General features: G+C 41.0%; 1 protein-coding gene across 1 annotated transcript; it reads left to right on the forward strand.

The window, feature by feature from the left end:
* Positions 1-22,619: 22,619 nt before the first annotated feature.
* LOC124795883 (pyruvate kinase-like) lies at positions 22,620-78,024 on the forward strand. Its single transcript, XM_047259963.1, has 2 exons — positions 22,620-23,183; positions 77,023-78,024. Exons 1-2 carry the CDS (start codon positions 22,620-22,622, stop codon positions 78,022-78,024), a joined length of 1,566 nt encoding a protein of 521 aa, XP_047115919.1.
* Positions 78,025-144,179: the final 66,155 nt, after the last annotated feature.

The raw sequence follows: 144,179 nt of genomic DNA on the forward strand, positions 1-144,179 counted from the left end.
GAGTCTGCGTCCGTCAACTGTTATGTTCTCTTTCCTTCTACGTTCCTAAAACTTTCTTGACAAATGGGGGGGGGGGGTGTACGGTGCCACCTTAGCTTTGTTCCCAGACCTGCCTTCTCCATGACTTTTATCAGCTTCCCAACGATAGTACTCCCCCTATAGTTTATTGTCAGACATTTGCTGCACTATGCACCCAGAAGGAGGATGCCACAATACTGAAGGCTCAAAGACCACATTTGGTGTTGTGAGTGCCTATATTGTTGATGACACCCCTAATAGATTTCGATTTCTCCACCAGTACTCGGTTTTTACTTTGGTGCTTTTCGCTGTTCTCCAGGCTGTCCAATACATCTGTCGCCATAAACAGCTACAGTATATTATATGCTTGGATTCACTCAGCTCTCTTCTCAACCTCCAAGCTCTTCATCCCGTCCACTCTCTGGTCCACCAGATTCAGGACTGCCTCCACTTGCTCGACTTGGGGGTCGTCTCTGTGGCATGCCTCTGGATCCCACGACACGTTGGTATCTGCAGAAACAAGGCAGCCATTATAGTGGCCAAGGCTGCAGCCTCTCTTCCTTGGCCTGCTGTTTGCATGGTTCCCTTTGCTGATCTACAGAGTGTTTCATGTCATTGTGTTGCTCTTTTATGGCACACACATTGGTCTTCTCTTCCCGATAGTAAATTATGGGACATAAAACCTCTTCCCTGTGCTTGGACCTCTTCCTCCCAGCCTCGTTGTCAAGAGGAGGTAATTTTAACTAGACTCTGGATAGGGCACTGTCCTTTTAGCCATCAACATTTTTTAAGTCGCGATCCTCCCCTACTCTGTCCCCACTGCTCTCAGCCATGGACAGTGAGACACCTTTTACTTCAGTGGACCTACTTTAATCCACTTCGCGCCCATTTACAATTGTCGCCTGATATATCTTCGCTTTTAGCAGATGACATGCGCTCAGCGGATCACATCCGTGAGTTTATCAGTGACAGTGAGTTGACATTGGTCATTTGAAGCTCTCTTTTGTGGAATAAAACCCCGCCTTCAATAGTAGTTTTCTGAGATTTCTTTCTGTTTTTAGTTTCTCTCCTCCTCGAGTTTCGCTCCCAATGCTGTTGATTTAACATTCGGTTTTGTACCTTTCCCTAAGCCACAGAATGAGCGCTTATGACTGCAGCAGTTTTGCGCCCTAAAACCATAACCAGAAAATTTTAAAAAAGGGTCCACATGAGATGTCTTCGTATGAAACATTTATGTAAGAATTGGAATTCACAATATCCGGTATTTTATGGCGCTATACAATATGTTCATTTATTTGGATAAAAGCATATGGTACCTGAAGATGGCAAAATGAATTGCCAAAACTGGTTGCCTTCAGAATATAATAAAATATCATAAAAAATATGGCTGTTCATGAAGTTTATTGCCATTGAAAATATGCGACGAAAGTTGACATGTTGGTGCTCACTCCTGCAAGCTTCAACATATCGAAGGGTGCTGCTAAACAAGGAGGAGGAACCATCACATACATACCAAGACACGAAACAACCAATAATAATGCTAACTACAGACAAGGATGAGATATGCAATAATTACTTTTCCACTTCCTGTTTCGCAGGGCTGTCCCAGATCTCAACTTCTGCTGCTCATGCTTCATGGTTCTTCTTCTGCTGGCTGAGGGAGACCGACGCTGTCGACCTGCTGAGACCACCCTACACCTACTGTGATGACATTACCAGGTACTGCAATCGTAATGGCCGAAGCCTATCACATGACTAGATTCAGCATTCCTATTGGTTCCAGCCCTTCTTTTTCTGGACCGCCATCTTGGATTACATCACGCAAGGAGAGGAAAGGAGGAGGGGGAAGGAAGGGGAGAGGGGATGGGAGGGGTGAGTGCCAACAGTGCCCCCTGGTGATGGTGTTGTCGACTAGATCAGTTGGTCTCCAAATCTCAAGGTGAACACCTGTGGTTCATTGTGTTAAAAAAAAGTACCAAGTTGTTTACATCATCTAAATTGTTTAAACACAAGCATCAATTTCTAGGTGTATTGCAATTTCAGAAGTAGATAAACAATATTCTTAAACAAATTCTCTAAACAATGTTTTATGCACACTGTATTACCCTGCCGTCATAAAGTCCTCCCAGTCCAGCAGCTCCACACAGATCAAGCGAATTTCCCACTATTTTTATTCACAGGGCACAGTCTTGGATTACTTCATAGGAGGGGTGGGGGAGTGAAAGGGGGGAGTTAACAGCGCTCTATGGTGGTGGTTTTATGAACTAGGCCACTTGGTCTCCGGAACTCAAGGTGAACACACTGAATGGAGCTACTATCTAGTACTGTCAGTGGAAATTCAAATTGTTTAAATAAACAATATACCGCACTGTATACAAGATAAAGATTTGCCATAAATTGGGGCTACATTGCTCCTCTGAAAGGGAAATCTTCAAATAAAATCAAAAGCTTTCAGCTTTAAATCATAGATGGTATCACAGTCTTCCATCCAGTACTTTCTCAATCTGCCATTTTGTGTTTAGTTGTTGAGTGTATGAAGCCATGGCTAATAACAAGATATAATTTTCTTTTTTCCTTTCTTTTACTACTTTGTACTCCATAGATACATTTGCGATGACATAGAATAATTTTCATTTGGTTATGTAATGTAGAACATGAAATGTGTGTGACTATGTTTACTATGACTATGTCATAGTAAATCTCCAGAAACTGTTTTCTTCACAGGTGGAAGCCATTGAGCTGAAGTGTTATTTATTAAACTGAAATTTTCATTTGAAAAGTTGTCTCTACAGAATAGAATTTTATTACTGAAAGGGTAAGTACACAACCATTTGTCGTAGAATTTAGTGCTGAATTAAAATTTACTTCACCTGATAATGCGGTTGGATTTGTTTTTTTCTTATTCAAAAATAAATAAGTGAGGTTACATTTTCAACAATTCTGGGGCTACTTGGCGCCACACATAAAATGGAGCAAAGTAACCCATTCATTTCTACAAAATATATTTTAGTTATATTTCTGCATTATTTTCCATAGATACGATTTGTGAATATAAAAGAAAACCAGAATCACATTGATACATGTTAGCTACAAATCTGGGCATTTGTGGAATACATGGACAAAAAGAGATACAAAGGGATGCAGGTACAATAATTCTAGTTCAGGATGGTTTGAAGCAGTGACCTACAGAGACTGGTTTGAGAGCATACTGCTGTCCAAGCTGAAGAAACTGGAAGGAAGAAAGGTTTTGATTGCTGACAATCTCTCCACACATTTGAACATCCAAATTTTCCAGATGTGTAGAGAAAATGACATTCTTTCATGTCTTCCACCAAACTCCACTCATCTCACTCAACATTTAGATGTTGCCTTCTTTCATTCCATGGAAGTGGCATGGTGGTAGGTACTGTGTGAGTAGAAACAAACACTTGAAGGAATGAAGTGTGCCGTTCTTCCTAAATCCAATTACCTGCTCTGTTGAAAAGAGCTCTTGATGTGATGCAGCCAAATGTAAAATGTAGCCTTGAAAGTGGCTTTAGGAAGTGCTTTGCTTGAATGTATCGGACACAGAAAGGTCCAACAAGATGATCTCAATAATTCATTTCTGCTCATTCTTCAAAGAAAGGAAACTCTCAACATTCCCAGTGATAAAGGACACACGAAAAGAAGAAAGATTGCAGTCTCATCTGGAAAAAGTGTCTCTCATGCAATTAGTACCAGTAGTAGAATGGTGGAGACATATGTGGGTGTTGCAGCAGAAACTGCTTCACAAACACCTAGAGGCCAACGAGGAAAGCATAAAAGAAAGCAAATCTGGCATTCTAAGAGATGTGATGATCACTATACACAAAACTCTTCTGACAAAGAATCCTGGGAATCTTGCAGAAAGAGATGTCTTCTGGAAGTAGAACATGAAAAAGAAGAGGAAAATTTACAGAACTCTCAAGGATCACAAATTAAACCTGTAAAGAGAGAAGTTGGTGCTTTTGTGATCTTTAATTATAAGGATCATCTGTATCCAGGTGTTATTCAAAACTTTAATGAGATTGGGGCAAAAATAAGTGCTATGACTGAATCAAAAAATCGTGGAAATGGCCATCAAAACCAGATGAACTGCTTTATGAATGGAAAAATATTGTCGAAGGCATAGATCCATCAAACATGGTGAAAAAAAGGGAGTTATTCCAAATTCCTGAACTGAGTAGTGTTGACTGACAATGCTGAATTCTGTGGTAATTAGGTTATGGTATCTAGATTATATAAACATGTTGCATTTTTGGTGAATATAGCATATCTAAGAAAATCTAATATTTACTTTTCATAAGAATAATTCTGCAGTTTTGAAAAGTAAATACTGTATTTTTGTATGTGGATTTTTTTCTATTTAATAAATGTTAAAATTGAACTTTACTATGTGTCAAAATTTGCTCCATACAAGTTTTCCATTAGAATTAAACTGATTTTGAAAGTGGAGTGAAGTAACATGCGTGTATGGGGAAACTTTGACCCACTTTTAAAAATTGTGTAACTCATTATAAAATGAAAACCCAAAGACCTCTTCACTCAGACATTATTCCTTTGTGCTGTAATTAACTGCTTGGAAATTATCAACTGTATTTGTTAACTTCAACTTAGGTGTTTTCAAGCATTGGTACAAAGTGTCTAAATACTGGAGCAAAGTAGCCCTGTTTTATGGTACGTCTGTCCTGTTTGGCAGCCCAGTACAGACTGAGTCCTTCTCCCGTCAATTTCCAGATGGCAAAGGGGGAAGAGTGGTGGAGTTAGATTAGTCGAGGTAGCCTAATTGACATATTTTCCTGCCTCAGGACTTTAATTTCCCACCATGGCATCAGTGCAATGTAGCAAATCTATGGCTGCCATCTTGGATCCCCCATTTTCAATAAATCTGGCAACAATGTAGAGTTGGATGATACAAACTTTGCCCTGCTTCTAGTGCATACATATTTTTAACTTACCATAATGCTAATGGACACACCAAAATTGGTTTTCCTTTCCTTTCTCATTACTAACTTACCTGTAATTAGAAACTATCGCAACAGCACAGCATGGGCAAATCATGCACCCGCCTTGAGGAATTCCAAATTGACCACATAGCAATCAGCTGGATAAACACTAAAGAGATCACGAACACAAAGGTCAGGAAGAACACAAGAATACAATTGGATCATTATCTTACAGAAGTTAAGTGCCTTTGGATTCCAAACAGGGACAGATAGCCACAGACGAATAGAAGAACCGGAAACATGAAGATAGACAGAGACATATTAAGACACAGCCGATCCAGATATGAGGAAGAAATTGAATCATTCAGTGAATGGGAGGACATGAAGTGAAATATGGCGAAACAGGCTGAACTATGGGTGAAGGAAGAAAAGAAATGGAAGCACTGGTGGTGGAACAAGCAAAGTGAGGAAGCAGGAGAGACTGGAGCAGCAAGAAGGACCCGGAAAAATGGAAAGTTTTCTTAGGAGCAAGAAAAGAAGTGGACTGAACAATAAGATGGATCAGAAGACAAATGACGACGCAGGAACTGGACGAGATTGAGACCAACTTCAGGAAAAACAACAGCAGACACTTTTTCCAGAAATTCAAAAAGAGTCTGATTGGATACAAGGATAGAGAACTGTTTATAAGAGATAAGAAAGGGGAGCTGGCTGTTAGTGTGATGGAGAGCTGTAGGATTTTTGCAGAGAACTGTCATGACCTGCTGAATTGTGAACCATCTGAAGACGAGCTGGAATTGGGGACTGACACAGAAGAGGGAGAGCCACGCCCTCCAACCAGGGATGAAGTCACACATGCCATAAGTGATCTAAAGAAAAACAAAGCAACTGGAGAAGTTGGTACAACAGACGAGATGATAAAGTGGGAAGGCAACAAAGCAATAGACAACATGACTTACGTAATCCATCAGATTTGGAGAACAAAGAAGTTGCCAGAAGGATGGAAGAATGCAATTGTATTACCAATACATGAGAAGGGGGACAAGAGAGAGGCAAACAACTACAGAGGAATATCGCTACTAGAAGTTGGATACAAGGTGCTGTCAAAACTCTTGCTCAAGAGAATAGAAGAACAGGTAGAAAGTACAGTTGGAGACTACCAAGCGGGATTCAGGAAGGGAAGAGGATGTATAGAACAGATTTTTACCCTGAAGCAAGTGATAGAACATAGGGCCTTAAAAAACAGTAATAACTTTCATGGACTTCACAAAGGCGTATGACTCCATTGACAGACAGACCCTTGTTTGGATCCTGAAGAACAGAGGACTAGATGGAACTACACAAGAACTAATAAAAGAAATTCTGACAGACACAAAAGCAAGGGTGAGATTCAGAGGAGCACTGTCAGAAGAATTTGAGAGCAAGACTGGTGTTAAACAGAGAGCTGGATTGTCACCATTATTCTTCAATATAGCACTGGATGGAGTGATCAGGCAGTGGAGAGCAATAAATGAGGAAATGGGAATACCATAAACCCATGTGGGGGACAAAATGGACGACAACAGGGCTCAAGTGGACTGCCTAGCCTTTGCAGACGACAATGAGACAGAAGAAGACGCAAAGACACAACTCGACAACTTAAGTAAGGTAGCCAGAAAGGTGGGACTGAGGATCGCCTATGTAAGACAAAGATATGAAATACCACTGCAAACTGGGAAACACCATAAGGCACTGTGCAATTGGTGGACAAATTTAAATACCTGGGAGAATTTATAACAGGAAGGAAAAGGAGCAAGGAGCGAATAACAGAGAGGATAAAGAAGATGAGGTCAGCCTTCTGTATGGCGAGAGAGATATACAATAAAAAATATATATCCACAGAGGCAAAGATAAGCCACTACAAGGCAATGGTGAGGAATGCAGTATTATATGCTGCTGAGACGATGACACTGGGAAGAAATAGGACAAAACAACTAGAGAAAGAAGAGATAAAAATACTAGGTCCCACAAGAGGTGGAGAGAGATGGATGTGAAGACGTAGGGAAGAACTGTATCAGAACATGAGAACAATATCTGAGGAAATCAGACTGAAAAGGGCTAGATTTGCTGGACATGTAATTTGGATGAGTATGGACAGAATGCGGAAGAGAGTGTGGGAAACAACAGGGAGGACAAGGAGAAAGACAGGAACCAAGTGCGTTGTTGAACTTCGGAAGGATTTGTAGGAATTGGGGATCAAGGTCGAAGGAAAGGAAAATTGGGGGCACAAATACACCGACCAATATGCCGGAGACCATTTTGGAAATTTGTGGTAATGTCTTATGGCACCAAATTGCCGAGGTCATCGGTCCCTAAGCTTACACACTATTTAACCTAACTTAAACTAACTTACGCTAAGGACGACACACACACCCATGCCCGAGGAAGGTCTCGAACCTCTCATGGGGGGAGCTGCACGAGCCGTGACAAGAGGCCTCGGACCGCTTGGCTACCCCACGTGGTGCCGGAGATCAACGACAGAGAAGAGTACAGGAAAAGATTAGTGTCATCAGTGGAGCCGACAGGAGAAAAGGACACTGAAGATCTCGGAAGAAGAGTGGGAAAGAAGAACTGAAGAGGTTCTGGGAGAAGTAGAGGAAAATGCAGTCAACGAAAGGGCTATCCGTGGTGCTACAGAGGCTGTAACACAAGAAGAAGAAGAAGAAGAAGAAGAGGAAGAGGAAGAGGAAGAAGAAGAAGAAATGTCAATAATTGAAATCTATCAGTGGCTTTGTTGGCTATTGACAGCGCTCATCCCTTCTTCGTCGTATGATTGGAAATCAAAATATCTTTCCTACATGGCAATCAGGTGATAGGGGGAGTCTGGACCCCCTGCACCCCCCCCCCCCCCTTTGGCTATGTCCTAGGCTCGTTTCATAAACGTTTGGCCAAAGAGCCCTACAGTTTTACGCCTTAATTGCGCTGTGGCTCGACACTAATAAACAATAACTCACGTCCTGCTAGTATGATAACTGTGATTACACATTTGCGCTACTTTGCTATGGAATGTAACTTTTCCTGCTATAAAGTATTTTGATTTGCATCTGCAGCAGCAACAACTCAACACAATTGTTGTTACTGACAAATAAATGTGTGAAAAGAGATTATTACGAGTAATATTGAAGTTTCAGTGTAAATGTAAACAACAGTGTCATAACACCACCAAAGCCTACCAGTCTGGGTGGTTTTCTCCTCAGCTAGAGTTGTGGTAGCTTATTTGGTACAGTACGTTAAATAATGTAGGTATTGCATTCCATGCAAGTTTCCTACGTTGCATATCCACTGATTTGACTAGAAACGTAGAAAAGAAAATTTATTGAGTAGATGTACGTCTATCTGCAAAATGTCGGGTCTTCTGCTATTTACTTGCCACTTTGTTTTGTTTTTGTTTTCTTAAAGGACAACATTCTTCAGCATCACCTCCTATGGTCCTTAGAAAGACAAATGTGATGTCATTTTTAGTTAGTGCCGATTTTTATGGCTCTACGTACGGTTCCTATTTTAAAACCTATGTTACAAATCAAAATAAACGATGCTATGTTCGCGCTCATCCGATATCATATTCAGAAGTGTAGCTTTCTGCTCGCTTGGAGCGCTGTTGTCACACTGTAAAACAAAAACGATCAAGAGTGCCTTACGGGTCGTTTCAACTTGATAGGTTGCCGTGTAAATGGCGCGGGGTTCAAGGCTGTCGGGTTCGAACTTTTCACATCAATACGGCTACCGTGTAAATGGCGCGGTTACTTACGCTGTCAGCACTGAGAGACTGTAGCGACTGCAAGACGTTCAGAAGATCCTAAAGTTGTAAGCAGAACTAAAAAAATGAATAGCAATAAATTCGTTGTTGGATATTCTTTTATATTCACCTGAACAAAAGAAGAAACAGTGTCTTCATCCAATCAAGACACGATCTCTGGACGTTCTTTATACTTTTTGAAGACTTGGAGAAATAATGGTCATTAAATTTTCAGCTGTTTTAAGACAGGTGTGCGAACGTTAGATGATCTGCATGTAAGAATAAGAGATTAAATCCAAAGCTGCAACACATCCTTTAGAGAATGTATCCAACCTATACACTTACTGGCAGTCACAATCAGGGAAAAGTAAACATTTTAAATTTTATTGTTACTTATACTCCTGTTTCAAAGACCTCCAATATATTTTGCAGCATTATGTATATGAAAGATATTTAACAACCAAGACAGATGGTAAATCATAATGTATTATAGTAGACAAAAATCGTAAATGAAAACGTCTAAGAAAAATTTTTAAATAATTAGGTTAGATATTGAATGAATTCATTGGTGAGGTTTCGGAGTGGTCTGAGGCAGCGAGAGATGTGCACAGTGCCCCTGTGAAGTCTTTATTAAAGGGACTGTAAAGTATGGTAGTGGTTACCCTGTGCTGAATGGTGTCCATGGGATGCGCTACGATAAGCAGCCATACTTGTGTTTTCTGACTTGTTGCGTTTTTTAATTTCGTAACTGATTTGTAACACTCTCCGCTGGAATTTCACTACTTCGTCGTCGTCAAAACCGCCCGCGGAATTGTCCCACTGAAAAATGACGTATGCCGATGTGGCCTTTGCTTCAAGCACCAATTAATTAAAGTTCAACTGGTTCTGGTTTGCTTTCTTTCGTTTTTAGTGATGCTGTTTTTTAAAACATTTCAACGTCCAACATGATGAAAACAGCTACCAACAAGACATATAATTTCACACTAAAGAACACAGAAGCATCGCAGGCAACAACAAACCTCAAATACCCCCAGATGTGAGCGCCAACGATGGCCCGTAATCCCTTTTCCATTGGTCGGGACTACTGAAGAACGAGGCGACCAGTCACTGGTTCCTGGCCAATTCTTTCTCACTAAACTTTGAAAAAACACACTACATGCAGTTCAGAACTTGTAAGGGGTGTCCCACGAGTATATGTTTACATATGATGGCAAGAAGATAGAAGAGGTGGACAGTGTTAAATTCTTGGGATTACAGCTTGATAAAAAATTCAACTGGGAGGAGCACACCACAGAACTGCTGAACCGTCTTAACAAATCTCTGTTTGCAATGCGAATTTTGTCAGACACAGGGGATACAAAAATGAAAAAGGTGGCATACTATGCTTACTTTCATTCCATAATGTCATATGGGATTATTTTTTGGGGTAATTCATCAAGCCAAGCTAAAGTTTTCCGGGCACAAAAATGTGCAGTAAGTTATATGTGGTGTGAACTCAAGAACATCCTGCAGAAGCCTGTTTAGGGAACTAGGGATGCTAACTACTGCTTCCCAATATATTTATTCCTTAATGAATTTTGTCATTAAAAATATATCACTTTTTCGAACCAACAGCTCAATTCATGGAATCAATACTAGAAATAAGAATAATCTTCACAAGGATTTAAAGTCACTTAGTCTTGTACAAAAAGGTGTGCATTATTCAGGAACACACATTTTCAATAACTTGCCAGCAGCCATAAAAAGCTTAACAAGCAATGAAATTCAGTTTAAGAGAAGCCTAAAGGATTTATTGGTGGCCAACTCCTTCTACTCCATTGATGAATCTCTCACAAGGGAACCTCCCCATTGCACCCCCCTCAGATTTAGTTATAAGTTGGCACAGTGGATAGGCCTTGATAAACTGAACACATATCAATTGAGAAAACAGGAAGAAGTTGTGTGGAACTGTGAAAAAATAAGCAAAATATACAAACTGAGTAGTCCATGGGCGAGCTTAGCAGTGCCGTGGTCCCGTGGTAGCGTGAGCAGCTGCAGAACCGGAGGTCCTTGGTTCAAGTCTTCCCTCGACTGAAAATTTTACTTTCTTTATTTTTGTATAGTTATTATCTGTCCGTTCGTTCATTGACATCTGTGTTCACTGTAATAAGTTTAGTGTCTGTGTTTTGCGACCGCATCGCAAAACCGTGCGATTAGTAGACGAAAGGACGTGCCTCTCCAATGGGAACAGAAAACATTTGATCACAAGGTCATAGGTCAACCGATTCCTCCACAGGAAAACACATCTGATATATTCTATACGACACTGGTGACAGCATGTGCGTCACATGACAGGAATATGTTGTCGACCCACCTAACTTGTACACTTGGCGAACGGGTAAAAAGATTCTTCTACCTTGCCCGATTTAGATTTTCTTGTGGATGTGATAATCACTCCCAAAAAAGTGATGAAAACATAAGAGTTTGTCACATAAACTGAAAATAACAAATTAAAATTTTCACTTGAAGGAAGATTTGAACCAAGGACCTTCCGTTCCACAGCTGCTCACGTTACCACGAGACCAAGGTACTCCAGCATTCCCATCGTCCTTAATGTTGCATATCTTCCGTTGAACTACTCAGTTTGTATATTTTGCTTATTTTTTCATAGTTCCACACAACTTCTTCCTGTTTTCGCAATTGATATGTGTTCAGTTTATCAAGGCCTATCCACTGTGCCAACTTATAACTAAATCTCAGGGGGGTGCGATGGGGAGGTTCCTTGTGCACCATTTCAGTGAAGTAATGTGTTCATTGTAAATAAGTATTATAGTAGTTGTATTACATGTTTATTACCTTATATATGAATAAATAAAGTTTTTTATTTTAAATTCAGTGCATTAGTATTTGTAAAATGACTTTCATATAGTGCTCATTAAAAAATGACGATCATTCCACTTGGGACCTGTGGAACGGTACATTAGCTTATTTGTTTTAGTTGTAAATATTTGTCATGTATTGTTATTTTTCTGACATGTTCAACATCCTGGAGGACCTCCTCACTACGGATCAATTGGAATAAAAGTAAATCTAATCTAATATAATCTAATGTGCCTTGGTTTACCACTCGTGCTGGCTTCCCACGGCAGCCATGTGCCGTTTAGCTGGTGCCGGGCAAATGTGAAATGTCTCGCACAACCGTGTACCGGCGTCGGACAAGCATGAAACGAGGCAGTTATGTGTTAGACTGAGCTAACACTACGTGACCTTTTCTGTTTTCATTCGATAGATATTCCTCTTCTATGATTCCTTCCACAGATATTCGTCCTCTATGGGTAAACCAAATCAAATTTTTATGCAATAAAATCAGCAGTTAATTACATCTAATCAGCCAGTTATCAAAAGTAGTCCCAAATCAGACATTAAAAACAATTTATTATGGAACCATTTTTGCACAGATTAATTACAGGATAGAGATACGGGGTTGTGCTGCCGACATACAAATGAACAGAATATTAACCCTACAGAAAAGAGCAATCAGAATTATTCATGGATTAGGGTATAGAGATTCATGCAGGGAAATCTTTGTTCCTCATAAATACCTCACAGTCTACTCACTGTATCTTTACAAATTAATTATATTTTTGTGACACATCAAAACAAAGCAACAAAGTGCTCTGATATGCATGCCTATAATACAAGAAATAAAGACTGCTACTATAGACAAAGAACAAAATGAAAAACAACAGACCATAGTCCATGCATTAGTGGTCAAATATAGTGCAACAGATTACCGAGCTCTATAAGGTGCCACAAAGGGAACTTATTCAATGTGAAACTGAAATATTTCTTGATTGACAAGTGTTTATATTCTTTAACTGAATATAAATACATATATATATGACTGTACTAAACTCGTAAAAAAATGCTATGACGTTTGCAAAAGACACCAGTTGGTGTCTCCATGCAAAAATATACAAATAATAAATGTCCATGGAGGTAGAAAAAGAAGGGAGGTGGCTCCACAGACTTACACAATACGTTGTCTTGAAGCCAGAATGGGCGGGGCCTGCCGCCGCTTTAAGTACCCCAAAACTAGCCGACTACTGTTTACGATTGCTGCTTATCCATTATTTCAGTCGTGTGCGCGCAACAAAGGTTTTAAATACCAAAAATTGTAGAGATTACGTGAATAACATAGTGTCAGAAGGCAATTTCGAACGTTTTTCTATTCTTGAACGCGTATTTACTCTTGTAATACGACACATTCGGCCTCCATCACGTATCTTGCTTTTTTGCTGCTATATTTCGAATAACCATAAACAGAAGGAAGTGATGTGAAAAGCGTGCTTTCGTAATCCATCTAATTCCACTTTTACTGTATTTGCATCGATAGCAAATAAAACTGGAACTCTGAATCCAATGATTATATGGTTACTGGTATCGGTACTGCTTTTTGTTCATTACATTTTCAACTTTTAACTCGTATGCACAACATTTTTAGTGTTCACGTTTGCAAAAAACTTACCTACGTGTTCTTTGCTGGCCCATAAACGTGTGCAATGAGGAAAGAAGCAAGGCATTCTATCGTATCTTTTGTGTGCCAAAAAAATGTATGATTATTGAAATGTCAAAGAAACAAAAACTGCATGGAGGCATACTCCATGCAGAATAGGGTTCTTATTTTATTAGATTATCAGCGCATTAGTCTTGCTGTAGTTTACCCATCTCCTCACTTTGAAATCTTACCTGAGATGCATCATTCAGTGTGTGGCCAATAATAGCAACTTACAGGGTAAAAAAACTATATAATTTTTAAACATCTTCCAGCATTATGGAATGCTATAAATGGGATGAAGGGAATAGTCTAAAACGCTTAAGACCCCTTACTATGGATATTTTGCTTTAACATGTATGTGAGTAACTTTTTAGTAACGCTAGTCTAGCCTGTGTAGGAAGTACCCCCACCACTCCAACAATATTCATCGCCAGTCACTGTGTCAGTTTTTCAGGAATAACCAAATATAGTACAATTGGAATGTACGCCTACTTTGATTATCTACTTGATTTTACTTTTGCATTTCATTTTGAGGTTTTCAAAGTAAGTAAGTCTATACAATACTTTGCGACATACCAATGGTTAGTTTCATGTTTAGTGTATCATTCGCAGAATAAACCGTAATGATATGGAACGAGTCGTTATATATTGACATCAATTTTTTTTGTAGATATGCCTTCACGCTGATCATTTATTAGTTTTTACGTTTTTTAATTAAAGATAGACACAGTAAGTAATTCCTACCCATCACCATTTACAAAAGTGATCAAAACTTTTGACTGCAGCATAGTGAAGCCCTGTTTGCGCTACTGACAACTTTAATGAGGCGCAATGAATGTCATTTTTTTTCTTCTGGTATTGTAATTAGATTAGATTAGATTAGATTAGATTAATACTAGTTCCATGGATCATGAATACGATATTTTGTAATGATGTGGAATGAGTCGAATTTTCCAATTCATGACATAATTAGGTTAATTTAACAACATACTTAAGTTAATATAACAACTTTATTTTTTGTGTTTTTTTTCTTTATTATTTTTTTATTTAATTTTTTTTATTTATATCTAAAAATTCCTCTATGGAGTAGAAGGAGTTGTCATTCAGAAATTCTTTTAATTTCTTCTTAAATACTTGTTGGTTATCTGTCAGACTTTTGATACTATTTGGTAAGTGACCAAAGACTTTAGTGCCAGTATAATTCACCCCTTTCTGTGCCAAAGTTAGATTTAATCTTGAATAGTGAAGATCGTCCTTTCTCCTAGTATTGTAGTTATGCACACTGCTATTACTTTTGAATTGGGTTTGGTTGTTAATAACAAATTTCATAAGAGAGTATATATACTGAGAAGCTACTGTGAATATCCCTAGATCCTTAAATAAATGTCTGCAGGATGATCTTGGGTGGACTCCAGCTAATTCTGATTACACGCTTTTGTGCAATAAATACTTTATTCCTCAGTGATGAATTACCCCAAAATATGATGCCATATGAAAGCAATGAGTGAAAATAGGCGTAGTAAGCTAATTTACTAAGATGTTTATCACCAAAATTTGCAATGACCCTTATTGCATAAGTAGCTGAACTCAAACGTTTCAGCAGATCATCAATGTGTTTCTTCCAATTTAATCTCTCATCAATGGGCATACCTAAAAATTTGGAATATTCTACCTTAGCTATATGCTTCTGATTAAGGTCTATATTTATTAATGGCGTCATACCATTCACTGTACGGAACTGTATGTACTGTGTCTTATCAAAATTCAGTGAGAGTCCGTTTACAAGGAACCACTTAGTAATTTTCTGAAAGACAGTATTGACAATTTCATCAGTTAATTCTTGTTTCTCAGGTGTGATTACTATACTTGTATCACCAGCAAAGAGAACTAACTTTGCCTCTTCATGAATATAGAATGGCAAGTCATTAATATATAATAAGAACAACAAAGGACCCAAGACTGACCCTTGTGGAACCCCATTCTTGATAGTTCCCCAGTTTGAGGAATGTGCTGATCTTTGCATGTTACGAGAACTTCTTATTTCAACTTTCTGCACTCTTCCAGTTAGGTACGAATTAAACCATTTGTGCACTGTCCCATTCATGCCACAATACTTGAGCTTGTCTAGCAGAATTTCATGATTTACACAATCAAAAGCCTTTGAGAGATCACAAAAAATCCCAATGGGTGGTGTTCGGTTATTCAGATCATTCAAAATTTGACTGGTGAAAGCATATATGGCATTTTCTGTTCAAAAACCTTTCTGGAAACCAAACTGACATTTTGTTAGTACTTCATTTTTACAGATATGTGAAGCTACTCTTGAATACATTACTTTCTCAAAAATTTTGGATAAAGCTGTTAGAAGGGAAATTGGACGGTAATTGTTGACATCAGATCTATCCCCCTTTTTATGCAAAGGTATAACAATAGCATATTTCAGTCTATCAGGGAAAATGCCCTGTTCCAGAGAGCTATTACACAGGTGGCTGAGAATCTTACTTATCTGTTGAGAACAAGCTTTTAGTATTTTGCTGGAAATGCCATCAATTCCATGTGAGTTTTTGCTTTTAAGCAAGTTTATTATTTTCCTAATTTCAGAGGGAGAAGTGGGTGAGATTTCAATTGTATCAAATTGCATAGGTATGGCCTCTTCCATTAACAGCCTAGCATCTTCTAATGAACACCTGGATCCTACTATATCCACAACATTTAGAAAATGATTATTAAAAATATTTTCAACTTCTGACTTTTTGTTCATAAAGTTTTCATTCAATTTGATGGTAATACTGTCTTCCTCTGCTCTTGGTTGACCTGTTTCTCTTGTAATAATATTCCAAATTGTTTTAATTTTATTATCAGAGTTGCTGATTTCAGACATGATATACATACTCCTGGATTTTTTAATAACTTCTCTTAATATAACACAGTAGTTTTTATAATTTTTGATAGTTTCTGGGTCACTACTCTTTCTTGCTGTCAGATACATTTCCCTTTTCCGGTTACAAGATATTTTTATACCCTTAGTAAGCCATGGTTTGTTACAAGGTTTCTTACGAGTATATTTAACTATTTTCTTGGGGAAGCAGTTTTCAAATGCATTTACAAAAATGTCATGAAATAAATTATATTTTAAATTGGCATCAGGTTCACAGTACACCTCATCCCAGTCTAACTGCTGTAGGCTTTCCCTGAAATTTGCAATTGTTAAATCGTTGACTGAACGTACTACTTTGGAGGACTGTTTAGTATTGCTGAATGGAGCTATGTCATATATTGTAACTAGCTGTGCACCATGATCAGAAAGACCATTCTCAACAGGCTGAGCATTTACCTGGTTAAACTTATCTTGGTCTATAAAGAAGTTATCTATCAGTGAGCTGCTATCCTTTACCACCCGAGTAGGAAAATCAATAACGGGTGTCAAATTGAAAGAACCGAGTAATACTTCAAGGTCATTTTTCCTGTTACCCTCTTTCAGAGAATCTACATTGAAGTCCCCACAAATAATAATTTGCTTCCCCCCGTCTGACAGATAGCACAACAAGGAGTCCAAATTTTTCAGAAATAGTTGAAAATTTCCTGATGGGGACCTATATACAGTTACAATTATAAATGTGCCTTTATTTAATTTAAGCTCACAGGCACATGCTTCTATATGTTTCTCTACACAAAACTTTTTTGTTTCTATACTTTTTGCACAATGATAACTTTTGACATAAATGGCAACTCCTCCTTTCTCCATATTTTCTCTCATTACATGTGCAGAGAGCTTATAACCACTTACATTTACCTTATCCATATCGGTAACAATGTGATGCTCAGACAGGCATAGTATATCCATTTCATTCTCAGCTTCTAAATCTTCTAAACAAACCAGAAGCTCATCTACTTTATTCTTTAAACTCCCAATATTTTGATGAAATATACTTACATTATTTTTAATTATACTTTTATGAGAACCTTTCCTTATTCTAACATTTGCAGTACTCTCCTGTCTGAGTTTCTCATTGTGCTTAGGCCTAGTTCCTATACCAGTGGTCACATGGTGTTCAGAGAGGCAGATTATGTCAACTAGGTTGGGTTACTTTAATTCATCAATGCAATTACCTAGGACTGAGATACAACTTGGTGGAGATAAAATTTCTGGTGATTGGTGAAAATTTATAATTGGTAGCTGTGATTGGTGATCCAATGTGCTAGAATTGTGCTGTTTAATTTCTTTCCTAAACTGAAGATTTGTTTCAATCCTGACCTCTCGTAGAACTTGACATCTTTCTGTCTTACCTATCCTAAAAAAGGTGCTGCTCCAACACCTGTAACCACTGGTATTTTACCATTCATGGCAGTGCCTCCCCCCCTTAAATTTCCTTCTATTACCCCAGCCAGTTTCCCCTTCCCTTTCCTGCTGAGATGTAGGCCGTGCCTGGTATAGTCCCACCTACTGAGATAATCAACAGGAACCACACCAATATGAGCCCCTGCACCCGACCCAAGCAGCCGTTCCAACTCCAAATTATCTCTCCCAACAGAAGAGTTCAAATGAGGCCGGTCATGGCGTCTCAGGACAGATACAAATTCAACATTGGTGTGTCTCGATGCCGACGCAATCTTTACCAGGTCACACTCTATACTGTACCCAGGATCTCTGTCGATGCTGTTCCCTGGCCCTCCCACAATAACCATGGTGTCTTCCCTGGTAAATCCTTTACAGAGTGAACCGAAATCTTGTGTCACCTGATCCAGACTAGCACTTGGTTTGAAAAAATTTGTTACCTGGTATTCTGGTCCTAATTCCTCCTGCAGAAGTTGGCCTACACCTCTGGCATGAGAACTGCCTAACAACAAAACTTTCTTCCTTTTCGATGACTTTCCTACATTCTTTTTCAATTTCCTATTTACAACGAACTTCAGGAAGGAGTAACTATACTGTGAAACGGATGGATTGCTGCTCACATGCCTAGTACAAGGCAGGCACGACGAAAAGAGTGTGTACATAAATTTTCAGCCAAAGCCTTCTTCAGAAAAGGAGCACAACACACATACACATCTGTACAATCAGACACACAAAACACTCACGCATACATGACCACTGTCTCCGGCTGTTCTAGCCAGAATCTTTTTTAGAGGGGAAGAAATGTGGAAAACGAATAATAATAACTATCGGAGAGGAATTCAGGGCATCACATACTGCACCAACTATCAGCGCGGTTACGTAGCCGTGTGTTATGCGATGACGAGACCGTTGATAACAGTGCAGCTCGGATGTCAGAGCGTTTGCGACTTGGAAGGCAATGACAAACACAGGAAAGATGGAAAAGAACGGACACTCAGTACTGTAAGGCAAATCTAAAAGTCAAATGACAGAAATAAAACCTTTACAATAAAACTAAACAGTGCAACAATAATTCATGTATACAAAAGAAAATATTGCTAGAATTGCTCCAGTTACGAATGAAATGTGATTTATTTAAACTTTACATTACGATCGGATCAATGAGTACACCTCTAAACAACGCAAGCTGGCATTTTTGATGAAACAATTACGTCTCCATATGGTAAAAGCATCAAATACTCGAAATTGAGTACGGGCACATCAGAGTGTACAATCACATGTCATCCTATTTGAAACATATGCAAAATTTACAAAAGTTTAAAGTGAAACTGAAAGAGTACTTGCTTGACCACTGCTTCTATTCGGTTTCCGAGTTTTTAGAGTACCAGAAAAGTGTAGTGTAATTGCCCAAATATTCTTAATAAGTCTATCATTTTATTTTATTATATTAAAATTGTCATCAATATTCAACATGTATTGAATAATTTTTAATTATTTATCCTTTCAAAATAACAATGTGTATGATGAAGTATATACTGTACCAACCTGACTTGACCTACATCGTTTGTGCAAAATATGTACCTAAACACGATCAATAAAGAAATACAAATACAAATACAAATAGTGACATCAGGGGAAAGTATCACCGCTATGAACCTAATGTTGTGGACTAGTTGAGATTTGGACATCGGCTTCAAGTTTCTTTTTTTACCTCCGTAGTGATACCCATAGACCATATATAATAAGACCGGGCATGCTCCCATCTCTGGCGAGTTAAGGTTTGAAACCAACATAAGACTCTGGGTAGAAAGCCGAGTTCGTGTCTGTACGCGCTGTGTGAAGTGGAGCTGACAGTTTCAGTTTCTCCTATTTATAGCTGAAATCAAGCATTGATTTTGACAATTCAGCGACCTGTAGTACAACTGTCACACATGTAGTAGTGCAATTAACGTACTTTCTCCGAAATTCCTGATAATAAAGCAACGGTTATCGTTTTTACAAGTGGTCTGTTTTAAACGTATTGAAAGTTCTTTTTAACAAGCAACAGAATAATTGTTGTTTAGCGAATACTCTTTTTTGATACTGTGAATTCTTGTAGTTCATCACTTCCACAGGAGTGGAAGACAAAATATTAATTCTGCACGCAGCATTAGGTTTCTAACGATTCCACAAGAATTTGTGTGAAATGTTACAGGCTTTTGTAAGAAAGGAAATTCGTTTATGGGCATAATGTCAGGTATTTACATAAAATAATGACACATTTTTTCTGACTTTTTCTCAATTCATTACAGTTTCCGAAATGTTACCAAGATAGGAAATGTAATACATTACAAAACGTTGATTATACTTGTGTAGTGAGCTAGATGTTAACAATTTTCGTCTTAAAATCAAGTTTTGCATCCAAGGACCAACATCCATCCTAACTTTCAATTCATGGAAATAACTCTGCAAATATTTTGAAATAGTTTCCTTTCACAATTGAGATTTTCATCAGTTTGTGGAGAGTGTAGGGTCAAAACAAGATTTCTCTGGGCATATATTCACTGAAGAACTGTAAACAGAACAGTCAGTACGTTTCACCTGGCCACACTAAAAACGATAGCCTTCGCATTAATGTTAGGAATTTCGGAGAAATCAGATTAACTGCACTACTACGTGTGTAATAGCAGTAAAGCAAATAATTTTCTTGTTAAAACCAATGCTTCATTTCATTTAAAATGAGAAAAACTGGGTAATTTCCAAGAATGATTGCCTGTGGAAGTAGCTGGGTCCAAACGAAACATATCGAACGTGCGATGGTAAATCGATCATGCGACCCCGGTGACGGGCGTTGTCATCAATTATTTGTGATCGTCATCTTTATCTGTTTTCCGTCGTTCCCGTACTTGCTCTAAATTACATACCTCCGCGAATTATTTGTGAGTTGCTAGGGAAACCCAGACGATTTATGTCGTTACTGAGTGGAATGTCTGGTGTTCTTGACGTTTCTTCGGTGGATTCTCTCACATGGAAGAATCTAATTCCATGTTTATGCAGCGTAGAAAATTGTTCGACTTTTTGTAGCAAATATGGAGTACTACCAGACAAGGAAAGAAGGCACTGTAGACTGTGGTGGTGCGAAGTGTGTAAAACTCCGTAAGAACAGTTTCGATGCTGAAATACCGTTACAATTTCATTGCGGACAGTGCGGAAAACGAACGAGTATCAGGAAGAATACATGGTTCGACTCTTCCAAATTATCCATCCAGAGCACCGTAATGGACTTTCACATGACGACAACACCGACGTCGAGTAAAGTAAGTCGTCTCCTTTACAATTACAGGTATTTTTGTAACGCTCTTTTGTCGTTGCAGTAGTGACCAACGTAAACATACAACGCCCGCCAGAGTCGCACGATCGATTTACCATCGCACGTTCAATATCTTTCGTTTGGACCCAGCGACTTCGATAGGCAATCATTCTTGGAAATTACCAAAAACTGTGTCAGCTCCACCCCATAGAGTAAATATCTCTGGAGTGAGCATTCACATGCGCAGAACAATTTTGTGTTGTCAACATACATTGCCGGCCTGGTCACGTGATCTCGGGACATCGTGTGTTTGTCCGTATAGCGCCCTGTATATTTAGAATGTCACTTCATCCCTAGTACAGACGGATTCTTTTCGTACGTGTCGTGGATTATTTATATATGTTGCGCAGACATTTTAACAATATCCATTTGATACCGGGAATAAACCAGCTACATAACTTTTAAGGGCAAGTGATATTACATTCTGCTTCTTTGCGATAGGTGTCATAGTTCAGATGCACTCGATCTTTGGTAGTTTTCGCTATGATACGGCACTTTATAGTATTGCAGAGCCTGACGTACATTTTTGCAGTGATAGTCGTTTTTGCGACCTAATGCACAATTTTTCGTACTGGTGGCACTTTGAGGTATTTATTTAACGCATTTTAAGTGCTTGCCACCAGTTTATTAAATAAATAGTAGAATGAGTAATCTATATACATAATCGACAAGTCACTGATAAATGCATGGAGGATAGTATTTACTGAAACAACTAACCTTCCCCTTTCCTGTCCCACTAGCAAATTTACGAGAGGAAGCGATTGTTTGTGAGCTTTTGTATGAGCCGTAATATCTGTTTTATAGTCATAAAATCGTAGAAAAATAGGTCTACAGAATCAAGCCTTAATTATAAGACGTATCGAAATTTTTAAACATATAGTGTCACTTACTAATATGAATACTATAATTAGAGCTAAATGGTATGTACCCATGAAAAGTTACTATCCCTCCTTTCACACATTTTTCTTTGCATCCGTAGCAACAACAGTAATTCCCCTCGCTATTACACTATCAACAAACGGCGAAACACAACAAAAACTCTTGATATTATAAACTTCAAACGCTGCAGAAAGCACACACGCACAGCGAAGTCCCGAAAACACGTGACAATCCTGGTTTAATGTTGACAACATGCGCAGAACGCAATGCTCACTCCAGAGATATATACTCTATGCTCCACCCCAAAGAGTGCGTAATAACAGAAACTCGACGTCAAGTCGCGAGTCACGTGACTTAAATGTTGTTTTCATTGTAATGACGTCACGCGCAGTCTATGCTATCTGTGGTCTACGGTGATATCGATTGACAGAATAATTATATTCGCCTCGTCCAATACTATCATAAATATTCTTTGTGCCACAGTTGACGAAGAATGTGAATTCTAAGTTAGGTTTCTAAGAAAACAGTTCGTTTCTTCGATTCTTTCTTTCATATTATGTAAAATTGTTCACAAGTGGGGACAGTTTATAGCATAATCGCACGCTCGGATATATAAGATCTGAGAAGTACGGAACTTGCAAACAACGTCTCATGTTTATTTAGGCACTAGAAACATCCCAGTGGATCTGAGCAAATGAATTGCCACTATCCGAAATTGAGGTTCTCCGAATATAAAAGTGAGTGAGTAGTGGAGAGTGGCGATGGGGGACGAGCCGCTGCAGCCGCCGTGGTTGTCGTCGGGCGACGAGGGCGCACCCGGCTGGAAGTACGCGGCGACGCAGCTGGAGCACAACGCGAACTTGCGGCTGGGCTGCCTGGAGCGCGCGCGGCGCCTCACGGCCACGGTGTGCACCGTGTCGCCGGAGTGCGTCAACGAGGAGGAGATGGACCGGCTGGTGGAGGCGGGGCTGACGACGTGCCGGCTGGACCCGAGCCGCGGCAGCCTGGAGCAGCTGGCCGCCGTGCTGCAGGCGCTGCGTGAGGCGGCGGCGCGCCGCGGAGCGCGCCTCGGCCTGCACTGGCCCATCTCGGCCGCGCTCGCCACGAGCGGACCCGCCATCCGCACGGGCCAACTGTCCGGCGGCTTCTCCGCCGCCATACACCTCGACCCGGGAGACGTCGTCACGCTCACCACGGACAGACAGTACTCCGAATCCTGCTCTGCCGACAACCTTTACGTCGATTACGAGAAGATTACCAGTGTCGTCAACGTCGGAGACACGGTGTTGCTCGACGAAGGGCGCATGTCGATGATTGTGAAAGAGGTAGGTATCGTACACAGTCTAGCGGAACAGTCGTGACCGAGCCCCTACCACGCCGTAGCGGAGAAGCGAGGCAACTGTACCCCAATTGAAGCAGCTGATCGCCGCCATTTGCAAGGATGAATCCCAGTACAGTGTGTAAACTTTTAGATGGCAGACCTCTCCCTAGTCCTGAATCGGTAGAAGTCGGTAAACGTCAGGAGGCTTCGGTAGGCACGCAGTTGCGACTGCTACCAACATTACGTAGCTGACTGTGTTGTACAAGGTAGCCATTGTCGTCTGCTTCGTTATTGTTTTGCGCTGTACCGTTCTGCGTGTTTTTATCGTGCAGTTGTGCTAAACATTATCAAAGTGAGTGAAGAGGCAGTTGCTGGCCCATCTCGGTAGTCACCAACAACCCCTACCGGTAGGCCTACGGTTAGAAGGAAACCAATACTACGTAGCGATGCTCGCAAAATTATATTGCGTGTGATTGAATGCTGCGAAAGGGAAAGGGAGCAGAAAAAATTTCTTCCATTACTCCTTTCGGGTGTTCGGAGAACAACTCACCAAAGTTTCATTGCAATCGGATGGATGGTTTGTGAGTGCATAGTAGACAAACATACATACATTCATTGGAAATACAGAAGCGTCCGATCTTACCCGTCGGCTTTGACCCATGACGTCACAAATATGGCGGAAACGACCACAAACGACAATTCCAATATGGCAGATATAAAAACATCGCATACGTATCATAAACACTGAAATACACAGGTTTCACAAAAAGCCTAATGACTCTAACGGGACAAGCGTGGGAAATTGGGGGTTTTTGGGTGGGGAGAAACTAAATATACACAAATGTAGCCACCGACCGCCATACAAAACCAAGCAAAACGACGAAAAAATCAACATCACGAAACTGACCAAATACCAAAAAACACATTCTTATCCAGAATCAGACACTTCCCTTGACCTACATAGATCTACAGTAACTCCCGATCCCATAAATTAGGATCGAACACTTCCCTTGACCTATATAGCTCAACAGAACCTCCCGATCACATCCCCCGATACAAAACTCAAAAAACACTTCCCTTAAACCTACATACATCTACAACAGCTCCCGATCCCATAAATTAGGATCGAACACTTCCCTTGACCTATATAGCTCAACAGAATCTCCCGATCCCATCCACCAATACAAAAATCAAACCGAATACACTCAATAACAAACTCACCCGACGTACAGCAATTACCATTACATTAACCATCACACAAAACCGTTAACTCACTAATACAAATTCCGCTTCAAAACCACGAACACAGCACTCACCACTGAGCAACAGCAAACTGACCCCAACAAACCAAACAAACGTAAACCATGAACACACCACCAGAGGGCACGACAAACACCCCACGACATCTACAAACACGCCACAATCACAAACCAAACTCCGGGCCGTAATGACGTCACACACCACAACACGCTTACGTCACGGGTCAAAGCCGACGAGTAAGATCGGAGGTTTCTGTTGACCCCATTCATTTATATATATATATATAGATTTTAATATATATGACGATTTCAGTTTCGTTTATGAACAACATTTAAAGCGAGTTTTACTTCCAAGCCTTTCGTCTGCTTTGTAGTGCCAGCACTGCAACTGCTAGGCGTGCCTCGTGTCCCCCAACGGCTCCTCTCCCCTCGCCGGCCAATGCTTGCTCCCTCCTCTCCCCGCACTCCCAACACAACTCAGCCGTCTTACAGTTAACACACTGTACTGGGGTTGTGATTTGAAGTATATGAGGCGCAACAAGAGCAAATTGCAGCACAAATTAAGCACATGTTTGTTTAAAAAAATACTGAGTATTCGAGTGTATTTTAAAAGTATACTTAAATGAATGAAGTTTCCTAATTTCCGAAATACGCCTGCATAGAGACGCGAAATTTAAGAATGTAAGGCTCTTTCCTGACAAGGTGGAGCGAGTTTACATCGAGCTATTTGCATTAGACAATTACATGAAACTTTTAAAGTAGCAGACAGTACGATTATTATTTAATTCACATAATTTTCCTGTCAGTTCCTGTTTGCTTTTTGCCGACTACTGTGTACATTTTGCACGCTTACTTTTGTTTAGCACGGTTTTGTCTACACTCGAATATTGGTATGATTAATTGTAATAACCCATATCACTTTAAATACCGTAGGAATTTCATTCGCACATTAGTTTTTAACACTGATAGCACCCCTGAAAGTGGTTGAGTTTGCAACATTTGATCAAATATTTGACCATTGATGAAGTATAATCACCACCTGACAACACATGTTAAGTATCTAAACGCAATTATTCGACCTACCTCTGATTCATACTTAATATATATTTGATTAAAAATCTGAATACCTATCATGTGCCTAGTTCTTCATTCAGTTCAATGTAGTACATTAACCCTCTTAGTATTTTTAGTAATTTATGTGCAAATACAATATAAGTACTTGACATGCAACAAGTCTAACACTGCAACTTTTTCCCTATGTAACTTGCAATTTTTGTAGCAGAAAGTTTATTAGATACAGTATAAGGTATAAATATAGACATCAGGTTAGGCTATAGAACAATCTGCTGTCATCTACATTTAGCATTTGCATTAATTGGCTTTGCAAACACTATACCTTTTCAAATGAGTTGGAAATCCAAATACTGTCGATATAGCATCATCCTTCAGTTGACTTCTATTTACATAATTTTCCATACATAATTTTCGAAATGAAGAGAGCACAGCAAATGATTTGCTGTCGGTTAGAAGTTCTCTCTCCGAGTACCAACAATCCATTTCCGATGTAGAAAATCATTTGTAAGGGGAATCCTATCATCATGTATTATGATGTATTATTTCTCCATGAAAATACTACATACAAGTAATAGAAAGTAACAAACAACCAGAAATGACTGACCTGTGAAATGTAACATTGTTTCCGTCTTCATCTTTGCTTCCATTCTTCTTGTTACAATTAGAAGCAGCAGACGAACGAACCATGTTTACGCACTGTTTCCCTGCAAATGGCGACTTCTGTCATGTCCAATGTGAGGACGCGAAACTAACGCCAATGCGCGGTGTAGTTTTTATTTAGTAAGTCTATGGTCGTGACACTTCGTTTCGTTTTTGTTACCACGGCGATAGCAGCGTGCCAAGTGGCCGGCAATCGAAACTACTGAAAACGATATCGGGTGAGTGCGAATGCTATCTCCTATAATGATTTTGTAACAAAGTGTAAAAGCTATGGCTCGTTTCTATTTTACAGGTTACTATTCCTTGCTGTGGGGGTGTGATTTTTGGTATTTTTTTCTAAACCAGATGGCAGTTATAAGACTAGAGGGACATGAAAGGGAAGCAGTGGTTGGGAAGGGAGTGAGACAGGGTTGTAGCCTGTCCCCGATGTTATTCAATCTGTATATTGAGCAAGCAGTAAAGGAAACAAAAGAAAAATTCGGAGTAGGTATTAAAGTCCATGGAGAAGAAATAAAAACTTTGAGGTTCGCCGATGACATTGTAATTCTGTCAGAGACAGCAAAGGACTTTGAAGAGCAGTTGAACGGAATGGAGTGTCTTGAAAGGAGGATATAAGATGAACATCAACAAAAGCAAAACAAGGATAATGGAATGTAGTCTAATTAAGTCGGGTGATGCTGAGGGAATTAGATTAGGAAATGAGACACTTAAAGTAGTGGAGTTTTGCTATTTGGGGAGCAAAATAACTGATGATGGTCGAAGTAGAGAGGATATAAAATGTAGGCTGGCAATGGCAAGGAAAGCGTTTCTGAAGAAGAGAAATTTGTTAACATCGGGTATAGATTTAAGTGTCAGGAAGTCATTTCTGAAAGTATTTGTATGGAGTGTAGCCATGTATGGAAGTGAAACATGGACGATAACTAGTTTGGACAAGAAGAGAATAGAAGCTTTCGAAATGTGGTGCTACAGAAGAATGCTGAAGATTAGATGGGTAGATCACATAAGTAATGAGCAGGTATTGAATAGAATTGGGGAGAAGGGGAGTTTGTGGCACAAGTTGACTAGAAGAAGGGATCGGTTGGTAGGACATGTTCTGAGGCGTCAAGGGATCACCAATTTAGTACTGGAGGGCAGCGTGGAGGGTAAAAATCGTAGAGGGTGGTCAAGAGATGAATACACTAAGCAGATTCAGAAGAATATAGGTTGCAGTAGGTACTGGGAGATGAAGAAGCTTGCACAGGATAGAGTAGCATGGAGAGCTGCATCAAACCAGTCTCAGGACTGAAGACTACAACAACAACAAACCAGCAAGGCAAAACAGAGGCCACTACTTCCACCACATCAAGTGGATTTAGTGCTCACGTACTCACACTGAGCCGTGAACACTCCCCAGTTTATCAATGGGGAATAGTTGAACATTATTACTACTGTTATCGGTGCCATGCGTGCAATGCTCGTGCCAGGCCCGCGATATTGAATCTTTATACTATCGTTTGTGGCGCGAGACGTGCACGACCTTATAGCAACCGTTATAGTTCCGCATTATTCTGTTACACTAGGGGTGAGTTCACGTAAGGAAAGAGAGAGAATGTAAGATTTACGGACTCATTTATTAAACAATTGAGAATCGAACAATAATACAAACAAATGGGGGTGGGGGAAGAAAGATTCGAGTTCAACAGCTTGCCCTAACGTACGTTCATAACACGCCACGATAGAAGGAGGAAGGGAATTGTAGTGATGATCGCCGTATTATCAAATAGAATCCCATTTAGTAAAGGAAGGGGTTGCAGGCGTGCAACGACCACCACCAGGAATTAGCCAAAGAGTAAGAAGATGCTACTGTGCGTGAATCGCTCCGTAGCCTCCCGTACTAAAGCAATAAAACCCGCAAGACGCGAAACTATTCACAATGACCTATCAGGTTCTCGCTGGGTCGCAGGGCGCGAATCTACAGTGCACGTCGGCGCTCATGCTTACCGAACTTTATCTCCTGGAAGCGGCAGGTCTCCGACACGGTCACACTAGAACTGAACTACTGCCCCTTTGTCCACCACCCATCCACGGAGGAGCGGTTGGCGCCCGCCCGCGAAAAACGGGCGCGCACCTGAACTGGCCATCATAGGGCCGGAATTTCACAGGGAGGTGACCTCGCGACGTTAAAATTGAGCAGAAATAGCGTTTACAAGGTTGGTAAGGCAGGTTGGGGAACTGAGAACAGGAGAAACTTTGGCCACTACTGAAAATTCAAACGACACCACGTGCTACCCTGGCGATCGGAAAAAGGATCGGAAACTGGAAGCCATCATGGCTACTAGGGAGACTGCTGCCCTCGCCCATAAAGAAAATTCCTGGCGCCAAGCTCCTCTCACAGATCAGCGTGAGACAAACTGTAAAAATCGTCAAATAAATCAGGCAACCCATAGAAATTATTAGTATTACCTGAATTATTACTTTACCGAGTACCAGAATGCTGGGATTTACAATAAGAGCATATGTAGCACCATAAAAATCGACAATAACTAAAAAATGACACCACATTTGTCATTATTGAGTTTTCTAAGGACCGCAGAATGTATAAAGCAATACATTGCAGGACAGTTTATTTACGTTTCTGTTGGAACGTGCAGATATTTGCTGAAATATGTCGTCTACTGATAATAACCAGAAATTGCTATCAAACACCAGAAGACCATCGGCTCAAACACACAGTATATCTACCCGACAACGTGAAGTTTTGGTCGCTACAGTACCAGCCGAATCAGTGACGGTGGAACGTAGGAAATCTGGATGGAAAATAATTCCTGCATTATTTAACGTATCAAATATGCCAAAACATCTATAGCTGAAGGGAAAACCACATAGATATGATACTAAAAAGTGAAAAGCAACAAAACTTGTTTCCCAACACAGATGAAACTAATTCCACAACTGTCGATACATCTGAGCAAGGAAGGAATCTTCAACGCATTCGCTTTTGAAGCAAAAGTAATTACATTTACAAAAATGTCTCTGTATTAGAAAGTCGAGTGATGTGTAAGAATGGACGCATCATTGAAGTCCGAAAACAATTTTTAGGTGTCAAGGGAAGTGCCAGGCATAAACATGCTTCTCACGCATGAAATATGTGGTTATATTCTCTTGTTTTCGGCGGAGCAAGCTGCAATTATACTCACATATTCGAAAATGTTTCTTCATCAATAAATTGTAGCTTGTGTCACTGAATCAGTGAGTTTTGTCTGATTTTACATTTATTTGACGATAATTCATGTGTCTTGGTAATTTACTAATGCATGGAGTGTAAAATATAACTAGTTCGTTAATTAAGTAGAAATAGAATTAAAACCTAACATTATTCTTACGACCCATGTCTCTGCTTTCTCACCGCTTGGTGCGCTAGGTTCGCTCCAGCTGTCAAACGCTAAACTTTCGCGCTAGAGAATTCACGACTGTATGTACTGGACTGTGGTATTATACACTGTTTTGGGGATGAAGAGGAAATTGCATTACTAGCCGTCGGTCTAGACCAGTGACGTAGTCACAGTCTAATACACGCAGTCGCGACACCCTCTGCTGCGAAAGTTGTTACCGTTTGACAGCTGTAGCGTTGAGAAAGTAGATACATGTGTCGTAGGACTAATGTTATGTTTTAACTATTTTTCTGCTTAATTAAAGAAAGACTTATGTTTTTTACGTTCCATGCATTACTAAATTAGCAGGAGACATGAATTATCGTCAGATAAATGTAAAAACAGCCGAATCTCACTGATTCAACGACATAAGCTACAACTTATTCATGAAGAAACATTTTCGAGTATGAGTGTGACTGCAGTTTACCCCGCAAAAAACAAGAGAATGTAAACACATATTTCATGCGTGGGAAGCATTTCTCACTGTTTTTGTCTGTTCTTATTACAATACGCACTTTTCTTGATACTTAAAATTGCAAACTTTAATGATTCATCCATTCATACACATCTCTCGACTCTAAAATACACGAAAAGTTTTGTAAATGTAATAACCTTCGCTTCAAAAGCGAATGTGTTGAAGATTCCTTTTGTTTGTTACTAAGATGTAGTGAGAGTTGTGGAATTAGTTTCATCTGTGTTGGGAAACAGTTTCATTGCTTTTGACGTTTTATTGTCACATCTATGTGGTTTTTCCCTCCGGCTACAGATGTTTTGGTGCATTTGGTAGGTAAGTAATGTAGGTGTTATATAACATCCAGGTTTCCTATGTCCCACAGTCACCGATTTGGCTGGAACTGCAGCGACCAAAACTTCACGTTGTTGGGTGGATATAGGACGTCTTTCTGTTAAAGGTCTGGTCTTATGGTGTTTACTATCATTTTTTGGTTATTAACGGAAAACGACATACTTAAGGAAATATCTATGTTCCAAGAGAAACGTAAATAAGTTGTGCTGTAATGTACCGTTTTTCCAGGGTCCTTATGAAACTCAAGAATGACAAATGTGGCGTCATTTTTAGTTATGGCACTACATACGCTACGTTACAAATCAGTGTAGACGATAATATTCGCACTCATCCGATATCATTCAGAAGCGTCGCTTCCTGGGCGCTTGGTACACTGCTAACGCAGTGGCTAACAAAAACGAGACGCAATGTCACGACTGTAAACCCGGCCCCAGACGGTTAATAACACTGTGCGATGCTACTGACGTTCTCTCTATACAGCTCAATAAAATTGTGCAATTAAATAGTGGTTCGAAAATGTTGACGATAAAGACGTTGGTGCTGTGATAATTGCTCTACTTCATTGCAAGCAGAAAAATATGTGGATGAAAAACTCGGTCAAGGGGCAGTCGAAGATCACTCAACTTACTGAGAGATTTGAGGCTGAAAAAAAATCGCAACTTTTTGTGTGTTGACGGCCCAACATCTGATACATTACTGGAAATGATTGTCAACGTACGTAGGCGTCCCCATACATAGTACGACCTCTTTTTATCCATTGCAAAATTTTTATACACTACTAGAAGTGATTTCCCATGATTCCGCTAAAATTCTCGCGCACGGCTTTCCGGGCGGGAAGGAGCGCCTGGTCCCCGGCACGAATCCGCCCGGCGGCTTTGTGTCGAGGTCTGGTGAGCCGGCCAGTCTGTGGATGGTTTTTAGGCAGTTTTCCAGCTGCCTCGGCAAATGCGGGCTGGTTCCCCTTATTCCGCCGCAGCTACACTGTGTCGGCGATTGCTGCGCAAACAAGTTCTCCACGTACGCATGCATCACCATTACTCTGCCACGCAAGCATAGGGGCTACACTCGTCTGGTGTGAGACGTTCCCTGGGGGGGTTCACCGGGGGCCGAACCGCACAATAACCCTGGGTTCGGTGTGGGGCGGCGGAGGGGTGAAGTGGACTGCGGTAGTCGTCGTGGGGTTGTGGACCACTGTGGCTGTGGCGGGGACGGAGCCTCTCCGTTGTTTCTAGATCCCCGGTTAACATAACATAACATAGCGATAGCAGTTGCTGTAAATTGTTTGTTCTTTTAAGTACGATATTGAAATAATGTACGTGTACTAAATATTGAGTGGATAACCGCCTGGTATATAATGTTTTTTGTGTTACCTATAAAATTTAGTTCTTGAGGAATAATACGTTCCAAAACCGACCAATTCATTTGCATCAGAAATAGAAATTTTAGAGTCTTGCACTCACCTCCCTCCCATCCTCCTGCTCCCACGGACGTTAGATTTTTGTGGACGTTCAAATCCCAATTATCAATAACCAAAACTGTACAGTGAGAGGCATAATTTCACGAAGTCTTCGTTTACCTGTTATGTATTATGATACAATATATTGCATGTGGCAGTTCTTTCGAACTAAAAATTTACAAGTTCACGTTCATCTTATAGTTACGGAAACTTGTCACGCAATAATGAATGCACTACATGACTGTTTCCGGATAGGTAATGCACGCTCGCACATAAATATCTATTTATGATTTGTCATAATTTTGCTTTAATTATTTTTTTTAACATCGTCCTTCGTGGCCTTTCCCTGTATTTTTTGAGCAGCAAATCACACGATTCATTATAAGCATTTCCGTTTTTGTACTCCTCTGCATTAACATCCCATAATGCCGGTAGTTATTTATACAGGGCTATTACAAATGATTGAAGCGATTTCATAAATTCACTGTAGCTCCATTCATTGACATATGGTCACGACACACTACAGATACTTAGAAAAACTCATAAAGTTTTGTTCGGCTGAAGCCGCACTTCAGGTTTCTGCCGCTAGAGCGCTCGAGAGCGCAGTGAGACAAAATGGCGACAGGAGCCGAGAAAGCGTATGTCGTGCTTGAAATGCACTCACATCAATCAGTCATAACAGTGCTACGACACTTCAGGACGAAGTTCAACAAAGATCCATCAACTGCTAACTCCGTTCGGCGATGGTATGCGCAGTTTAAAGCTTCTGGATGCCTCTGTAAGGGGAAATCAACGGATCGGCCTGCAGTGAGCGAAGAAACGGTTGAACGCGTGCGGGCAAGTTTCACGCGTAGCCCGCGGAAGTCGACGGATAAAGCAAGCAGGGAGCTAAACGTACCACAGCCGACGGTTTGGAAAATCTTACGGAAAAGGCTAAAGCAGAAGCCTTACCGTTTACAATTGCTACAAGCCCTGACACCCGATGACAAAGTCAAACGCTTTGAATTTTCGGCGCGGTTGCAACAGCTCATGGAAGAGGATGCGTTCAGTGCGAAACTTGTTTTCAGTGATGAAGCAACATTTTTTCTTGATGGTGAAGTGAACAGACACAATGTGCGAATCTGGGCGGTAGAGAATCCTTACGAATTCGTGCAGCAAATTCGCAATTCACCAAAAGTTAACGTGTTTTGTGCAATTTCACAGTTTAAAGTTTACGGCCCCTTTTTCTTCTGCGAAAAAAACGTTACAGGACACGTGTATCTGGACATGCTGGAAAATTGGCTCATGCCACAACTGGAGACCGACAGCGCCGACTTCATCTTTCAACAGGATGGTGCTCCACCACACTTCCATCATGATGTTCGGCATTTCTTAAACAGGAGATTGGAAAACCGATGGATTGGTCGTGGTGGAGATCATGATCAGCAATTCATATCATGGCCTCCACGCTCTCCTGACTTAACCCCATGCGATTTCTTTCTGTGGGGTTATGTGAAAGATTCAGTGTTTAAACCTCCTCTATCAAGAAACGTGCCAGAACTGCGAGCTCGCATCAACGGTGCTTTCGAACTCATTGATGAGGACATGCTGCGCCGAGTGTGGGAGGAACTTGATTATCGGCTTGATGTCTGTCGAATCACTAAAGGGGCACATATCGAACATTTGTGAATGCCTAAAAAAACTTTTTGAGTTTTTGTATGTGTGTGCAAAGCATTGTGAAAATATCTCAAATAATAAAGTTATTGTAGAGCTGTGAAATCGCTTCAGTCATTTGTAATAACCCTGTACATTTTGATGCTCTATAGACATATAATGCTCTTTCGTCTTATTTTGAGCTCATTTTCAGCACCGTAACAACAACAAACAATGATATCCCAGAGTCTGTAGCACGCGAGAGACTGACAAGGATATTTGTCAATACTGCCCACATCACAATATTTCCAGGCAGTGCAAAATAGTTCAGAAGTTTTAAGTGTTCCCAATATTATTGCGCAAGCTCTCAGTGTCACCCCTAGACGTTAAATATCGTTGTGCTTCAGAGAAAAAAATTCTACAATATTAGTGACCGTTTACGGAGCGCTTTATATAAGACTGTGACGTAGTGAACGTGCGACAAACTTCATAAACAACACGGTGACCATAACGTCATCTTAAAAGGTAAAATGCACAGACAGTTTTGACTACGAATATTACCTCAAGTAGGAAAAAATAGTTCTAACTCCAACTATTATGCTCAATCGTGTAAAATACCAGAAACAATACGTGGAAATAAACCGAATCGATATTGTAAAAACATATTCTACAGATGTAATGGGTATCATGACACACAGTAGGGACTAAAAATAAACGTAAATGAATCGTAGCTACTATCGGGAAATGTGCTTTAGCTATACAGCTCAAATGGAGACTCTGATACGCAGTTTCAATGCATTTACTTGCCAGTGGTAATAATCGTAATAGTTATAAGAAGGATAATCTTTAACTATTTAACGGAAAGAACGCAAATCGAGTGTTACAAAAAAGTTCTATATCTGTAAGGGAAACCGCGACAGGCAGTACGAAATGAAAATGAAATGTGTATCGTACAGAAATAGGGTCAAGATCAAGGTCCGATTCCACCCGTATGACGTCATTAGTTTACGTTGCGAAGGATGTAAGCGAACTGTTATTAAATATTATCTGCACTTGTATTAGTTTCCTGTGCTGTCTATGGTGTTTGTAAACAGGAAGCATAGCTTTAATTGGCGGTAGAGAATTAAATAGCGATTACATGTTTATTATTTACACAAATACGGGACTGTTTATTTCTGGATTGAGCACGATCTCTGAGCGTCAGGTTACACTGGAACCCTAGAGCAGAAGTTAAATTGCTGCGAGTGACACGATCAGTGTTCACTGCGTTTTTTCGGTTTATTCTGGAAGAATCACCGTATGTTGCTTTTCGATTATGTAATTTCCTTGTAACGTGGATGTCTGCTATTGTTACCTTCGTTTGAGTTATATAACCCTAGCGCATATTGAGATTTCACTTGATTGGTCTTTGTACATTTTTGTTCACTTCCGTGTGGGGGAATTTGTTTTTGTTATTCGTCGAATATGTCGTGGTGCTTTTGTGGCTCTGCGGTTGGTATCGCTATATTCCTTTGAGCTATATAGGTCTACCGTAAGATGCGATGCCACTTGTTTGCTACGACTAGTGACGTAAGTGCGTTATTTTGCGAGGCCCACGGGAAAGACCAGCGGTGGCGCGTACGTCACAGTACCTCATAATAGGTGTAAAACAAAGCATAGGACTATGGATAGAGAGATGTTGAATGAAACGCGTTTGGATTTCAAGAGACCAATGCGTGAAATCTTCAGTGACTATCGCAGCAGAATATTGTCAAACGATATTTCACAAAACCCAAAGAAATTCTGGTCGTATATAAAGGATGTTAGTGCCACCAAAGTTAGTGTCAAGTGTCTAGCGAATGAGGTAAGAACTGGAACAGAGGAGAGCAAAGTAAAAGCTGAAATGCTTAACTCTGTTTTCAAGAGTTCCTTTACAAAGGAAAACCCAGGTAAATTGCCCCAATTTAATCCACTTACAACTGAAAAGCCGAGTGAAAACAGTATTATTGTCAGTCGTGTTGAAAAACAGCGGAAATAGTTAAAGCTGAACAAACCTCCAGGGTCCGATGAAATCCCTATCAGATTCTGTATTGAATATGCGGCCGAGTTAGCCTGTCTACTATCTATAATCTACTGTAGATCCCTCGATCAAAACACAGTGTCCAGTAGTTCGAAGAATACACGTCAACATGAAGGGTGATAGAAGTGGTCCACGAAACTCGATTTGTTGTAGATTCGTAGAACATATTCTAAGCTCGAACTTAATGAGGTATCTTGAACAGAATAACCTTCTCCACGCCAACCAGCATGGATTCCAAGAACATCGGTCATGTGAAACCTAGCTCGCACTTTTCTCAAAGGACATAATGCAGGTTTTGGATCAAGGCAGTCAAGTAGATGCAGTATTTCTTGATTTTCTAAAGGCATTTGACTTAGTACCACACCTACGCTTATTGACAAAAGTTCCATCTTATGGATTATCAAGTGAAATTTGTGACTGGACTGAGGACTTTTTGGTTGGGAGGACACGGCATATTATCTTGGATGGAGAGTCATTGTCGGATGTAGAAGTAACTTCAGTTGTTCCCCAGGGAAGTGGATTGGGCCGCTTGCTGCTCATGTTAACGTTAATGACCCTGTGGAGAATATTAACAGTACCTCAGACATTTTGCAGATGATGTAGTTTTGTATAATGACCTGCTGTCTGAAAGAAGCTGAAGCTGCATAAATATTTAGTCAGATCTTGATCAGATTTCAACGTGGTGCAAAGTTTGGCAACTTGCTTTAAATATTCAGAAATGTAAAACTGTACACTTCAACAAACGAAAAAACGTAGTATCTTATGACTATCATAAATACCTGGGCGAAACACTTTGAAAGGGTATGAAATGAAATGATAATATAGGCTCAGTTGTGTGTAAAGCAGGTGATGGTCTTCGGTTTATTGGTGGAATACTGGGTAAGTGTAATCAGTCTTTTTAGAACATTGCTCAAGGGTGTGGGAGCTGTACCAAATAGGACTAACAGGGGAGATTGAACAAATACAGAGAAGGATTGTACGAACGGTTAGAGGTTAGTTTGACCCGTGAGAGAGTGTTGCAGCGATGCTGAAGGAACTTAACTGGAAGACTCTTGAAGATAGACGTAAACTATCCCGAGAAAGTATACTAACAGAGTTTCAAGAACCGGCTTTAAATGATGCCTCTAGGAATATACTACACTACTGGCCATTAAAATTGCTACACCAAGAAGAAATGCAGATGATAAACAGGTATTCATTGGGCAAATATCTTATACTAGAACTAACATGTGATTACATTTTCACGCAATTTGGGTGCATAGATACTGAGAAATCAGTATCCAGAACAACCACCTCTGGTCGTAATAACGGCCTTGATACCCCTGGGCATTGAGTCAAACAGAGCTTGGATGGCGTGTACAGGTACAGCTGCCCATGCAGCTTCAACACGATACCACAGTTCAACGAGAGTAGTGACTGGCGTATTGTGACGAGCCATTGCTCGGCCACCATTGACCAGACGTTTTCAATTGGTGAGAGGTCTAGAGAATGTGCTGGCCAGGGCAGCAGTCGAACATTTTCTATATCCAGAAAGGCCCGTACAGAACCTGCAACATGCGGTCGTGCATTATCCTGCCGAAATGTAGGATTTCGCAGGGATCGAATGAAGGGTAGAGCCACGGGTCGTAACGCATCTGAAATGTAACGTCCACTGTTCAAAGTGCCATCAATGCAAACAAGAGGTGACCGAGACGTGGAACCAGTGGCATCCCATACCATCACGCCGGGTGATACGCCAGTATGGCGATGACGAATACACGCTTCCAATGTGCGTTCACCGCGATGTCGCCAAATACGGATGCGACCATCATGATGCTGTAAACAGAACCTGGATTAATCCGAAAAAATGACGTTTTGACATTCGTGCACCCAGGTTCGTCGTTGAGTACACTATCGCAGGCGCTCCTGTCTGTGATGCAGCGTCAAGGGTAACCGCAGCCATGGTCTCCGAGCTGATAGTCCATGCTGCTGCAAACGTCGTCGAACTGTTCGTGCAGATGGTTGTCGTCTTGCAAACGTCCCCATCTGTTGACTCAGGGATCGAGACGTGGCTGCACGATCCGTTACAGCCATGCGGATAACATGCCTGTCATCTCGACTGCTAGTGATACGAGGTCGTTGGGATCCAGCACGCCGTTCCGTATTACCCTCCTGAACCCACCGATTCCATATTCTGCTAACAGTCATTGGATCTCGACCAACGCGAGCAGCAATGTTGCGATACGATAAACCGCAATCGCGATAGGCTACAATCCGACCTTTATCAAAGTCGGGAACGTGATGGTACGCATTTCTCCTCCTTACACGAGGCATGACAACAACGTTTCACCAGGCAACGCCGGTCATCTCCTGTTTGTGTGTGAGAAATCGGTTGGAAACTTTCCTCATGTCAGCACGTTGTAGGTGTCGCCACCGGCGCCAACCTTGTGTGAATGCTCTGAAAAGCTAATCATTTGCATATCACAGCATCTTCTTCCTGTCGGTTAAATTTCGCGTCTGTAGCACGTCATCTTCGTGGTGTAGCAATTTTAATGGCCAGTAGTACACAACCCCTTACATCTCGCTCACATAGTGATGGTGAAGAGACAATAATTACTGCAGGGACAGAGGCATTCAAAGGATCATTTTTCGTGCGCTCCATACGTGAATGGACCGGGAAGCAACCCTAATAACTGGTGCACTGGGCACTGGGACGTACCCTCTGCCATGCACTTCGTGGTGGTTTGCTGAGTAGGGATGTAGATGGGGGGGGGGGGGGGGGGCGAGTAATTATTTCAGACGAGTTTAATACTTCTCGACTGCGCGTTTAAATGCATGCCAGCTCTCGATACCACACCACAAAGTTAAGTCCTTTAGGGTATACGTTTTCGACTGCATATTAATTTCTCGTGAGCCCTGCACGGAGACGGGCTTTCGTGGAGTGTGGCAGACAAGCCGACTAGCGTGATGTCACAAGTTCATTGCGAAGCCTCACTTTCTCGTGAGCCCCGATTTGTTGTATGAAGTCGTGCACGCTCGATGTATTTCAAATTTGCTTTCTGGAGTAAGTGGGGACTAACTATTATGTTTGTGATTTCGTCTGTAGAAGTTGTGTCTAGTCTCTCGCAGTAATATGTAATTATGTATTTTTTCCTTTTGACTTGTAAGCTCTAGTTTTCGGTTTCTTCGTTCTTTAGATTGTCGGTTATTTGCTTCTTGTTCGTTTTCATATTATTTTTCCCTTTGATTTCTGTTAAGAATGTGTCGCAGTATCAAGTACCGTTTGTGTTGGGACATTGTTCGCCATTTTTTATTTTACCTTTTTTGTTTCATATATTTTTAGTTATCGGTTTTTTGTCGACAGAGTCTGTTTCCCTGAAATAGAATCGTCTGTGTTTACCGTTTGTTTGTGTGCATTTTTTTCCGTTGGAGTTGCACTTCCCTGTTGATTTGCGTGCAGACCGGTTTTCATTTTGGAGATTTTTGTTTTGATTTTGGACAGTATTTTTCATTCGGTAGTTTTTTATTTATTTTTATTCTCGAAGCTGCTGGTTTCAGTTTCAGATTTATTGGTTATTAAGATTGAATATTGGATATTTTGCCGTGTGTTCGTATGTATGGTACCACCTGTAAAAATGAGTTCGAGAGCTCTTGACATTGCTGTGGGTGAAGACGGCTATAGTAACATTAGATTTTTAGTCTGTTGATATTATAGCTGAACACGTTAGCTGTCAGCAGTGTGGCGAATTTATGAAGTTGTCTCGAGTCCCTCCGTCTCGGACCAGGGCCCTCCACATGTAAAACCGTCAGCGCGGTAACATCTGAAGATCCATTTGTCGAGGTTCGTGGTTCGAGAAATCTATGTTGCCATTGTGTGAATTGTGCGAGTGACATATTGTTGGTCGTATGGGTATCCTATATGGTCGCATGCCCGTGAAACAGGAGTGAATCTAAGTTGTGTTGTTGATTGGTATTCTTTCTGTAGGGAAGTTTGTACTAACTTTATTAAGTATAGGGAATCTTTGGTGGGAGCTGACTGTGTATGTCGAAATTGAAGAGAATCAGTTTGCTGAGAGAAAATATGGAAAGGAGAATAGGCTTGTGGGAATTTGAGGATGGGAGGTTGTTGTTCATGGGGTGGGTGGTGTTGATCGATGCACAAAATCATGTTTGGTAAGTTAAATCGAAAAATTTGTCGAGCTTGAGTCTACCATTATTTCTGATTGTTTCTTCTCTTACATTGTTTCTTCGCTTGGGGCGTGGAACTTACGACCATCTCATCGTCAACAATACTTTTTAATTCAAAGATGAAGAAATAGGGGCTTGTACGAACACAATAGAGAGTTGAAACTCCCTGGCAGATTAAAACTGTGTGCCGGACCGAGTCTCGAACTCGGGACCTTTGCCTTTCGCAGGCAAGTGCTCTACCAACTGAGCTACCCAAGCACAACTCACGACCCGTCCTCACAGCTTTACTTCTGCCAGTACCTCGTCTCCTCCCTTCCAAACTTTACAGAAGTTCTTCTGCGAACCTTGCAGAACTGTGAGGACGGGTCGTGAGTCGTGCTTGGGTAGCTCAGTTGGTAGAGCACTTGCCCGCGAAAGGCAAATGTCCCGAGTTCGAGTCTCGGTCCGGCACACAGTTTTAATCTGCCAGGAAGTTTCATATCAGCGCACACTCCGCTGCAGAGTGAAAATCTCATTCTGGAAACAATAGAGTGTTATTGACACGCTATTAGAGCCATTGTTGGTAGGGGGGGGAAAGATGCATTTCTACGTTACAATCTCCCCTAGATGAGTAATAATGGAGGAGAAGTATGTCTGAAAATTTCTGTCCTTGCCAAGCTTTTGTGAAATCAGTTTGTAAAATATATAGGACAGGGGAGGTTAGTTACGGATTTTAAGAGAGTTGTGCCGGATGGGAGGAGGATGGCCTTGGTTTGTGATTTACACGACATGCTTTTTTAATTTTTTTTCATTTTTTAAGTGAAGATTTTAGTTCTGGGGAAAATGTTTCATTGGTTTTTATGTGTTGCTGTCCTTTGTTTTTGTTGTTTTATTTAATCGTCATGTATAGCGAACAATGGCTAAAGGAGCGGTAATATCTCAGTTTTCTTACACACACTCCCACATTCTCAATACTCGTACGGCGGTTGTCTTGCATCGGGCAGGTACATTACACTACCTTTTTTGGAAAGGAGTGATAGTCTGCTATACTTCCTGGTACCAATGCCTCTGTGTTCACTTGGTACGGCTGGTCACACTTTACAAGGACGGCATGTGGACATGCTAGCGTTGTTTTTCGCTGAACCTGCACTTCAGTATTACAATATCTAATAAAAAAAGGCCGTTATCCAATTTAACGTCTACTTCGTATGTGTAGAGCAAGGACTGTAGTTATAAATCGAAGCTTAACACCGAAAATAGATCGATCATATGCTGCAAGACATGATACAACAGTGTCCCGATTTCCTCGTTAAATAATGAAAACTATAGACAGGTAGATAATAATTTGCATTAGATACAATGACTCTTTTTTCTTAAGATCTATGATATTGCTTGACGGTATTGTGGTGAAGAAATATGTTTCTCCTGTTGTTTTAATGTAACAATTGCGCAGTGTCTTAGGCACTGGTTTACACACGGCGGCAGACAGAACTTTCGTCTGCAGCAAGATGGGGCTTACAAAAGTGTTTAGGCAATACATTTAGCAACCACCGATTCGGCAGAAATGCGTGTGTATAGGGAAGCACAAATGAAAGCTGCTTTATGACTACGTATGACGAACAAATACTCTAATATGAACACCAGAGGTTCAATCTGTCTGTAGGAATCATTAATGTATAGCATTCGAATATTGTTATTGTAAATTCAGACCTACAAGAATGAACGTATTTAGACATTCGATAATTCTTTTGTCTGGTACATCTGCATTTTGACCTACAACTTTTACCAATTTCCAGCATTGGCATCGCAACAATTTGCCAATTTTACAAATAATTTGCAAATTTTTGGGTTTGTTAGTCTACCAAATCACCAATTTTACACCCAATTTACGAATTTCTAGATTTTGTATCCCACCAGTTTGCCAATTGTACAGCCAGTTTTACCAATTATCGGATCTAGCATCCTACCAAATTGCCAATTCTTAGCTACTTAGCCAATTTCCAGATTTGTTGCTCTACCAATTTACCAGTTTTGCAGCCAGTTTTACCAATTTCCGGATTTGACGCTCAGCCAAATTACAAATTTTCTGCCAGTTTTACCAATTTCTAGATATTGTGTCCTACCAGTCTGCCAATTGTACAGCCAATACTAGCAGTTTCCGGATTTGGTGCCACTCGACTAATATATTGCAGATTATGCTAAAACATTATTTTATGCCATCAGAGTATGCCATGCCACCTCGTCATTTTTTAACTCTAATTCTCAATACAGTGTCATGTAATTCGAATAATAAAAAAATTGTTACAAGAAATACCAACGACCCAATCCTCTCATGTTTCATATCTTACGAGGGAATGTTCCAATCCAACATGTCGAGAACTATGCTGAAATGTTTTACGCAGGTGGAATACACTGAAAGAAATGTGCTGTCAAAATTTTATAAGCTAAGATCCACTGCTAATATTTAAAAAAGAGTTGAAGTTACTCGTTTATGCAATACGAAGAACTGCTTAAAACATCGGTTTGTACAGCTTCTCCTGTCTAGAACTCGAATTGGCAAATAAGCAGACGTAGCCGTGACGAGAGGACGTAGTGCTGCGTAGCGCGAAGTCCAAAGCGAATAAGCAGACGTAGCCGTGATTAGAGGACGTACAAGTAGTGCTGCGTAGCGCGAAGTCCAAAGTGTACACACGTGAATTTTAAGCTCTTAATCCATACCAAAAAGTCTCACTTCATTAATTTTTTGAAGAACTTGCAGTTCCTAACGACATCTTTACTGTTGCAGAAGTAATTATGACAGACGTAACTAGCAGAGGACAGAAAATCAAGACATTGTATGATGTTGCATTACAGACTATTTCCATAATTTGGGAATTTTTATTGTTGAGATTACATATGTTATAGCAATTCCTGTTGCACTGTTCTTATGATAATCTTTGAATAATGTATATTTTGCTACCAGTGGAAAAGTTCGTCGTTTATCCCCTTTTGTCAGCATAAAAATGCGAAAATTCTCTCCCAATTGAATGACGAAAACAAACGTTTCCTTACATTAGGCGCAGCTGATAAAAGACAAATTAATGCACTCAGGCACTTCATCCGAACAGAGTAAATTCTGCACATTGTGCTGCGTACCAGGCATACTTGATCCGTTTCTAAAAATGTGATGATGCAAACTGACAATAGAGAAATTTCTGAAGGTTAATAACACTGTTCCGCTGATAAACCTGAAATGACGAAGATCTGTCGGAAATTACATTGTCCGGCAGTTATTTGAAAAATGCTCTACACTGCTGAATTTCTTTTTTTTTTTATCGAGAGACTGATTCCGGGTCGAATCCGAATTGCGTTAACAGTCTTTTTGTCGTCCTGTTAAAGACAAGGGTGTCATTATGACCAAGCCAAGAGTCCAACAAAAGCAATCAACTAGACTCCTATTCTGTGCAAATGGTGAGAAGACGTTTCGCATACTACACTGAAAATTAATCTTCCCAATTTTTCCAGATTTTGCTACATCAATTACAATACAAGACTTTTGCAGATGGTTCCCAAAGTGGTCCGGGAGACCAGACGTGGGACCACGTTAGCGCGAAAAAAAAAAAAAAAAAAAAAAATGGGGGTTCACAAGTTGTAAGTGGGGGTCCACGAAAATTTTTAACCACCTTAATTTTTTTGGAGAACCTAGTGTATTTTAAGGTCAGCGACTGCTACTTGTAAAAACAAGCATATTCGATATTCAGTACAACGCATGTAGATACTTGCAAAGTGCCGCCCGTGTAAGGGACGAAATACCACTTGTGCTTCGCTTGCAAGCTACACTAATATAAACATGAATGTCAAGGACAAAAAGTTACTCATTTGTTTCCGGATTTTTGAGAATAAAAGTGTGAGTGAATCGATGTCAGTGTTTGCTAGTGCCGAAAAAAGGAAGTACCTGCCCATTTGTTAGCGATATACCAAATTTATAATAAATAGCTTTTCAAGCTTCTCAGTCTTATTGTTTGTATTAACAATAAGAATCAGTACTTATCAATAAGGAGTTGCTCTCATTGAGAGTAGTACAACTAAATAATAACACAGTCCACTAATATAGAGAATCTATGCTTATGACAAAGATTTCCAACGATTGCACTTACAAAATGAAGTGGGCTGGTTGTCGAAAGGTGCATATTTATCAAGATTTTACTCACTTTTCGAATCGGTTATAGAATTTCTGGAAACTAATGATCCGGATTTAAAAGAAAATCTGATCAAATTTAAAGCAGACATTGCGTACTTGTCGGATTTTTTCAACAAATTTAATGACGTTAACTTGCAATATTACAAGGGGACAGTCTAAATTTAATGTAAAACTTTCAAAGTGTTCTACGAGAAAAAATTGTTTGGGAACCTCTGCTCTACACTGTCATAGCATTCATTGACTGCACAAATGACTATGTCTTTTTTTCCTCTCGAAATGACACTGTGCGGTTTGCACGAATCCTGACTGGATTTACACACAGCCTTTAGGGGATAACAAGAAGCTTCGTCTTCACCTCAGCTGCTAAGTTCCCTATAGAATCTACATCTACATCTACATCCATACTCCGCTAGCCACCTGACGGTGTGTGGCGGAGGGTACCCTGAATACCTCTATCGGTTCTCCCTTCTATTCCAGTTCGTGGAAAGAAGGATTGTCGGTATGCTTCTGTGTGGGCTCTAATCTCTCTGATTTTATCCTCATGGTCTCTTCGCGAGATATACGCGAGATATACGTAGGAGGGAGCAATATACTACTTGACTCTTCGGTGAAGTAAGTTCTCGAAACTTTAACAAAAGCCTGTACCGAGCTACTGATCGTCTCTCCTGCAGAGTCTTCCACTGGAGTTTATCTATCATCTCCGTAACGCTTTCGCGATTACTAAATGATCCTGTAACGAAGCGCGCTGCTCTCCCTTGGATCTTCTCTATCTCTTCTATCAACCCTATCTGGTACGGATCCCACACTGCTGAGCAGTATTCAAGCAGCGGGCGAACAAGCGTACTGTAACCTACCTCCTTTGTTTTAGGATTGCATTTCCTTAGGATTCTTCCAATGAATCTCAGTGTGGCATCTGCTTTACCGACAATCATCTTTATATGATCATTCCATTTTAAATCAATCCTAATGCGTACTCCCAGATAATTTATGGAATTAACTGCTTCCAGTTGCTGACCTGCTATTTTGTAGCTAAATGATAAGGGATCTATCTTTCTGCGTATTCCCAGCACATTACACTTGTCTACATTAAGATTCAATCGCCATTCCCTGCACCACGCGTCAATTCGCTGCAGATCTTCCTGCATTTCAGTACAATTTTCCATTGTTACAACCTCTCTATACACCACAGCATCATCTGCAAAAAGCCTCAGTGAACTTCCGATGTCATCCACAAGGTCATTTATGTATATTGTGAATAGCAACGGTCCTGTGACACTCCCCTGCGGCACACCTGAAATCACTCTTACTTCGGAAGACTTCTCTCCATTGAGAATGACATGCTGCGTTCTGTTATCTAGGAACTCTTCAATCCAATCACACAATTGGTCTGATAGTCCATATGCTCTTACTTTGTTCATTAAACGACTGTGGGGAACTGTACCGAACGCCTTGCGGAAGTCAAGAAACACGGCATCTACCCGTGAACCCGTGTCTATGGCCCTCTGAGTCTCGTGGACGAATAGCGCGAGCTGGGATTCAAACGATCGTCTCTTTCGAAACCCATGCTGATTCCTACAGAGTAGATTTCTAGTCTCCAGGAAGGTCATTATACTCGAACATAATAAGTGTTCCAAAATTCTACAACTGATCGACGTTAGAGATATAGGTCTATAGTTCTGCACATCTGTTCGACGTCCCTTCTTGAAAACGGGGATGACCTGTGCCCTTTTCCAATCCTTTGGAACGCTACGCTCTTCTAGAGACCTACGGTACACCGCTGCAAGAACGGGGAAGTTCCTTCGCGTACTCTGTGTAAAATCGAACTGGTATCCCATCAGGTACAGCAGCCTTTCCTCTTTTGAGCGATTTTAATTATTTCTCTATCCCTCTGTCGTCTATTTCGATATCTACCATTTTGTCAACTGTGCGACAGTCTAGAGAAGGAACTACAGTGCAGTCTTCCTCTGTGAAACAGCTTTGGAAAAAGACATTTAGTATTTCGGCCTTTAGTCTGTCATCCTCTGTTTCAGTACCATTTTGGTCACAGAGTGTCTGGACATTTTGTTTTGATCCACCTACCGCTTTGACAAAAGACCAAAATTTCTTAGGATTTTCTGCCAAGTCAGTACATAGAACTTTACTTTCGAATTCAGTGAACGCCTCTCGCATAGCCCTCCTCACACTACATTTCGCTTCGCGTAATTTTTGTTTGTCTGCAAGGCTTTGGCTATGTTTATGTTTGCTGTGAAAATTCCATTCGCTTCCGCAGCACTTTTCTAACTCGGTTGTTGTACTACGGTGGCTCTTTTCCATCTCTTACGATCTTGCTCGGCACATACTCATCTAACGCATATTGTACGGTGGTTTTGAACTTTGTCCACTGATCCTCAACACTATCTGTACTTGAGACAAAACTTTTGTGTTGAGCCGTCAGGTACTCGGTAATCTGCTTTTTGCCACTTTTGCTAAACAGAAAAATCTTCCTAACTTTTTTAATATTTCTATTTACGGCTGAAATCATCGATGCAGTAACCGCTTTATGATCGCTGATTCCCTGTTCTGTGTTAACTGTTTCAAATAGTTCGGGTCTGTTTGTCACCAAAAGGTCTAATATGTTATCGCCACGAGTCGGTTCTCTGTTTAACTGCTCAAGGTAGTTTTCAGATAAAGCACTTTAAAAAATTTCACTGGATTCTTTGTCCCTGCCACCCGTTATGAACGTTTGAGTCTCCCAGTCTATATCCGGCAAATTAAAATCGCCACCCAGAACTATAACATGGTGGGGAAATCTACTCGAAATATTTTCCAAATTATCCTTCAGGTGCTCAGCCACAACAGCTGCTGAGCCAGGGGGCCTATAGAGACATCCAATTACCATGTCTGAGCCTGCTTTAACCGTGACCTTCACCCAAATTATTTCACATTTCGGATCTCCGTCAATTTCCTTCGATACTATTGCACTGCTTATGGCTATAAACACGCCTCGCCCTTCACTGTCCAGCCTGTCTCTGCGGTATACATTCCAATCTGAGTTTAGAATTTCATTACTGTTTAGGTCTGGTTTCAGCCAACTTTCTGTCCCTAGTACTATATGGGCGTTGTGACCGTTTATTAATGAGAGTAGTTCTGGGACCTTTCTATAGACGCTCCTGCAGTTTACTATTAGCACATTAATGTTGTTATTCCCTGTTGCATTTTGCCTACTCCTACCTTGCCGCGTCTCAGGAGGTGTCTTGTCGGGCCTAGGGAGGGAATTCTCTAACCTAAAAAACCCACATGTGCACTCCACACGTACTCCGCTACCGTTGTAGCCGCTTCCGGCGTGTAGTGCACGCCTGACCTATTCAGGGGACCCTACATTTCTCCACCCGATAGCGGAGGTCGAGAAATTTGCACCCCCAGATCTCCGCAGAATCGTCTGAGCCTCTGGTTTAAGCCTTCCACTCGGCTCCAAACCAGAGGACCGCTATCGGTTCTGGGAACGATACTACAAATAGTTAGCTCTAATTCCACCCCGCGAGCGAGGCTTTCCGCCTTCACCAATTCCGCCAACCGCCTGTACGAACTGAGGATGACCTCTGAACCCAGATGTCAGGAGTCATTGGTGCCGACATGAGCAACAATTTGCAGTCGGGTGCACCCAGTGCTCTCTATCACCGCCGGCAGGGCCTCCTCCACATCTCGGATAAGACCCCCCTGCAAGCAGACAGAGTGAACACTGGCCTTCTTCCCCGACCTTTCCGCTATTCCCCTAAGGGGCTCCATCACCCGCCTAACGTTGGAGCTCCCAATAACTAATAAACCCCTCCCCCCGTGTGCCTGCTCGGACCTTGCTGAAGGAGCGGCAACATGTCCACTCACAGGCAGAGCGGGCGATATCACACGGCCAGCCTCCACATTGACTCTCCGCCTCGTGCGCCGCGAACGCCGCTGAACCCGCCACTCCCCTTGGGGAGAGGGTGGCCCAACCGCGCCCGGTACCCGCGAAGATGTCTCGACAGCAGGGACAGCGGGTGAAGCATGTAACACCTGGGGTGTACCATGCGACGCACCAGACTCCCCACTGCCGCTACACTCCGAGGCAGCAGCCTGAAGACGGCTGACCGCGGCCATCAACACGTTCAGCTGTTCGCGAACAGTGGCCAGCTCCTCCTGCGTCCGTACACAGCAGTCACACATCCTATCCGTTCTAAGAAGTCAATTTACTGTAGAGAGTTAATCAACTTTTAACTAGACTGCTAATTCACTAAAGGCGGCTGATAGTTGACCAAACTGTGGTTGCTAGCCACTTCTTGTCTCTGGACTGTATTGAAAACAAACACTAGCACTACTGGTACTATGGTTGACTAAAGGGACTCTGACTGTATTCAAAACAAACACGAAATCTATGGAACACTATTACTATCACTCGACAATTAAAGCTTCCTAAAAGCAAAAACACACGGAAGAAGAAGTGACACATAAGAAAAATACAGTTAATACTTAAATTAAGGTAGCTCGCTGCACAGCAGACGTGAAGCAGACGGCAGTTACGACGAATCCCTACTAATGAAAGTCCTCTACACGTTTGCTTGAGGTAAACACGGTAATTTTGTGTCTTCCGTTTCTCTGTAATTTCCCGAATCTGTTTAACCTGGTTGAAGAAGCCCCTAAACCATTAATGTTCATCTCATTTGCAATTCAGTGTGTTCGGTGTCTTAGATCTCCCTTGGAAATTGTGCACTGACTCATATAATGAGTTCCAAATCTTTCGAACAGTTTTTTTCACACTTCTGCAGTTTCATTTTGTCGCATATTTCGTACTTCGTGTAAATCTTTCTTTTATAATTATATAAACTCATTTTCAGATTTTACGAAACAAGACCAACTTTGCACAATGCTTAAGCTTAAGCATTTTCTCTTTCCATTGTTTTACCAAAAAAATTACCGCCTTTTTTCATAATTGTCACCGAAAGCTGTTACTGTCTAAGTTTTCTTTGGGCTTGGAAGGTACTCTATTTTTGTTCTGGACTTTATTTAGCACAACAATGATCTTTCCAAGCACAGTTCATGGAATTGTCAAGAGTTATTTCCTGTTTCTTCTAACGTTACCACAATTTCTAACGAGATGTCGACATCATTGGAAAAAATGTCCAAGAAATTAATTAATAAATGACACACACTTAGGTCTTCAGAGAAACAGCTGAAGTCAGTTGCATACCTCATTCTTGCCGATGATGCAGGTATAGCTATCACACCCAACAGACAAGAATTAACTGATGAAATTGTAAACGATGTTTTTCATAAAATCACTAAGTGGTTCTCTGCAAATGAGTTTTCATTAAACTTTAACAAAACACAGTATATAAAGTTTCACAGAGTAAATGGAATGACACCATTAATAAATATAGACTTCGATCAGAAATCGGTAGCTAAGGTAGAATATTCAAAATTTGCTATGTGTATGCATTGATGATGGGTTGAACTGGAAAAAACACACTGAAAATCTGCTGAAACGTTTGAGTTCAGCTACTTATGCTATTATGGTCATTGCAAATTTTGGCGATATACATCTCAGTAAATTAGCTTACCACGCCTATTTTCATTCTCTGCTTTCTTATGGCCTCATATTGTGGGATAACTCATCATTGAATAAAAGAGTGTTCATTGCGCAAAAGCGTGTAATCAGAATAATTGCTGGAGCTCATCCAAAATCATCCTGCAGACACTTATTTAAAGAGCTAGGGAACTTCACTGTAGCCTCACAATATGATGATCTTCACTGCACATAGTTAAATCTAACTTTGGCTCAGAAGGGGGTAAATTATGCTGCCACAAAAGTCTTTGGTCACTTACCTAATAGCATAAAAAATCTGACAGATAGCCATATAGAATTTAAATGGAAATTAAAAGAATTTCTGAATAGCAACTCCTTCTACTCATTAGATGAATTTTTGGTTATAATAAGTGGGTAATTCCCCCCCCCCCCCCCCCCATACACTCAAAAAAATTAAGTGTCATGTAATATTTTGTGTAATGTAATGTCTTGTATAGACACCTTTTATTAACCTGACACGTTCCACATCATTACGAAGTATCATATTCATGATCTATGGAACAAGTACTAATCTAATCTTATCTCTTCACATTTTTCTTTGCAAGGTTGAAAACATTAATTGGATTCAACGTTAGGGTGAAATTTTGGAACTTTCACAAAGACAGATGGTGTTAGGAAGCATATACCAACAAATTTCAAAGAAAATTAATTTTATCTCCGTTGTTAAGACTTAGCGATACTCCAAAGGCAACTGCTGATTATTATGGACATTAAATGAGTTGCAAATTCAAGCCAATAGTAACTGCGAACAATAATGTCGGAGGAACGATCAGCAGAAACTTAAATTCTCTTTACAAGTTACGATCGTGTAGCGCCGTGTTACCTGTTTACCGATGTACCGTCAATGAAGGAAATGCGAACCGGCCGGTGTGGCCGAGCGGTTCTAGGCGCTTCAGTCTGGAACCGCGCGACTGCTACGGTCGCAGGTTGGAATCCTGCCTCGAGTATGGATGTGTGTGATGTCCTTAGGTTAGTTAGGTTTAAGTAGTTCTAAGTTCTAGGGGACTGATGGCATCAGATGTTAAGTCCCATAGTGCTCAGAGCCATTTGAACCATTTTTGAAGGAAATGTGCCTTCCGTGTTATGAATGTGGTCTGCTACAACTACACAGGGATGTACATTTCGCCAGCCGCCTGGTGAACTAGGAATTTGGTAAACTTCAAAATAAAAAAACAAATACTTGCAGTATTCCTTAGCAGACAAAAATTTGACGTGTTTCTTTCGATATATTCGTCCTGTATTAAAAAAAAAAAAAACAAGGCAGTTTCGCCGTGTCGAACTGGACAGTTTCCTTGTTGGTTACGTTAACACGGTGACGGCTGTGTGTGCATTTTGTCCATGTACCTTGCAAAGTTCAAACCCATGGCGGTGTGTGATACAACGATAGGTATGAGTACAGGCGGCAGTCATACCACCCACGGCCTCAATAGCAGTAGTACTGAAACTACTGGGTTGTGAGACTACCCATATTGTATGTTAAAAAGGATTTTGTAAACTGCAAGTGCGTAATTTACTGCTAATAACTCAGAACTTAATTTGTTAAGTTAGAGTTCAACTGCTGGCATTCAGATTCACCGGTAAGCGTTGATGTATTTCGTTTTGAAAAAGAAGTATAGGTAGCTGGCTAGGACATGAGGGGAAATAACAACAATATTTTTGTCGAGGATGTATAGTTTTACTTTACTAACTTAAAATTGTTGCATTGTAGCCCAGTGTTCTGCAAAAAATTGTCTTCCACGTTGAGGTGACAAAGTCGTGGGATACCTTTTTAATATCGACTCGGGTCTCATTTTGCCCAGCATAGTGTGCTGTGTGCGTAGTGGTGGCGACGTGGACTCAACAAGTCGTTGCAAGTCCCCTGTAGAAATATTGAGCTATGTTGTCACTACAACCGTTCATAATTGCGAAAGTGTAGTCAGTGCAGGATTTTATGTCTTGTAAATGTTCGAAGGGATTCACGTCGGATGATCTGAGTGGCCATATCGTTCGCTTGAATTGTCTAGAATGTTTTTCAAACTAATCGAGAACAATTTTGTCCTGGTGACATGACATCGTTGTTTGGGAACATGAAGTCCATGCATGGTGCAAATGGCCTCCAAGTAGCTGAACGTAACCATTTCCAGTCAATAGTCGGTTTCATTGGATCAGAGGGGGATCTGCGCCACACTCGAATCCTACAATCAGCTCTTACTAACTGAAATCTGTACTCGTTTCACCAGCTACTGTTTTCCAGTTGTCTAGGGTCCAACCGATTTGGTCACGGAACCAGGAGGGGCGCTGCAGGCGATATTGTGCTGTTAGCAAAGGCGATCGCGTCGTTCGTCTGCTTCCATAGCCCATTAAAACCAAATTCCGCCGAGCTGCCCGGTGAGCACTGACAACTCTACGCAAACGCCGCTGCTCTCGGTTGTTAAGTAAAGGTTCAAATGGCTCTGAGCACTATGGGACTTAGCATCTATGGTCATCAGTCCCCTAGAACTACTGAAACCTAACTAACCTAAGAACATCACACAACACCCAGTCATCACGAGGCAGAGAGAATCCCTGACCCCGCCGGAAATCGAACCCGGGCGCGGGAAGCGAGAACGCTACCGCACGATGTTAAGTAAAGGCTGTCGGCCACTGAGTAGTCCGTGGTGAGAGGTAATACCTGAAATATGGTATTCTCAGCATTCCGAAATGGAATGTGCCATGCGTCTAGCTCCATCTGTCATTCCGCTTTCAGAGTCTATTAATTCCCGTCGTACCGCCATAATCAAGTCGGGAACCTTTTCACATGAAATACCTAAGTGCGAATGTCAGTTCTGCCAATACACTGCCATTTTATATCCTGTGTACGCTATAATACCGCCGTTTATATACGTGCATATCCGGGCAGACATAATTTTTTTCTGGGAGAGGGTGGGGGGGCTCAAGGATTAGGGCGGTGAATAGGTCCTTATAGGCTTTGTGAAACTATTTGAAGACTAGAAATTCAAAAGGGGCTAAGTTCCATTTATGTGAAAAACAAGCTTCTGCTGTCGATAGGAGGTACGTGTCAAGGCCATTAACCGACGATGGGTGTTATGTCCGTACGTCCTCCCTTTAGTTTTCTGTTGCTTGCTCGTAGATGGCGTTAAACCCATGAGGAGTGTTGGTATGCGCTAAGTCGACGTTATACGACCGGTACTCTGCTGCCCATCAGTTGACGTTTGTTAATGAAGATGGGTGAGATTATGACGCGTTGTGAGCCTGAATACTGTGGTGGTTCAAAAGCAATGAAGAGACAATGTGTAAGTGAAAGTAAGAGAGTGATGGAGAAGAAAAGAAGTGTGTGTACTTTATCACGCAAGACAGGAAAAGGAAAAGAAAGACCTCCTAAGCAACAGCCAACCACGTTGTTATGGGATCAGTACATCAAACGTTAACGCTCCACAATAAAAGTATCTACGTGAGAGTCTAATGTTGAAAACAAATAATGTAATATTGTACTATTATAATGTGTCGTCACCGTCACACCTCAGCCGAACATAAGACCAACTTGTTTCCTACGCTTTACCGGCAAAATGAGTAGACATAACGTACATTCTTAATGGGGCTCATGGGCCTTATTCCATTAGAACGTCGGCGAAATGCAAAGTACGCCGATCCAACGGAGTTGCCGCAAGTGGACATTGATTTTTATGGTTCCTGCTGGTGAGGGTGCACAAAAACAGGCATGCAAAAAGACCTTTGTGGATGTTTTCGGTATTTCAAAGAAAAAAATACAGATAATCGCACAGAACAAAAAGACAAAAGAAGAGGATCATTTAATAGAAAATACACAGATGAAGATTGGCAGATTGTTCGTGTTCACATTCACGTGTTACCTAGAGATATGACTCACTACAGTAGAAAGCGCTTAACGAAGTAGTACTTAAGCCCCGATCTCAATATGAACAGGCTCTTCACTGCGTTCAAAGTAAAATATCCAGATAGTACTGCGACGCATAAATTTTACAGAAAAGTTTTCCTTGCCGGTTTTTCGCAAGTACTCTTCGGAAAGCCACGATCAGATACTTGCTGAACATGTGACCGATTAGTTCTAGAAGGTAAGGTAAATCACCAGGATGCTGACAAAGCTAAGTAAGAGCTTGAACTGCACCATCGAAAAACCGAAAGGGCACATCACAGTTAAGAACTGGTGCACTTGCTGCAACGTTACCAGACATTGATACTTGTACGCTATTCATAGATCTCCAGCAGATTATGTTCGTACCTTTCCTTACACACTCAGATATTTCCTAGCTGAGACAGTTCTAATGTTACAATTTCAGTGTACATATGCGTGACATTGATGATGCAACAATGTGTATGTGGAATGAGACGGAAGGTGGCAGGGGAGCTAATGAAAGCGCATCCTGTTTATTTGCACTTCTCAATCAAGTACCTAGCTTCATAATGAAGAAAAAACTGTGTGTTTGGAGTGACAACTGCAGCACACAAAATAAAAACAAAATTCTTCTGTTCGTGTACAAGTTTCTAGGGCTTAGTGGGATGTTTGAATGTGTTGACCTTAAATATCTCATTTCTTGACATAGCTTTGATTGATTGATTGAGAGAGCATGGGACCAAACATCGAGGTCATCAGTCCCGCGACATAGCTTTTCTGGCATGCGCTCGAGATTTTGCAACCAACGAAAAGAGTAAAAAGACAGTGAAATATTTTGTTCCGTGCGATCTAATGAAGTTAGTGACTTCATCACGTCATGCAAAGCCATTCAGTGTTCTGGAAATACGTGAGTCGCACTGTCTTGACTTTTACACAGCAGCAGAAAACTTGATCACCAACAAGCTCTTGTGATCGACTGCATAGTGGATTCAAAAAATAGCCCTGGGGCGTCAAAATACAAAGAATCTTTAACAGGCTGCAAGAGTGGTCAGTGTCCGATGTCCTGAAAGAGGGCAAATCAGTCTCTGATTTCCAAAATATGGAACTAAAGCAAGATGACAACCGCCATATTTACCCGAAGAACACAGGAAGTTTTACTAGGACGTTAGTGGTTAAATTCATGTAAAATGTCACAAGATGGTATTTGGTACTCTTATTCCGCGTCGTACTGCTGTTGTAATCATTGCAAAAACAACACAAGAACAATGGACTCAGCCCTTTTCGAAATCGTAATTTTCTTTGTGATACTAAGGGCGTACAAGTTGTTCAGTTAAGTCTCTGAGTTACATACCATGTCACAGCGGCCTGCAGTGTGACTTAGGAATGTTATTAATTGTATCAAGGCATTCTATACGGAATAAATTAGTTTTCTTTCAGAAAATTAAAGAGACCTTTGGAGATAAGAGAACGACTTGTATGAATATCAAGAGCTCAGATGGAAACCCAGTTCTAAGCAACGAAGGGAAGGCAGAAAGGTGGAAGGAGTATATAGAGGGTCTATACAAGGGCGATGTACTTGAGGACAATATTATGGAAATGGAAGAGGATGTAGATGAAGATGAAATGGGAGATACGATACTGCGTGAAGAGTTTGACAGAGCACTGAAAGACCTGAGTCGAAACAAGGCCCCCGGAGTAGACAATATTCCATTGGAACTACTGACGGCCGTGGGAGAGCCAGCCCTGACAAAACTCTACCATCTGGTGAGCAAGATGTATGAAACAGGCGAAATACCCTCAGGCTTCAAGAAGAATATAATAATTCCAATCCCAAAGAAAGCAGGTGTTGACAGATGTGCAAATTACCGAACTATCAGCTTAATAAGTCACAGCTGCAAAATACTAACACGAATTCTTTACAGACGAATGGAAAAACTAGTAGAAGCCAACCTCGGGGAAGATCAGCTTGGATTCCGTAGAAACACTGGAACACGTGAGGCAATACTGACCTTACGACTTATCTTAGAAGAAAGATTAAGGAAAGGCAAACCTACGTTTCTAGCATTTGTAGACTTAGAGAAAGCTTTTGACAATGTTGACTGGAATACTCTCTTTCAAATTCTAAAGGTGGCAGGGGTAAAATACAGGGAGCGAAAGGCTATTTACAATTTGTACAGAAACCAGATGGCAGTTATAAGAGTCGAGGGACATGAAAGGGAAGCAGTGGTTGGGAAGGGAGTAAGACAGGGTTGTAGCCTGTCCCCGATGTTGTTCAATCTGTATATTGAGCAAGCAGTAAAGGAAACAAAAGAAAAATTCGGAGTAGGTATTAAAATTCATGGAGAAGAAATAAAAACTTTGCGGTTCGCCGATGACATTGTAATTCTGTCAGAGACGGCAAAGGACTTGGAAGAGCAGTTGAATGGAATGGACAGTGTCTTGAAAGAAGGATATAAGATGAACATCAACAAAAGCAAAACAAGGATAATGGAATGTAGTCTAATTAAGTCGGGTGATGCTGAAGGAATTAGATTAGGAAATGAGGCACTTAAAGTAGTAAAGGAGTTTTGCTATTTGGGGAGCAAAATAACTGATGATGGTCGAAGTAGAGAGGATATAAAATGTAGACTGGCAATGGCGAGGAAAGCGTTTCTGAAGAAGAGAAATTTGTTAACATCCAGTATTGATTTAAGTGTCAGGAAGTCATTTCTGAAGGTATTCGTATGGAGTGTAGCCATGTATGGAAGTGAAACATGGACGATAAATAGTTTGGACAAGAAGAGAATAGAAGCTTTCGAAATGTGGTGCTACAGAAGAATGCTGAAGATTAGATGGGTAGATCACATAACTAATGAGGAAGTATTGAATAGGATTGGGGAGAAGAGAAGTTTGTGGCACAACTTGACCAGAAGAAGGGATCGGTTGGTAGGACATGTTCTGAGGCATCAAGGGATCACCAATTTAGTATTGGAGGGCAGCGTGGAGGGTAAAAATCGTAGGGGGAGACCAAGAGATGAATACACTAAGCAGATTCAGAAGGATGTAGGTTGCATTAAGTACTGGGAGATGAAAAAGCTTGCACAGGATAGAGTAGCATGGAGAGCTGCATCAAACCAGTCTCAGGACTGAAGACCACAACAACAACAACAATCTCGGAACATTCATTTTGGTACTTAGCCCCTTTTGAATTTCTAGTCTTCAATTTCAAAATAAAAACTCTTTCTCTTTTTCTCTCTTTCTTTTTTCAGCCTGTCTGAGGGAAGAGTATGTGTCCCGTTCCAACCCCCGACCCCCCTGAATCCGTCTTTGTGCACATCGCTAACCCATGACTTTAATCACATCAGTGTCCTTGTTGTTGCTGTGGTCTTCAGTCCTGAGACTGGTTTGATGCAGTTCTCCATGCTGCTCTATCCTGTGCAAGCTTCTTCATCTCCCAGTATCTACTGCAGCCTACATCCTTCTGAATCTGCTTAGTGTATTCATCTCTTGCTCTCCCACTACGATTTTTACCCACCAAGCTGCCCTCCAGCACTAAATTGGTGATCCCTTGATGTCTCAGGACATGTCCTACCAACCGATCCCTTATTCTAGTCAAGTTGTGCCACAAATTTCTCTTCCCCCCAGTCCTGTTCAATACCTCCTCATTAGTTATGTGACCTACCCATCTAATCTTCAGCATTCTTCTGCAGCACCACATTTCGAAAGCTTCTATTCTCTTCTTGTTCAAACTATTTATCGTCCATGTTTCATTTCCATGCAAGGCCACATTCCATACAAATACTTTCAGGAACGTCTTCCTGACACTTAAATCTATACTCGCTCATCAGTGTATAATCCTCAAATTCAGTCCGCATTGCACTGAGTCCAACAGGCGCAAATACATACACTGGAATACCGTTTGTAAACTCAGCCTCTACACACTTTCCCGGTTCGACACTTCCACACTTTGCTACAGAAGGAATACAAACATCGATACATTTCTCTACTTGTTCCATATTTACGCTACTATTGTGCAGATGCGCAACTCATGCGTAACACGCCCTTCTTACAAATGGGTGCCAGTGGCAGAGTGTATGTGCGGCAATAGGAAATGTATAATACAGGTTTTTAAGTTTAACAACACTTGAATGCTTTAGATATATCTTCGTGTTCCATGTAGTTAATTCCGACAAGGTTTAAGAGAGCAGCGCATCGGTGGAGCTGTCATTACTACTCAGGTGATTCGTGTGATAAGGTTTCGACGTGATTATGGCCACACGACTGCAATTAACAAACTTTGAACGCAGGGTGCTAGTTGGAACTAGACGCACGGGACATTCCGTTTCGGAAATCGTTAGCGAATTCAGTATTCCGAGATTCACTGTGTCAAGAGAGCGCCGAGAATACCAAATTTCGGGCATTATCTTTCATTACACGCAATGTAGTGGTCGATGGCTTCCCCTTAACGACCGAGACCAGCGGCGTCTGTATAGAGTTGTCAACGCCAACAGATCGCAGAAATCATTGTGGGAGGTACGACGAACACATCCGTTAGGACAGTGCGGCGAAATTTGGCGTTAGGTGGCTATGTGAGTGCAATGATAATTAAATCGATACTCTAGCTGCAAACAGGCGTTGATATACATCACTGGCGACATGTTGAAAATATGTGCCCCGACCGGAACTCGACCCGGGATCTCCTACTTACATGGTAGATGGTCGTCTATCCATCTGAGCCACCAACGGCACAGAGGATAGTGCACCTGCAGCGGCTTATCCCTTACACGCTCCCCGTGAGACCCACATTCCCAACATGTCCACATCACTACATTCGTAGTGCGCCTACTGGTATCTGTTCTTTTGGGAACAGATACTACCTTTGTATATAGTTAAAATATGGCTACCCGGCCATTGACCGTGTGTGAATGCACATGCTATGCCCCAACTCGTAAAGGCCATGGTAGATTAATCTGCCACGAGTAATCAGTGTGATGGGCAAACATCTATTAGGTGCACTACAAATGTAGTGGTGTGGACATGTTGGGAATGTGGGTCTCATGGGGAGCGTGTAAGGGATAAGTCTCTTAGGCGCACTATCCTCTGTGCCCTCGGTGGCTCAGATGGATAGAGCGTCTGCCATATAAGCAGGAGATCCCGGCTTCAAGTTCCAGTCAGGGCACACATTTTCAACATGTCCCCAATGACGTATATCAACGCCTGTTTGCAGCTAGGGTTTCGATTTAATTATCATTTCATTCTAGAGAAGCTGCGATCAATGGCATCTGTTCTTTCGGGAACAGATGCTACCTTCATACATCAATGTGAGTGTCTTTGCTAACAACACGACATCGCCTGCAGCGCCTCTCCTGGGCTCGCGACCGTATCTATTGGAACCTAGGCGACTGGTAAATCGTGGTCTGGTCAGATTAGTCCCGATTTCAGTTGGTAAGAACTGATGGTAGGGTTCGAGTGTGGCATAGACCCTACGAAGCCATGGACCCAAGTTGTCAACAAGGTACTGTGCAAGCTGATGGTAGATCCATAATGGTTTGGGCTGTGTTTATGTGGAATTGGCTAGTTCCTCTGATCCAACTGAACTGATCGTTGGCTGGAAATGTATATGTTCGGCTACTTGGAACCATTCAAGCAGCCCAACATGAATCCCATTGAACATTTATGGCACAAGATTGAGAGGTGATATGTTAGATATTTTGCGTGGACTTCATGTTCCCAAACAATGACTGAAATTTTAGGATGACAATGTTTCATGTCACCGAGCCATAATTATTCGCGATTGGTTGGAAGAAGAAAATGGACAATTCGAGATAATGATTCGGTCATCCAGATCACCTAAGATGAATCCCATTGAATATTTATGGGACAAAATTGAGAGGTCAGTTCGTGCACAAAATCCTGCACCTACAACACTTTCACCATTATGGATAGCTATAGATGCATCATGGCTCATTGTGCAAGGGACTTGTTGACATCATGTCAGGTCGAGTTGCTACAATACGCCAGGAGAAAGGAAATTTGCCATGATACTAGGAGGTATCCCATGACTTTTGTCATCTCAGTGTGTAGTGACTACAGAATATGCCATAAAATTATTCATTTATCACTATAGGTCAGCACATCTGTAAAATACATATGTATTGCAAAAAAGTGCTTTCCTAAGTCTTACATGAAAGTTTTAGAACATCAGTTGCTGGCCCCTTGCAGAGTATTTTATGAAATATGCAATTAATAACCATAAAGTCATACAGGTATCGTATATTTCAATGGAGCTCCCAAAGAGAGGTAAAGTAAAATTTATGTTTCTTTTTGCGTTTTGCTTTTTATGATGATGCTACATTTCAATAAGGGATGTCTTGAAATATGACATGTTGGGATAAAATAAACATGTGTATGTATGGCTAATGCTTGGATCCCAAGCTTCTTATCTGTTACTTGGATTTTTCAATCTAAAGTCTACATAATGTAATTTGAAACAAGTAACTTGTTACAATTTTGTTTTTAGTTTCTAAACCATTAAAGGGCAATTACCTGTATGTGAGTGAATATATATCTTGAATTGACAAAGAACTGACAACAGTTCCTTCTAGAATTTCAAACTGTGTAGAAATTACCAAAGCTCTTAGAGGTTCCTTATATCTTTGGATAACATTACTTGTTAAATTATGATGTGTTAGTAAAAATTTTAACGTGTTTTACAGGATTCTAGTTTCTTTTTCAGCTGTGAAAACTGAAAAAATATAACAAATTACAAAAGGAAAGTGGTCAGATGAATTTTATGTCATACAATGACTTTTTTCTTTAATACCAACCATAACAAAATTTTAGGATGAGTCTTTTAAGCACTGGTAGTTATTAGGAAACGAAAATATGAACGAATCTTAGCCAAAACCACTGATGTGGGTAGTGTCACAGTGAACGACAGCTTAGACTGATGTGTAAAGTTACTTTTCTACTGACAAACATCTGGTCACAGGTTGCGTTCACTTCAGAAGGGACAAAACCATTGAAACTTAGAATCCATATATAGAAGAATTAGATCATTTTGTTCTGTGACGTGATCCTTAAGGTTTTTTGATTCACTACTGAAATTTATTACATGGCATTGTTAGGTTAATTTGCGTTTTGTATTGTACTTTTAATGTGTATTATTTATAAGAATTTTTCCCATATTGAACTGGCACAGCTTCAGACCTTTCTACCTGCAATAAAGCCCACTATTCCCCCCAATCTACTGCCTCTTACATAAAATATTTTTTGTCGTATTTGTATGTTTAAAATGTCTAGGTCTATTCATGGCCTCAATGCTGATATGATATCCTATTTTACATGAGCGGCTTTCTTATCTCAATCGACTACTCATGTCTATTGTTTCGCCCCTATCACAACTATGTTTGCATATAGGCGGCAAAATTTCGCGTGTTATGAGACTGTCTCCTGTGCAGTTTGGTACTGAAACATGCAAGTGAAAAGAGGCCATACTTTACAAAAAAAAGTCGAATGTAGTAATAGAATTAAAGGTTTGGCATTGTCATAATGTTTTATTAATAACCAAAGTAAAATTCATAGTAGATGTTCTTGACAAATGTCTTATTGTAATTGACTGAGAACTGAAAGAGAAGGAAAAGTGTCGTCCAAGCATTTCAAAACTCGACATTTCTTTTCTTGAGAAAATTCAAGGATGCACTGAAAAGTAATGCCTCTTAATACTTTGTGTTAAAAATCGTAAAGATTTTCAAATAAGACACAAGTGATTAACATTCTCCATCTTTATCCTTCATGTCTATATATTTATTTTTGAACATAGTCATCCTGGCCACAAACACATTCCTCTCAAGATACCAGTTCGTTGATATCACCACTGTAGAATGTCTAACGTTGTTGAAGAAGCCACAACCTCACATCTGCTTGCACCACCTCATCACTATTAAAATGAAGTCCTCGAAGGTGTTCTTTAATGTTGTAACGTCCCAGCAAAAATTTTAAATGAAAAACAAGAAAATGGAGCCAAGCGTAACCTCCCCACAAAAATTTAAAAAAAAAATGATAATTGACCATGAACCCACAATAATATTAATTAAATAATGAACCATGAACCGAATGTAACATCTCAACAGAAATAATAATATCTGGTAAATTTTATAAGGGCAGCAGCACTGACCTTCAGCCCTGTATTCTGAATAAAAAAGCAAAAATTCTTACCTCAATAAAAACTGCATCTATATCTGCTCTTAATTATACATTCTTCGACACAGCTTTGTGCAATGCTGCTGTATATATATATATATATATATATATATATATATATATATATATATATATATATATTATTCTTGGAGGGAATGCATAGGAAATATTCTTTAAATTGAAATGAATGTTTTTCTTTAAAAGAGTTACTTTATAAAAAAAATTATTATTGGGGCATTTTCTGAACAAATTAATTACAATTAACATACATTATTAGATATGCGCAATGCTGCTTCTTTACCTTCTACAACAATACTCATCGTCCAGAGTCCTGACCAGAGTCGCGAGCAGAGCACACAGCCGACGCATGCTGACTCCCGCACACTACAACCGTCCACTCGTTACTAAAACCGACCGACTACTACTGCAGACTGACTACTACTGTCGACTCGCGCAGACCAGCGCAGACTCGTGACAAGCAACAACTAACAATAAACTACTCTCTGGTCAGAGATTCTGTCATGCTTCACCCATCGCTGGCGAAGCATACTCCTTACATAACCCTCCACTGGGGGGCGGGAGGGGGGGGGGGGCAAAAATTTGGCAGCGATGGTGAGTCAATTGGACTTGCCATGAGCAACAAGTTTTTCATAATTAATTTACTTTACAATCACAGAATATATGCATATATATATATAGGTGCATAACGTGAAATACAATATAGTGCACATGCACCGAGTACAGACATATCAAGCAACGACAAAATGTATACACAATGAGTACAAAACATATTAACAAATGGCAAAAGTGCACACGCACTGTAGTTCAGAACATATTAGCAAATCACAAAATGCAATGAATACAAATCATATTAACAAAATGACGAAAGTGCACACGCACTGTAATACAGAACATATCTGGGAATCACAAAAAAAATGTATACGTAATGAGTACTAATGGCATAAAGTGCACACGCACTGTAAAACTCCCTAATATTTTTACAACAAATAAACATAATAAGTACAGATCATACTGACAAATGACAAAAGTGCACACGCACTGTAATTCAGAATATATCAGCAAATCACAAAAATGTATATGCAATGAATACAAATCATGTTAACAAAATGACGAAAGTGCACACGCACTGTAATACAGAACATATCTGGGAATCACAAAATAAAAGTATACATAATGAGTACAAATCATATTAACGAATGGCATAGAGTGCACATGCACTGTATATGTCTTTATCATTTTACAAGAATTAGAAAAGGAATGGGAAGGATTGCGTCATGGTTGTACCACTTTAGGTTGCACACAGCTGCACTGAAACTCCATATCTTTCTACAGAAGCACAACATCAAGTAAGACAATCTGAAGCTCTTTTCCTTGAAGTATTAATCAGTGTAGTCAAGGCACTGAAATGTCGTAATAATATTTCATGCTATTATTTTGGTAGTACACTAGGTACACCAAACAGTGGGACCATAATAACATCTCCATCGCTCAAGGTGGTGGACAGCATGACGTGTCAACACCATGTTCTTGTAAACTAGACCAACATAGAATTAGTGCAAAAACCAAATACAGTGCTCCATGATCATGAGGATAGACAGGACAAACGGATATTGCAGTAATTTCTGGTAATTAGGTCAGAAGGTGAAGGACATTAAGTCACATAGTAGTCTTCTTTGAGAATTACACTAGTCTAACAACTGATTTGAGTAATTGGTGGCACTCATCGCCCAGTTACTGAACATTTCTGTACCATGTATGTAGTATTACAGAATAATGTTCATAAATTATCTGAATATAGTAATTATTGGCACTCATTGCCCAGTTACAAACCATCAGAAGTCATCATTCAAAACAGAAGCTAATGAATGGCATAGTATTAACATAATTCACTTAATTATAGTAATCATTGGCATCATAGGTCATCTTATTACAGTAATCAGTGGCATTCATTGGCCAGCTACAAAGCATTTTTTTTTATTTTTCAGAAGCCATTATTCAAAAATGAGTTAATTATTGGCATACCATTTATACATAATTAATCTAATTATAGTAATCAGTGGCATCATAGGTCATCTTATTACAATAATCAATGGCATTCATTGGCCAGTTACAAAGCATTTTTTTTATTCTTTAGAAGTCATTATTCAAAATGCGTTAATTATTGGCATAGCATTTATGCATAATTAATCTAATTATAGTAATCATTGGCATCATAGGTCATCTTATTACAATAATCAGTGGCATTCATTGGCCAGTTACAAAACATTTTTTTAATGTATTATTCAGAAGTCATTATTGAAGTGACATACTATTCAGAGCTGATCAGTATTACTCAGAACTCTCTTAAACTAGTAGCATTATTTGGGACTGGTAATTACTTTGTTTGCTTTTGAGTTATTGCTGCAAATGAAGATGTGTAACGTCATTCGTCATGAGTCAGCTGTAGCAAGGTTATGAAACAAGTAGAGTATATGTGATCACATTCATAAACGACATAGGTTTAATAAACAACTATTTATACCACATTAATTTCATGAATAATTTCTCCTGCAAAATATACAAAATGGATTATGAAACTGAAAGAAGAAACACATATTATGCTGAAAAGTAGTGAGCTTCGAATTAACAGGTAGTGAAATGTGTATAAAATATATATGTTCTCTAGCTGTCCTTTCCAAAACCTTCAATCATCATACCATGCGATATAAGACATACTGTCAAAACGAACTGGAACAAATACTTAAATAACTACATAGCATCTCTTAACTAACAGTAAATATATAAACTTCATCATTATTTTCATCTGCAAAGAAAAACCTCTTTATCCATATCACCATAACTCCATTATTATCATCACCTGTAAAGAAAAACTTCATTATCCATAGAAGCATATTCTTCATCATTATTCATCACCATTCATTATCATGTGCAAAAAAAATCACTTCATTATTCATTATACAACTATTCCTTATTTCTAGCATATTTCATCACTAAAACTAAGATGTGTAGTTCTGTCTGACAGCCTGCATCAATCGCCTCGTATTCTGAAAGAAAAAATTAGGTAAGACTGCTATCATACGATGTGTATAGTATATTCTTGTTAATGCTTGTTAATTCTGATCCATTTACTCTTCATCACGAGGTATTGCATCCTCTTTCGTTCATTCCAAAGGTGAAATTCCCATTTCTGTTTAACTTATTTTGTTTACACGTTATTTCTTTCTGAAAATGATGAACAAGGATTAATGTCTTGCATTTAATTCATATACCCATTAGATAAAAACTGGTTTATAGTAACATAATTGAGCATACAGCATAGCATGACAGAAAACGTAATATGTCAAAAACATCGACAGTGTTCAGAAGCAAAAATGTACACAGTGTATCACAAAGTAGCAGCAAAAAAAAAAGAAAAAGTAAAGTAGCCACGATGTTGAGATATCATAAGGCAAAATGTTAACGTCAACTGGTGTTTGTTAGATCTTAAATATTTCATAGTGCATACAAACAACAGGAAAACAGTCATACATACATAAAAAAATGGAAAATATGCACGGTCTGATGTGTAACGACAAGAAATGTGATCTTCTTTGTGTACAGCTTGTATGTTGTGTAGTGAATGGAGGCGTGAATTGAAGACTTTAATGGAGAGAAAATTTGATAAAATTAATATATCACTAGACAGAATTGCATAATTATTCGTAAGATAAGTAATTTTATCTGGAAAATGTGCACTGTCTGATGTGTAACGACAAGAAAAGCGACCTGCCAACCTTACCTTGCCGGGCACTTGTTAAGAAAAAATTACGATAATCATTAGTAGGTGTTCATGTGAATATAATTGCATAAGCGGTCATAAAAAATTAGGAAATGGCATTACAGTGTGATAAATCATAAAGTATCTTCATTCAATAAAAGGTTTGACGTTCGACACGTGGTGGTTCCCTTTGGTTTTTCTGGTTCTCAAAGTTTCGACGTGTACTACATTGGGGTGAGGAATGCTGCGAATTCGATATGGACCTGCGTATAGAAGCTCAAATTTACTGCATCTACTCTTTCCTTTGTTGGATAAATAGTGTGTACGTACTAATATCTTCTGTCCAACGTGAAAGTCGCGGCGTATACAAACCTGTTTTTGCTATCTTCTCCGGCGCTCTGCGGCACGTTTGATGTTGCTCAGCGCAATGTCAATTATTTCATGGTGTCGAAGTCGACAAGATGTAGGAAAGGTTACTAATTCTTTAATTTTGTTAGGTGGTTCAACATTTTTCAGTATAATAGACGAAGATAGCATACCAGATTCATTTGGTATGGAATTAATTTAATTACATCCTGGAATGAGAGTATGTGTGTGTCCCAATCAACATGTTTTTTATGGCAGTAAATTCTACACAGTTTACCAATTTCTTTCATTAATCGTTCACAAGGGTTCGAAGAAGCATGGTACCTGGATATATAGACCGGAGAAATGTTTCTAACTCGTAACATACGTGTCCATATAGCAGATCGAAACTGTGATCCATTGTCGGAAATTACTTTCAACACATGCCCTACATGAAATAGAAAATGTTTTACAAATGCTTTCGAAAGTGTTTTAGCAGTAGCTTTGCGTAACGGAGTGAAGGTAACAAATTTTGACGTGAGTTCAACAGCGACAAAGATGTAGCAAAAACCTCTATTAGTTCTGGGAATCGGACCAAAAATGTCTACAGCGGCCATGTGTCTTAATTTAACAGGTACAATGGGATGTAATGGAGGAATATGTGAAGTCGTATCTGATTTAGCTTTCTGGCAGATTTTACATGACGCTAAAACTTGTCGAATACGTTTCTCCATGTTGGTGAAATAACAGTTCTGTCTCAGTATAAGAAAACATTTTCTAGCTCCGTAATGTGCGTAACTTAAATGAGTATACCAGATTAATTTGTTAACAAGTTCGTCAGGAATGCATAATAACCAATTATTGCTGTCAGGATGAGAGCGGCGAAACAGAATGTCATTGCGTACAGTGTAATGGTTTCTAATGGTAACATTATTCCTATCTTGCCAAAGGCGTTTAATTTCTTTCCACACGTTGTCTTTACTCTGCTCTTGTGCTATGTCTTGTAATGACGACGAAATGAAGTTTTCAAATGCAACTTGTTGAATGTACATGACGCTGAAATTTGCTTTGCAGAAGTTGGTTGCGATGTCTTGCTGATTGTTGTTAAGAGAACGGGATAGTGCGTCTGCTACAATATTTTTGTGTACCGGGAATGTGAATAATTGTAAAATTAAATTCCTGTAAATAAAGTTTCCATCTACTTAATCTGTCGTGTGTAAATTTAGCCGAAAGTAAAAATTGTATCGCTCTGTGGTCTGTATAAACTGTAGTGTGTCTTCCATAAAGAAAATGCCTAAATCTGGTAAAAGCCCATACAACACATAATGTTTCAAGTTCTGTAACAGAATAATTTCGTTCAGCAGGTGACAGAATGCGACTTGCAAAAGCGATGTTTTTAATTACTGTACAACCATCTTCTTCAATTTCCTGAAAAATTTGTACGCCTAAAGCGGTGTTAGGACTGCCAGAGGCAATAGAAAAATTTCTGGTAAGATCTGGGTGCGATAAAAGTGGTGCATTCAACAAAGCATGTTTCAAATAACATTCTCGTGAACAAGATTCTTCGTGTCAAAAGTATTGCTTACGTTACTGGAATATGCAACCTGTACTGTATCTAGTCAAATTCCATCTGACGTGTCATTATTTGCGGGAGGATGCTATGGTATCTCCACTATTTGTACTGTTCTATTATTTCTTCCTGACGTCTTACGTTCTGGATGATATCTACTGTCTGGTTCATTCATGATAATATGTTGTTGCTGATGTTCTTGCTGCTGATAAGACCGACTGTTATTAAATGTAAGCTGAAAATTGTGCTCATTATTTTTTACGTCTGTCATGATAGTCATTTCTATACGGCGCATTGCGATAGGAATTGAAGTAGTGTGTCTTCTGTACGCACTTATTTCCTTGTTGCTGTGCGTTACTATTTGTTGGAGCTGATGCTATATGTGTACGCGAAACATTAAAGCTTGGTTGACCTTGTAGACTGCATTGTTGGTTAGGTATGCTAACCGGCTGATTTTGTTGCTATTGCGGTGAAAAACGTCTATTGTTACCAAAATGCGTTTGCTGTTGCTGATAATTTTACACATACTGATGATTGAAATTTTCTCTGGTATTAAAGTTCTCGTGGTTGTCATTTCTTGAGCGTCTAATGAAAAATTGTCGCTTTCGGTAAAACTTGTCTTATCGGATTTTCTTTACTCATTTCTTAATCCTAGATAGAGCAATAGTTGAAGAGCCGTCTTGATAGATATAAAGGATAGTAGAAGAGAAGGCAGCAGTGCAGAAAACTAAAGATGAAACAGCACTACTACGGCTCGGGGCCCTGTGCACGGTATGGCACATATTCATTAAAGCGTAATGAATCCCCTGAGGTCAATTACGCGCTGCAAATAAATTTTAGTTTTTGCGTTACAGGCAATGCCGTTGAAAATTCAGAAGCAAATTGCTGTATCCATGCTAATTCTAATTTCTGCATTACAGGCAATGCTGTTGAAAATACAAAGGCAAATTGTCGTCTCCAGTTCAATGCATGTACCTGTGCTTTGTCATTTTTAAATACCTTAGATTTCCTTACGGATAAAAACTGCTTGTAATCAACGTTATCGTCACTGAATGTGTGAACAGGTTCAGAATTGCATAAGAATCTGTTTGTCTGTGTCTTTTCGGATTTTCAGTCACGTAGTTTCTGTAAATTACTTAAGTTATACTGGCTGTACGAGTGTGAGAAATGTTCGGAATGTGCCATACGTTGTGACGTGTTATTAACTGAAATATTTTTTATCTCTGTCACTTCTTGCTGTAAAGTCGACAATTTTCTACGTAATGTATTATTAGATGAATTTATCTCACTGATTGTCTGCTGTAGATTTTGGAATTCAGGTGTTTGATTCAGTTAGTATTTTTACCTGATCATCGTTTTAGTGTCACAAGCATTAATCTGTTTTTGTATTTTACGTGTGGTTTCGCTCAATTTTTTAACGTCAGCTTTGATGACATCGGGATCCTGAATTAGTTCTAATTGTTCAAGTCTGTCGGTCACTGTCTGAAAGTCTACTGTGTGTGTATCTGTTTTTGATTTTAGATCGGAAATTTCATCACGCAATTCGGTGTTCAACTGTTTGATAGTGTTAATTTCGTCTGATACTGTAGCAATATTGTTGTCTTCGTATGTTTTTGCTTTGGCAAACAATTTACGTTTATCTTCCTGTCTCTGTACGGTAATTGTTTCCATGACTTGTCGTTTTACTTTATTTTGTTCCTGCATAAATTTACGGAAACGCGTTTCACTGTTTTGCAGGTGGTGATTAAAACGTTCGTCAATTTGACTGTTCTGTTGGTCGAATTTCGCGTTTACTTTTGCATCCAGTGTGCGCGAAAGTTCTGTTGTCATTAATTTAAACGCGTCGCGTAACTGTGTTGCTTTTTCAGAGCATTGTTTACCGACTGCACTAATTTCGCCTCTAAGTGATTCTGTTGTAGCTGTTTGCATATCCCTTAATTCTTGAGCAACAGATCTAATTTCTTCACTACTTTTCCTACCACAAGCCTCAATTTCCTCACGTAATTGTTCTTTAGTATCATGACACTGCGCGGCAACGGCTGTAATCTGTTCACTAAGCTGTCTGCAATTGTTGTCTAATTTTTCATTAAGGTTGTCATGTTTTTCATTAAGTTGTTTGAAATTTTCATTAAGGTTGTCTTGTTTTTCATTAATCTGTTTGATCTGTTCACTAAGTTGTTTGGAATTGTTGTCTAATTTTTCATTAAGTTGTTTTTGATTGTTCTCTTGTCTTTCATTCGACTGTTTGGAATTGCTGTCTATTTTTTCATTAAGTTGTTTAAAAAATGCCATAACTTGATCCACCCAATATTACCTACTCTATTCTCTGTGCTGTTTGATGGCGTACCTGCAATTGTCACGTTTTGTGTGACCATTTGGTCATTCTGTAATTTCTGAAAGGGTTTGCCAATCGGATGTGCACTATCGGTCACTACACCGGAATTAAATAAGCCCGTCGTACTCTGATTACACTGTTCATTTTCATTATAAAAATTTATCTGTTTGTCACGTAAATCCTGCAAATCGGGTGTGTCAAGCTGGGCAGCGCTCATTGCAACAGAACGTCCCGCGTCATCAATTGTCGTTAAATTAACAGAGGACACAATTGAATTTGTCTGTTCATCACTAGGATCAAAATCAACATTAGTGGTCGGTACACACTGATTGTCTGTAAATGGAGGATTGTCATCATTACACTGCGTGTCGCAAGTACTATCGGTCAAGTTATTTGAGTCGCCTATTTCACTCATTGTACAACGCGATGTACTGTTAACAGTTTTTCGCGGCATTTTTACACAAATCAAAATTGTTCACAAATGAAACAAAGACAATGTAAAATCCAACAAACACTATTACAACAAAGAGCAACAAATTGCCGATGATCTGTGGAAGAAAGACTGACAAATTAGAAAATGCGTAGCGCCAAATGCTAATTACATTTAAGTAAATAAGAGCAGATATATGACTACTTCTTAGAAGATTCACAAAGAAATACGATCCTGGCCGGATGTCGCCAAGTGTAACCTCCCCGCAAAAATGTTAAATGAAAAACAAGAAAATGGAGCCAAGCGTAACCTCCCCACAAAAATTTAAAAAAAATGATAATTGACCATGAACCCACAATAATATTAATTAAATAATGAACCATGAACCGAATGTGACATCTCAACAGAAATAATAATATCTGGTAAATTTTATAAGGGCAGCAGCGCTGACCTTCGGCCCTGTATTCTGAATAAAAAAGCAAAAATTCTTACCTCAATAAAAACTGCATCTATATCTGCTCTTAATTACACATTCTTCGACACAGCTTCGTGCAAAGCTGCCGTATATATATATATATATATATATATATATATATATATATATATATATATATATATATATATATATATTTTATTCTTGGAGGGAATGCATAGGAAATATTCTTTAAATTGAAATGAATGTTTTCTTTAAAAGAGTTACTTTATAAAAAAAATTATTATTGGGGCATTTTTTGAACAAATTAGTTACAATTAACGTACATTATTAGATATACGCAATGCTGCTTCTTTACCTTCTACAACAATACTCATCGTCCAGAGTCCTGACCAGAGTCGCGAGCAGAGCACACAGCCGACGCATGCCGACTCCCGCACACTACAACCGTCCACTCGTTACTAAAACCGACCGACTACTACTGCAGACTGACTACTACTGTCGACTCGCGCAGACCAGCGCAGACTCGCGACAAGCAACAACTAACAATAAACTACTCTCTGGTCAGAGATTCTGTCATGCTTCGCCCATCGCCGGCGAAGCATACTCCTTACAATGCATATATTTGAATGGTGTTTGTTCTGTTGGACATGTCCAACAGAACAGACACCACTCAAGTATATGCATTTCTATATGAGTGTGATGGTTCCTTGATGTTGGTTTCAGTGTGAATCCATTAATATCATATGATATGCTACAGGAACCAATAGTTTACTAGTTGGTGATTAATGGACGAGGGCTGCTCCATTGCAGTGTGCAATAAGAAATCGGATGGGGCCAAGTCAGTACTGTATGGAGGATGATCAATGATAGTGGACTCTAGGCGCCTGGTTGCTGCAGATGTCGCATCGCTCGTCTGTGGTCTGGTGTTGTCATGCTGAAGGAGAGGGTGGTCTACGTGTGTACAAACTCTTAGAGTTAAAAACTCGATTACAGCGTGCTCTTTGTCATGCACTGACATAGTTACATTACGCACCACCATGTTACACTCTACAATTCGGAGCCCTCTAGCGGCAGAGGGCTGCAAATACGTAGACAAGCAGAATAAATGTGTAACATGTTAATAACATTTGTTTCATCCAAGAATTTTTAAGAGCTTTCATATTACAAATTCAGAGGACTCGTCTTTGTATTACCTACATACTCATGAATTAGTATTTGGAAGGCAATGAATTACGACATTTTACTTATCCTTTGTATCTTGTTTCTTTGTAAGTGCCGAGTAACAGTGTAAATTATTTTTCTCGTTCAACAGGTCTCACATTTTCACCACTGAAGTTATTTTCATTAAAAAACAATGCTATTTCTGTAGTTATTCAGGTATTGTAGAACTTTCTCCTTTCAGATATTTGCTCTCTCTTGTGGGAAAACACCAGTAGCAAAAATACTAGGTCCTAGTACAACCTCTGCAATGTGTTGCGCAAACAATAAAACGATTACTGCAAAGACGCAAAAACTCAAAATCCATTACTGTAACAAGAGAGGGCGGCGAGATAGGTAACTTCCGATGTCGCCACTGACAGACGACGCCACAATCTCTTGCTTCTGTGCATGTTAAAGTCTGAAGCTCTACACTCGACACCATCAGTCGATCATTGACGTCCCTGACCCGTTCGATACATGATTGACGGTTGCTTTACAAGCAGCCACGTGACACACACCTGGGGTGACCAACTCTCCCATATTTCCCGGGGATCTCCTGTATTATAGCAATATCCCGGATCCCTAATTGATCGCCTGTTCCTCCCAGTGATCACTTTCATAAATATTAATCCCGCTAAGCATTGACGACAGTTGAAGCTTCATGACCGACAGATATCGAACATTTTCGTATAATAATCGATACTGTTGTCTACTTCTAAGGAAAGAAGGTTGTTGTGCTCAACTGAATGTGAGGAGTGTGGAAAGAATGACATAGCCTACGCGTCTGCAAGGGTCGTGAGAGGAGGGGCTATTTACTAATTCTCGGACAGTACTACAACACACGGGTGCGCATGGCCTCGTACCAATCAGCAGCTATGGTGCAAATAATGTACAGCAGTATCAAGTACTCGCGAAAGAGGATTATAGAGACACTCGTTACTTCATTTATTTCTCAACTGACACACAACACCACAACATTTAACAACGCTTCGAAAGAGTTTCTCGTCTTGTTAACAATGTTCAAAGAAACAGTAACAGCAACTTGGGACTAATTACTTCAGAGCTTATCATTGAAATCAATTTTGATTATAACTGAAAAGAGTTTTTTAAACTTGTGCAGCAAAATATAAAGTTGCAAAGTCCTGCCGCATCTCTAAATAAGTACCCGCAGGACACACAAAATATGCATGCACAAATTTGTTAAGTTGTATTATGATTATATTTGTGTATTATGTGTGGTGAACACATAAATTGTTTTGAATGGGTTAGATTTATTTTTCCTTCCATGGACAAAAAATTACGGGAGTCTCATATGAAAACATAACACCATACAACAAACTTATTTAAAACGCTTGAGTGTAATGCTCATTTCTGAATTTACACCACAAATGAGTCTTATTAAATACTTTTACATTCTAATGTCTTTCTTTTGGTTTGTGGTGTTACCCAAAATTTGATACCGTATGACATAATATAGTAAAAGTAAGCAAAAGATAGCCCGCCCGGTTGGCCGTGCGGTCTAACGCACGGCTTTCCGGGCAGGAAGGAGCGCCTGGTTCCCGGCATGAATCCGCCCAGCGCATTTCTGTCGAGGTCCGGTGAACCCGCCAGTCTGTGGATGGTTTTTGGGCGGTTTTCCATCTGCGTCGGCGAATGCGGGCTGATTCCCCTTATTCCGCCTCAGTTACACTATGTCGGCGATTGCTGCGCAAACAAGTTCTCCACGTACGCGTACACCACCATTACTCTACCACGCAAACATAGGGGTTACACTCGTCTGGTGTTGGTTGGTTGGTTGGTTGTTTTGGGGAAAGAGACCAGACAGCGTGGTCATCGGTCTCATCGGATTAGGGAAGGATGGGGAAGGAAGTCGGCCGTGCCCTTTCAGAGGAACCATCCCGGAATTTGCCTGGAGTGATTTAGGGAAATCACGGAAAACCTAAATCAGGATGGCCGGACGCGGGATTGAACCGTCGTCCTCCCGAATGCGAGTCCAGTGTCTAACCACTGCGCCACCTCGCTCGGTTAGCCTGGTGTGAGACGTTCCCTGTGGGGGTTCACCGAGGGGCCAGACCGCACAATAACCCTGGGTTCGGTGTGGGGCGGCGGAGGGGTGAAGTGGACTGCGGTAGTCGTCGTGGGGTTGTGGACCACTGCGGCTGCGGCGGGGACGGAGCCTCTCCATCGTTTCTAGGTCCCCAGTTAACACATAATAGTTTAAAGTTGCCCACCTCCATTTCGAATACAAGTGCAATATTTCGACTTCTGGAATAGAGTAAACAGCTACAACAATGGACAGTTTTATGGAACAATCGATAGTTAGCATTTCAGTTTATTTCATCAGTGAAGTTGGACGTTTCTCTTTGTGGTCTGCAAAATGACTTTCTCGACAGAAGAAAAAATTGAAAGTGCAGGAGCATATGTGAAAACAGGTTCGATTAAGGAAACTCGCGAAATTTTCGGATTCAAGCATCCAGGTAAGAGGACAACCGGCAAAGTGAACAATACACAGCCTGTATAAAAATTAGTTCATCTACAGATCTGAACAAATTGTAAAACGACAAAGAATTCCTTCAGTTTGCGTACCAGAGGTTACTGCAGACATTCGCAGAAAAATTATTCAAGAGCCCAAAGAAGTCTACATGTAAACTACCCCAACAGGCGTTTTACGTAGGAGGAGTTGCCAGAGGATATCGAAAAGTCTTAATTTGAAGCCTTTTCGTGTGGTGGTTGTGCAACAATTATGGGAGGATGACAGTCTCAGAAACGTGTAGATTACTGCACGTGTGTTTTCAATAACATCAACGATGGCTTTTTTTAACGCTTTCCATCAGACCATGAGCGATGAAGCATGGTTTCATCTTTCGAGTTATGTGAATTCGCAGAATACGAGATTTTGGGCAACAGAGAACCCTAACACTGTGTCAGCGACCACACCATGATGAAAGCAATCGACGTTTGGTGTGGCATAACAGGAATGTGCATGATTAGACCGATATGTTTTGACACTACCCTGAACACGGTTGCATAAACGGAAATATTTATACATTTTGTTCTCAGCTCACTGAATATGAAAGACTACTGCTTCTTCCACAAGTTGGGGCAACATGCCACACGTCTAAGGTACCCCTGGAATGAGTCCATGATGTCATCACTTAGGAACGAACTATAAGCAAACGTTTATGGCTACTGCGTTTGCGGATCTAACATCATGTGATTCTTTTTCTGTGGGGACACTTGAAGAGCAAGGTCTATGAAACAAATCCACACATAATACATGGACTGAAAGACAACTTCAGCGGTGAAGTTGCCGCCATCAATATCCGAACTTTACGCCGGGTATATCTGAATACTTTTAGAGGTGCACAGCTGTGTATTAATGTTGCAGGAGGTCACTTACAACGCCTTCTATCAATGTATTTTTCACTGTAAGTAAATGGTAAGTCCATTTCAGCTCTTCATTTCTGTAATTTCACTGCATTTCCTTTATCCTTACACGAGCAACTTTTATCTGCGGTAGCCTATGTTTACCCCTCCCTTGTCACCAATTCCAAGAAAATGCCATGTAGTGTGCAACTGATCTTTATTGCGATCACATCTTCCTTAAACCTTGTAACGTATTACTATGTTTATGACGTTGCTCATCGAGCCATATACGTTATCTCGCATTTCTAGCTGCTTCTCTCACACAAACAATGATAAAAATTCAGAAATTCAGGGTTGTCACCAGCCCAAACCCTTCCTAACCAAATAGAAAAAACGGAGCTTGAAAATTATTAGTTTAATTACTTTAATAATTTAATTACAAGTACGCAAATTTCTTTAAGCAGCCAGATAAATAGCACTCCATGTCGTGCATGAAGCAACTTGATTAATTCAGGAACGGAAATCAGAGTAAGGGGGTAAGATCGACACCAAAGAATTTATCTTTCACGTAAATTATTTACTGTAACTAAATATTTGGTTGCACATTCTTACTACACATAACTGATGCCTGACTCGAAATATTTAAGTAAGAATTACGTGAGAATGAAACAGAGCACAATTTAACTACAGCAATAATAAACACAGAAGACGGGGGTGGGAGACAATTATACTATCATCTCCTTTGAATTAATACCATAAAAATATCTAAGTGAGATTTGTATTACGATTCTACGCTTGCTCTATTCTGGACAGAGGTTTAACCAATACACAAGGCTGTGCGATAATTATTTAGTATACTAACTGCGTCTGCTGCTTGCAAACGACCGAACTAGAGCACGTGATGCATTCTGACTCAAACTGTTGTGCTGCTTTGTAGAAAGCGTACGAAAGGACAGATATTCTTGCAGAAATTGTAGCTCATTAATGAAGCAAACTGTTAAAATAAAGCCTATTGCGGTGCCGTGGTGAACCAGAAGGGTCATTGATTACCAAACACGTGGCACAAAATCGACACACAAAGACAAAAGCAAATTCACAAAATATAAGATTAAAAATCATTAAAAAAATAGCTCGCTTCACACGCTTCAGATAAGCTAAAGTTCTTAAGTATTTCACCAGTTAAACATAACGAAGTCCTAACTCAACCTGATTCCTGTCACCTGAAACCCCCCTTAAGAGCTACGATCCATACTCACCAAGCGTTCACCGAAGATGCCCCTTTCTCTTTCCAGATTACCTAGCTCCTCGTGCAGCAGAAGCTACCAGAGGCGTAGCCCTCTGTCACCAACCTCACACACAAAAACAGCCTTCGACACAGCCCTCGACTAAGATGGGTAAGCCTCTCTGTTCAGGTATTGGAAACCTAAGTTGGTCAGGCCGGCCGGAATGGCCGTGCGGTTCTAGGCGCTAGAGTCTGGAGCCGGGCGACCGCGACGGTCGCAGGTTCGAATCCTGCCTCGGGCATGGATGTGTGTGATGTCCTTAGGTTAGTTAGGTTTAATTAGTTCTAAGTTCTAGGCGACTGATGACCTCAGAAGTTAAGACGCATAGTGGTCAGAGCCATTTGAACCATTTTGAACCTAAGTTGGTCATCCTGTGCTCTCTTTTGAACGAGAAGCAACATCGTCTGCTCACAGCAGACGATGACCAATTCAGCGATTCCCACAAAACAAAACCGAAACCCACATTAAAACACGCATATAACAATCAATAGGCCTTATTTGAGTGCTCAGTCTTTCTGGAAGAGGTCACGAATTGAGCTAAAATCAGGTAGTGAAATGAATAGGTTGTACCGAATTCGACAAGCGTCTTACGAAACGACTTCACAGAGACGTTTCAACCTCTCTTAAAATCGTAGTCAGATTTTGGTCGTCTCCCTTAAAACCACGAACACGTTGACCGTCCTACACGCACCCACCACCAATAGTCGATTGCGACGAGAAAGTCGCTCGTTTAAATCCGACATTACTAGCCTTCCTTCACTTATATATGGCTTTTGTTTCATAATTTAACAGGTGAAGAGGAAAAGTGTAATATGCGAAGTAAAGAAGGGCGGCGCACTGGCAAGTTTCAAGAGTGTAAATCTGCCCGGCGTGACCCTCGACTTACCCGCCGTAACGGAAAGGGATCGCCGCAACCTCCAGTTCGGTGTCGAACAGGGCGTCGACATAATATTTGCGGGCTCCGTACGCAATGCGGAGACCGTCAGGAAACTGCGAGCGGAGCTCGGAGAGAAAGGCTACGAGATACTCATCGTGGCCAAAGTGGAGAGCGAGGAGGCGGTAGAGAACGTCGACGAGATTCTCAGCGAAGCGGACGGCATCGCGATAGGGTGCGGCGCGGCACACGTGGAAATGTCACCGGACAAGGCGCTGCTGGCGCAGAAGCTGATCGCCGCCAAGTGCAACATCGCGGGCAAGCCGGCGGTGTGCGCGGCGCGCACGGGGGCCGAAGTGGCGGCGGCCGTGCAGGACGGGGCGGACTGCGTGCTGCTGCTGCAGGAGGCGACGGCGGAGAGCCTGCGCGAGGTGGCGGCGCTATGCCGCGCGGCCGAGGCGGCGCTGTGGGAGCGCCAGCTGACGCACGACCTGCTGCGCGCCGCCGCCGCGCCGCCGGCCGCAGACCCCGCCACGGCCGCCGCTGCCGCCGCCGTCGTGGCGGCCCTGCTCAGCCGCGCCACCGCCATCGTCGTGCTGACAGTGACGGGGTGGTCGGCGCGCTGCATCGCGCGCTTCCGGCCGCACTGCGCGCTCATCGCCGTCACCCGCAACTCGGGCGTGGCGCGCCGCCTGCACGTGCTGCGCGCCGTCCTGCCGCTGCTGTACATGGCGCCGCCGCTCGAGGACTGGCCGCGCGACACCGACCTGCGCATCCAGTACGCCCTCTCGTTCGGCCTCACCCAGGGCATCGTCGGCAAGGGGGACGCCGTCGTGCTCGTCTCCGGCTGGCGGCCGGGTCCGGGGAACACCAACAAAGTGCGCATCATGTACGCTCCGCCCCTCAGTGATGACAAATAGACACTGACAAATTACACCTCACACTGAAAATGAAAATGTAGAAAAATTTTAAGCTCTCCTAACGACAATTGTAAGACTCTATGTGGCCCTTTGTAATTGTAAAGTGCCCTCGACTAGAAAAGATGCAAATATAAAATTTATAATAATATTCACAAACTTTTTCGAAAGGTTTTACTGCATTAGACCTTTTAAACATTTAAGGCCGATTCACATTAGACGTCATTGGAATGGAACATAACGTAAGCCAACACCACCACGAAATCGTTGTGTATTCTCACTGTACAGGGTGGTCCATCGATCGTGGCCGGGCCAAATATCTCACGAAATAAGCGTCAAACGAAAAAACCACAAAGAACGAAACTCGTCTAGCTTGAAGGGGGAAACCAGATGGCGCTATAGTTGGCCCGCTAGATGGCGCTGCCATAGGTCAAACGGATATCAACTGCGTTTTTTTAAATAGGAACCCCCCATTTTCTATTACATATTCGTGTAGTACATAAAGAAATATGAAGCTTTTTGAAACCCAGTTCTAACCAAAGAAGAGAAAGCAGAAAGGTGAAAGGAGTATATATAGGGTCTATACAAAGACGATGTTATTGAGAACAATATTATGGAAAAGGAAGAGGATGTAGATGAAGATGAAATGGGAGATATGATACTGCTTGAAAAGTTTGACAGAGCACTGAATGATCTAAGCCGAGACAAGGCCCCAGGAGTAGACAACATTCCATTAGAACTCCTGACAGTCTTGGGAGAGCCAGTCCTGACAAAACTCTACCATCTGGTGAGCAAGATGTATGAGACAGGCGAAATTCCCTCAGACTTCAAGAAAAATATAAAATTCCAATCCCAAAGAAAGCAGGTGTTGACAGATGTGAAAATTACCGAACTATCAGTTCACTAAGTCATGGCTGCAAAATACTAACACTAATTCTTTACAGACGAATGGAAAAACTAGTAGAAGCCGATCTCGGGGAAGATCGGTTTTGATTCTGTAGAAATATTGGAACACGTGAGACCAATACTGACCCTATGGCTTATCTTAGAAGCTAGATTAAGGAAAGGCAAATCTACGTTTCTAGCATTAGCTTTTGACAATGTTGACTGGAATACTCTCTTTCAAATTCTGAAGGTGGCAGGGGTAAAATACAGGGAGCGAAAGGCTATTTACAATTTGTACAGAAACCAGATGGCAGTTGTAAGAATCGAGCAACACGAAAGGGAAGCAGTGGTTGGGAAGGAAGTGAGACAAGGTTGTAGCCTCTCCCCGATGTTATTCAATCTGTATATTGAGCAAGCAGTAAAGGAAACAAAAGAAAAATTCGGAGTAGGTATTAAAATCTATGGAGAAGAAATAAAAACTTTGAGGTTCGCCGATGACAATGTAATTCTGTCAGAGACAGCAAAGGACTTGGAAGAGCAGTTGAACGGAATGGACAGTGTCTTGAAAGGAGGACATAAGATGAACATCAACAAAAGCAAAACGAGGATAATGGAATGTAGTTGAATTAAGTCGGGTGATGCCGAGGGAACTAGATTAGGAAATGAGACACTTAAAGTAGTAAAGGAGTTTTGCTATTTGGGGAGCAAAATAACTGATGATGGCCGAAGTAGAGAGGATATAAAATGTAGACTGGCAATGGCAAGGAAAGCGTTTCTGAAGAAGAGAAATTTGTTAACATAGAGTAATGATTTAAGTGCCAGGAAGTCGTTTCTGAAAGTATTTGTATGGAGTGTGGCCATGTATGGAAGTGAAACGTGGACGATAAATAGTTTAAACAAGAAGAGAATAGAAGCTTTCGAAATGTGGCGCTACAGAAGAATGCTGAAGATTAGATGGGTAGATCACATAACTAATGAGGAGATATTGAATAGGATTGGGGAGAAGAGGAGTTTGTGGCACAACTTGACTAGAAGCACGGATAGGTTGGTAGGGCATATTCTGAGGCATCGAGGGATCATCAATTTAGTATTGGAGGGCAGCGTGGAGGGTAATAATCGTAGAGGGAGACCAGGAGATGAATACACTAAGCAGATTCAGAAGGATGTAGGTTGCTGTAGGTACTGGGAGATGAAGACGCTTGCACAGGATAGAGTAGCATGGAGGGCTGCATCAAACCAGTCTCAGGACTGAAGACCACAAGAACAACAATAATATTCTCAAACTTTTTCGAAAGGTTTTACTGCATTAGATCTTTTAAACATTTAAGGCCGATTCACATTAGACGTCATTGAAATGGAACATAACGTAAACCAACACCACCACGAAATCGTGGTGTATTCTCACTGTACAGGGTGGTCCATTGATCGTGACCGGGCCAAATATCTCACGAAATAAGCGTCAAATGGAAAAAACTACAAAGAACTAAACTCGTCTAGCTTGAAGGGGGAACCATAGTTGCCCGCTAGATGGCGCTGCCATAGGTCAAACGGATATCAACTGCGTTTTTTTAAAAAATGGGAACCCCCATTTTTTATTACATATTCCTGTAGTACGTAAGGAAATATGAATCTTTTAGTTGGACCACTTTTTTCGCTTTATGATAGATGGCGCTGTAATAGTCGCGAACGTATAAGTACGTGGTAACACGTAACATTGCGCCAGTGCCGACGGTATTTGCTTCGTGATACATTACACGTGTTAAAATGGACCATTTACCAATTGGGGAAAAGGTCGATATCGTGTTGATGTATGGCTATTGTGATCAAAATGCCCAACGCGCGTATGCTATGTATGCTGCTCGGTATCCCGGACGACATCATCCAAGTGTCCGGACCGTTCGCGGGATAGTTACGTTATTTAAGGAAACAGCAAGTGTTCAGCCACATGTGAAACGTCAGCCACGACCTGCAATGAATGATGATTCCCAAGTAGGTGTTTTAGCTGCTGTCGCGGCTAATCCACACATCAGTAGCAGACAAACTGCACCAGAATCGGGAATCTCAAAAACGACGGTGTTGAGAATGCTACATCAACATCGATTGCACCTGTACCATATTTCTATGCACCAGGAATTGCATGGCGACGACTTTGAATGCCGTGTACAGTTCTGCCACTGAACACAACAGAAATTACGGGTCGATGACAGATATTTTGCACACGTTCTCTTTAGCGACGAAGCGTCATTCACCAACAGCGGTAACGTAAACCGGCATAATATGCACAACTGGGCAACGGAAAATCCACGACGGCTCCTACAAGTGGAACATCAGCGACCTTGGCGGGTTAATGAATATTGCGGCGTTATGGGAGGAAGGATAATTGGCCCCCATTTTATTGATGGCAATCTAAATGGTGCAATGTATGCTGATTGCCTACGTAATGTTCTACCGATGTTACTACAAGATGTTTCACTGCATGACAGAATGGCGATGTACTTCCAACATGATGGATTTCCGGTACATAGCTCGCGTGCGGTTGAAGCGGTACTGAATAGCATGTTTCATGACAGGTGGATTGGTCGTCGAAGCACCTTATCATGGCCGGCACGTTCACCGGATCTGATGTCCCCGGATTTCTTTCTATGCAGAAAGTTGAAGGATATTTGCTATCGTGATCCACCGACAACGCCTGACAACATGCGTCAGCGCATTGCCAATGTATGTGCAAACATTACGGAAGGGGAACTACTCGCTGTTGAGGGGAATGTCGTTACACGTATTGCCAAATGCATTGAGATTGACGGACATCATTTTGAGCATTTATTGCATTAATGTGGTATTTGCAGGTAATTACGCTGTACCAGTATATGTTCTCAGAAATGACAAGCTCACATAGGTACATGTATCACATTGGAACAACCGAAATAAAATGTTCAGACGTACCTATGTTCTGTATTTTAATACAAAAAAACCTACCTGTTACCAACTCTTTGTCTAAAATTGTGAGCCATATGTTTGTGACTATTACAGCGCCATCTATCACAAAGCGAAAAAAGTGGTCCAACTAAAACATTCATATTTCCTTACGTACTCCACGAATATGTAATAAAAAATGGGGGTTCCTATTTAAAAATACGCAGTTGATATCCGTTTGACCTGTGGCAGCGCCATCTAGCGGGCCAACCATAGCGCCATTTGGTTTCCCCCTTCAAGCTACACGAGTTTCATTCTTTGTAGTTTTTTCGTTTGACGCTTATTTCGTGAGATATTTGGCCCGGTCACGATCAATGGACCACCCTATATATCTATTCGCAGTTGCAAATACGAACATCCATCAGCTGCAGAAGGGAATGACGACAATTTAAATTTGTGCCGCACCGGAACTTGAACCAGGGTATCCCGCTTTACTCCAGCCATCGACTTAACCACTATGGCTATCAGTGCACGACTCACGCCCAGACACTTCCGTATGTCGTCATTCCTGCAGCACAGCCTGTACTCGCACACTAATTACTGCATCGTTCTTCTCAACAACACAGGCACCACAATACCGTATTTATCCGCCGATACCACGAGGCGACTTACAATTAAAATGTCCTCCCCTGTACGGAAATTACATAATGCGTGTACGAGTCCAGTTTATGACGCAGGAATATCGACGTATGGAAGTTTGGGTCTGCCCATTAGCCTGCATGGATCTCCAAAGCAGTTAAGCCGACTGTTTGTGTAAAACGGAAAATCTCCATCTCCATCTACATTTATACTCCGCAAGCCACCCAGCGGTGTGTGGCGGAGGGCACTTTACGTGCCACTGTCATTACCTCCCTTTCCTGTTCCAGCCCGCGTATGGTTCGCGGGAAGAACGACTGCCGGAAAGCCTCCGTGCGCGCTCGAATCTCTCTAATTTTACATTCGTGATCTCCTCGGGAGGTATAAGTAGGGGGAAGCAATATATTCGATACCTCATCCAGAAACGCACCCTCTCGAAACCTGGATAACAAGCTACACCGCGATGCAGAGCGCCTCTCTTGCAGAGTCTGCCACTTGAGTTCGCTAAACATCTCCGTAACGCTATCACGCTTACCAAATAACCCTGTGACGAAACGCGCCGCTCTTCTTTGGATATTCTCTATCTCCTCTGTCAACCCGACCTGGTACGGTCCCACACTGATGAGCAATACTCAAGTATAGGTCGAAGGAGTGTTCTGTAAGACACCTCCTTTGTTGATGGACTACATTTTCTAAGGACTCTCCCAATGAATCTCAACCTGGCACCCGCCTTACCAACAATTAATTTTATATGGTCATTCCACTTCAAATCGTTCCGTACGCATACTCCCAGATATTTTACAGAAGTAACTGCTACCAATGTTTGTTCCACTATTATATAATCATACAATAAAGGATCCTTCTTTCTATGTATTCGCAATACATTGCATTTGTCTATGTTAAGGGTCAGTTGTCACTCCCTACACCAAGTGCCTATCCGCTGCAGATCTTCCTGCATTTCGCTGCAATCTTCTAATGCTGCAACTTCTCTGTATACTACCGCATCATCCGCGAAAAGCCGCATGGAACTTCCGACACTATCTGGTTCGAGTTCCAGTACGGCTCAAATTTTCATTGTTGTCATTCCCTTACACAGGTGATGGTTGTTGGTATTCGGAACTGTGAATATATTTCATGTATTTCATAACGGGTGTAGTCGCCACAGTGCTTATTCCTCCGGACATGCATGAATGTCCAAAGGAGCATTGCATAGTTCTTCAGCAACACGGACACTGAAACATCGTATTCTCACTAGACAGAATTTCAGGACAACACCAGTACTGAACAGCGAAAGTGAACTTAAGAAAGACCATCTGCAATACAAAAAATCGGAATATATTATCAGAATCGAGCAACAAGCAATCATAAATGTTTATCAAAGAACATTCTGAACAGGTGTTCTCGAAAATGTTTGTATGCAAAACTGGCGAGAAGTGAAGCCATATTAAAAGTGTACCAGTAGTCTAAACATTTTAAAACACTGACATTTACTTGCTAGAGAAATGCATACACACGTCATACAATACCTAGAACACAGAGCATAGAAAGTTTTTACCTTACCCATTGTATTTTTTCTTTCTAGGTACCAAATAAACAACCACACTGCACGACAAAATTAAAGGATTACCATTTCGAATGCCCATAGTTCCCACCCACTGCAACGCTCAAGTTTGAAATTTGGCTCAAAGGTGCCTACAGCCTTCCTCCCTGATGGAGCCAAACCGTGGCGCCCTGCGACGTCGCCCTCTGGCTCGGCGTCGCTTCATACAACAAGCTACCCATACTTGTGGAAAAAAGGACCACAACTCTTCAAATCCATGTGAGCTGGAAGATAGGTTAATGATCTCACACTGTCACCAAATTTCACCACAATTTTTGCCCAATGCCACAGTGAACGTGTCACACGATCGAAGGGCGTCACACCCATATTTAACCCCTTTCTTTGATGCCTCTGCGATGGAGGCCAGAACCGTCGCGCGTAGTGTTGAGATCACGCTGTTTTCTCACGAATGGCCGCGCGAAACATACCAGATACGCCGCTGGAAGGGCGTCAATGAAACCACCCCTTTCGCTTGGGCGTTGTTTCCCACACATTTCTCAGTCGAAAATGTCAGCAGTGTGATGAGCAACAAGAAGACGTTCTTGACAACTTTTGATACTGCTGACACCCTCAGGCGTTTCCAACCTTCTCTAAGAACATCCCCATCGAACATGATCGCAACTTTTTGGGGTGCAATGCTCTCAAGTACAGGTTGGAACCATTAGGGAGTGTTCAAAACATGGCGATCATGCGGAAGTGTGGAATTGACACAGGTGTGAATAAAACAGCAAATGGTCCCTCTGAAACCCTCCAGTTCGGCAAAACCCTCGGTAGCATGCGTCCTTCTTTACTGAGAATTTTAAAAATGAACAGACGGAACCTGTGACGACGTCCTAGACGCATGTAGACCAGCAATCCCTTTGATACTCTCCTACTGCTAATGGCCTAGTATCAGTCGCAAGAGCAGCAGTGTAGCGGTCAAAGAGCAGCGGCATAGGCTGCCTGCAGGTGCCTGGTACTTACGTCACGCGTTCTGTCTGTGCAAGTACATTTTTAAAATTCTCAGTAAAGGTGGGCAGCTGCCACCAATGGCGTTGCCGAAGTGGGGGACCTTAGGGAGAACCGTTGCCGTTTCATTCACGAATGTGTCAATGTCGCGCGTCCCCATTATCAAGCCATAGCAGGACTCAAAATAGAAGACAGGAGGAAGTAAAACAGGTGGGCTGAAATTGTATAAGCACCTAAGCACCTTTTACTGTTTCGGATCACGTTCAGATTTCGTCGAATCTTTGGGAACAGTCCCTGGTGGTTCCTTCCTGTACATTGCAGCAAAAATTGTGGTCACGCAGCATTCCAAAGGGGTGTGATCACGTTCAATGGAGATGAAACCCCATAGTGTCCTTAGAGAAAGGTTGAAAAGTACTGGGATTTCAGCAGTATCAAAAGTTGTCAAGAACGTCGTCCTGTTACTCATCGCACTGAAAAGTGTCGTTTTCAGCTTTTAAATGTGTGGGAATCGACGCTTCAAGGAGAAGGGTGGTTCATTGACGCCCTTTTATGCCATCTCATTTTGCCTTTTCATACCGATTCTGAGCGGCCGTATGTCTAGAATGTTCTCCCTGGCCAGTCATACGAAAACCACGTGATTTCAACGCTGGACGTCGTGGTTCTGACCTCCACCGCAGAGATGTCAAACGAGGGGATCAAATGTAGGTAAGAGGGGGTGTGATGACCTTCACATCGTGCGACACGTCCACGGTGGCATTTGCCAAATATTCTGGTGAAATTTGGTGCCAATGTGACATCATCAACCCACCTTACACGTCACATGAATTTCTTAGCTATGGTCCTTTTTTGGCAAGTGTCGACTCCTTGCTGTTTGAAGCAATGTCGAGCCCGAGGATGACATCACAGGGCGCCACGCTTTTGCACCATTACAGAGGAAGGTTGTACGCGGCTTTGAGTCAAATTGCAAATTTCAGTGTCACAATGGGTGGTAATTATGATGTTCCGAAAAAGTGATTCTGAAATTCTGTTGCGCAGTGTACATTTTGCCCCATTAATAGGACTTAGTATTAACTGTTAAAAATGTCGTTTGCTAAAAATTGTTTCGTCAGTTTATATTCTTATTTATGTTCAGTTCAGGTATTGTAAAACCATAACCTTTTTTTACTTTTAGTCATCGGGCTTCTTTTGTGGAAGAACACTCAGGAAAAACATATCTGTGTCAGCATGGAAAATTTTCAATCTATCATGAAAACGAAGCTCACGATAAAAAAAAGGGTAAAGACTAAGAAGATACAAAAGCACAAAATCCACTTCCATAATATACACAGGTCCATAAAAAACTGGTTTACTTCCAGATTAAAACTGTGTGCCATACCGAGACTCGAACTCGGGACCTTTGCCTTTCACGGGCAAGCGCTCTACCAACTGAGCTACCCAAGCACGACTCACGCCCTGTCCTCACAGCTTTACTTCTGCCAGTACCTCGTCTCCTGTGAGGACGGGGCGTGAGTCGTGCTTGGGTAGCTCAGTTGGTAGAGCGCTTGCCCGCGAAAGGCAAAGGTCACGAGTTCGAGTCTCGGTCCGGCACACAGTTTTAATCCGCCAGGAAGTTTCATTTCAGCACACACTCCGCTGTAGAGTGAAAATTTCATTCATTCAGGTTTACTCCCAGTTTCAGCAACCGACACCACCGCCCCACCCCTCCAATTACAAACCTTGACGCTGACGTCCCATCCCACGACCTGTGTGACTGCCGCCATTTAAAATGTGTTTTGGAATGTTTTGACATTCCATTCCGCCCCGTTCCTTTCCAACAAGTGTGAATCGACCTTTATTGTGACTGACAACGTTATCGGTTAAAGTAACATTCGTGCCAAGGCAAGACCCAGCCACGGAAATAGTTTCTGCCAAAAGAGAATTGAGAAAAAAACATGGTACAAGAGAGTTGACGTGTAGGAAGAGAATAGCATTTGTGTCAACTGATAGGTCTCAGAGTCTGTTCGAGCGCCGTCACGGGATTGGCGCCGGTCATGAATCGCGTGTACTTTGCAACTGGGTGGTTGGCCTGTCGATCCCTGCATCGTACATATTTTTAACAGCACGACTCTCTATCACGATATTCCTGACCAGCTGACGTTTGTACAGCGCCACGGTTGATCCCTGAGGTGGAGACTGGCACATAAAATGCTTGAGTCAACATTAACTGGGCATACGAGATTCAGACAATGAACATACTGGTTCCAAGTCGGTAACAAAAAGAACATCACACATGTACAAAGAAAGTGTGTCTTTCAAGGTACTTAAGTCATGTGCATTCATTTACTAATCTATAAATCTCGCAAACATTCTGTTTCCTTTCATCAACACTGTTTGAACTAGGGGGAACTGGGAGGTGTGATGGAAGATGAATAATGATATTATAAGTGGGAGGGATACTGGTGGAAACTGAGTAATAATTGCTTGAATAATTGAAAAAATTGACTGGAAAGAACAGTGGAAAGAAATCTGTACACAATCCTGGGCGACTTTAACTGATACCAATATCAACAGACCTTCACTATCAATACAATTGAGGTAAATATTCATAATTTGCATTACGTACTGCTTCACATTAATTCCATTGTTAATAGTCTTGATTATAACAGTGCCGATGTAGGATCGCTCCTCCGCTGCTCGCGCAATTCTCTTGTCTGTTCCGAACCTTGACAGACATGATATATGAATTGGAGTGGCACTCATTAAAATAAAGGCGTTTTTCGTTGCGACGGGATCTTCTCTTGAAATTTCAATCACCAGTTTTCTCCTCCGACTGCGACGAAAAAATTCTGTAGGTACCCACCTACATAGGGAGAAATGATCGTCATCATAAAATAAGAGAAATCAGGTCTCGCACAGAAAAATTTAAGAGCTTGAAAGGTCTCTGTTGGATTCCTTTCATGTTTAATTTATGGAATAAATTCCTCTTCTAAATGTACTGTGGCGTTTCTGACTATCTGGGAGGACACTGAGCAGTGGAACGTGTTACTTTTACACATAAACAAGAACGATCTGTCACACTACTACACTTTAAAGCACAGTTTATATGTAATTCTTATATGTAATTCATGTCACACAGTCTCATACGGAACCTACATCCGCTTTCTTTTATATACTGTATATGATAAGATACTGTCATCCCCCTTCCCTTCTGTGTGAGAGTATGAATGAGCAAATGTATTTGTAGTTGCATGCTTGAGGGTAGCAGACAAGGCTGTCTGCTAGAGAACAGTAGGACCAACGTCGGAACAGGTAGCTACGCTTTCTTAAAGCAGAGAGGTTTCTATCCTTAGTATGGTTCTGTCCGTCCGTTGTCATGTTGGTATAGGAAGCTGCCCCTCTGGCCCCTTCCGTTTGTCTTTGTGAGCCACCCTCAGGAAACACGCTCGGCAGTAGGCAGTTGCAGTCTGGCGGTGGCGAGCGTCTGAAGTGGTAAGATCTCCGGCTAAGCGCGTGTTTGCTAAGTCCATAGGACAATGGATTTGTTAAGTTCAGCCTAACTGAAAATTTAATCATCTTTATCTCGGGTTTAGCTCTAAAATATCTAAGGTTATCTTAAATTGCAGCGTAGTGTAATTCTCGTGTGAAGTTCAGATTATTTTGGGGTAGTTGGTTTGTCATTACTTTGCGAGTAAAGTGGAACCACGTGTTGATCAGTAACTCTAACTAAGTTCATCAATCTTAAATGTGAATGCTTGTGTGATTATAACGTCTCGTCTGGACAATATTTTACAATATAGCAACTTTTCTTTATGCTTTTCTTTATGTTCAACCCACGTGGAGTGTACTTTGCGAGACCAGTACCACGTGCTTATATAACTGTTTGACCCATCAGGTTAATAGTAAGACGTTAGTAACCAGTTCAAGGTTTTGCTTTTGTCAATTGCTTTTCGATCTAATGTATTTTAATTATCAAAATTATTGTGGAGTTGTACGCTTTGTGTAAACCAAATTGACCACGTGGAGCATGTGGTGTAATCATCAAAGTAGCCCTCAGCTTTTCTTTTTGCGAAGACTTCACAAAGAGTTAATATGAATTTAGTATACCAGTGTGTGGTAATTACATGACGGACAGGATTGTGGTATGAACGTAATTTCTTTGGGTATAAAAACTGAATCTGTTGGTTGTGGTTAATTTCTTCTTGCTTATGTTTCAATGTTCTTCGTGAGTTATTTTATGAATGCAGTGTCGTATGCAGTCTCCCAATCTTGGCTCCATATTTTATGTGTTCCGTAAGATTACAATCTCACATTTTTCAATCGTAAATAAGGCACCAGCTCAGTTATAACTCACGTATAATATGCTGAAATTTCAATGAACAATCTTAAAATAAATTTCCAAATATAAACTGATTTCTTTCTTTTAATTTAAATTCTCTTTATATATATATATATATATATATATATATATATATATATATATATATATATATATATATATATATATATATATATATTACCGGTTTTGTATGACTATTAAAAGATTATCATTAATGTTAGTCTGCTTGGTAAACCTAGACTAAATATCTGATGAAACAGTTGCCCAGTAATCCACGGTTAACGTCCCCAGACAGATCACGGCTTTTAACCCACTTTCATTGTCAATTAGCACCGATATCAGCATACCAAATTAAAGTTACAACATTACACATGGCGACCCTGTTCTGTGATTCCGCTAGACTCTGGAATCTCTGAAACGTTAGATTGCGAGCGTGTTATAATCTTAATTTTTTTCCTACAGCGCTCAAACAACTTCTGTGTTGTTTCCGAGCAGACTTTCAAAAGATTCACGGCGTTGTTGATCGGCGTTGCGTTGTTTGTCTTGTTTTGTTTTTTATATTTGTGTGTTTTATATGTCTGTGTGTTTTTTATTCTCGCTTGTAAATTCCACTGTTTCGATCAAAGATAAAAATTTGTTTTGCGTGTGAAAAAGTGTGTACTAGGTTGGGTATCTTTCGTGTGACTGTCGTAATTTTTGGGGGACACATTTATTGTGATTAGTGTGTTGCGTACTGAGTATAAATTGCACTAATGCAAACACGTAACCAAGCTAAAAGTAAGCGGTCCAACAACTTAAGCAACATGGACCAAGGGGATAATTTGATTTCCAATATTAACGCGTCGGGCGGTTCCGAAAATGCAATGGGGAATACTTCAGACGAAATGCAAAACAGCACGAACGGGCTCACAGCAGAGCCAGAAATTAATTTGCCTCCAACTAACCAAATTGATTTAGCAGAACTCATGAAAGCCTTATTGCAACAAAATAAAGGAAACACAGAGAAATCGATCCGCGAGCTAGGGGAACAAATGACGCAGAAATCAGAAAAATCGTTCGAACAGATGACGCAGAAATATGAAAAATCGATCCGAGAGCTAGGCGAACAAATAGACGAAAAACTAATCCAGCAGACAAATAAAGTCGACAAGTCGATGCAGAGAGTGTCCGATGATATCTCACAAAGAATAAACAATCTGGCAAGTGAGATAAAAAGTGATATTATGAAAGAATTAGGCCGTACATTTGAACAATTCGATGATCGTCTGCAAGCCTTAGAACAGAGCAAGCGGAGGGGCGAAGCCGAAGCTAAAGAAAGCGAAGAACGGCTACTTAGGAATTTCCAAGAGCTGAGGGAAGAATGCCAAAGGGAGCACCAGCAGGTACTCTCGAGGGTCCAAGAGGCAGAAACGCATTGTCCCACGTCCGTTAGCAACACAATAGCGGACAACAGTTTAGCGATCCACGCGTTGGAACAGCAAGTAGAACAATTGAAGCAGACTGGGGCGGAGGACAAGAGACAAATTGATGATAAGATTGCGGCATTAGCGGACATTGTAGGCACAATGAAGCTGACGGAAAGCGAGAACAATACTACACCGGTAGCGGCCGCAGAGACCGAAGAAGTGCGTTCGCTTCTGAGATTTCAGAAGGGACAGTTCGAAGTGAACAGGCAAAACAGAGCTGTAACAGGCGAATTACAAGAACGCGTGGCGCATCTGGAAAACCGCATGGCGTGTGATTCCGAACTCGTCAATAGCATTAAAAATAGCCGTACGAACAGTGCAGAGAGGGACTCCGGCCACGAGGGAGATTTTGACGACAGGGAAGAATGTAATTTGAGGGGCAGACATGAGAATAATAGAAACATTCAAGGGCCTCGCCAGGAGGAAATGCGGGGATTTGATTTCAAACATTTCCTTACGGTGAGAAAGTTTGAGATATTCCGAAATTCGCAAAAAGGAATACATCCACGAGCATGGCTCGAGCAATTTGAGTTCTGTCTTCCTCCCAACTGGGCAAGTTCACATAAGATAGAATATATGTGTGGCTATTTGGAAGGCGAACCGGCGATTCGCATGAGGTCGGCAGCGCGTCACTGCAACTCCACTCGGGAGTTTCGACAAGCCTTTCTGTCCGCCTATTGGTCGGAAGCGGCACAAGATAGGGTCAAACATGGCATAATTATGCTTCCAAATTTGAACCAGTCTGGTTTCGGCAGCCCTGCACGCCTATTCGACCACATGCTGCAGGCAAATCAATTCCTATACGACCCATACGGGCCTGCGGAACTAATTAGGATATGCATCACCAAATTGCCGATGCACTTGCGGCACGTCATTCTTGCGGGACGATGCAAAGAGGACGTGGAAACGTTTAAGACGCTTCTCCAAGAGTTGGAATACAATACAGGAGAATGCCCGCCTAATCAGGCACAAAGTTATTACGGGGCACAGCAGCGCGACCGCAGTCGTGGCCGTATTACTAATCAACGGCGTGACTGGTCGTCGCGACGCGAACGGAACAATAATCGGGACCGGCCGTATAGAAACTGGGGTGACAGTCGCGAACACAGGTGGAACAACAGAAATGATCGAGGACGTAGACAGAATCGTGAACGGAACAGTTACGGCAACCAGAATCGATACTACGGTGAACACGGTGGGAATAGGACTACAGGCGGAGCACCTCATGATGTTGAAATTCGGCCGACCAACCCTAGACATAATCCAGTAAATGGAAATGAACGAAACCGGCAATGACAAATGATCAGCCCAGAAGGCGCCAATCGGAACAAATGAGCGACATGGCAAATGAGTACATAGGGTTTATAGTGAAGAGAAACAATTGATTAGTTTAAATTTGTGACATATGCATTTTGAATAATACGTTGGTAAAAATAATGATAAAGATGTTTCTATGTGATGTTTCTAGCTTTTTTTTTCCCTTGTGCAATTAGGATTCAGGTTGGTTCTGATGTGAACATAAAAGGTTTCCTTGTGAACGAGTGAAATGCTGTTTGTTTTTTTTTTGTGTAAATGGAAAAGAGTCGCTCCTGAGAGAAGCAAGATCTGTGTTGAATTAATGCAAAAACTCAGGGGAATATCCGATCTGTGGGTATTATGGGTCTGGCAAACCCAGGTCCCCAGCTGTTAGTAGCCTTGTTTCCGATTTTCTGCTTTCAGTGCTACTATCTATCTATTACTATTCTGTATCTGTCAGTATAAATGAGGATCTCTTACTATAGTATGCGTGCTGTATGAATATTTTAAGATAGGAGAACTCTGAGAAAGGAATGAGTAAATCTGGAATCTTGAAAACAGGACGCGATAATACGATTGTTTAACCATTGGCTTCCCAATATGCGATGATATGTTAATATTGATGATATATGTCTTTTTTGTTCTTTATAGCTGAGTACGGAAAGTGCTGTCTGTGGATTTCGTAAGTAGATTGATTCCCTTCAAGGTGAAAGAAGAATTGTGGTTTGTGTAATTTACGTCGCCCTGAAATATTATTGTGGCAGTCAAATACGAGCAGTTTTCCAGCAAATGGAGAATGGAACGGAAATGTGGATCCTTTTTGTAGTCTTCACTGATGTTGAGCCAGAGCCTAAAAAATTATTCTGCGTTAATACTTGTCCTAGAAAAGTGACGTTTATATATTTTTGCTGATGCTGTGAGCATTAAAGCTTACCGTTTTCGCTGGTGCGGGATGCACTGCAGCCTATATGATTTGTACTGAGGAAATTTCCCTCTTGAAGGTAGAGGATGATTAAATAATTTTGATTATGGGAACGAAGGAAAGCTTGGTTTAAGGTAATAAGGATGAAGCAAAACATTTGTCATTTAAACTGCAGGAGGATTCGGATCTTTTGTGTCTGTTGTAAGTTCAATATGTTAAGATGATACTGTTTTACAGAATAGAGGTGACCACAATTTTGCCATTCATGAGAAATGAATCCAGAATAACCACCACAGGCGAAATGACTGATTTGGAAGCGAGAGGTAACTTAAAGAAGGAACGAAATCGCAGCAAAATGGGTAAGAATAGTATAACCTGTATAGTGCAGACATTTTTACCGTTCTCAGAGCCATCTGTGTGATTAATTCTTGTGATAACGTAATTTTAGATGAAATTTTCTTACTGTTTTATGTGTGAATATATGAGTATGATAAAGGTATAATTGCGAGTCTCTTATCAGGTGTGTCAACTGGTATAAATGTTTTGGCGTGTAAATAACCATTGTTCTTTTTACTGTGTATGTTTAAGGAAAGTTTCTCCATATTTATCATGTGACAAGACGTATTCCGCGAGCGTCAAGAAGAGGACGAATTAGAACAATGTTGTAGTGGTATATACACGGTGTTGAAATAGCATTGAAGTAGCTTATTGGCTTAACTAGTAGTGGATAGAAGTAGAATATTGAGTAATGCATGTTTATGGGTAGTTAGTTTGTAGAATAGACAACAGGTGTGCATGTATGTGTGTGTAAATAACATGTGAACCCTATGCTGTCCTGACCTATTCTTGCACAAGGCGTAATCCTATTCATTTTAGTGAATTAATAAATAGGATTTGATTTATTAAAACGTAAGTGAACCACATTAGTGATGTGGATTTAAATATTATATTGTCAGTTCATTTAAATTTTTATTTTTATACTGTCAAGTCATTTCACTTTTATTTTTTTTACATTGTCAAGTCATTTAAATTTTATTTTATATTGTCGATTCATCTAATTTTTTTTATTTAAAAAAAAAAAAAAAAAAAAGAATATTAAGTCTCACTTTGTTCTTAAAAATTGTGAAAGACAATACTAAGTGGTATTATGTATGATATTGTGTAATCACATAAGGATGATGAAAAATTTCTGTGAATGCAGTTGAGAACGTGAAAGCGAACCGGCAAAACTCTTAAGAGACAGCGGGAGCAGCCGGACTAGTTGTAAACCGGCGGGTTTCCCAGCAGGACACGCTGTCAGCCAGGCCACTTTGGGAGCGCGGCCGACAACAAAAGAAGGTACGCGGCAAACACTTTCCCTTGTACCTGGAGCTAATGGGCGGCCGCCCCGGGCGACCCTTCCTCGAGGCGATGACCTGAGATGGGCGAGAGGTCCACCGCGCGGAAATCCATCTGCTGGCAACGCACCACACGCACGCGACCGTGACGAGACGGCCGCGGTGAAACAACACAAGGGGCGTGGAGCCTTTTGACAGGTACTGCCCAGAGAAACTTGCAGACGTCAACGACGCCTATCGACATTTCCTGATGGATGCCTACTGTCAAGCGACAGTAAATCATGGTTCGATGTTCTCTGGTCGCTAAGGGTGGCACAAAAGAAGAGCCATTAAGTGTCATCCTTGCCCAGGAATATCAAACCGGCGAGCCAATTGAGGATAACCCAAGAAGGTAACAACACAAAGGGCGTGGAGCCTTTTGACACATACTGTCCAGAGTAACTGGCAGACTTCAATGACGCCTATCAACATCTCCTGACGGATGCCCACTGTCAAGCGACAGTAAATCATGGTTCGATGTTCTCTGGTCGCTAAGGGTGGCACAAAAGAAGAGCCATTAAGTGTCATCCTTGCCCAGGAATATCAACCTGGCGTGTCAAACGAGGATACCGCACGAATTTGACAACACAAACATGGAACCAAATCGAGATGACGTGACACGGGAGAAACTTCATGAGAGGGCAGAGACGGCGGGATTGCACGCAACAGATGGACAAAAATCCCTACTGACAGCTGCGGCGACGAACCCCCTCCCCCACCCCTTATACTGTGCCTCGGAACAGTGGAACTAGTGAGTGTATCAGTGAACAGTGATTATACGGTTCTTAGTTCAATGCATATACGTGTGTTTCTGTCACAGAAACTGTGACTCGCGTGTTTTGCAGGGATTCGATTTATTGGTGTTTACTAGACTGACTCTTGTATTTTGCAGGTGTTCTATTTATTAATTTTTTTTTAGACTTTGACTCTCGTATTTTGCAGGTGTTCTATTTATTGTTTATTTTAGACTTTGACTCTTGTATTTGGCAGGTGTTTTATTTATTGGTGTTTTTTATTAGATATTGACTATTGTACTGTTTTATTGATCAATGTTTGTTCTTGTGTGATGTATTAGATTTGTGTTATTTTGTTTCGTAAATTCATTCATGTGGCATTACTTCGTTTATCAGTCAGATTGCTATTCATTCTCATTGGACTGTGATCGATTAGCCTTTGCATGGGGCATATTTATAGTGAGGAACCCCTTAAGGGTAACAATCACATAATTAATTGTATTTTCAGTATAATGACACAGTACTCATTGTTTGCTAACTAACTGAAATATAGTAGAGTGATTAAATTAATGCCACATAGTTATGTTAATTTTACAAATTATTAGTTTTATAAGATATAGAATTTTTTTTGCGATAACCACTTTGTAAAACATGTTTTTTTTTCTTATCAATTTTTGCTTTTGCGGATTGTGCATTGTAATGTTCTGCTTTATAATACTGATGTTATTTCATGTTCTTTTTTAATTGCTGTGGCACCTTTGCTATTTTCATAAATTTTGCTTGTTAATAAACAGTCATAAATTTTCCTGTGATCAGTTGGCTCTTGCAATGAGCAAATACTGGTGAACTCCATAAGGGTAACAACCAGAAATTGTTTTCATATTAATGACACAGGAACCATTGTTTTTACTTGCTGACCGAATTAGGTCTATACTACCTTTTAAATAGGTGTCACAGATTGTGTTCTTTTTTTTTCTGTTTGAAATTGGTAGATTCTAAAGATGTGTTGAAATTATTGTGTTTTAGCAAGTAGCTGGTGTCCTTTTGCCTTTTCTTTTACACTTTTGGTTTAAGTAGGGTGTGAGAAGCCTGCTTGGGAATGTCCTAGCATGGCCAGAAAATTCCCTGCACAGTCTTTTCCCGGAGCGTTGGGGTTATGAAAGGTCTCTGTTGGATTCCTTTCATGTTTAATTTATGGAATAAATTCCTCTTCTAAATGTACTGTGGCGTTTCTGACTATCTGGGAGGACACTGAGCAGTGGAACGTGTTACTTTTACACATAAACAAGAACGATCTGTCACACTACTACACTTTAAAGCACAGTTTATATGTAATTCTTATATGTAATTCATGTCACACAGTCTCATACGGAACCTACATCCGCTTTCTTTTATATACTGTATATGATAAGATACTGTCATCCCCCTTCCCTTCTGTGTGAGAGTATGAATGAGCAAATGTATTTGTAGTTGCATGCTTGAGGGTAGCAGACAAGGCTGTCTGCTAGAGAACAGTAGGACCAACGTCGGAACAGGTAGCTACGCTTTCTTAAAGCAGAGAGGTTTCTATCCTTAGTATGGTTCTGTCCGTCCGTTGTCATGTTGGTATAGGAAGCTGCCCCTCTGGCCCCTTCCGTTTGTCTTTGTGAGCCACCCTCAGGAAACACGCTCGGCAGTAGGCAGTTGCAGTCTGGCGGTGGCGAGCGTCTGAAGTGGTAAGATCTCCGGCTAAGCGCGTGTCTGCTAAGTCCATAGGACAATGGATTTGTTAAGTTCAGCCTAACTGAAAATTTAATCATCTTTATCTCGGGTTTAGCTCTAAAATATCTAAGGTTATCTTAAATTGCAGCGTAGTGTAATTCTCGTGTGAAGTTCAGATTATTTTGGGGTAGTTGGTTTGTCATTACTTTGCGAGTAAAGTGGAACCACGTGTTGATCAGTAACTCTAACTAAGTTCATCAATCTTAAATGTGAATGCTTGTGTGATTATAACGTCTCGTCTGGACAATATTTTACAATATAGCAACTTTTCTTTATGCTTTTCTTTATGTTCAACCCACGTGGAGTGTACTTTGCGAGACCAGTACCACGTGCTTATATAACTGTTTGACCCATCAGGTTAATAGTAAGACGTTAGTAACCAGTTCAAGGTTTTGCTTTTGTCAATTGCTTTTCGATCTAATGTATTTTAATTATCAAAATTATTGTGGAGTTGTACGCTTTGTGTAAACCAAATTGACCACGTGGAGCATGTGGTGTAATCATCAAAGTAGCCCTCAGCTATTCTTTTTGCGAAGACTTCACAAAGAGTTAATATGAATTTAGTATACCAGTGTGTGGTAATTACATGACGGACAGGATTGTGGTATGAACGTAATTTCTTTGGGTATAAAAACTGAATCTGTTGGTTGTGGTTAATTTCTTCTTGCTTATGTTTCAATGTTCTTCGTGAGTTATTTTATGAATGCAGTGTCGTATGCAGTCTCCCAATCTTGGCTCCATATTTTATGTGTTCCGTAAGATTACAATCTCACATTTTTCAATCGTAAATAAGGCACCAGCTCAGTTATAACTCACGTATAATATGCTGAAATTTCAATGAACAATCTTAAAATAAATTTCCAAATATAAACTGATTTCTTTCTTTTAATTTAAATTCTCTTTATATATATATATATATATATATATATATATATATATATATATATTACCGGTTTTGTATGACTATTAAAAGATTATCATTAATGTTAGTCTGCTTGGTAAACCTAGACTAAATATCTGATGAAACAGTTGCCCAGTAATCCACGGTTAACGTCCCCAGACAGATCACGGCTTTTAACCCACTTTCATTGTCAATTAGCACCGATATCAGCATAGCAACATTCATGTAGCAATATTACAAGCTCACTTTTCCCGTGCGCTGTTCGAGAGTGGAATGGTAGTGACAGCTTGAAGGTGGTTCACTGAACCCTCTGCTAGGCACATTATTGTGTATAGCGGAGTAACCACGTAGATGTAGATGGAGCATCTCAGCAGCGAGCGAAATGATGAACAGAGAGGGATGGACGTCCCAAATGTCCGAATTAATTTTACCTCTCTAATAACTTTTTATAACACTTTTAATGTACGGTTGAGATACACTTTTTTTTTAAAACAATACTGTTACGACGGATTCGAGCATATGTCCATACCCTACCACTTTCGAAACAAACAGGTGAAGATACAGGAATTAATAAACTTAAAAACGTATTTCTTCTTTGGTTTTATACAGATGTTTCAAAACATTATGCTTGCCACAAATCAACTTGTTAATTTATCTTTGTCAGGATCTATAACACATTCAGTTTACATGCATAAAAAGAAAAGAACGAAAAAATAATAAAATTCAACGCTATTGCCCCCCCCCCCCTCGTCCCCACTGTTCACTGACGTCATATGGAGGTGCACAGTGTCTGAGCTTAATTCCCTTTTTGAGGGTTGATAATCCCGGCCAACATCGGTATAGCCTTTTTTCGGCCATTAGAGTTATTTTGAATGGTTTTCAACTTGTATGGGCACGTCAGGGTAGTAGGAGTAATCCATCGAACTACAGACCTATATCATTGACGTCGGTTTGCAGTAGGGTTTTGGAGCATATACTGTATTCAAACATTATGAATCACCTCGAAGGGAACGATCTATTGATACGTAATCAGCATGGTTTCAGAAAACATCGTTCTTGTGCAACGCAACCAGCTCTTTATTCGCACGAACTAATGGCCGCTATCGACAGGGGATCTCAAGTTGATTCTGTTCTAGATTTCCGGAAAGCTTTTGACACCGTTCCTCACAAGCGACTTCTAATCAAGCTGCGGGCCTATGGGGTATCGTCTCAGTTGTACGACTGGATTCGTGATTTCCTGTCAGGAAGTCGCAGTTCGTAGTAATAGACGGCAAATCATAGAGTAAAACTGAAGTGATATCAGGTGTTCCCCAGGGAAGCGTCCTGGGACCTCTGCTGTTTCTGATCTACACTCCTGGAAATGGAAAAAAGAACACATTGACACCGGTGTGTCAGACCCACCATACTTGCTCCGGACACTGCGAGAGGGCTGTACAAGCAATGATCACACGCACGGCACAGCGGACACACCAGGAACCGCGGTGTTGGCCGTCGAATGGCGCTAGCTGCGCAGCATTTGTGCACCGCCGTCGTCAGTGTCAGCCAGTTTGCCGTGGCATATGGAGCTCCATCGCAGTCTTTAACACTGGTAGCATGCCGCGACAGCGTGGACGTGAACCGTATGTGCAGTTGACGGACTTTGAGCGAGGGCGTATAGTGGGCATGCGGGAGGCCGGGTGGACGTACCGCCGAATTGCTCAACACGTGGGGCGTGAGGTCTCCACAGTACATCGATGTTGTCGCCAGTGGTCGGCGGAAGGTGCACGTGCCCGTCGACCTGGGACCGGACCGCAGCGACGCACGGATGCACGCCAAGACCGTAGGATCCTACGCAGTGCCGTAGGGGACCGCACCGCCACTTCCCAGCAAATTAGGGACACTGTTGCTCCTGCGGTATCGGCGAGGACCATTCGCAACCGTCTCCATGAAGCTGGGCTACGGTCCCGCACACCGTTAGGCCGTCTTCTGCTCACGCCCCAACATCGTGCAGCCCGCCTCCAGTGGTGTCGCGACAGGCGTGAATGGAGGGACGAATGGAGACGTGTCATCTTCAGCGATGAGAGTCGCTTCTGCCTTGGTGCCAATGATGGTCGTATGCGTGTTTGGCGCCGTGCAGGTGAGCGCCACAATCAGGACTGCATACGACCGAGGCACACAGGGCCAACACCCGGCATCATGGTGTGGGGAGCGATCTCCTACACTGGCCGTACACCACTGGTGATCGTCGAGGGGACACTGAATAGTGCACAGTACATCCAAACCGTCATCGAACCCATCGTTCTACCATTCCTAGACCGGCAAGGGAACTTGCTGTTCCAACAGGACAATGCACGTCCGCATGTATCCCGTGCCACCCAACGTGCTCTAGAAGGTGTAAGTCAACTACCCTGGCCAGCAAGATCTCCGGATCTGTCCCCCATTGAGCATGTTTGGGACTTGATGAAGCGTCGTCTCACGCGGTCTGCACGTCCAGCACGAACGCTGGTCCAACTGAGGCGCCAGGTGGAAATGGCATGGCAAGCCGTTCCACAGGACTACATCCAGCATCTCTACGATCGTCTCCATGGGAGAATAGCAGCCTGCATTGCTGCGAAAGGTGGATATACACTGTACTAGTGCCGACATTGTACATGCTCTGTTGCCTGTGTCTATGTGCCTGTGGTTCTGTCAGTGTGATCATGTGATGTATCTGACCCCAGCAATGTGTCAATAAAGTTTCCCCTTCCTGGGACAATGAATTCACGGTGTTCTTATTTCAATTTCCAGGAGTGTATATGAATGACCTGGGTGACAATCTGAGCAGTTCTCTTAGGTTGTCCGCAGATGATGCTGTAATTTACCGTCTAGTAAGGTCATCCGACGACCAGTATCTGTTGCAAAGCGATTTAGAAAAGATTGCTGTATGGTGTGGCAGGTGGCAGTTGACGCTAAATAACGAAAAGTGTGAGGTGATCCACATGAGTTCCAAAAGAAATCCGTTGGAATTCGATTACTCGATAAATAGTACAATTCTCAAAGCTGTCAATTCAACTAAGTACCTGGGTGTAAAAATTACGAACAACTTCAGATGGAAAGACCACATAGTTAATATTGTGGGGAAGGCGAGCCAAAGGTTGCGTTTCATTGGCAGGACACTTAGAAGATGCAACAAGTCCACTAAAGAGACAGCTTACACTACACTCGTTCGTCCTCTGTTAGAATATTGCTGCGCGGTGTGGGATCCTTACCAGGTGGGACTGACGGAGGACATCGAAAGGGTGCAAAAAAGGGCAGCTCGTTTTGTATTTTCACGTAATAGGAGAGAGAGTGTGGCAGATATGATACGCGAGTTGGGATGGGAGTCGTTAAAGCAAAGACGTTTTTCGTCGCGGCGAGATCTATTTACGAAATTTCAGTCACCAACTTTCTCTTCCGAATGCGAAAATATTTTGTTGAGCCCAACCCAGATAGGTAGGAATGATCATCAAAATAAAATAAGAGAAATCAGAGCTCGAACAGAAAGGTTAAGGTGTTCGTTTTTCCTGCGCGCTGTTCGGGAGTGGAATGGTAGAGAGATAGTATGATTGTGGTTCGATGAACCCTCTGCCAAGCACTTAAATGTGAATTGCAGAGTAATCATGTAGATGTAGATGTATCTACATGTAGGTGTAGATACATAAGTTTTCCCTCCTAACAAAGTACTCTCTGTAACCGCATCGTCTCATTGTTGTCAGTCAGCACCTGCACAGTGTTTAGCTTGCGAAACACGCACGCGGAGCGCAACGTCCGTTATCATAGCAGTCCACGCTCACATGTACAATCAGAGGCCGCAGTGTCCGTGTCGTGCGTTTACAGTAGCTTTCACTGTACAAATTCGGGAAGCTCGTGTTCAGTGGCGTGGTCCTTCGTGAAATCTTCGATGTGCTGACAACTAGTTTCCATATCAGTGGCGTGAGGGATTTATTTCACCTCGTCGCTCTCATTTATTCAGTGGGGACACCAGCTGTACATCTCACATCCGTCGAGAAGGTAAGTTCCTTGCTGCTTTTACGACGCTTTCGAGCACAGAAAATTTATGTGATACGGAGTATTGCCATTTTTAGTTTATCACGCGCCCACCTAAGCATTGTTTTTTACACGCTTACTTAACAAGTTGCAGCCTGGTTTCGTATATTTTTGCCCTTTGTTTTTGAGCGTCTTTCATACAGTTGCATTATATAAAGTTTCTATAGTGTCCTTTTCACATACTGTAGACGTAACATAAATACAAATGGAGTTACAAAATACACTTATCCTATTCATTTGCTCATATGTCATTATCGTCGCGCATATACATTATAGTCTGTAACATATTCTCTCCCCATTTTATATACAGTGTCACTGTTTGTCATTTTGTTCTCATTTTCGTTACATTATTCGATTCCAACTATATGAGTGCACGTTTTACTCTCGTTTGGTTATACATTCTTCATATAACATTCATACAATAATAGATTCGGTTTTCATTGATAGAATAAATTGACATACCTACATTTAATTTCAATTTACTACGACTACTTGTGGGAGCATATTTATTAATTCTAAAGAATTAAAGAAGTAAACAATAGTCTCTACAATAGATACTACGCGGCACTCAGATAACTACGTATGGCTTCGCCTCTAGCATTCTGCAGGAAGGATAAACACACTACAGGATTGAGGAAATTCCACAGAAAGGCATTTGTGCTCAGTTACGTCTCGTTAATAGACTTAACTGTGATCCCTTGAACAGAACAGTTTTTTGTTTATAAACATAACTCAAATCTGATCATACTAATCGTATCAAATACTTATTTAGTGTTTAAAAGTGCAGCTCAATATTTACTCGTTATGTGCATTGTATAAAGGATAACCATTCCATGTGTTGAGGTTTACAGTGTTGTATCATCAATACGATATGTTATGTACAATGAGCGTAAAACAATGTTTACATAAGTAACAAACATGCATAAAAAATTCGATGTAATTCAGGTGTTTGACGCTTTCATGAGTAGTCGTCGCTCACAGTAGTTAGGTTTCGACCCCTTGGTAGTACTCAACCTTAGTTCAGTGACATACTGCAACTGTCACATTCATACATATCATAAACCTACAACTACAGGGTGGTCCATTGATCGTGACCAGGCCAAATATCTTACGAAATGAGCGTCAAACGAAAAAAGTGAAAAGAACGAAACTTGTCTAGCCTGAAGGGGGAAACCAGACGGCGCTATGGTTGGCCCGCTAGATGGCGCTGCCATAGGTCAAACGGATAGCAACTGCGGTTTTTTTTTAAATAGGAACAACCCATATTTTATTACATATTCGTGTAGTAAGTAAAGAAATATGAATGTTTTAGTTGGACCACTTTTTTCGCTTTGTGATAGATGGCGCTCTAATAGTCGCAAACAGATGGCTCACAATTTAAGACCAACAGCTGGTAACAGGTAGGTTTTTTAAATTAAAATACAGAACGTAGGTACGTTTGAACATTTTATTTCGGTTGTTCCAATGTGATACATGTACCTTTGTGAACTTATAATTTCTGACAACGCATGCTGTTACAGCGTGATTACCTGCAAATACCATATTAATGCAATAAATGTTCAAAACGATGGCCATCCACCTCAATGCATTTGGCAATACATGTAACGACATTCCTCTCAACAGCGAGTAGTTCGCACATGCGTTGTCAGTGCGCTGACGCATGTTGTCAGGCGTTGTCGGTGGATCACGATAGCAAATATCCTTCAACCAGTGATGAATACAGCCACATTCCCCCTGGGGGGATATATAGTTTAAAGGGAGGGGAGGGGGGAGGACAAAGTTATAGGCTTAAAATTTGGCGCTGTTAATATTTAAAAATTTTCGTGAATAGCTAATACATATTTAAATAACATGTAGTTTAAGTACTATTAGCTAGGCCTAAGTTAATTATATTTAATAATAAAATAATTTTATTGCGTGCAAAAAAGCTCACATTTACATAAAACTAATACGTCGAGGCTTTTTTACAGCATATCTCTTGATGACGTCATCAATAAAACTTTCTGTTGGCTCGGCGTCCCCTTCAGTTGAAATCTTCACACAAGCTTGGAGCGTTTCCTGACCCATCCTATTCCTTAATTTTCTCATCTCCCTGTCCATTGTACTAAATGACCTTTCCACACTGCAAGTCGAAACGGGAATGCACAGTACACAATCAGCGAGTGTCCGTAGTGCTTCGTAGCCGATGTCGGCTCTTAGAATGAAAGAAGCAACATCGCAGTCACAAAGACAGACGATGTGTCTTAAATGTTCCAGAGTTCCAGAAACAAGTAGAGGGATTTGCGAAATTTTGAGTGATTGTCTCTGCAAAACTTTACGTAAGTTTGAGACTGCATTTAAGGTATCGTCTAAAATCACTAAACCTACAATGAAATTGGAAGTCATCATTTTTAACAAGATTCCTCCAGCTAAACTTGTTAAATCCGCGCCGTCCTTGCGTATATGTTCACATGCCATTATAATGGACTTGTAGGTTAGGAAAATATCATGAACTGTGCGATAGGTACTTAACCATCGCGTGTCAACAGCTTCGGGTATTTTTAAAACAGGTTGCTCTAAAGGACACTGAATTTCACGCAAAACATTTCCTCGTCTGGAAGAACCATGAAAAATTTTGTAAATGTCTTTAATAACATGTAATGTACGTTTTATAATGGGGTGTTTATTCCTAGAGTTGGTGGCAGTAATTGACAAAACATGTGCTCTGCAGTGAATGTATGGCAGCTTATGGCCGTTCCTCTCTGACAACCGAGCGCGGACTCCTGATATAGAACAACTAAAATTAGCAGCACCGTCGAAAGAAAGTTTTCTTTTCTTTAGTTCAGTGTCAGTTGCTGTAAATATGGATTCAGCTGAAGTGCTTTTCAACTCAACGAGACATAAAAACCTTTCCTTCACTTCAAACGATGGAGTCTGTGCAACATATCGAACTACTAAAGACAGTTCACTTTAGTGGGAAGCATTTGTAGATTCGTCTGCCATTAATGAAAAATATTTGTCATGGAGAAGTGTTTCATTTTGAAAGTCTAAAGACTCACCCAAATAAGTCAACAATTCTGACGCAGTATACTTACTAAGATGTGTGGACCTTTCGCTCTGAAATTTTAACCACTTTTCAAGATTAATGTCGCTTTTCAGTACTACCTTACGAATTAGAGGTTCATATTTGGTTGTGTGGGGTATTTCTTCCTTACTAAGGAAATACAGACTTCGAATTAACGATGACAGTGCTTGGCGGTTTAAAGCATTTTCATTTTCATTTTGTTTAAATATCTGTGTATGAACTGGAGCGTTCAATCCCTGCAATCTACAATTTTCGAGTGCAACGGTTCTTGCATGTTTTTCTGAATTGGCGTGCTTTTCTAGCTTTCCCGTGCTTCCGCTAGCTTTTCTAAATTTAGTAAAGGTACAGAAATGAACACTCCTGCTGTTTTCTGAAGAGCTTCGATATCGTTTTTTAAATGCATTTCACACAATTTGCAGAAAACCCCACCCCGCTCGTGTTCAAAGTACAACCAATTGTACTTACACTCGCATTTTTGCTGATACTTAATCTCGCGTGCAATACTTTGTTTAGAATTGCAATGTACGGATGGGACAGAAATAGCACATTTATTGTTTGAAAACTGTGGAAGGGAAACTGAAGACTTGATAGACCTACGCATTTTATCGTTACAATCACTAGTACTTCTTTCAGTAGACTCACACTCGTCTTCGTCTTTTGCAATACACTGTCTTTTATTACACAACTGGCCATTAAAATTGCCACACCAAGAAGAAATGCAGATGATAAACGAGTATTCATTGGACAAATATATTATACTAGGACTGACATGTGATTACATTTTCACGCAATTTCGGTGCATAGATCCTGAGAATTCAGTACCCAGAACAACCACCTCTGGCCGTAATAACGGCCTTGATACGTCTGGGCATTGAGTCAAACAGAGCTTGGATGGCGTGTACAAGTACAGCTGCCCATGCAGCTTCAACACGATACCACAGTTCATCAAGAGTAGTGACTGTTGTATTGTGACGAGCCAGTTGCTCGGCCACCATTGGCCAGACGTTTTCAGTTGGTGCGAGATCTGGAGAATGGGCTGGCCTTGGCAGCAGTCGAACATTTTCTGTATCCAGAAAGGTCCGTACAGGACATGCAACATGTAGAGCCACAGGTCGTAACACATCTGAAATGTAACGTCCACTGTTTAAAGTGCCGTCAATACGAACAAGAGGTGACCGAGACGTGTAACCAATGGCAGCCCATACCATCACGCCGGGTGATAACGCCAGAATGGCGATGACAAATACACGCTTCCAATGTGCGTTCACTGCGATGTCGCCAAACACGGATGCGACCAGCATGATGCTGTAAACAAAACCTGGATTCATCCGAAGAAATGACGTTTTGCCATTCGTGCACCCAGGTTCGTCGTTGAGTACACCATCGCAAGTGCTCCTGTCTGTGATGCAGCATCAAGGGTAACCGCAGCCATGGTCTCCGAGCTGATTGTCCATGCTGCTGCAAACGTCGTCGAACTGTTCGTGCAGATGGTTGTTGCCTTGCAAACGTCCCCATCTGTTGACTCAGGGATCGAGACGTGGCTGCACGATCCATTACAGCCATGCGGGTAAGATGCCTGTCATGTCGACTGCTAGTGATACGAGGCCGTTGGGATCCAGCACAGCATTCCGTATTACCCTCCTGAACCCACCGATTCCATATTCTGCTAACAGCCATTGGATCTCGAGCAGCAATGTCGCGATATGATAAACCGCAATCGCGATAGGCTACAATTCGACTCTTATCAAAGTCGGGAACGTGATGGTACGCATTTCTCCTCCTTACACGAGGCATCACAACAACGTTTCACCAGGCAACGCCGGTCATCTCCTGTTTGTGTGTGAGAAATCGGTTGGAAACATTCATGCCAGCACATTGTAGGTGTCGCCACCGGCGCCAACCTTGTGTGAATGCTCTGAAAAGCTAATCATGCGCATATCACAGCATTTTCTTCCTGTCGGTTAAATTTCGCGTCTGTAGCACTTCATCTTCGTGGTGTAGCAATTTTAATGGCCAGTAGTGTAGAAAAGAAAGAAATTAAAGTTTGTTGTTTCGTCATTGTATTTTGGCACTAACACTTTTTTTATGCTACATACTGACGAAGACTGCACGTAGTACACTACGTAATCACATCACACTTCCATAGTAACCTGTTGACTGGCTGTTACAACCTTACAACATTTTCTACAATGCATTGAGATTTTATGCAACAATGAAAGCTTAGATTATATTCGTAGAGCAGCGTTGCCAAACGTCCCACTCATGATGGAATGTACCGCTTCTTTAGGCAAAAATTGTGTATCCCCATTGACACTGCGAAAATCATTGTCAAGTGTACACAAATAGTTGGTCTGAGCTTTGGACTCATCGATTAAGAAAAATCTATATGGCTATTAAATCTTAGAAATATTCCCAATAATGGAATAAAAAAATTAAAATAACCTTTTATTATGTCAGATGCTACTTCCAACTCCGTAGCAATACCTGGGGACGTGTTTTGCGACATCAGGTTTATTCTAAGGGAAAATAAGGTATAGATACGAGTGACGGATAAGAATAAAGTTCGCAGCAAGGGTGGGCTGCGTAGCTAAGGGATTAGCTTACGCTTTAGGCCGATTGGAGGTGCGGTGACGGAAGACATGAGAGAGGAAAGGCTGACTTATTCCACCATCGACGTTGCCAACACACCTTGTAACGCTTAACTTATACCGCACACTTATTATGCAGCAACTGCTAATTTGTTGGTGTTGGCAATAATAATAATAATAATGATAACAGAACAATCGACGCTAAGTGTTCCAAACCGAACAGATAAGTAACGAAACCAAACTATAGGGATCCAGCCGCCACCTATTGTGTTACAGAATTCATTTTGCTTGTAAAAACTGCATGTCATCACGACTTCTCCATAGTTGGCTCCAAACCTCGTTAGCAACAGCAGCTGGCGTAGTTTAAATTTTTGTCACAACGGTACAAGTTAACAGACGAAGTGATGATTTTTATGTTTCATGGCAACTATGGATAAGAATTTCTCGGCGGGGGGGGGGGGGGACATCACCCCCCCCCCCCGGGCCACCTCCTGAATTCAACATTCCCCACAGAAAGAAATCCAGGGACGTCAGATCCACCTGTCATGAAATATGCTATTCAATACCGCTTCAACCGCACGCGAGCTACGTGCCGGACATCCATCATGTTGGAAGTACATCGCCATTCTGTCATGCAGTGAAACATCTTGTAGTAACATCGGTAGAACATTACGTAGGAAATCACCATACATTGTACCATTTAGATTGCCATCGATAGAATCTGGGCCAATTATCCTTCCTCCCATAATGCTGCACCATACATTAACCCACCATGGTTATTGATGTTCCACTTGCCGCAGCCATTGTGGATTTTCCGTTGCCCAGTTGTGCATATTATGCCGGTTAACGTTACCGCTGATTGTGAATGACGCTTCATCGCTAAATAGAACGGGTGCAGAAAATCTGTCATCGTCCCGTAATTTCTCTTGTGCCCAGTGGCAGAACTGTACACGACGTACAAAGTCGTCGCCATGCAATTCTTGGTGCATAGAAGTATGGCACGGGGCAATCGATGTTGATGTAGCATTCGCAACACCGACGTTTTTGAGATTCCCGATTATCGCGCAATTTGTCTGCTACTGATGTGCAGATTAGCCGCGACAGCAGCTAAAACACCTACTTGGGAATCATCATTCATTGCAGGTCGTGGCTGACGTTTCACATGTGGCTGAACACTTCCTGTTTCCTTAAATAACGTAACTATCCGGCGAACGGTCCGGACACTTGGATGATGTCGTCCAGGATACCGAGCAACATACATAGCATAGGCCCGTTGGGCATTTTGATCGCAATAGCCATACATCAACACGATATCGACCTTTTCCGCAATTAGTAAACAGTCCATTTTAACACGGGTAATGTATCACAAAGCAAATACCGTCGGCACTGGCGCAATGTTACGTGTTACCACGTACTTATACGTTTGCGACTATTACAGCGCCATCTATCACAAAGCGAAATTACAGCCAAACCCTCCAACTCCGTAACTGAATACGAACGTTTAAATTCGGATAAGGTGCGGCTGGTGAAGCTAATTACTGGTAAGAAAAGAGATTAACAGGATGCTTGAATGGGGCATAATACAACCATCATTTTCCCTTTACTGTAGTCCTGTTTTGGCCGTGAGTAAGCCAGATGACTTCCAGACAACTTAAAGGAACAGCTTATGATATTCTATGATACTAAATTTCTTAACTGTAATCGATCTCCGGTCGTCATATTGGCAGACAAAACTACATGAAGAAAGTTGGAAGTATACCACCTTGTGTGTGGGGGCACTAGGTTCAAATTTCAAGTATTACTGTTTGGGTTTATGCAAGTGTAGGTGTATTTATCTCTGCTCTGGACAAAGTGCTAGGGCCTGAACTCTTGAGTAAGGTAATAGTATACATGCATGACCTATTAGTCACCACACCCACTTGGGTAGAACACTTAAGATTAATTGAATATGTACTGAGCCGCTTTTCTGAACATAAAGCAACAGCAAATGTCAATAAATCTAATTTTGGACAGGAAAAGGTTAAATTTTTAGGACACATAACCCTTTCGGAAGGCAAATTGCCAGATCCTAAGAAACTTGATGCCATTATGAACTGTCCTGTTACTCAGAATAAGACGCATATAAAGGCATACTTAGGCCTAGTCTCATTTTTCAGGAAATTCAACCTTACCTAATGAACAGTGATGCCTTACTCAATCTTCTCCGGAAAAACGGACCTTGGTAATGGAACAAGCAATGTCAAACTGATTTCGAGAACCTCAAGCAAGCCTTATTAAATACAATATTTTTATCTCAACCAGACATGAAAGATTTCTGTTTATGCACCAATGCGTCTTCTCAAGGTCTGGGTGCATGCCCTACTATACATGTTGTAAGTGGCGTGAATAAAAGGACGCTATGTGCAAGAAGCATGAAGCGCCCTTTGAATGTATCCTGATAGCTAAAAGACCCACGCGCACTTTGAATAAGAAAATGCTATTTGACACTGAAATCAATATAAAAGATAGGGTCGCCACCAACTCTAGCCACACGACAAAGAAGAGGTAGCACTGAGTCGGAAAATTACTTAATTTATTAATAAGAAAAACTCACAAAAGAACATTCGTTGTAAAGTCATTGATAAAGAATGGGATGTAGTTATTAATATGATCCAGGCATTCTTCCCGTGAATCAAATATTGAGTAAAGTAAATAGGTCGTGAACACCATGCGTAAGTGCAGCCTGCAGCAAGATTCGTGAAAACACGCTCTATTCCAGAGCAATTGTTTCAGATAAAAAAAGGGACACTAATCACTACACCTGTGCACATGGAAACGCTATAGGTGGGCCAACAAGGAAAACTACAAGGTAAATGGCGAAGGTAACGGCGACGTAACATCGGTACACAAGATAAGATTGAAGGCAAAATTATTTATTCCTTAAAACATTGATGTAGTGCATCTATAGACTGCTGTTGCATGCTATGTACAATTGCTTGTGAAATACTATACGTTTCATAACAGACTCGCGTGCCCACTCGGTCCGCGGAGACAACTTCTATGGACCGTGGCCAAATTTTAATCACATGAGACAAAGAAAATCCACAAATACACACAAATTACCAAGATCCGGAAAAGATTAGAAGCATACACACACAGTTGTAGGCACATAAACATTCACACTGAACAGAGGGCACTTCAACATATGCAACTCCTTTGTGCTGCGTTCCTCTCACGGATCAAAGTCAAGACTGCATTGGGAATCAAACTGAAAGTCTACAAAAGCCTTGCATTCCCTGCTGCAACCCAGCAAGTAAATCTTTATAAGACGAAATTCGAGACCAAAAGCTAAAAGCTCCCCTCTCTATGTGACAACGCGCCACGCGGTCAGTCCAACTCACCCTTCTTCGACTGGAGCACAGCTGTGTACGCTTCCCGTACCGGCGGCAGACTGCCTCCCGCTTCTCCAGCCTCTTCCACGCTCCGCGTGGACCGGAAAACCCCAGGATGCCATTTCCGCCACCAACCTAACGCAGGTGGATTTCTCACAAGTAGCGGAAACCTCTTTGCCGACTTGACCACTACGAGAGTTGGCAATGAAAGGTGGCTACAGGACCCTTTCATCACCCCAAACGTCCCGGAGAAGACTGTGCCGCGAATTTTCTCGCCATGCTAGGAGATTCGCCAACAGTCTTCGAAACAAACATACCCTAACGAGTAACAATTGCAACAGTAAACAGCAGCACAAAGGAGTTGATTAATCTCTTATATCCAAGTGAGTTTTATCTGACCTTAGTCAATAATTGTGACCTCATGCGGTCCGCAAAGCAAACAGAACAAATTAAATTAAGCGTGATATACTACGCTAACATCATGTCATCTGACCTACTACGACCACAACCATGCGATATTATTTTAAAATTGCTTTAACCAACTATCAAAAGTTAACATAGAGACATAGGTGAACAGGTACATAATATATATAAATATATAAACAAATACAATGATGCAAAATCATTATCACGAACCAAAGCAATATCATCTGGTGCTGACATATATAAAAACATGCAAGTGAAAGTGCAAAATACAATATTCACAACAAATACAGTGATACAAAATCATTAATGAACCCAATGGTATGACAGCTGGTAAATAATCACTTATGGAAAATAAGACATGAGTACAAAAACACATCCAGAGGTCAACTCGTTGACACGCTGTCATTTTTCAGTTTCGCCACATGGTTGTTTCACTGGGTATTCTCTTTAGGTGCTGGGGTGGGCGTCTCTTCTAAAGGCGACTTGGAGGATAAGCTACTAGGGGACCACAACACTGAACTGGGGAGTTCGCAGCGGCGTTGATTGTAACGTCCGTTGTAACCCAGGTTGCTCATCCTAGACAGCAGCCCGCGACGTTGCCTCGTGCCCGTTTCCACCCTCTGCGTCCATACTGTGGGATGGTTCGGCGTTGCAGATTTGCAGGACATCGCCACTTGTGGGCCCTGCCTCATCATCGAGAAGGCGGCTTGGCGGTCGTCGTCCGTGTGTTGTGGAGGAATGTGTTTTACCGACACACGCCCCCGTCTCCTGTCGTGTCAATGGGGAGACACGCGCTCTTCTGCGTCGCATCGAGGTCGACGTAAACTCGTGCGGGTGTCGGGCTTGAGACCCGCTTATCACCTCTTTACACCGTCTCAGCTGATGCGTCAGTGGTGGGACCCGCGTCCCTCCGGGCAGTGGGCGTTACCTCACTGCAGCAGCCGTCTGGACTAGCAGCGCTCAGGGATCGGCGGCCTCGCCTGGTGTGCGTCATACTTTCCCTTTCGCTTGTCAGATGACTAGCGCATGGGGTGGAACGCCGGCCATCAGCTGGCGCTGCCGTGGTGACACGCCTGCGGGCTCCGGTGTGAGCCTGCGCCTGGGGGAAGACCAGCATCCCCTCCCCTCTGACGGGGAAACAGCTGTGACCGCTCGCCGCATCACTGCTTCGCCGTTGATAGCAGGGTTCGGCAACGCCTGCCGGTGGACCAAGCCCTGTGCTTTCTGATGCGGAGGCTCCCTAGGCGGCCTTGCACCCACTTAAGAACGCTCACAGGGATCGTTACAAAATATCATGTGTACAGATTACCACAAAATCTTCGGAGTTTCTCACTCCTGATCAATACATGGAATAGTGCCCAAAATTAACTTGACAAAAAGGGCCTTCTTAACATTACTAATAAAAAAAACAATGAAGAAAATTAAATAACCAATATTGAAACAAACAAAAAATCCTTTTTATAAAATATAGTTCCAGCATTACATCTGCTGTCAATCATTCAGGGTAGATCTTGTACAAGGTTTGGTCAGGATTTGGATAGGATTTGGCGCCACTGCTAGCTACAGACACAAAACTCTACCTGCTCCTAACTACGCTCTCACACACAATCTACACAGCTCGTACTAGTCACCATCACCATATAGCCCGACTACAATTCCCACATATAAACAAAATATTCCTTTCAACACCAATACCCATATCGTTGTTCATTGACTGCTCCTCCAAGGTTTGCAGAACATGTTTGCTGATCTGTGAAAAATTTCCGAGACTTCTTTTCTATGGACATTGCATAATAAAAGTTATGATTAATGAGACACAGAAGGTTCATTCAAGTCACATCTGGAATGGTAAATGTTTCAACATCTATTCATCAGACTAATGCAAAAGGTCAGTGGGCATAAAAATGAAAATAAAAATCATCCTATCCTATTAGCAAACACATAAACACTTCGTCCTATAAGTACATAAAAAAATACTGTCAAAAGAAATCCATTGTCCAGGGCCATGAGTACCCAACTTACTGCTATCATAAGATACTCATAATGATTACACACTTACTCACCACATGTCCCCAGGGGTCCTCACCTACCGTCATGTTATTTTAGCTTGGAGGTAGTCGCATTGATTCTCTATTAAATATCAAGCTGCTTGAGGTTATAAGCTGTTTCCATATACATCTTCTGGGGTTTCACACCCTGGTGTCCTCAACCGTACCTAGTAGTATGTGACGGCAAGTTACACTTTCCAAATATCTTATAAGATGGCAACTCTGAAAATCAAACACTATTAGTCTCCCTTCATACACAAGTCCTTCACCTACAAGTCACCAAGTTGCTTCATTAACATCGCAGTACATTTGAAAAATCTCACTGAATCATGCTCACCTAAGGGGAATAAGAACACTAAAACTGTAATTTATCATCAAGAATTACCTTACGACCATTGACTCGCCACACCAACACACCCGATACCTTTTTACTCATCAAAGAACGAAAGCCATCTTACTGTAATAGGAAACGCTTCATATGAGCCTCATAATCATTCACATTCAGATGTTTTGAAGCTGCACAACACTACTCCTTTCTGCTGACAAGAAGAAATAACTACACACATATTGGGGGACCCTTTACAATTCATAGAAAATATAAACCTTAATTTCAATCACACCAGAGTGAATCAAAACATTGGAAAATATACATTGTAATTTTACGAAACAGAGGCGACTGGGTTTACCGCGGGCACACCAATACTGTGGCCCTCCCTCAACAAATCTTCCCTAATATCGTCTTCCTTTATTCAAATGCACAGCAATATCATCAATAGCACCGGTCCTCATTAAGTTTGACGCCAACCGAGCCAGCCAACAGCCATTGATCCCTTTGATTAGAGGCATTTGTCGGATTGTGCCGCGGGTTTGCGGGACGAATTTTAACACCCACTGGCTGACCACCCGTACTGTTTACGGCACCCCTGTTGTTGCTTGTTCGATAATTATTTTGTGGTCGATCACGACTACCGTTCCTAGGTCCACTGTAATTGCGCCTAAATCTCTGCTCATTACCATATCTTCTAAACTCTCTGGGGTGTCTTTGATTTCCTCTCGACGGATGATGACCATTGGCATCGTTTGTTCTGCCCGCGTTCCGTGAGGAGTCGCGACGCTGCCAACGCTCGCGCATTCTGTAACTCTCAGACGACCCATTACGTCTGTATTGCCACCTGTCTCTACGGCTGCGGCTTCGCTTGCGTGGCCGCTGCTCGTAGGCGCTCTGACCGTAATTCTGCGTGTTGCCATTCGCATCACACTGAAGCTCTAAAAGAAGATTGCGAAAACTCTCTACGTCATCCTTACATCGTCCTGCAAGGATAACGTGCCGCAACTGCATTGGAAACTTTCCCAGGCAAATACGAATAATTTCCGCAGGTCCGTAAGGATCGCCAAGATGTTCATTCGCCTGCAGTATGTGCTCGAACATCTGCACAGGGCTGGAGAATTTTGACCTGTTTAACTCTGGTAGCATAATGAGTCCGTGTTTTACACGACTTTGCGCTGCCACTGACCAATATATCGACAGGAAGTGTTGACGAAACTCCCCAACAGTGTAGCATTTGCGTGCAATTGACCTCATCCGCGCCGCTGGCTCACCTTCGAGGTAGCCGCACATATACTCTATTTTGTGCGCACTGGGCCACGTAGGAGGGAGGGAGAACTCGAACTGCTGTAACCAGGCCCGCGGGTGAATCCCCGTAGCCGAGTTACGGAAGACTTCAAACTTCCTCACGGTCAGAAAATGTTTAAAGTCAAATTCGTGAGTTTCCCTTGGCGAACGTTCCTGAGGGGATTCGCGCCGTTCCCACCTGGTACGAGATCCGTGATCATGACGATGATCAAATTCACCATCGTTCCCGGAATCATCGTCGGAATAATGGCCCTTTCGTTCATTTCTTTCAACTTCATGGGCCTTTAACCCTTTTAGGTGAAGTTCTAAACGGGCCATGCGCTCACATATTCGCTCGGTAACCCCTCCTTGTTGTATTTTTATTTCACACTGTCCACGCGGACATTTCGTTATCGACCGTATTTCGTCTGCATCCGCTGATGACGAGGTAATCGTTTCCCTATTATTGTCAGACTTACGCGCCACTGCGTCTGAGATCCTGGCTATTTCTTCTCGCATCTCTCGGTGGGCCGTGTCTTGTTTTGTTTGCATAAGCCCTTGCTCTCGCTGGGGGGCTATTATCGCCTGGCTGAGGGTTTCTACCTGCGCGCTAAGGTGGACCGGGCACTTAGCCGCAGTGTCCTCTGTTCGGGACACAAGAGCCGCGTGGTCACTCTGGCATTGTTCTGCTAACGCGCGGAGATCCCTGGCGGAATTTCGTCCTACTCGGGACTGAAGAGCCGCTTGTTCACTCTGGCATTGTTCTGCTAGTATACCTATATTCCCAGCGAACCTTTCTTCTTGCTCCATCACCTGCTTGTTAATGAATGGTGCCCCTCTTCTAAGGCGGAGATGCGTTGGTCAATGATCGCCAGTTTCTCACCAACACCCTGTACTATTTCACTAGTCAATCTTTTATTCGCTTCCTCGATATGCCTCCTATTTTCTTCTGCTTGTTTTTTATTCACTTCCTCGATATGTCTCCTATTACTGTCTAGTAATTGTCGTAGCATAGCCTGTAATGAATTTGCATCTATCGAATGATTCGAAATCACTACGGCGGGCTCAGGGTGGACAACACTTGTACTTGTGTTTTCCGCGTTTCGTTCCTGGTCGGACTCGACGTTTTGACCTCGTCCTTGTTCAGGGTTATTGTCTGGCAGGTTTTTTCGATCGCGGCTCCCTGAACAGCTACGCATCTCCATCATAAGGATAGTCACTCCGTGCTCCAAAATACAACAAGAATAATGCCAAAGTCTCCTAATGGACTCACAGTCCCCACAAAGCACCCAAGATTTACTATATGACACCGATACACGCCACAGGACAAGAGTCAACCCTCACTTGTAACACAATTGAATATTAAATCACAATATCTATACAGTAATACATATACAAGATAAAACATGTAAGAAAATGCACACCTATATCATAAATTCACGTAAATTCTGTATCACAGAAAGACAATATACCAATTAGCACATCCAACCGAAAATAACTAATCCTCACTGCGCATCAGAAGATCTCTGGTTTACCGAAATCCGTGAGCAGGGTAAGCCATGTGTAAGTAGCGTGAATAAAAGGACGCTATGTGCAAGAAGCATGAAGCGCCCTTTGAATGTATCCTGATAGCTAAAAGACCCACGCGCACTTTGAATAAGAAAATGCTATTTGACACTGAAATCAATATAAAAGATAGGGTCGCCACCAACTCTAGCCACACGACAAAGAAGAGGTAGCACTGAGTCGGAAAATTACTTAATTTATTAATAAGAAAAACTCACAAAAGAACATTCATTGTAAAGTCATTGATAAAGAATGGGATGTAGTTATTAATATGATCCAGGCATTCTTCCCGTGAGTCAAATATTGAGTAAAGTAAATAGGTCGTGAACACCATGCGTAAGTGCAGCCTGCAGCAAGATTCGTGAAAACGCGCTCTATTCCAGAGCAATTGTTTCAGATAAAAAAAGGGACACTAATCACTACACCTGTGCACATGGAAACGCTATAGGTGGGCCAACAAGGAAAACTACAAGGTAAATGGCGAAGGTAACGGCGACGTAACATCGGTACACAAGATAAGATTGAAGGCAAAATTATTTATTCCTTAAAACATTGATGTAGTGCATCTATAGACTGCTGTTGCATGCTATGTACAATTGCTTGTGAAATACTATACGTTTCATAACAGACTCGCGTGCCCACTCGGTCCGCGGAGACAACTTCTATGGACCGTGGCCAAATTTTAATCACATGAGACAAAGAAAATCCACAAATACACAAAAATTACCAAGATCCGGAAAAGATTAGAAGCATACACACACAGTTGTAGGCACATAAACATTCACACTGAACCGAGGGCACTTCAACATATGCAACTCCTTTGTGCTGCGTTCCTCTCACGGATCAAAGTCAAGACTGCATTGGGAATCAAACTGAAAGTCTACAAAAGCCTTGCATTCCCTGCTGCAACCCAGCAAGTAAATCTTTATAAGACGAAATTCGAGACCAAAAGCTAAAAGCTCCCCTCTCTATGTGACAACGCGCCACGCGGTCAGTCCAACTCACCCTTCTTCGACTGGAGCACAGCTGTGTACGCTTCCCGTACCGGCGGCAGACTGCCTCCCGCTTCTCCAGCCTCTTCCACGCTCCGCGTGGACCGAAAAACCCCAGGATGCCATTACCGCCACCAACCTAACGCAGGTGGATTTCTCACAAGTAGTGGAAACCTCTTTGCCGACTTGACCACTACGAGAGTTGGCAATGAAAGGTGGCTACAGGACCCTTTCAATGTCAGCTAAAGATTATTGCAGCCTACTCATTGAAAATAGTTTCAATAGACATGTTACCGCTCAATAGTACATTGTCTGACGTGACAGTCGCTGCCATTCCACTTTCGCAACAACTTCGTTAGAAGGAAGCCTGCTGCCACATCTTTGCACTGGCATTTATCCTCACCATGGCAACCACTAGTTTGCCTATCGACTTTACAGCAACTTCAGTGGAAAGAAGCCTGCTACCTCATCTTTGGAACGGCGTCCAACTTCACCATGATAACCATTGGTTCCAAATGGTTCACTAACAGGCCTTGAGAGGGCAACCCATGTACTGTCAAAATGACATTCATTTATTCTACACGTTTAAATATTTTTAACACTTCTTCACTTCTTAATTGACAAAAGCTGTTAAATAAGCTAAGTTTAGCGTGTGTTTATTTTTATTTCTTGACAGTATTCTTTTAACTAAGAAATTTTACATTGTTATTCGACTTATAACCCATTGCTTAGTAATGACATCATTCTGTCAGAAGTGGGCAGAGCCTCCATTATATATAGTAAGACGTGCACTGGTTTCTCCAGTAGTGGCTCTCCAGAAGGAGGTTCTTACTCATTGGTAATTCATCGTTTTATAGCTTTATAACTTTACGTATTTTCTTTAATGTATGTAGCCCTCTAATTTAAGCTTTGTATACGACTTGTAGGTCTGAAGATGACCACAGCAGTGGTCGAAACCGGTCACCATAATAAATCAGTTGTGATCAAGACTGTTTTTGATAGTAAATATTCGTAACACATTGATCAGTGTCACTCCCATAATGTATTCAAAAGTAATGCTTCACTAATGTTTTGTAACTTACCTGCAAGTTGTTCCTGTTTATCGTCTACGGATGATACTTTTTCCGACAACGTATTTATGCTGTGGGATATGTCGGTAATTATTTCTTGTTTTAGTTGTTTACCTAGCTCCGTCAACTTCCCATGTATTTCGTCCGATAATTCAGTGCGTATAGTTTTCCTCACCTCACTGAACTGTTGACTAATACGTACTACTCTTGAAATCGTTAAATACCTGATTTTTGCTGTGTAAACTGTTGTCCCATATTTTCCTGATATTTTGTGAGCTGCTGTGTCATACCCATAAGTTGTTGTGTTACGCTTCTTTCCTGAAATTCATGTTGTTTTGTAAACTGTTATGTTATTAGTTGCATGAGTTGTGTCAAATTGTGTGTCTCTCACTAGTATTTAGATCACTTTTACGAACTGTTTGCTGTTCTTGCGTTCGCAATGTAGTGAGCAAGTAATCAAACGAATTTTCGCTGTCACGCCCTTCAGTTTCACTGTGTGAAAAAATTGTCTCATCAAGCGTCATAAAATGGACATCATGATTAGTTACATTACGAGTGTCATCATTTATTGATAGTGGGACGCCAACCTGGTTGTTTTGGTTGCCGCCGGCCAGTTCACGAGTTGGCGCGTTACCTTCAACTGTTGCCAAGCTCGGATTTGCGACATCTTGGCTTATTGCACTTTGTAATGAATTTTCAACATTGGCCATTTCCTTTGACTCCATTTCGAATAGTTTTTAACAAAATTATGAATATAATTGTTTTTTCAAAAATTGAAATTGTCTGTATCGGTACTTTTCAACTACAGTAGATTCACTAATTAATGTGATAATTATCTGGCACAGTCTTATAGATTTTGAATGAGTTATCTTGCACTTTAATGATGACTCTGTAAAATTTTTCCTCTTTCCTGTAGAAATGCACTTTACTTAAGGGATATTAATTGAAGGAAAAGAGATTATATATTGCAAGAGAGACATCACTAAGCGCGGCCATATACGAGTAAGCATACAGCGTAGTAGCTTCCTACCTTTACCGCTGAAATCGGCATTCCCGGGTAGTCTCGTTTGTTGGCAGAATTTAATTTTAATTTGCTCCTCCAATATTTTTGTTATTCCCAATCTCGCGGAAATGTAATTAAATACAATGAATGCTTCATTAGTTTCATGTAACAATAATATGAACCATTTATCCCAAAAAAAAAAAAAATTCTCAACAGTGGAAAGATCTGTTCATATTTCGCTCGGCGCTGTCCTCTAAACTGTCGCCATTGAATAGTGATATATGTGTGGATGAAATAATGGTGGAAATTGACTAATAATTCCTTGAATAATTGAAAAAAATAGTTTGGAAAGAACAGTTGGAAGAAACTGCAAGGTAACTTATGAATATGTACAAAATCCTGGGTGACTTTAAACTGATACCAACATCATCAGACCTTCAATATCAATACATTCAAGGTGAGTATTCATAATTTGCATTATGTACTGCTCCATATTAATTCCATTGTGTACAGTCTTGATTATAACAATGCTGATGCAGGATCGCACCTCCGCTGATCGCGCAAATTCCACTTGTCTGCTTCGAACCTCCTGATGCAAGATCTCGGCGGCGGGCGAAATGATGAACAAACAATGATGGACATCTCAAATATGTAAATTAATTTTACGTTTCTAATAACTTTTTATAACACTTTTAATGTACGGTTGAGATACATATTTTTTAACAATGCTGGTACAACGGATCCAAGCATATGTCCGTACCCTACCACTTTCCGAAACAATCAGGTGAAGGTATAGGAATCAATAATTTGAGGAGCATATTTTTTCTTTTGTTTTATGCAGACGTATCAAAATATTATCCTTGCCACAAATCAACTCGTTTATTTATCTTTGTCAGGGTCTATAACCCATTCGTTTACATATAGTTTACAAGCGTAAAAAGAGAAAAAACGAAAATACATTATTCAACACAAAGAGAAAGTGGATCGGGATTATGCCTATCATACTGTGGATATCGAAGTCATTATTAGTGGTGGGGAAGAACAACCTGATAATAAGGTGAGAGCAGAATAGTGGGTGTCGAACAGGACAGAATTTTCCACATAACCATCGGTCGAAAATGCATCGTTGTAGACCCGAGGCCACAAACGACAGCCAATGAGCAACGATTAGAGTTAGTGTGAAACTAGCATTACCAGTCTTAAAATACGTCATACTGTTAGCAGCTGTTACCGATTCCACTCGTGCATTGCTGTTCTACTGAGTTATGCCTGCGCACCATTAACATGCACACATCAGTAATTAAATTTTAAAAAATGCTATCATGAGCAAAGATAAAAGTACCTTGTGATCTAGAATAGTGACACATCAGGAGGGTAGCAAGTTGAATATCTAGAATTTTGTCCCCTTTTATAGTTTACTTCTTCAGTTAGTCTTACTATTATGGCTAGGATGTGTGCACACTGTGTGTGGATGAAGGAGGTGCTGGCCACAGTATATGAACAGCTGAATGTGCTTTTGGCTAGGTCAATCACCTTCAGGCTGCTGCCTTGGGGTGTAGCGGTGGCAGAGAATCTGGCACATCACACCGGGCGCCTCAGGTGTCACTTGTTTTGCGACGGGCTCTGCTACCAAGGTGCACCCGACGCAGTGGATCCACCCCCACAGCAGGGTGGGCGACAGTTGCCGGCCGCGGTGGTCTCGCGGTTCTAGGCGCGCAGTCCGGAACCGCGCGACTGCTACGGTCGCAGGTTCGAATCCTGCCTCGGGCATGGATGTGTGTGATGTCCTTAGGTTAGTTAGGTTTAAGTAGTTCTAAGATCTAGGGGACTGATGACCACAGCTGTTAAGTCCCATAGTGCTCAGAGCCATTTGGTGACAGTTGCTAATGCATTTCCATTGTTCGAACCTTAGGGCCAATGTAGAGACTGGCCTCGTCCATTCACACTGTGAGTGGACAGGTGGTCCTTCCTCCAGCAGGGTCCGAGCAGGCACACGGGTGGCAGGGGTTTACTAGTTATTGGGAGTTCCAATGTCATGTGCATTATGGAACGTTTTAGGCAGATAGCGTTCATGGCTGGAAAGAAAGCCAATGTGCACTCAGTATGTCTGGTATGGGTCCTCATCCGTGATGTGGAGACAGCCTTGCTGTTGGCTATCAAGCATGCAGGGTACAGTCGCCTGCATGTTGTGGCTTACGCTGGCACCAATGCCGCCTGTCGCCTGGGTTCTGAGGCAATCCTCAATTCCTGCAGGTGGCTGCCAGAGGTGGTGAAGACTGCTGGCTCCGTGCGCAGGGTGCAAGCAGAGCTCGCAATTTGCAGCATTGTTCCTGGAGTTGATCGGATCCTTTGGTTGGGAGCTGAGTGGAGAGTCTCAGCCAAAGGCTTCGTCACCTCTAGACAGTCTTGGCTGCAGACTTCTAGACCTGCGTAATTGGGTGGGGACTTTTAGGATTCCCTTGATAGGTCAGGGACATGCTACACAAAGGAAGCAGAGTACTGGTCGAGTGCACATGAAGTTATTTTTTTTAGATTAGGCAGCAGTCTGAGGTGCTCTGATGAACACTTGCCAGTCGATATGCAGCAAGGGAAGTCAAACAGCGTTCATATTTGAGGTGTGCGTACTGTAAGACCTTCAGTACACACACCATCAGATTATTTGACTTGTCGCTCTAACGAAGTAGGCGAGTGTCAGCAATATGTCTCGTGGTCTTAACGTGGCGTGTTTATCTTCTGCCATTAGGTCAGACGATAGAAATGCCACTTGCACGCTTAGAGTAGCAGATTGATGGTGACCAACTTTAAACAGAACTTGATTAATTTTCACACACATTTATTAAAATAATAGAAAGGCATAGACATAACGTAACTTGATTCTCGAAGCTGTTTACAATTGACAATCTGAAGTTCCTTTGGTCTTGGTACGTTAATCTTATTCTCACATATCTCTGATACTTGACAAAGTGTCTATACATTTATCTTCATGGCTATGTACAGGAATATGATAATCTTATTAGGTGCAGATTGAAACTTGACCATAGACTGGTACAGCCTAATGCAGACTGACTAATCGGAGGTCTGTACACTTGTTATAATACCTCGAGTGTTCAGGTATCACTGCGCGAGTGTGATCCGCGAGGAGAAAAGGTACTACATTAGCAGCAATGTTATTGGCTGCGTGACATATTAATACGCGGATCGGCGGAAGCAGAAATTGGTCCGTCTCTGTGGCAGCGCCATCTCGTAGTGTGGAGACGGACGAGCGCTGCGCCTTCGCTGATGTGCTTAGCGGGGCGCGCTCTAGTGGGAAAGTTGTGTACGCGCTGACTACGCATAACTATGTACACAACAATAATAAAGACACTTGGACTGTAAAAATTTTATCAGTAAACTGTCGAAGTAGTCGCAACAAAGTTCACGAATTTACTGCCCTCTAGGAAACTTCTCGCGCTCAAATTATTCTTGGGACCAAGCCAGCTGAAGCCCAATGTGGAAATGAGATATTTAGTGAGTCGTGGAACGTTTATTGGAAACACAGATGAGAGGCCATAGGAGGGGGACTGTTCATTGTAGTTGACACAAATATTGTCTCTAGTGACGACGAAGCTGAGTGTGACATTGGAGTTATCTGGTCGAGTATAACATGTGTAGGTGAAAACAAATTAATTGTTGATGTTTTCACCGGCCACCCAATTCTTCTGTGACAGTTGTAGAGCCATTCAAATAAAGTTTAAGTTCGATAGCGCGTAAATATCAAGATCATGCTATACTAGTAGGAGGTGACTTTAATCTACCGAGTGTAGACTGGAATGTATTTGGATTCACTGCAGGGGGTAAAGACAGACAGTCATGTGAAATACTTTTGAACACGTTTTCTGACAACTGTCTTGAGCAGCGAGCTCGGCAGCCCACATACAATGGAAGCACCTTAGACGTTGTAGCTACAAATAGGCTGGACCTTATCGACAATGTCAGTATAGAAACGGGGATTAGCGTTCATGACGTCATTATAGCAACAATGATTACAAAAGTTAATAAATCGATCAAGAAGGCTAGGTAAGTGTTTCTGCTAGATAGAGCAGATAATCAGTTATTAGCATCTCACTTAGAGAGTGAATTGGCATCACTTAGTTCCAGTAAGATGGATGTAGAGGAATTATGGGCAAAGTTTAAGCGGATGGTAAATCAAGGTCTGGAGACTTATGTGCCTGGTAAGTGGATAAAGAATGGAAAAGACCCATCATCGTTTAATAACGAAATTTGGAGGATACTGAGGAAGGAGAGAGAGGCTCTTGCACGCTCGGTTCAAAAGGAAACGCACAAATGACGGCAAGGGAAGGTTAGTAGAGATTTGGGCGTCTGTGAAAAGATCTATGTGTGAAGCATACAACATCTACTACCGAACACCTTAACAAAAGATCTGGCAGAGAAGCCGAGGAAATTCTGGGCTAATATAAAATCGTTAAGTGAGTCTAAGGCTCCCATTCAGTTTCTTATTGACCAGTCTGGTGTGGCAGTTGAAGATAGCAAAACGAAAGCCGAAGTATTAAATCTCACGTTCAAGACATCATTCACAAAGGAGAAATGTACCAACATACCATCATTTGACTATTGGACAGACTCCCGAATGGATGACATAATAATAAGCATCCCTGGCGTACAGAAGCAACTGAAAGATTTGAAAGTAAATAAATCACCAGGTCCGGATGGAATCCCAGTTTAATTTTACAAGAAGTACTCTACGGTGTTGGACCCTTACCTAGCTTGCATTTATCGCGAATCTCTCGCCCAGGACAAAGTCCTGAACGACTGGAAAAAGACGCAGATAAATCCAGTAGCTAAGAAAGGTAACAGAACGGACCCACAAAATTACAGATCAACATCCCTAACCTCTGTTTGCTGCAGAATCCTTGAACATATTCTCAGTTCGAATATAATAAACTTCACTGATACTGAGAAGCCTATGTCCACGGATCAGGATGGTCTTAGAAAGCATCGCTCGTGCGAAACTGAGCTTACCATTTTCTCATATGATATAATGTGAACTATGGATGATGGGCAACCGGCAGATTCCATATTTATAGATTTCGGGAAAGCATTTGATGCAGTGTCCCATTGCTGCCTGTTAGAGAAGGTACAAGCATATGGAATAAGTTCGCAGGTATGTGAGTGGCTCGAAGACTTCTTAAATAATAGAACCCAATACGTTGTCCTCAATGGCAAGTGTTCATCAGAGACAAGTATATCGTTAGGAGTGCCCAAGAGAAGTCTGATGGGATCGCAGTTGTTATCTATTACATAAATGGTGGACGGGGTAGTTGTCTGCTGATGATGCCGTGGTGTATAGTAAGGTGTCGAAGTTGAGTGACTGTAGGAATATACAAGATGAAATTGCCAGTTGGTGTGATGAATGGCAGCTAGCTATAAATATGGAGAAATGTAAGTTGATGTGGATGAGTGGGAAGATCAAACGTGTGAATTTCGGATACAGTATTCCTAGCACCCTGCTTAATACAGACAAGTCGTTTAAATATCTGGGTGTAAATAATATGAGATGGAACAGGCATGTGAGAACTGTGGCAGGGAAGGCGAGTGGTCGACTTCAGTTTGTTGGGAGAATTTTGGGAAAGAGTGGTTCACCTGAAAAGGAGACTGCATATAGGACGCTGGTGCAACCTATTCTTGAGTATTTCTGGAGTGTTTGGGATCCATTCCTCGTCGGATTGAAGGAAGCCATCGAAGCAACTCGGAGGCAGGTTGCTAGATTTGTTACCCGTAGGTTTCATCAACACGTGTTACACGGATGCTTTTGGAACTCAAATAGGAATCCCTGGAGGGAAGGCGACGTTCTGTTCGAGAAAGACTATTGAGAAAATTTAGAGAACCGTCATTTGAAGCTGACTGCCAAACGATTCTACTGTCGTCAACATACATTGAGCGTGAGGTCCGAGAAGACACGATACGAAATTAGGGCTCATACGGAGGCATGTTGACAGTCATTTTTCCTCGCTCTATTCGTGAATGAACAGGAAAGGAAATGACTAATAATGGTACAGGGTACCCTACGACACGCGCTGGTGCGGTGGCTTGCTGAGTATCCTTGTAGACGTAGATGCAGAAGTTACAAAAAGAAAAACAAAAAGCATAAGAACTTGAAGTTCAATGAAACGTATCGTAATTGCTTGAAAATACCGGGTTGTTATAATTAAACTGCATCTACTCAGAGGTCCAGTGTGGGCTATAATTATCGTATTGCAGCGAAACATAATAGATATTCTAATGCGTTTATGCGGAACCGATTTACGATAGAAAAAATGTTAGTTCCAGTTTTGGGCACCAGGCGCAAGTCTGGCGCTGTGAATGCAAGAAATATATATAGAATGCTTTCATATTTAATGGATTAGGAACGGGACATGGGCAGAAATGGTCAAACGAATGAAATAGGAATAATGTTGATTGTATTATTAGCCACCACTCACACCATTTGTTCGATATGAGCACCAGAGACGTGGATGAAATGCTGTACAGGGCCAGATTTGCACCTGGTGCCCAAAACTGGAACTAATTTTTTTCTAGCGTAAATTGGTTTCGCGTCAACGCACTAGAATATCTAACAAGTTTCGCTGCTATACGATAATTGCAACCCACAATGGACTTCCGTGAGTAGCTGCACTTTAATTATAACCATTGACAACATAGATCGCTGGATCGAATATCAGGTAGAATGAAGATACTCGAGATGGATATCAAAATTCCCTTATGAATCATCATAACATTGCTCAAAACAATATGAGACACAGAAACATCTTATAAGGCTATATGATATGACAAGTAAACAAAGGTAAGAAATTTCACTTTGCTTACCAAACAAAGTGAGACAGGCAATATAAACAACCCAGAAAACGAAAAATTATTGTGTCAAAAGAAAAGATATCGTTAAATGTCAGTATTTCACAATGAACTAGTGCTTCAAATAGGTTTTTGTCTACAAGCAATAAAATAATCATAATAATGCAAAGAAATTCATCACAACACCTAAGTAGTTTTACTAACATCAGAAAGAAATAGAAATAATGTAAGGAAAGCAAATGACACATAGCTTACAACCCACTATGTACAATTACATAGAATAAAGACAATTCGTTAAAATGTTTTGTATAATATTTCCATTAAAAATTGACAGAAAGATGAAGATCAGACAGATGAAGAAAAAAAAGCGTGCGCTGTGGCTGTCATCCCAAACAACACATTTTGCTATGGACTTCTGTGCTATGTATCAGTGACAGGCCGCCTAAACATACCGCAGTAATGCCACACACAAATTCTTCAGGCGTTGAATGACGGTATTTACATTGTGATCGATGAGGGAAGGACGTGTGTTGATCAGCCACGGTGACAGGGTGGTACAGTATTGCAAGTGAGTCTTTGGCAGCGTTGTTCACTGACAGCGGCGAGTGAATGTAGGTTTTTATGTCACCAGGACTCCCCTCTTCGAAACAGGAGATTACGTCAGCTGCACATTGTGACACAGAATCCTCAGCACTTCGATCAGGTTGTCAACATGTAAACACAATAACATTAGACGATAGAATCATCAAGTAACAACATTCATGCTGACTGGCGTTGACCTATTGTGGAAATAATTACACACAGTTTCGTGCGAAGCCGACGTCCCTACAAGGGACCACTTCCTTCCATCTTTAGAAAAACATTTATGCGATAAATAGTTTCATAAAAACAAAACACAAAAATTGTAAATCAACTCAGTGAAGTGTCCCATATTCAGTGTAAGTACTCTATCACTGAAGCTGCCTTATTTCCCTCTCATTACATATTGTCATACGAAGGATATGGGGAAATATAATGGTAACCCACATTAGCTATGAACGGAGATATTAAATTGGAAAATTTTAAAAAAAATTTCATACATAAGTTATTAATATTTTATTATTTGTGCAACTGGTAGTCACTGTATAACATCTTAAGCACACAAATCAATGGAAAAAATACAAACTTTGAGTTAATAATGTCCAAAACTCTATCTTTTCCTAGCTGTGGCAAACATATTACGTGGCCTACCAACAAACACAGGACAGCTGAAAATTCTCACATTTCGTCTGCGGATGCATCTACATACTCATCCTCCTTTGTAGATGTCTTCTTAGTTTTTATTGCTTTGTAGAATTTGTGATAAATAGGTGGTATCCGGTTCAGTGCAGATATGAAGTCTTGTTTCTTCTTCGAGTCAATTTGAACTGACCCAGAATACTTCTTTTGAGGACTGGATCCTTCTAAGGTTGTAGGGCGACCTCGTTTGTGTAAACTGCCTTTCTGCCAGTCTCCCCCATGAAATGCATTTGATACGAAAAAGATTCTTGGGTCATCTGCATCGAGGAGGAGCCATACAGCATCTCGCAATAACTCTTTGTGCCCTTCTACTGAGTTATTCTTTTAACTAAATGTAGATCTCATGTCAGTGATGCACACAAAATCTTCTGACGACATAACATGGACACAAAATGGACGCTCTAGCCACACTTCTTCAAGGTGTCCACCCAGGCTCGAGGGGCATATACAAACTGCTCATGTCGGCGAACATACTGCTCCACAACCGAAAAATCTCTATCGCTTGGAAACTTGGAATGTCCAGGAAGTGTTGCTCAGTGGTGGAAAATCTTCCTTTTGCTATAAGCAGCATCCAAACAAATACAATGTTCCAGTTTTTCTTTTGCCCAGAGCAGTTGTCTGAAATTGCAATCAACTTATTCCCTCCTCTATTGTGATCTTCAAAATACTTCAGTATGCAGCTGCCTATTTCCTCTGAACCCCTTGATGCTACCGTTTCATCCCAAACAAAGAAATAGCCTGGTGATGAATTACAGGGATGAATGCTGAAGTTACATGTCCAGTTTCCTCTTGTAGAACATTGGACCTGTAGAGAGTTTAGGAGTGGGTAATGCATGTTGTAAATCGAAAGTCATTACATGAATGTCTTTATCAAAAACTGCCTTCTCTGTTTACACTTTTATATTATCTCAACGTGCCTGGGCTTTTCTGAGATGTAACTCCTTCTGTATTTATTTCTCTTCATTTTTCTAGGTCGTTTTTTGTTTCTATCAGTTGAATTTCATTTGAATCGGATGTTGGGCAAGTATCTGATTTTGGCAGTTTGAATGAAATATTGAAATCTTGAATGAAAATACGACGATACTTATAAAAAAATACAGGCTTCATTTTGATATCAGGACAGTATTCGACTTTATAATGGTTTTAGCAACTTTGTATGGAATATTCTATCGACACATAGAATTTTCCAACATTATCTTTTCTACTGTAATGGCTTTTGTATTTTGGAATACCTTCTATATGTTTTTTGACTAATTGCACGTCTTCCTCTGAGTAGGCATGTGGTCTTTTCTTGTTTGCCTATTCTATCTTCTGGTGGAGTAGTAGCCCCAGTTCGCATTTTGGACTGTGTGTTTTCTGCTCTACCTCTATTGTGCTGCAAACCATGAATGCTTAAAAACGAAGCTTTACAGATATCAGTGATTCTCCCATCTTTTATAACACTGTATCGTACAGTGTTGTTACGCCTGATAATTTCATTGCCTGTATATCTTCTTTTTATGGGTTCTGGCCGCATGGAACCAAACAAATAATAATTTTGTCTATTGAAGTCCCCAATTTTCCAGAATGACTTGGTTGTACTTTGTAGAAGCTTCTCCCCAATCCGTTCAAAACACTTTTTAGAACATATACAGGAAGCTCCAACTAAATTTCTCGCCTAGATCACTGACCTTCTTTTCTAGTATATTCAAGTCCACTATTCCTTGCAAGTTTCTTCTGTTTTTGTTTGTTCACTAGCTTTTTTTCTTTTTCTCGATGTTTTCATTGTGACGTCTTTATTCCCAGAGTCAGTTCCGTTGCGATCCTCTTCATCCTATTAAAAAAAAATATTTTTCTATGGATAGTGTAATATTAAAAAAGTGCTGATAACTAATAAAATGGTAAGCTCATCAATGATAAGATGAATAAAATAGTAACCCCTGAAACACGTATGTAACATAGCAGCGATGGCGAGGCATTGTAGCATCTGTGACCAGAGAGTATGCGCTTGACCGCGCGAGTGTTGCGAGCGGTTCTCAGTCTGTCAGTCAGTCGTTGCGAGTCTGTAGCTGTGTCTAGTGGAGGGCAGTACTCTGTCAGTAGTCGTCGCGAGCAGTAGCTCTGTTCAGTGGCGTGCTGTACGCTAGTAGTCGTCATGCAGAGCGGTCGGTCAGTAGTAGCAGCCCAGTGCGGTTGTGTGATGTAGGCGGTCGGCAACACTGGTCAAGATGCTGAATGAGGTATACTGTTAATTAATATAATCATTAGATAATGTAAAATTTATTTATTGTAATCAATCTGCAACAAGTCCCCCAATAATAATTTTGATTTCAAAAGCATTTTTTCAAAAATTTAATTTTTTATTGAACTAAAGATTTCGTTGCACTTCCTATTTCATTCCACTTCTTTTGAAGAAAAATTTCAGTAAAATCACAAAAAAAAGGAATATTATTATTTGCAATGCAGTTCCTCCAAGCCGTGCGCACGAAAAAGAGCAGAAATTTGACATCCAGTTATTCTGAGGTAAGACTTTAATTCTGATTGTTTTACACAGGGCCAAAGACCGATATTTCGGTTTAATTGAATTTTCTTATCACTGAATGGACTTTAATTTTTTGTGAGGAATTTATATTTGAGTCAGATTGCGAATTTCACATTTTTGTTGCCATTGTCAGTACCTCTCATTGTGCGCGAGGTTACAATTAGAGCAATGTCCATTAGGATTTCTAAATAATATTGTCTTTATATTTAAAATTTTTGTGGGGAGGTTACACTCGGCTCCCATTTGTATTAAGTATTGTCGTTCATTTACTTTTAAATTTTTGTGGGGAGGTTACACTTGGCGACACCCAGTCCAGGATCGAATTTCGTTGAGAGTCTTTTGAACAACAGTCAGATATCCTGCTCTTATTTGCTTAGATATAATTAGGATTTGGCGCTACGCTTTTACTAATTTTGTGACTTTCTTTCTACAGGTCAACGGCAATTCGTTGCTCTGTTGTATTTGTGTGTTGTTTTTGCATTTGTGCTTATTGTTTTGTGAATATTTGTGACTGTTGTAAAAATGCCGCGAAAGACTATGAATAGTGTATCGCGAGGTATTGTGAATGAATTTACCGACTTAAACAACGTGACTGATAGGACATGTGACACGCAGTGTAATGATGACAATCCTGCGTTCACTGACAATCAATGCATTCCAACCACTAATGATGACTTTTGTCTTAATGATGAACAAACGAACTCGATTGTGTCTTGTGTTGATTTGACGACAATTGATGACGCGGGACGCTCTATTGTAATGAGCGCTGCCCAGCTTAACACACCCGATTTGGAAAATTTAAGTAACATACAAACAAATTTTTCGAATGAAAATGGTCAGTGTAGTGAAAGTACGACGGATTTATTTAATTCCGAAATAGGGACTGACAGTGTATGTTTAACTGGCAAACCTTTTTGTAAATTACAGAATGACCAAATGGTCACGCAAAACGAGACAATTCCAGATCGACCATTGAATAGCACAGAGAATAGAAATGCTAATTTTGAATCGGATCCAATTATGGCAGTTTTGCGGCAAAATTTCAAACAGTTTAATGAAAAATTTAATAAAATTGATGAAAATTTCAAACAACAGAACGAAAAACTTGACAATAATGACGAAAATCTCAAACAAGTTAGTGAACAGGTCAAACAAGATAATGAAAAACTCAAACAACACTTAAATGAAAAATTAGACGACAATTCCAGACAGCTTAGTGAACAAATAAGAGCCGTTGCCGCGCAGTGTCAAGACACTAAGGAACAGTTGCGCACGGAAATTGAGGCTTGTTCACAAAAAAGTAGCGAAGAAATTAAATCTGTTGCGCAAGAATTAAGGGATATGCAAACAGCCGCAACAGAAACACTTAGAGCGGAAATTAGTACAGTCGCTAAACAATGCTCTGAAAAAGCTACACAATTACGGGACGAGTTTAAAGCAATGACGGTAGAACTTTCGCGCACAGTGGACGCAAAGATAGACGCGAAATTCGAACAACAGAATACTCAAATTGACGAACGCTTTAATCAGCATATACAAAACAGTGATACGCGTTTCCGCAAATTTATTCAAGATCAAAACAAAGTCAAACGTCAGGTCATGGAAACAATCACTGCACAAAGACAAGAAGACAAACGTAAAATGTTCGCGAAAGCGAAGACGTATGTAGACAATAATATTGCTGCAGTGTCCGACGAAATTAATTTCATCAAACAGTCGAACACAGAATTACGTGACGAAATTTCTGATCTTAAATCAAAAACAGATACACACACAGTAAATATTCAAACAGTGACAGACAGATTCGAACAATTAGATCTAACACAGGATTGCGATGTCATCAAAGCTGATGTTAAAAAACTAAGCGAAACTACGCGTAAGTTGCAAAAACAGGTTAATGCGTCTGATTCTAAAACCGATGATCAGGTTAAGATACTGACTGAAAAATGTGATGAATTGGCCAGTCGTATTGATGTTATCGAAAATACTAATGACAATAAATCAGACGATACTGCACCGATTTCATTTATCCAAACACCTGAATTTCAAAATTTACAGCAGACAATTAATGAGATCGATTCATCTAACAACACGTTACGTAGGAAGTTATCAAATTTACAACAAGAAGTAACAGAGATGAAAAACATTTCAGTTAATAACATACCACAACAGACGCCACTTTATGAACATGTGTCAGACTCACGCAGCGCGTATAATTTGGGTAATCTGCAGAGAGTACGGGACTTAGATTCTGATCAACCACAGTTCAATAGATTCTCTTACGATCCTGAACCTGTTCCATCACACAGAGATGATAATTTCGATTACAAACATTTTCTGTCAGTGAGAAAGTTTAAAGTTTTTAAAAACGATAGAACGCAGATTCACCCACTGGATTGGATTCAACAATTTAGCTTTGCTCTTCCACCGACTTGGCCTGTAACACATAAACTTGAATTTATTTGCAGTTTTTTGGAAGGCGAACCGGCAACTCGTATGAGACCGATCGCGAGGCAATGCTATTCAGTAGATGAATTTCAGAATGCTTTCCTGTCAGCGTACTGGTCGAAGACGACACAGCGCGGAATTAAAGACCAATTAATTAGCTTACCAAATTATGAGAACACAAATTTTCCCAGTGTTACGCAATTTTTTGAGCACATGGTGCAACAAAACCAGTACCTAAGTGAACCGTACAGTGAATCCGCACTTATACAATTATGCATCTCTAAATTACCACGGTCATTACGAGTGTCACTTCTAACAGGTCAGCAAAAAGAAAATATTTCAGCGTTCAGAGATCTTTTGCAGCTCTTGGAAGTACAGCAATCCGATTATTCTTTTGTAAACAAAAACTTTTCTTATAATAACCAAGGTCAACAAAAGTACAGCAATTATGATCAGACACGTAATTTCAATAGGAAAAGTAACAGACGCTTTAGGAACGACAACTATCAGGACTTAAATCACAGACAGAATTCTGTTTCTCAATATCGTCAAAATCATCAGCAACAGGAACCACATTTTGGTAATAATAGAAGTTTTCCACCGCAACAGCATGAAAGTCAGACGGTTGGAATACGTAACCAACAATGTAATGCACAAGGTCAACCAGGCTTTAATGTTTTGCCGCGTGGACGTATAGTCCCTGGTCCAACAAATAGTAACGCACGGGAGCAGAGAAACAATTATGTACAAAGAAGACAGTATTTCAATTCCCATCGCAATACACCGTATAGGAATGACTATTACGACAGACGTAAAAACAATGAGCATAATTACCAACATACGTTTAATAACAGTCGGTCTTACCAGCAACACAATAATCAACAAGAACATATTCTCATGAATGAACCCGACAGTAGGTATCATCCAGAGCGTAACACGTCTGGAAGAAGTAATAGGACAGTTCAAATAGTCGAAATGCCACTGAATCCTCCTAATAATAATAACACGTCAGATAGAATCTGACTAGATAATGTACAGGACGCATCTTCCAATAATACAAGCACTACCTTAGACACGCAAAATGTTGTTCACGAAAATGTAATTACTTTTGACGACATCAGAGACACTCTTTTACAGGAAAGACCAGTTATTCAGAAAACCATTTCACATCCTGTTATCGAAATTAAAATTGGTTCATCGAAATTCTCAGCAGTAATTGATTCCGGCTCACCTATATCAGTAATAAATGAAGAAACTTTTAACGAGTGTAACAAAGAAAATACCTATCCGACATTACCTTTAGGCAAAACAAAAGTGAAAGGAGCAGTATCGAGTAAAGGAGTAGACGTTAAATTACAGACGCATTTATCATTTTGTATTGCAGGTCATACTTTCCACTCAAATTTTTGGATTGTTCCTTTATTGACAACAGACGTTATTTTAGGTACGAATTTTCTGGTACAACACGACGCAGTTATCGATTTTCAAAATTCTTATTTAATGTTAAAGGATGAAAATGTACAATTGGCTTTAGAATTTCAGCACTCTTTATCTGCGGAAGAACAAACAATTAACCGCATAGAGGTCATTTCCGTATCACGTAACATAGACTGTAATCCCACATTGTTCACTGATACGTACGTACACAACTATAATACTTCAGACGAAACTGACTACGACGTAATGCAATTGATTTCTGATAAGGTTAAAGAGAGCAGTGCAACTATAGACGACGAACGAACGCAATTACACAAAATTCTTTTACAGCAAGCTCCAGTTTTTGACAACATTCCTGGTACTATGTCCGGCTTTATGTATGAATTTCAAGTCAAACAGCACGATACATTTAAAGCTAAACATTATCCTATCCCATATATTCACAGAGAACAGGTTAAAAAGGAATTGCAGGATATGCTTGACCAAGGAATTATAGAACCGGCAGTTAGTCCATACATAAACCCGCTACATATTGTTAAGAAAAAAGATGGCTCACTTCGCCTTGTACTTGATTCACGTCACATTAATGACATTATTATTAATGAAACAGATCGACCACAGACATTAGAGGAACTTCTACAGAAATTTCACGGTACAGCTATTTATTCTACACTAGATTTGAAATCGGGATTTTGGCAAATTCAACTTCATCCAAATTGCAGAAAATATACAGCTTTTCTCTGTTTCGGCGACTGTTATCAATTTTGCAAATTACCGTTCGGCTTAACTATTTCTTCTGCAGCCTTTATTCGCGGTTTGAACACAATACTTCCGACAGAACTTAAAGACAGAATTACGACGTATGTAGACGATATTCTTATCGCAGAAGCTAACTGGTCTGAACACAATCTGATTCTTGCACAACTGTTACAAACTTTTCATGCACAAGGACTTACAGTTAATCTCAGTAAATCGCACTTTGGCAAAACTTCCATAAAATTTCTTGGACACGTAATTTCAGCAGAAGGCATTGCGCCTGATCCAGAAAAACTTCAAGCTCTACGTGACATCACTGTTCCTACAACAAAAAACAATTACGCAGTTTTTTGGGCTTAATTAACTTTTTTCGCAAGACGTTACCTATCCTCATTTGCAGCAACAGGTCAAAAGCAAATAGTGTTATGTCTCAACAATTAATTATCGATCCCAACGTAATGCATTGCTAACAAACAAAAAAAAAACCCAAATAGTGATACCAGTTTGAGAAAATTCTGAATAATACTGATCAACTCTGAATAGTATGTCACTTCAGTAATGACTTCTTAATGAGACAAAAAAAAAGTATATATATAAAATAATGCTTTGTCCCTAGCTAATAACTGCCACTGTTTATTGTAATGAGACTACTTATAATGCCTGTGATTATTAATACTTTGATTGTAATTAGCTGATTTTTAATAATGACTTCGTAATGATCTGAATAATACTGAATGATGAACTATGTTTGGTTCTATTCAATACTTGCTGGCCACTGAGTGCCAATAATTAATGTCACTCCACGAATTGTTATTAATTATGCCATTAATTAGCTCTTGTTTTCAATGTTCATACTTTGTTATTGGAAATGAATGTGACTGTTTCATAATGCTTTGTAATTAGGAAAAGGCTAATGATTCTTACTACATTGAAATGACAAATGATTAATTAACTGACACATAATTAATTAACTATGCTATACTTTGTAACCGGAAAAGAATATGATTCTTACTATATTGAAATGACAAATGATGCTATGCTTTATAATTAGAAGGCTAATGAATCTTAATTACTGTTTAATAATGCTTTGTAATTAGGAGAAGACTAATGATTCTTACTATTGGAATGACAAATGATTAATTAACGACAAATGATTAATTAACTGTAATTAGGAAAAGGCTAATGATTATTATTGGAATGACAAATGATTAATTAACTGTAATTAGGAGAAGGTTAATGATTCTTAATTATACTCTGTAACTGGAAAAGAATGTGATTGTTTCATAATGCTTTGTAATCAGGAGAAGGCTAATGATTCTTACTATATTGGAATGACAAATGATTAATTAACCATGCTATACTTTGTAACTAGGAAAAGAAGACTACTGATTCTATGTAAAACAATTAATGAACATTTTTCTGTAATACTACATACTTGGTACAGAAATGTTCAATAACTGGGCTATGAATGCCACAAACTACTAATTAAGTCTGTAATTGTCAATATTATGTGACTTGATGTCCTTCACCTCATAAGCTGACTACCCTGAATTACTGCAATGTCCATTTGTCCTGTTTATCCTAGTGATCATGGAGCACTATATTTGGTTTTGCACTAATTCTACGTTGGTGTGCCTTGTAAGAGCGTGGTGTTGACACGACATGCTGTCCACTACAGTGAGCGATGAAGACATTATTATGGTCCCACTGTTTGGTGTACCTAATGTACTGCCAAAATGAAAACATGGAACATTACTACGACAGTTCAGTGTCTTGGTTACACTGATAAATTCTGATGGGAAAAGAACTTCAAGTTGTGTCACTTGGTGTTGTACTTCTGTGGAAAGATATGGACTTTCAGAACAGCTGTGTGCAATCTAAAGTGCTACAACCATGATGCAATCCTTCCCTTTCCTATCCTAATTCTTGTCACATAGTGAAAATCATTTTTTGCTAACATTATTTATGTTCATGGCTATACATTTTTTCAATTCACTGAACTCCAGTGCGAGTACGCTTATGTCACTGGTCGACATGATTTTTTTGCTATTATGTTTATTTATTGCCAAAATGATAAAGACAATTTTTTTCGATTTGTTCTGAAGTACAGTATATGTGCACTTTTGTCTTTTATATTGTATATACATTTTTATTTTCTGAACTACAGTGCATGTGCACTTCTGTTAGGTGTTAATATGTTTTCTACTGAACTTCAGTGCCTGTACACTTATCTCATTTTTCAATATGTTGTCTACTATTCTGTATATTCAATACTTTAATGCGAATGCACTTCTGCCATTTGTTACTAATTGTACATACATTTCATCAATTACTGATATGTTCTCAACTGCAGTGCATGTGCACTCATGTCACTTGTCAACATAATATTTTTTGCCAGTCTGTTTATTTGTTCTGAATATGCTAAAGAATTTTTTCAGTGCCTGTGCACTTTGTTATCTGTCAAATAATTTGTATATACATTTTTCTGATTTGCTACTATGTTTTGTACTCACATTTTGTCTTTGTCTGATATATTTTGTACTTAGTGCGTGTGCACAACATTTAAATATTCTGTAAGTTGTAGAATTTTGTTAATTAAAGAAAAATTTTGCCGCGCTTGGCAAGTCCAAATGACTCACCATCGCTGCCAAATTTTTGCCCCCCCAGTGGAGGGTTATGAAACACGTATGTAACATAGCAGCGATGGTGAGGCATTGTAGCATCTGTGACCAGAGAGTATGCGCTTGACCGCGCGAGTGTTGCGAGCGGTTCTCAGTCTGTCAGTCAGTCGTTGCGAGTCTGTAGCTGTGTCTAGTGGAGGGCAGTACTCTGTCAGTAATCGTCGCGAGCAGTAGCTCTGTTCAGTGGCGTGCTGTACGCTAGTAGTCGTCATGCAGAGCGGTCGGTCAGTAGTAGCAGCCCAGTGCGGTTGTGTGATGTAGGCGGTCGGCAACACTGGTCAAGATGCTGAATGAGGTATACTGTTAATTAATATAATCATTAGATAATGTAAAATTTATTTATTGTAATCAATCTGCAACAAGTCCCCCAATAATAATTTTGATTTCAAAAGCATTTTTTCAAAAATTTAATTTTTTATTGAACTAAAGATTTCGTTGCACTTCCTATTTCATTCCACTTCTTTTGAAGAAAAATTTCAGTAAAATCACAAAAAAAAAGGAATATTATTATTTGCAATGCAGTTCCTCCAAGTCGTGCGCACGAAAAAGAGCAGAAATTTGACATCCAGTTATTCTGAGGTAAGACTTTAATTCTGATTGTTTTACACAGGGCTGAAGACCGATATTTCGGTTTAATTGAATTTTCTTATCACTGAATGGACTTTAATTTTTTGTGAGGAATTTATATTTGAGTCAGATTGCGAATTTCACATTTTTGTTGCCATTGTCAGTACCTCTCATTGTGGGCGAGGTTACAATTAGAGCAATGTCCATTAGGATTTCTAAATAATATTGTCTTTATATTTAAAATTTTTGTGGGGAGGTTACACTCGGCTCCCATTTGTATTAAGTATTGTCGTTCATTTACTTTTAAATTTTTGTGGGGAGGTTACACCCCCAAATACGAGAATATTTCTTTTTGTAACCATCCCATGATTTATAGAGGGCAGTGTAGCTGCAGTAAAAGACGTGTTGGCTCTATCTTCGTATCAAGATCTTGTAAAAAAGTTGAATATGGAAATAAAATACGTAGCCTAACTAGCTAGCACAAATAACAACACGATGTGGAAAACAAAACTTACTTAACTTGCAGTAGAATTAATATAAGTATAGTCTCTTATCTCCTCGTTTAAATTGAAATCTGTATCATTAATGTAATCATCAAAACAGTCAGCGGAATTACCACACAGTTCACTTAAAATTACAAAAGTATCACAACATTCCTTATTACAATCTGCTGCTGCCTCCATTTGAATTTGTGGGTTACCATTGTTTCTCACTAGTGTATGTGGGTTCCCACAGAAACAAATCGACATGTGCCACCATATGTCATCAATAAGATGAACTCGTTACACCACCTAGCTAGATCAGGTTTACCATTGTCTTACCGTACTTGGTTTGAAAACTTCAAATTTGAAGGTTACCATTGTATTTGCCCATACCTTCATATACCGGTATTAAGAATTAAACAGTAACACGAAACTGATGGATCAGGATAAAAATCACTGTCATTTTTCCACTGCTCTGCGTTCCAAATCTGCTGTGTATCTTTCTTCAGAAGATTTAATAAGTTTGGTGGTGACAAATAATGTTCCTTAAAGAAGCAGTGGTAAAATTTAGAGAAACCAAGAAATGCCTTAAGCTTTATGTTTGCATGTTGGCGTTACAAAATTCTTGACTGCTTCTTAATCTGCAGGATCTCAGTCAATATTTAATCTTGGACAATATCAGCCTCGACAGTGGGAGTGCCAAACGTCGTGCCAAACAGACGTAATATTTTGCCGGCGCAGACAAAAGCAACAATAGTTACTCAAAAGCTTTATAAATCCTGCGATTGCACGCAGAGCGAACTGCCTTATATTATCTCCACACAATTTATTAATTGTAGTTTGCCCGAAGTCTCCACACTCAGATACAGATTCACTAACTGTCCTGGTTGTTCTATTAGACTCGCTGAAGAATAGAGAGGACTTCCAAACTGTGAACATCAATGCAGAAAATGTACAGGGCGAAACATGCCCCCGCAATGCTCCCCCTATCAGATGTATCATACCGTTTCAGTAATGAATAACTGTCTCACGAAGTATCGACTGTTCATCACTTCTCAGTGAAACTTACTACAAAATGAAAAGTGCCCGGATTTTTAAATTGTGTATTCTGAAACACTTCAGTCGATTGACTGACAACATTAACATCCATTTGCTCCCTTGTGCTCAACTGCTTTCTACAACAAGTAAAACATATATATTTATATATTTGTGTGTGTATTGTGTCTGTTCTTTTGGACATGTCTGAAAGAATAGACACCTTATTTGATCAAGATACCATGCCCAAAGAATATATAGATATCTATGTGAGGGTTGGAACTTAAATAGTGACAACTATTTATTCACAACCGATACAAAAGAGTTACACGTTTGCACCTGTTATTGTCCTTCAAAGTAGTCTCTAGCGTTGTTGTAAAACCCATTGACAGCGATGTGGAAGGCGTAGTATACCGTTAGCAGATCCTGTTCTGTTGATAGTGCGAATGGAGTTGTCTACTGCCTGTCGACTCTCTGGAACAGTTCTGAAGCGAATGCCACGAAGTCGTTCCTTCATCTTTGGAATCAAATCAAAGTCACAGGGAGTATGGTGGATGGTACAGTGCTTCCCAGCCCCATCGACCGAACAGAGCAGCCGCAGCTTGCACTGTATGCGCCCGCACATTGTCGTGCAAAATGATGGGTGGGTTGTGCAGGAAGTGTCGCCTCTTCTTTCGCAAAGCAGCTCGCAGTAATACTGTGCATTGACGATCTGCCACGGAGGAACGTAATGCATTAGGATAACACCATAACAGTCGTACACGAGAATCACCATAACTTTAGACAGCTTCATTCGCACCATCAACAGAACAGGCTGTGCTGACGGTATACTACGCCTTACACATCACTGGCAACCGGTTCTACACAATGCTGGTGATTACTTTGTAGGACAGTAACAGGTGCAAACATGTAACTCTTTTGTATCGGTTGTGAATAAATAGTTGTCACTATTTAAGTTCGAATCCTCGTATATATATATATATATATATATATATATATATATATATATATATATATATAAACTTGTGTTTGCTGCAGAATAAACTTTCTTGAGGCTAAGCAGCTTATGCCCACAAATCAGCATCGCTCGTGTGAAACTCAGGTTGCCCTTTTCTCACAAGATATACTGAGAGCTATGGATGGCCGGCCGCGGTGGCCGTGCGGTTCTAGCGCTGCAGTCCGCAACCGCGGGACTGCTACGGTCGCAGGTTCGAATCCTGCTTCGGGCATGGATGTGTGTGATGTCCTTAGGTTAGTTAGGTTTAAGTAGTTCTAAGTTCTAGGGGACTGATGACCTAAGATGTTAAGTCCCATAGTGCTCAGAGCCATTTGAAGAGCTATGGATGAAGGGCAACAGGCAGATTCCATACTTCTAGTTTTCCGGAAAGCATCTGACGTGGTGCCCCACTGCAGGCTGTTAATGAAGATACAAGCATGTGGAATAAGTTCACAGATATGTGAGTGACTCGAAGACTTCCTAATAATAGAACCCTGCATGTTGTCATCGATGGTGAGTGTTTATCAGGTACAATGATATCGTCAGGAGTGCCCCAGAGAAGTGTGACACGACTGCTGTTCTCTATATACATAAATGATTTGGTGGACAGGGTGGGCAGCAGTCTGCAGTTGTTAACTGATGCTGGTGTACAGTAAGAGGTTAAAGTTGAGTTACTGTAGGAAGACGCAGGATGATTTAGACAAAATTTCCAGTTGGTGCGATGAATGGCAGCTAGCCATAAATTAGTAAAAATGTTAGTGAATGCAGATGAGTAGAAAGAACAAACCTGTGATGTTCTGATACAGTATTAATAGTGTCTGGCTTGACACAGTCAAGTCGTTTAAATATCTCGGCGTAATGTCGCAAAGTGATACGAGGTTAAACGAGTGTGAGAAAACTATGGTAGGGAAGGCAAATGGTCGACTTCAGTGTTTTGGGAGAATGTTATGAAAGAGTGGTCCACCTGTAAAGGAGACCGCATAGAGGACGCTTCTGTGACTTATTCTTGAGTACTGCTAGAGTGTTTGGGATACATACCAGATCGGACTGAAGGAAATCATCGAAGCAATTCAGAGGAGCGCAGCTAGATTTGTTACCAATAGGTTTGAACAAAAACTTAAGTTTTATGGAGATGCTTCAAGATCTCAAATGAAAATCCCTAGATGGAAGGCAGCGTTCTTTTTGGGAGACACTATTGAGAAAATTTAGAGAAGTGGCATTTGAAGCTGACTCTTGAATGGTTCTGTTCTCACCAACATACATCGTGTGTAAGGACCACGAAGATAAGATATGAGAAATTAGGGCTCATACAGAGGTGTACATACAGTCGTTTTTCCCTCACTCTATTTGCGAGTGGAACAAGAAGGAGAATGACAAGTAGTGGTACAGGGTACCCTCTGCCACGCACCTTATAGTGGCTTGTAGAGTGTCTATGTAGATGTAGATGTAGATTTACTGGCAAAGTAGTGGAGGGGTGTTTTGGTGGTGATACAGAAATTGACAAGTATGCTGCTATGTCATTGGTCGGAACTGAAATCGCAGAAAAGACTGGTAAAAGTGCTAAAATTGATCACATCATCAATTGTGGTGCTTATTACAGTAAATCGATGGTGTCTTTTCCATCCAATCCGCCCACTGGTACGCTGTTGATTACTGCATAATGATTGACTGACGTAACTTGTGTGAGGTATCGCCAGCACTGAAACAGTGATTGCGTACACGACTGTGATATGAGGGATCCTCGAAATGGAACACTGAGCGATCTGCTACCGTGTCACTGTGAAAGATGAGTTTAAATGTAGAGGTCATCAATCGCCTTTGGACAAGTGTTTGGAAACACTCCACAGTGCTGCTAAACTCTTCCAGTTTACTTATGTTGTCACTATCTTTTATTTCAATCATCCAGTGTATGTGTTGTGGGAGCAGCAGCAACATGATTTACACCGCATAATGTCCAGTTTTCTGTGAGAGCCAATGGATCAAAATGTGTTAATGTCAGTTTAGTACATGACACAGACCTTGATGCCATGGTGGAGAAAACAAAATGTATGGCAGTGTACAATCCTGTGGTCATACACTGTTTGGACTTGTTACAGCAGAAAAGACAATGTACCAAACAGCAAAACAGGCACTCTGTCTTATGACTGATAGTCTGTGGGATTTGGTTCTCCTACAGTACAGGCAATGTACCTTTACACTCGTCTGTGCAAGCGACTTCGATCACTGGCCACCAAGTCCATTGGATCAATACCAGTAAATTTAATAGGATCATCACATATGCTCAATGCCAGCACACAGATGGTATTTGGTTTTGATATTTTGGGCGAGAGAGATGCGTTAAAATCTTATCAAGTTCTCTGTCGGATGAAGTTAGCAGAGCTTTTATAGTTTGTAGTTTTTCTCTGCTGGTTGGTACAAAATAATGATAACAGGAAGTTTGGGTGACAGGAGTAAATGCACCCTGAGGGATGCAGGTCTCCTTCAGACTGCAGAACCTGTAAGTAGTTAGGAGATGCACAGCAATGCAGTAGAAAAACCCTCGTCCTTTTTCCAATCCTTCTTTCTTTTATACTACCCCAAGTTGCAGAAGACAGCTTCGTTTTGGCGCTGGTCTTACACATCGTACACCATTGGTGAACCTACGACAAAACGTCTCCATTTCCACCAAGTGGTCAAAAAAGATGGTCCTGTCACATTAATTCAGCTCTAGCTCTCCTGCTTACAAAGCCGATGCCCTGTCCATTACACCACCAGGACACAGCAGTCAGCACAATTGTAAGAAATACCCTAGCACACCTCCCATTAGACCCAAATTCTCAACTTATATCAACACTAATGATGTACTGCCCCTGCTCATAAGCCTCATTACTCGCGGCAACTCGCCGATTCGCGTAAGAGTTAGAACTCAGTTTGCACCTGCACTGCAAGGATCATTGGGTTTCATCGCCTTAATTGCATATATGTGTAGATGCACATCAAGCTCAAACTCTTAATGGAATCAGCGAGACGCTGCGAGTAATGAGGTTAGTAGGGAGGGGCACTACATCAGTAGTGTGTGGTGTAAGTTGAGAATTTGGGACTAACAGGAGGTGTGCGATTGTGATGAGACTGTGCCTGGGCGATGTAGTGGTCAATGCATCTGCCTAGTAAGCTGGAGACCTGAATTCGAATCCCAGTCCGGTTCAATTTTTCAATTTGAAGCGACGCGGATGGGTTCCGTAGGATTTACATCATGCGAATTTGGTCGTCGAGATATTAACGTGAGTTCACTATAATGATCCTCAAATCACTAACACAGTTCTGGCTCCGAGACATGGACAATTTTACCTTCTAAAATATGACATCGCCATTTGGGAAGATATAAGCGTGAAGGCATGCAGGAGGTTTGCAACTGTCAACATATCTTCAATTACTACCACAGGTCCCATGCAAACGCAGGAGAATGTCTCCCACAGCATAATACTGCTCCCACCAGCTAGCATTTGTGGCGAGCTGCACGTTTTGAGCCGTCGTTCACCTCAATGATGGCGTTTGTGAAGATGACCATCGATTGGTTTTTAAACTACATAG

The sequence above is a fragment of the Schistocerca piceifrons genome, chromosome 4 (genome assembly GCF_021461385.2).
Source record: "Schistocerca piceifrons isolate TAMUIC-IGC-003096 chromosome 4, iqSchPice1.1, whole genome shotgun sequence".
Lineage (NCBI taxonomy): Eukaryota > Metazoa > Arthropoda > Insecta > Orthoptera > Acrididae > Schistocerca > Schistocerca piceifrons.

Bases quoted from the DNA above. Each gene is read 5' to 3' on its own strand.
- LOC124795883 (XM_047259963.1), top strand. From the start codon at position 22,620: ATGGGGGACGAGCCGCTGCAGCCGCCGTGGTTGTCGTCGGGCGACGAG. The intron at 23,184-77,022 runs GTAGGTATCGTA...ATAATTTAACAG, and splicing joins TGTCGATGATTGTGAAAGAG to GTGAAGAGGAAAAGTGTAAT.